This window comes from Cyprinus carpio, unplaced genomic scaffold (genome assembly GCF_018340385.1).
Source record: "Cyprinus carpio isolate SPL01 unplaced genomic scaffold, ASM1834038v1 S000006640, whole genome shotgun sequence".
NCBI lineage: Eukaryota > Metazoa > Chordata > Actinopteri > Cypriniformes > Cyprinidae > Cyprinus > Cyprinus carpio.
The window spans coordinates 173,366-317,544 of record NW_024879268.1 but is presented as its reverse complement, the minus strand read 5'-3'; the positions used below and the strand labels follow the sequence as shown (position 1 = coordinate 317,544).

The window sequence follows — 144,179 nt, the reverse complement described above, 5'->3', positions numbered from 1 at the left end:
CCCATAACAACACAAGGAGCTTCTGTCAGAGATAATTACCCCTCATCGCCCCTCCCGGATGAGCATTAATGCATTAAGCAGTCCCGCTTCATCCAGCTGCTACTGTGCGTTACACCTGCGATCAGACGTGCTGTAAATTTCCTGCTCAATATAACAGACTTCAGGTCTAGTGCCATGCCATCATCTGTAACCTAATTAGGATTAATGACACGGCCGATGATGGATCCCTGGCCTTCACAGCCTGAACCAACCCTATGCTGCAGATAAGAGTAAAGATGAGCAGCTCATAGACAGAAAACAGACTTTTATAGCCGTTTAAAGAGGCATTTTGTGGCCCATGACTTGTCATGACAGTTGTGAAACTGATAAGTCAGTGAGGTTTAGTCATGGTGGACTCTGAACAGGTGGAGCGGTGCAGGTGTGGGCTAACAAATCTGTATTGTTTTATCGAGTACGACAGGCCCAAGCAGGTGGAAGTGTGTCAGACACCAAAAAGTGAAGAGGAGCAAAGCATCCTGGGAAGATGAACAGGTGTTAAGTGACAGAAAGAGAGCTAGAGTAGGTCACAGGGCAATGATGCTGGAGGGGACAAATGTTAAATTGATGTCGCTTCCTGGTTGTGCAATAGTGTATGACTAATGTAGAAACAAGATGAGAGAGAAAATCATCTTTCACATCGTGCCTAACAACGCCCTTCGGCCATGATTTATTCACGATACAGCACGCCTCTCGTACCTTATTGCTCTTATACAAATAGTATTTTTATTTTGTAACGGTACACAAACATGACGATTCGTTACATATATTTCGTTTTTGATGTCACGGTTCGGTATGGTTTCGGTACAGCAGGAGGAAAAAGATAATATATATATTTTTTTTTTAATTAAATAATGTTTTACTGAACAAATTGCTTTTCCTTTAAATATATTCAAGTACAATTAAATAAAAATCTACATATAGAGATCTATAGAGAGCCCATTTACATTACTATAAGGTTACAATTAACAAAAGAGCCGAAATTCAATAACTATTTATTTTTAACTATAATAAATCAACACTCAAACACTAGTTTGCAAACATGTTAATTTCATAATGCAGTTTTTAAATTAACTTCTAAATTATACAATTTCTAGTTGTATTTACATAGTGCAGGGCTCCAAGACTGTGACCAAAATATTAATTTGCAAATTTTTGCTGTCGCCACTGGCGACTATATAAATTTACATGTTATGACTTAAAAATTTGCATTTTTTCTTCATTGTTTTGTAATCTTCTTATGTTATGTTGACATAATAAACTGAGACGATGCGCATCAAAGTTTTAGTGGAAAAAAAGATTTTGGAACAGTCCTCATCTCTACTGAATGACAACGCTGACAGCACACCTGCTAAAAGCACCTCCAGTTGTGCAATGTAAGAGATCAAAAATAATGGAGACGTGCGAAGTGAAAGTGCAGAAAAGTGCAGAAAAGCAGTGTCTATTTTGGGCACAACTTGAACAAACTACAACAGGTAAAGGTGTCAGCTGTGTGGACAATATTGTTAACCATTTAAATAAATTAAAGGGGTAATATGATGTGATTTCAATTTTTCCTTTCTCTTTGGAGTGTTACAAGCTCTTGGTGCTAAAGAAGATCTGTAAAGTTGCAAAGACTAAAGTCTCAAATCCAAAGAGATATTCTTAATAAAAGTTAAGAGTCAATCAGCCCTACCTTAAACGGCTCATTCTAACACGCCCCCACATGTCCACGTCACAATGTGGGAAGATTTGCATAATGCTGCCCAAATATTCACGCAAAGAAAGAAGGTGTAACTTTTATTCTCGCTGTTGACGCCGCCGCCATGTTGTGGAGATGCTGTGTGTTTCGTTGTTGAAAGCAAAACTACTTTGTTTGGCCTTCCAAAAGAGGACACAACTAGAAATCAGTGGTTAAGTTGTATTTACAGCACTGTTCCGGAACAGTTCAAGCCAAATATTCAGATGTGTCCAGTGCATTTTATGGAGGACGAGGACTGTTTCCTGGGAGAGTAGCCTACAATGATGGTGGCTGTTTCTATAAAGTGGGGCAATTCCAACTTTGCAAGGACAGTCTGGCACTTCTGACTCACAGCCTGTAAGTACGTTTTCATATTTAAAGAATTTGCCACTGATGATTCAAACCATAGACTGTAAAAATAGATGGCCGGCCCACCTTCATTCACTTCCACTGAAGAAAAGTGAAGCCACCATTGTCCCAATAGGGCGCGGCCATATTGCGCTTATTTGGGACCAAAGTCTGCGCAGTAGCGAACTCAGGACCAGAGTCTGCACAGTAGAGAGCAGAGTGGAGCCGCGTCCCACCCACACTTCATGAGTCAATCGCAAACACACGCCCTTGACCCTTTTTTAAATTAGCCTGACTGGTCCATATAAGAGGCTTGTGTTAAAATAAGGTAAATACAACTCCAATCTCATCCTGAAGATCACGAAAAAGTCAATTGGCGCCTCAGTTCGCTCAGAGAAGCTGTCAGTCTCAGCTGTCAATCATGACGTCACACTCCCGTTTTTATAGCATCACATAACTAACTAAAACCAAACTTATTTTAAAAACAAACACCCTAACTTACATCAGCGTGATAAAATCTACATCAAATGACAAAAACCATGTTTGAAAACAAAATATTTGAAGTGAAATTTAATTATTTAGTTTGTATCACGTCCCATTAGATTACATGGAAAGGGTGGGGTTTTTGACCTATACTGGGACTAGCCACCTGGGGGGCGATCGAGACGTGATGCCTTCACTTTTGAGGACTTCACTTTGAGGACACACTTGATTCAAACGCGAGTTTTGAGCAGTCTAGAGTAGCACTTGATGTTTGTCGTTTCTTCAATCACAAATGCAGAAAGGGTTTTATGTTTACGCAGCACGATACACAACGCGTAAAAAGACAGTCTAAGTCATTATAATCAGTAATTATGTCCCCACTGAATGCAACAAATGCCTCGTTTATAATGGGTTTTATTGTTTTTGTCTTGTCATGCCGGGACACGGCGTCACAGTATGGTAAGGGGCATAACATTTCCGTCACACTCTTGAGGAATTCGGCCAATCACAATGCACTGGATAGCTGGCCAATCAGCTCACACTTTACTTTGTAAAAATCTATGCGTTTCAGAAAGGTGGGGCATAGAGGAGCAACAATAATGTAAATTATGTGGAAAATAATGTGTTTTTTGAACCTTAAACTGCATAAACACATTGCATTACACAAATCATTTTATTTTAGCAACATCATATGCGCCCACTCGTGCTCTGCACTGCTGTTAGAACTGATGTGTTTAAACAGCGATCTGTCTTGCCATATCAAAGAGCGCCAAAACAGCATTTATTGTCTGAATTTCCTGAAAAAATTGAATGATTTGTTTGGTACACGTGTACCTAACCGAAAGACCCATACCGAAAATATTTGCTATGAATACGTGTACCGTTACATCCTAAAAATGTATTATTACTAGAGGAACAAAACGGATTCAGATATTACAGATTTTTTCCTGATTTAGAACTGTCATTGCTTCAGTCATTACTTTTTGTTAAACTAAATTTTGTTAAAATATAAACTTAATTCAAGCCATTGTCAAGCTATATTCAAGTCGTAAAATCTTATACAATACTCTACACAAATTTGTCTTAAAAAATATAAATATAAATATACTACGACGTTAGTCTCAAACTCCTACTTTGCTGCTTATTAATAGTTAGTAAGGTAGTTGTTAAATTTAGTTATCATGTAGGGGGATGTACTGTAGAATATGGTCATTCAGAATATGTGCTTTATACAGTAAGTACTAATAAACAGCCAATATGTTGATAATAGGCATGCTAATAAGCAACTAGTTCATTGTGAGAATTGGTCTCTATACTAAAGTGTTACCTAAATATTTTAATGGAAAACAAGACACAAATAATGATGAAGCAAATAATTTTTGCCATATTTGATTAGTCTTTTGCATCAGTAGCGTCTTAGAAGCCTTGAAAGGCCATTTACACAGGCAAGTATTGGAGCAAAGCCTATGTAATCATCAATAAACAGACCGTTTGTCATGATGTATTTAATCTGTTATGCGACAGCAAACTTTCTAAATCCGCCCACACTTTTATACACACTTACGCACACAAGCTCACATGCACTAGTGCACATGTCACATGGCTTATTTAGTAAAGGTTAAGCATGAGGGAAATGGTATATTGATGAGGGTGAAGCTATGAATACTGTAGCCCGCAGGTCTTTTCTAAACCCTTTCTTGGCCTTTCTCTGATTCCTTTGAATCACAACTGAAGGCCTTTTCCTCTAGAGCACATGACCGCCCACTTCCCACGGGATGATACGGCACATGTGTAAGCGGTGATACCCTGCAGCCTGTCAAACACACTCACTTACTCACAACAGATCGCATGCATGTGATTGCAACGTGTGTGTTGTTTAGCAGCTGCTCTGTTCTCTCATATGTTCAACAGCGACATTCCCATGTGAGGATTTCTCATTAGTCAAACTCTGATAATCTACAACACTGCTCTAATTGTGAAGGAAATCACATGCCACACAGATCTCCGTTTCGAACTAGGGCATTTCTGCATGGCGCTGATATGAAATAGGAGATTAGATCTATTTTCACGAGTCCCCTGTGACATGATTTTTGACATCGGGGCGGCCCGCTGACAGTTTGGTGGAAATCCCAAGACAAACCGCAACCTTTAAATGCATAGCCTTTAATGAAGGATGTATTCAGATTCAGAGCCTCAGAAACATTTCTGAAGACTAAACCTCAAAAACATGACTGATATGGACTGAGCTAAAGGGTTCAATGGGGACGACTGCAGTTAACAATAACAGGAACAGGATCCCTTCCCCCTAAAGACACACACACACACACACACACACAGAAGCTCATTATTGCTCTGGGATCAGGTTTGGGAAGTGCATGGGGACAAGGAGCAAAAGTGTTCTCATTATGAGCACACACGCAAAGGGTGTGAGGGTGCCTCAAGAAAAAAAAAATAGATTAAACAAACATGCATTTTTGCCATTGTCACAAAACATAATACACGAGGACTGGAAAAATGACAGTAACTTTGACGCTAAACTAATGCGAAAATGCTCCAGTAAATGCTAGTCAACTGGGTAAACTGTGAGTTATGGTTAAAAATATTTTATGACCATGAAATATAGCTTTACAATGCATAATTTTATGGCTATATATTGTTAAAATTATCGTTTCATAAGTAACGTATGAATCCATTTAGAATTTGCAGATGTTTGCAGAAGTGTCTGCGTTACTCATTGACATTTACATAGTTAAATGTCACTTTTATGCTAGTTATGTTCAGTAGGTTATGTCAGGGTGCTTAATCAAACGAATTGTTTTATATGACAATATGACAAGCATGTCCTTATTTACTTTCTTTTATGACCTTATAAACGACTTCTATGACGACTTCTTTTGTGGAACAAATGCTGATGTTTAAATTTTTTGTCCATAAAATTGAATGAAGCAGTCAGGCTCCAAAAAGTGGGAAAAAAGTCTTAACTTCAGCAAAATATTCCTTGTCTTCAAAATAAATAAATAAATAAAATGGTTTAGAGAACAGATAGATAGATCAAACACTGGTATTTGGTATTTTCATACTGGTATGCTGTAATGAGAATAAATGTAATATTAAGTCATTGAAATATGAGTCATGTGACCGATGGCATCAATTCACTCTTAAAACATTCCATTAAAACTGAATGAACTACTTTTTTTTCTTTAATGTGCCCAATTAAATACTAATATGTATTACGTTAAAGAATGTGCCATGGAAGTGAAGCAATAAATAGGTTTCATTAAAGTCAATTTACCGGGATTCAAAAAATGTGAATGTCTTGAATTACTGGGGCACCAACAAGAAGCTCATTAAAGAGTAGAAAGTGATAAATTGTGGAATTGAAAAATAATGAGGGAAGATATTGTGCAGTGATGCATGGAAGTATCCCCACAGGGGACCATAAAGGAGATCGCATGTGAAGACTGGGAGAGAAAGGAAGAGGTAGCAGCCACGCTCTCATTCCCGGCCCATCTCCTGCCCTCTGTGAGACCCTGGCATTGTCCTGCGCTGATTTAAACTATTGTGAAGGGAGCCAGTGGCCGTCCACTATGGGTTAAGCACTTCAGATACACATTGTTACAAGTTAATGTGACCAGTTAAGTGATGTATGACCCCAAACGCTCACTCTCTTTCTTCCTCTGTCTTTTGAGCTTCACTCTCTGATCTCTCGCCGAACAATATGCTGCTCAGACCTTTAAATGGGCTTTTTAAGAGCGTTCTTCAAAAGATCTGACTCCACAAATAGGATAGCTGCTGAGGAAGAGGCATTTGGGAACTCAGATAAGCCTATATAATGAGGAGAATGGAAAAGGTTCTAGAAAACATCTCCTGTGTAACACTGGACTGCAAAGGCAGATTACAGATTATGATTGAAGATAACAGATTAAGACCATTGCTCATGTTTGTTAGTATATTTCTTCTCTCAAACCAAAAAAAAAAAAAAATGATGTGGTAATTCTGTTATACCATTCTATGTTGATGTGTACAATGGCGCCGAACAATTGCTGTATTAATATATTAGGGTATTTATTACTCCAACATACTTCAAAGAAAACTGGTGTTACAAAGCAAACCAGAAATACATGCAAATCAACTCGCACAATGCAAAAGGTGCTAAAGATGGTTGCCATGGCATTGCTAGGGTATTCTGGGTGGTTCTAGGTGGTTGCTGAGGTGTTCTAGATGGTTTCTATGGAGTTGTTAGGGAATTCTGGATGGTTCAAGGACATATTTAAGGTGTTCTTAGTGCTTGCTCAGGTGTTCGGGATGGTTTCGAAGGTGTTACTAAGGTATTCTATGTTGTCCTAGGGCTTTTTAGGGTGTTCTAGATAGTTTCTAGGGTATTCTGGATTGTTCTATGACATTTTTAATGCAATGTAGGTGGTTGCTCAGGTGTTCTACATGGTTTCTAGGGTGTTACTAAGGTATTCTGGATGTTTCTATGGCTCTTTTAGGGTGTTCTAGGTGCTTGCTTGGGTGTTTTAGATCTATATGGAGTTGTTAGGGAATTCTGGATGGTTCTAGTACATTTTAAGTTATTCTGGGTGGTCAGTACATACAGTACATATATTTTTGACACTTATATAATTTACACACACACACATATATATATAATTTTGTTTTTATATAATTTAGTTTTTTTCATACACACAATCTGACCAATACACTCCTGTGGCCTGGCTCTCATCGTGACCCCCTTCATTCCGCAAGTATGTATTGAAGGGCAATGACTGGGAAACAGCATTGAAGAGTGAGTGTGTGTTCAGGGGTGTTGGCGGGAATTCTCAGAGAGTGAAGCCGGTGAGAACCACACCTCTCCACCATCCCACCTCCCATCATGCTCTGCTCCCTTTCGCTGCATGGAGACAGACAATGCTGGCAGGCGGTTTGGCCTCCTTCAGAACTCAAGGTCTTTTTGCTGTTTGGAGGCTGAAACTAAGCATATTTGTCCTTATTAGATGCCAAGTTTAGCTGACATTCTTTCCAGTTACATTCTTTCCAGTAACAATATGGTTAAGAAATATCAGAAATTAGTATCTTTCTTTGGACACTCTAGCCCATATTTTGTCAAAACCTTCATTCCACAGTTTAACTTAAATCAACAAATGTGCTATTGTACTAACCTCTCCAAAAAGTGATCATGGTAACCATAGTTTCAAGCATTCTAATTAATATTAGATCTTCTTCAAACCATGTAAGAAGCTCTCAAAATCGTTGTCATATTTTATTTATACACAGTTTTATCACGTAAACTAACTACAGCATTTTCTGCTAACTGGTTACTAAGGTACAATTATGGGAATGTGTTCGTTATATGCTAATCAGAGGGATAATTATACATTTTGCTATTGTAGTAGCAATGCAAGCCATTAACAGAGCAGAGAGATCACAAGGCAGATCTCTCTTTCCATCACAATGAAAATAACTTAGTCATTATGACTAAATCAGGATGCACGACACCACCATCTCATCCGTAATTAATGAGCCCGCAAGATCAGCGCTGTAAACAACAGAGTTTGTAGCAACTCAAGAGTGGGGAGGAATCCATTACGGGTCCAAAACACAGTGTAGTGTTCATATATATCTCTCTGGATATAAGTGCTATAGCTGAGTGCTGTCTACAGCAGCATCATCTCTGCTGGTCCAGCTCTCTAATGAGACCAGATTCAATAAAAGACACTTAGAGGTCCACGGCCGGAAGAGACAATGCAAATAGAGTTTATTCTCAGCCTGGATGTCTGGTTTTCTTGGAAAGCAGAGATGAAGCAATCAGGGCTGTGATGTTTATTTAATTTAGGGCCCCTCTTGCTCTCTTCACCCACTCCCAAACAGAATAAGAGAGAGATACATGTCTGTCTCCGAAGAAAAGCAGAGAAAAAGAGCTGATTGAGTTTGAAAAGAGAGCACTTTATCTCCTAATACACTTGTCATATATGGATGAAATATATTTACAGCACATTTATGATTTTGCAGCCTTTCTAACAACTCAGAAGCACCATGTTTCTTAAAACCAAACAAAGCGTATGATCTTTATATCTCATGATTTCACAGAACCAATTCCCCATTCAGTTATTTCAAAAGCATCTGGAATTCCACAAGGCCTGACATGCATTATCAAATTCAGTTTCTCATCTTCTTTACAAGTCTTCATTTCATTCACCCGCTCCGCTATTCAAATCACAATGCATTAGCGAGCAGCGGCTGTAAGAATGTGCTGATATCCTTTGATAGCTGTCCCCTGTCACCCCACTCCCTTCGGTTTTCTTCCCCGCTTTTGTGTCTCTGTGAACTTGGCCTCTTTGGAGGCCCACACAAAAGCCTCCTGAGGAGCGGGGGTCCCGCGCCACACACAGAACGCAACCCACAGACTCAGTGTGAGACCAAAATACACCAACCAGTCCACGCTCATTCACTTGCACAAATACAGCAAACAATAAATGAAAGACAGTTTTTTTTTCATTAGAATGTACAGATGCTTTGCATCAGTTGAACTCGATGCCCCCAGAAGGACAGTGGAGCCAGTAAACTCCCTTAAACTGTTTTATTAAAGGAAAACTAATTTAGGAATGGATTTAAATATGGCTAAAATGATTTGTAGAAATAAATTAATGTTGTATTTTCAAGATGCGTGCACTACTACAGTGGGTCTTTAGAGCTAGGTCTCTGTGGTTAATATCACAATTAAAGAGGCCGTAACATAGCAGGCATGCTCTTTCTCAAATAATATATAGTAGTACTAGTAGATAGCAACGCAACCAATTCTCTCTAAACTTTCGCTTTATACTTAGCTGGTTTGCTGGTCTTAGTTGGTCAGTCTAGCTGGTGTTAGAAAGGCTTTACACAGTTTTCAGCAGGTCAGGATGGGAGATCTAACCCTAAGTCTTAACCAAATAAATTTGAGCTGCAAAACAGTCAGAAATCATAGTCATCATAAATAACCAGCACTTTAACATGTGGCCGTTTTTAGACCGTTGTCACATTTAGACAGACAGACAAACAATGTTAGACAGAATGATAGAGAGATAGACGGACAGATGGATGGATGGATGGAGATAGAGATAGATAGATAGACCAATATTATAAGCAGCATTTGAAACAGTGGTCAGAGCACTTGTCCAAGTTTTGGATAAAATTAAAAACCAAGCAGTCATAAACAAAGGCTAAACTCTTGTGAATACTTCCTACTTTGTTTCCTTGGCTCTGACCCCATTCATCCCACCCACAATGCCCTGCTGGAATTCCTAATGGGTGGATGGGTGAACTCAAGGGGAGGGTTGGGGGGAGGTTAGAAGGGGGTCCCAGCAGCATTCCACCACAGAGATCCCAGCCAATGGATCTGGATTGGAGAGGAGGAGACAAGAGGAGGGGGAAGTTTAGATTTGGGCAGGGCTTTGCTAGCTTCTTCCCATGAACCTCATGGACATGGTACACCAAATACAGCGTGTTCACACACACTGCAAAACATAGACCCGTCAAAACCAATTACGGGTGACTGGGGCATCCAAAGAGACCATGGACATAGGATGAAATTGGGGTCACAGAAAGAGTTCAGAGAGAACGTTCCTGGAACCAATAGGTTACAGAGCACCTCCTGTAGCTTTTTGTCTTCCTCAATCCATGTTTGTCTTTAAGACGCTTTTCCATTAAGAACAAATACGTCATGAAGAATCATTGCTAGATTAAAGAAAATGGAGGAGGGTGGATTTAATAAGATCTTGAAACGAACCGTCATTTTTCAATTTATTATATGCTTCTGTGTTCCGATCATCCTGAACTGGGTTTATTTTGCAAAAATGACCAGCTAACTGTGCTATACTCTGAGACAATAGTCAATTGACCCTTTGTTAAGCTCTGCCAACCTTAGTTGCTGTTGCTAACTTTTTTTTGTGCAACAACCAAAATTCATTGTGAATAACTTTTAAATTCCATTTTAATTTCTTGAAAAGAGAATAAATTGCTTATTTAACAATTTATTCTCTTTTGTGTCAGAATTTGACGCACTTTAAAGTCATATAGCACATGCGATTAACTAATTTCATGATGTTGCAAATAATTTCCCATGAAAGAAAAGCATTTTCAACAATCACACGGAATTTGCCATAGAAATACATACATGTTTATCGCCATTTTAGGAAAAGTGGCCCCACCTCTTTCAAATGTTTCGGAGTCCCTTTGCATGAGTGAATCAGGAATTCAACTATTTTTTTTTTTGCTAGTTATTGATATTCTCTCTCCAGAGAATCTTTCTGCTCTGGTTTGGTTCTGACCAGGCGAAAAAGCTAGGATTAGTTTGCAAAACATTTTTTTTTGTTTGTTTGGTTTTGAGTGTTTTGTTCATCTTGAGCCAATGATTCTCATGATTTAAGAGACTACAATGAGCAGTTTAGGATTTATGAGTGATTTCGTACTTTTGATCACTGTAGCGCCCCCTGTCAGGCCAATCAGGGCAAGCCTGGGTGACTAAGTTTCTATATATATATATATATATATTATATATATATATATATATATATATATATATATATATATATATATATATATATCTATAAACAAATAAATAATATATATAATATATCTATATATATATATATATATATATATTATATATATATATATAAAAACACAGAGAATGCATGTATAGATGTATATACATACATCTATGTATGTCTATATACACAAAGAAATGGGGTTTGTGTATCACCTGGCCATGCAGTCTGTATTTCCCACAGTGCAATGCATGAGGGCTCATAATCTGCCTGGTTTTCTTCACAACACCAATGGTTTTGGACTGATTGTTTGAATGCATTGGCTTACTGAATCCCTGGACTGATAAGTTTTCTACATATTATATTGCGTTTTATTAACATCTACACCTACCCCAATCCTAGACCTACCCCTTACCATAATGCAAAAAAAAAGTAATTATTGTTGTACAGTTTGACAAAAATTATGCTATATTGATGTGCGCATGCCCAGTAGTTTTAGTTGTATCGCTTCTAGCCTTAACCATGGCAAGGCCTCATTAATTAAAAGGAAGACAATTCTATGGGACAATAGGGGGCCTATTACGCAAAACTCACTTTTATAAGGTGTTTGAACACAGTTGTGTGGCCGCAGTGTGTAAAAACAACCAGCCTATAATGGTAAAAATCCACCCACTCATTTTTTAAAATTATTTTTTATCTTGTCAAAGTGCTTCGTTATAATTAATTACCAGAACTGCGTTCAAAAACAGCAGGCTCCAAAAATAAGATAACATGACCGAATTTCGTTTGCGCAATCTAAAGCTTGTAATTTACTGTATACAAAAAAAATATTTTATTCGCAAATGTTTTATGCGATATTCCAATTTTGTGCATAATATTTAATTCTTAACATTGGATGGAAACATAGCTATTGTCTCTGCCTGTTTTCACTAATGCTGCCTTCACGTGCTACCAGAATGATCGTAAAAAAGGGATGTGGTAAATTGCATATGAAAGCAATGTGAAGTTTGACCACTTGAGAGTTTCTGAAGCGTGATGAGCTGATTATCTGAATCAGGTGTGTTAACAAAGAGAGACATGCAAAATATGCAGAGAGGGGGCCGCGAGGACTGTAATTGAGAACCGGTGGTGTGGAATAGTGCTTGTTGTTTGTCGTTTCTCTGATCACAAATGCATAAATAGTTTTATGTTTACGCGGCGCGATGCAACGCAATGCGTAAAAACACAGTATGAGTCATTATAATCCCTAATTATTTCCCCACTGGATGCAACAAATGGCTCGTTTGTAATGGGTTTTATTGTTTTTGTCTTGCCGCGCCGGTGTTCTGACCGGGACATGCATCACAGTATGGCAAGGGGTGTAACATTTCCGTCACAAGCTTGAGGTATTTGGCCAATCACAAAGCACTAGATAGCTGGCCAATCAGAGCACACCTCGCTTTTCAGACTGATGAGCTTTGTAAAAAAAACAATGTGTTTGAGAAAGGTGGGGCCAGAGGAGAAACAATAATGTACATTATGTGAAAAATAATGTACATTATGTTTTTTGAACCTTAAACCGCATAAACACATTTCATTACACCAAATACATAAAATAATGTTCTTTTTAGCAACATCATCTGATTTATTAATTGCAAGATGTGCTTTTGTCATTATTTTGCAGCACAGGAAACAAGGCCTTATTAGGTAAAGTGGAAATGTTATAAACAATACTAAAATGAAACAATGCAAGGATTAAAGATCCACTTCCTTCTCACCGGCGTCCTTTTCAGGACGGAACAAATAAAACAAAAAAATCTTTGTAGCTACACACTGAATGACTAAATTCAGAGCGTTTTGAGATGGAGCCAGATTCACACGACCTGCACGGTGTTGGTTTGCCAAGGAGGCACAGATTCATTCGCTCTACAACGCCATCTATCCATCAGCTGAGGAACAGCTGGGCCTGTTTCTCAGAACTTCCTCAATGGGAATAACATGCTTAAAATCACTGGCAACAAACAGCTTGTTTTTTTCCAAATTACAGAGTGTTTTGTTCATGTGATGATCACAGAATGATTATAGTACTTGTTGGTCATTGAATCATCCCCCGGTTTATGATGACTAACTACAGCGGTCATGTGGGCTAAACATCATACTGCATCACCAATAACTGCCTGAAGATCCATGGAGATAATGCTATTAAGCAGTGTTTCTTATATGGCAGGTTGCAGCCAGCAAGGAAAATAATATTAAGCGTGAATCATAAAATGCAACTAACCATATAATTGTGCTTTAGGAATACACTTATATTAAAATTGTGGTTGATACTGAGAATTTTAATAATTTTAATTGCAACAAGTGAATTTGGGCATCACAACATTACAAATTACTGTATGAAAAAATAAAATCATTTTACATTAAACAAAAATTTCATTTAACATCATTATTAAATTGTCCTGGTAAAGTACGCATTAATAAATAAATTACAATTGAATATCCAAAATTAGCTATTGTATACACAATTTTTAAAAATTTTGGGGTCAGGAAGATTTTTTTTTTTCTCAAGGTTGCATTAAATTGATCAAAAGTGACAGTAAAGTTTTTAAATGGTAAAGTTTTAAAAATTATTTTAAATAAACGCTGTTCCGTTTAACTTTCTATTTATCAAAGAATCCTCAAAAAAAAAGTGTCAGTTTCCACAAAAAATATTAAGAAGCACAAGATGTTTTCAACATTGATAATAATAAGAAATGTTTCTTGAGCAGCAAATAAGCATATTAAAATGATTTCTGAAGCATCTTGTGACACTGGAGTACCGTTACTGGAGTAATGATGCTGAAAACTGCAGTTTTGCACAGCAATAATTTACATTCTAAAATATATTTTAAAAAAAAATGTTAATAATAATAATTCAAAATATTACGTTTTTGATGTATTTTTTGCAGCCAAAATCATGAAACCTTTAAAATTCAAGAGACTTTAAGAAATTAAAATTTCAAATGATAAAGACAAGCTTGTAAGCCATATTAGTATAAAGTGTTTTTAATTTGTACAATAAACAATTCTAGTAACCATATGATTTCAAATTTAGAATCTGATTTGCATCTTGAAGCAAAACCCGTTGAAAATCACTGCTTTAAAATAACTGTAGTGATTATAAAATGCTTGAATGGTGATGGATACTATTGAATGGTGATGGATACTATTTCCAAATATAACACATTGATACAGTTATGCAAGCGGCTCTGCACTCTTAAACGTGTGTGTGGGAGGCAGGGTTAGGTAAGGTGATGGTGGTAGTTCTGATGTATTATATCCCAGAATGCTCTGTCTGTTCCAGCACAGCGCAGGGTCTGGGTGGCAGCCAGACTCCTCTGTTACCATGGGAACCATTTACTCCAGTCTAGCATCACAAGAGCATTTCAGCCCTTTACTACAGGATGAAACAATCAATACAAAAAAATACAACATGCTAGACCGAAGCAGACAGCCTTGTGCATAATAGTGAATTTCCCAAATATGGTCAATGGTCCATCATCCCAGATGCCCAAAATCTCCATAAATTCCACAAAAGAAAACACTTTCAAGTAGTTCTCGGAACAAACACACTCTACTGGATAGGAAGCAAAATTCCTGGGTAATTCCACAGAATCTGTCGTGTGTCAGCAAAGGGATATTACACTATCTAAAAACAACAGGGGCCGCAGATCATGTTGTACAGCAGAGCGAGGGAGGACAGACATAAACATTACTAGAAAAACATGAAATGTTCGGAAAAGGTTACTGACACTGAACGGAAATTCCATGCGCTCACAAGACTTAAAATGAGATGAGTAATAATTGGACTAAGGGAATTATTGTTAGAGCCAGGAACCTTGTGTAAATTTAAAGGCCAAGCTTCTTTATTAGTGGTATCATAAGATGTGTTTTAGCTGTCATACAGCGCTCCCTGCTGGCAATACCTGCTACAGTACCACAGTAAAACTAAAAAGCTAAATCACTGAAATAAAAACACATTTCTTCTTAATCAGTATTTTTGTCTTAAAATACCCCAACATCCTTAGAACAAGACACTGTATATTTACGTTAGTCTTGTTTTCAGATAAATCCAACACAGAGAACACAAGTTTATTTTCATAATTTCCTTGTTTTAGGCATAAATTTCTGTATATTTTAAGATTTTTGTGCAAATTTAATTTAAATTATTTGAAAATCAATTATTTTTATCATTAAATTGATTCATTTATCTTTAAATTTATGTTTTAATTATGTAATAAAATGCTGATATAATAACATTTTTTTTTTTTTTTTTTTTAGCGGCATACATTTTCATTAACACAATAAATAATGCAAAAGGGATAGCTCATAAATAAAAATAAACAAACAGCAATATTTACTCACCGTCATGTTCTTCCAAATACATGTGCTGTTATTTTCTTTGTGAAGAGAAGATTTTTTGAAGGATCTGCTGAGTTCCTAAAAGGACAAAGAAACAGCATAAGAACAATATAAATGTTGTTCATGTCTCATGTGCTGTATTTCAAGTCTCGCGGCAGCTTTGTGTGAAGAATAAACCAAAAATGTTACTTTTCGCTCTTAACTTACACAAGGGTGAGTAAATAATGACAGAATATTCATTTAGGGCTAAAGAATTAAAAATTAAACCAAATAACATTACGAAAACACATGAATCAAAATACCATGCCATCTCTTTCTTTGTGAACATAAAACATATATGCATATTATATTAACAAAACTATGCTAGCAACACCAAGGGTTTGATTCAAAGAGCACATACTGCTTATAGAAAAAAGTACTGTATATTGTACACCTTCTATGCACCACAAACCAATTTAAATTGTAAGTGTCTGTCAAATGAATCAATGTCAACTGTTGTGGAACAAAATCTTAGCAGGAAATGGACTGAATGGAAGAGTTTAAGCACAGCCAAATACAACAGAACATTGAGCGCAGCCCAAATGATGTTATAAACTGTTGGCAATAACAAGTGAATTCACTCATTCTGTGTCATCCCACTATGACATTTCTAACCTCGCCTCTTATTTCCCTTCTGGTGGTGTAAACACAGCTTGCTGAGGCTTTCTATTGTTTGCCAAATATGTGGAACTGAAGTCTAGGTGGAGTTAGGGGGTCTTTTCCAGTAAGAGGCCAGTAAACTTCTTCTTTTTGCACAACCGAAACTTTCACTTTCCCGACATTGTGTGAGCTTTCACTAAATGGGCTTCCTCTTTTGAAAGGTCAGCATTAGGTGATGCCTGGCCTAGAAGGAGGAGGAAGAGAGGAGGCTTGAAATAGTGCATTGTTTTCCCCCCACAATCTAAGTCAGGTATGCTGAGGTGAAGTGGCAGAAAGACACACACAAATGAACAAAGAAATATCCTGGATGATGTGGCCTAATCCTGAATGACCTGCGCTTGTAAGCTTAAAAGCTGTTAAATTTCATCCATAAACCATCACTGATCAAAACACTTATCTTCAGGTTTTTTGTGGGAGCTGTTCCTGTAAAAACAGCAAGGATGCTCAGTCCTGTTCCTGGATATTCACCTTGCTGACCTGTGTTGAAGTACACCTGCTTTTCCATTTTACGGTGGTTGGTAAACCAACATGATGTGCATTTCTGCCACCTACTGGACTGGAGTGTGAGGAACTGCTGTTTGAATAGTGTAAAAAAAAAAATAATAATATAAATATATACAATAAATCAAAGAAAGAACACAACAAGAACAACTTTAGCTTTTCTGAAGATCCATGATTTTATAATCAATTGCACCTATAACTGTTTACTGGCATATTAAAAGTGATAATACATTTTTTAATAAAACAGTTATTTCATAATTATTCAACCCCTACTCAACTTTGCTGTTTTTAAGTCACTTGTTTGTAAGGTGGGGAACAAAACTGTCCTAAAACACAATTAAGTCTCTAGAAAAAATAAATAAATAAATAAATAAAATAAAAAAAAAAAACAAGAAGAAGAAGAAATGATCAGATTTAGCTTGAGCTGTTACACATTCAGAAACTTAGGTCATGCATGTGCTGAAGTTGAGCAGCAAACATGGCAAAGTCAGAAGAGCTCTCTCAAAAGCTATAGAGATTAATTTTAATACCAGTCTAAGGCTACTTGAAGACTTCCAAGACATTAAAAGATCAGAGACGCAGCTGGCAGCCGTATTCTTTAGCTTAAAGTATGTTAAAACCTTTGAGGGTTTTGAAGAAAAAGCACTATATCAAAATTAATTTGATCAGAGCAACTGAGAAAAACCTGCAATGTACAGCCAAAGACTTGCAAGATGACCCAATGAAAGAAGGAAAGACATTTCAATGCTGAGTATAAGAAGAACACTAGACAAGTATGTCCTGTAAGGCTGAGTTGAACATGTTAAAATTCATTTGGGTAGACTTCTGAAAGAATGTTTTATTGAGTAATTTGACCAAATTGAAACTTTTTGGACCCATGGATCGGCGGGATGTCGGCTGGTTCAAACAGAAAAACACCTCCATGGTCAAACTTTGAGGTGGACCAGTCCTGTTATGGGGGGAACTTTACTATTGCAGGACCTGGAAAATCATGACTGTATGAAGGACATCATGGATTCTTTGAAGTATCAGACCATTTTGACAAGAAATGTGATGCCTTTGGTGCAAAGACTGAAACTGATGGTCTATGGATCTGCAGGACAGCCATTTTTAATTCTCATTAAGAATATTTGGTTGAATTTGAAGAAAGCAGTGGCAATGTGAAAAGCTGAGTGATTATCAGTGATCTAAATCTTTTTCAAGTGAGGAATGGGCCAAGATTGCAGCAGAAGGGTAAATATGTTAAACGTGAATTCTTGCTAAATATGCAGTTATATTACAGGCTGTTGGCATGAATTGTACTCGTGATGGAGTGGTGGAGGAGCGCTCTTGGAGAGAGTGAAAACCACGACGCTCCGACTTTTAAAAAATCCGCTCCTCGCTCCAGTCAAAATCACACCGCTCCGCTCACATACTGTACTCTGCTGACATGACGACAAAAAAAATAAAAAATATTTAGGTGATATTCTCATGTTCTACCACCAGATGACACTGTTGTTGTTTGTCCTGCATTTAAAGCTGTTGTTTATAAAACGCCAACACAAGCAGCTAGAAATGATGGATGCTTAATAATTTTAGAATTATGCTTCTCCCCAATCCATGCTGCCTATAAAAAGTGCTTGTGAAAGTGTAAAGAGATATGGCTTGTATATTATTCTCTAAATAGAAATATGTTAAACATGTAATGGGCTTGACCTTTAATGATCATTTTCACAGATCATTAACTTGTTTTATATGATAAGTGAAAGCTGATACAAACTTAAATCTATTTTCCAGTCACTCATGGGTCTTCAGAGGGTACGGTCACAAGATGCAGCATGAACATCACTGATCTCTCTCTGCCAGCACATTTCCAACTAAATATAAAACTAACTAAAGACCACCAATACCTCTAGGACTAATTATTACTACTATTATCAGGTATCAGATGTCAAGTTCTTTAGAATCCTGTACTGATTTAAAAAATAAAAAATACTAATTATTTCAGCTCAAAAAGATATTAGAATAGCAAATTCAGTCAAAGCTAAAATCAGGTCTTCTTCGGTTTGTTTTGAGAATGAATGTTGCTTAGAACATGTGTGAGACATATTTCACCACCAAATAAACAAATATATAAATAAATACACAGTACAATAAGAAAACAAAGTTTATGAGAAATGTTCATTTAAAGTAAACAGGGCTTTTCTTCTGGCGAGAAAGTGGAGCTGCAAACTCAGATCTGATAGACATGTTTGTAACTAAGAAATTAATCCATCATTAAAGCACTTTAAAACATGGTTTCTCACAAAAAGTCCATTATCCAGAATAATGCTTCCTCTAGCGAAAAAAAAAAAAAAAAAAGTCGTACTTTAGCTGGGTGCAATGGTTTGAAGTTGAATGATGGAATTGTTTCCTAAAAACAGACAGCTTTTCACTTTGCAAGATGTTAATTGATGGATTGGAGTGGTGTGGATTACTTGTGGATTATTGTGATGTTTTTATCAGCTGTTTGGACTCTCATTCTGATGGCACCCATTCACTGCAGAGGATCCATTGGTGAGCAAGTGATATAATGCTAAATTTCTCCAAATCTGTTCTGATGAAGAAAGGTGAGTACATTTTCACCAGGTTTAAAATTTGGGGTGAACTATTCCTTTAAATATCATGAAAATAATCTCACAAATAATCTCACAATGTCAAATATGACTCAGATATCTTCATGAGATCCATTACTGAACATCTGTCTGTATTATACATATCCTATAAAATATCCTATAATTAATACTATATCCTCCTGATATAATGTCAATATCAATCTGAACGACATCAATCACTTTTACAGTATTTTCAGAATATACTATAATAATACAGGTGGTAAAATAAAAGAGCAATAAGGTCATGAAATGTGGACTTTTCATGAACAACGTACTGTATGAAACACATGAACAAAACACCATCAACACCGTAACTAATGCAATAAACTTTAAATGAACAACATAAAAAAGTGCATAAATAATAAACAACAAATATAAGAAGAAATAGCTATAGATATGCAAACATGATGCATCTTAAAGAACTTAAAGGACTTAAAGGACTGATTGTACAATTAGTTTAGATGACTGTAAACGAACATGCATTGTCTTTCAATATAATCTACATTTTGAATTTATTGTTTAAAATTAACAGGTTTTGTTGTAGCATTCATTCCCAGTTAAAATTGCACACATTTTTTACAGTATGCTATATTCTTTATGTAACAGCCATGTCATACAAATGCACAGAAGGCTGCAGGAGGAATCGCAGGGCACCGAGGGTGAACATTAACACACATTGTTTGGCTCACATTACTGCCTTTGTTTGTTCTGATGACTAGCGGGAGATCGACATTCCCTGACTGTTTTAGAAGTGAGAGCTGCTGTCTGTACTATCACACCATGCCTGGGTTTGATTGAAAGCCCTCTCTCATACTCTCTGGAAGACAACACTCTGCTGCCATGTTCTTTGTTGACAAAACACTTCGTATCTTGCCTGCTAGACACTGGGATGGTGGATTTGGTGTCCGTTTGAGTGTAAGTGTGAGACCGATAGGAAGATATGGGAAGTTTCAGACATTCTTGTCACCTTTATGGCTTTGTGTAATCCTGCTGCTACCCCACTACATCATAGTCAGCGTTCTCCTGCTGGGCTTGGCAGCGAGGGGCTCGTGCCTCGCAATTCTCAACACTTAACACTGGAGAGAATCTCTCTCCTCCAGACACTTCCATATCGGGTTGTGTGGTATATAGTGTCTGCGACCATACCATAGTGTTTTTTTTTGTTGTTGTTGTTTTTCATTATAGTAAATTATTTTGTCTTACATACACTACTCTATGAAAGTTTGAGCTCTGCAAGTTTTTAATGTTTTTGAAAGCATATTATGCTCAGACAGCCTGTATTTATTTAATAAAAAATACAGTAAAAACAGCAATATTGTAAAATATAAATATAATAAATAACTGTTTTCCATTTTCATATATTTTAAAATGTAATTTCTTCCTGTGATGCAAAGCTGAATTTTCCGCATCATTACTCTAATTTTCAATGTTGCATGATCCTTCAGAAATCATCCTAATATGCTGATTTGTTGCTCACAAAACTTATATTTTCTTATTATTATCAATTTTGTTCAAGTTGTGCTGCTTAATAGTTTTTTTGGAGACGTGATACATTGTGGAGACTGTGATACATTTTCATAAATCTTTAGAACAGCATTTATTTGAAATAGATTTTTTGGTGTGTGTGTGTAACATTATAACTGCATTGAGAGCTAGAGGTGAAAACTTTTTGAATTTGAAGATCAAGGTAAATTGTACTTTCTCATTCAAGGTACATTTTGGGTTCCCAAACCTTTGAAGGGCAGCAAATATTTTATTTTATTTTATTTATTTATTTTTTGTCTTGTGGACTATATGTAAACATATTTTATGTAAAATATCTTACTCAGGACAGTACTAAATAAAAAATAAAATCTCTCTTGTTTTGTTAATATATATATGTACGGTATATATTATAATATATATATATATAGATATAGATATATATATTATGATATGATATATTATATATATAGATAATATATACAAAAATCTTACTGAACCAAACTATCAAACAGTAATATAAGCCTTAAACTATGACTATAAAACAATAAAATGTAATTGTCTTTTATCTCCAAAATACAATACACAAACTTATGCAAAAATAAATAAATAAATAAAAATAATAATTGTAATAAAATGTTAAAAAGGGTTTTGATAAGACTAAACATCTTTGCTGCACCTAAGACACTCATCATATGATTACAATGCAAGAATGATGGGAAATGTTCATAAGGTGAAGGCCACTGGGCACATATCTCAACTGCAATCGCATGTGGTGATGGTATCGAAACCACCTCGTTCATTAGTGTCATATTCATCTGTCTTCACCACGCTTTACAGTCCAACTCAAAATCCAGCCTAAGCTCTGATCAAAAGAATGTGATCCCAGTGAGAGTATTAGCCTGTAAGAATTTTAGCTATTTTAAATGTAAATTATTTACATAATTTAGAATTAAATTATAGCTAACGAAAGCTTAAATTAAATTAAATTAAATTAAATTAAATTAAAATTAAATTAAATTAAATTAAATTAAATTAAATTAAATTAAAAAAGATATGCATAACATGCTCATTCTTCTTTTTACAATCCTACACATAATTTGCCTATTATAAAGGCATTTCTCAATTTCCATTTTTTTTTTTTTTTTTTTTGGTCAGTTAGTACAGTAAGTTGTTTGTTGGTTTTAATCAAATGGGGGCATGTTAACATTATTTGTAATTATTTTTGGTACTCAACATTATAATGCCACAAAAAGCTTTTGAAGGAACTTATATTAAACCCAGAACATTCCTTTTTATGTCCAAATACAATAAAATGGAAATCTACAAATGAGAAATTTGATGATTTTTAAAGGCAGGAATTCCCTTTTCAACTTATAGTGAGTGTAATTTACAGTATAAATGTGATTGCAAATGCCAAGTGAGTCACACAAAACACAGTGGCGTACAGTCTAGAACTCGATATGTAATCTGATTATAGTGTTCATGCGAATCTATTCTGTGACAGCAGGTGGTAAGAAATCCATGATCCACTCCCGTTATTAACACACGTGGGAAACAAAATCACTCTAAATCACTCCCACACTGCAGTGTGATCGCTTTCAAATCCAGGCAGTGATTTTTTCACCCCAAATTAGCATTCCGGTGGCAATGAACTAAGATTATCTAAGCTGAAACCATTATAGTAAATTCTGTTCCTGCTTTTGTTTTTCCTCTTTGATTTGGTAAGAACATTCTAGGTCACTGAGAGAGAGTAGAGTAGCATGTTCGCATGTGATGCATATTTTGGATAATATGAGAAATATGCAGCAGCAGGGGTTTAGCTGAGCGCTCTGTCCACACTGAACTGTAATTCCATTCCCACTGGCCTCTTGGGAAGAGTCATCATGCTCCTGCGCTGCTGTCCCAGTGTCTAAGAGATCTCAGCCACCGTGACATAACTCAGTGTCAAAGTAGACGCTAATATGACTGATTAAGTGAAAACTGATGACCTTCCTGCTCATGATCTTGAATCTACAGTGAAACAGGATTAAAAGTCTGGATCTGGGACACAAGTTTCAGGAAATTTGCAGGAATACAAAACAAACAAACAAACAAACAAACAAAAAAACTAATAAATGATAAAGTAATAATGAAGATATGTTAAAATGTTTCCAAGATCATTTTCAAATGAATTGAACAAAAGTAAAAAAAAAAATAGTTTTATATCCCCCCACTTCAATCTATAGTGTAAAAAATATTTTTAATAAGTTGTAAAAGTGAATTTTACAAGAAAATACTATTTTTAGTTTTACTACATCAAAATTTGATGTTTAATGCAGTGTGTTTCATTTGTTATTTCTTTTGTAATAGTGAAATTCACTTGCAATTTCTGAGTGAAAATTGTTTCTACACACAATCATTTTAGAGTATAAAAAACATATACTTAAAATTTAAGGCAAAAAAGTGTGAGGAATTTAATTTTAATACTGATAATTATAGAAACTAATTTCTGAAATTAAATTCAATTGAAATGATTTTATAGACAGTGTGAGGAATTTAATTTTAAAAAAATACATTAATTTCTTTTTTTGTAAAAACAATTAAATTCTGAAACTCTATTCATTGACTAGCAAACTAATCAAAAGCATTTTTTTTACATGTTATGATGTGCTGTTCTTATAAAAAAAAAAAAACACTGTCTGTTTGATAAAAGCACTGCTGAATGGCTTATAAGAATATAGAATCCTGATGGTGCTGTGGGAGTATGTCACCTTTGATCACAATGATAAACTGTTCTTTAAAAAGCTAGACACAGTACATACATGCATAAATGCACATATATGACCATATTCCTCATACAAAAAAATGCATGTGTTTCAGGTGTCTGATAATTAACTACTCTATATCTAAAAAAGCCAGTTCTAAAATTATGAATCCAGTGTTTTTGTCATTAACTAAGGCCAACTCAGTTTGTGTCTGAATGTACATAAACATATTTAGGGAAATATGATATGACGTCTCAGCTTTATGTGTCTGAAATATGTGAGTGAACATGTGTTTACGTGTGCTGCCCATGCTGGTGGAGTCAACACCTCAGAAAACGTAACTCTTTCCAGAGTGGGTGTTTCATCCATATAAAGCAATCCAGGAGCTCAAAGAACAGGAGTCCTCACTTTCGCAGTGCTCTGCATCGGCTTTGGCTGAAGCACTGCTGCCTATTGCTGCGCGTCTGGGTGCCCTGATCCTTTGCACAGCTGCAGAGAGAGGTGAGAGAAGGGCAGAGAGAGAGAGCCATTATTACACAGCTAACAATGGCAGATTTGTCTATAAAATTAAATCCTGTGCATTGTATTGCATGCATTTTTTGTGCTAATCTGAATTTACAGTTTTGCATGTGGAGCAAAATAAAACATTTGTATTACTTTTGGAGCAGAAACAGTGATTTGTAAAAAAAGAAATATGAAGTAAAATTTTTTTCTCAAATTTACAATGCATTTGAAAGGCATTTGATAATATTTAATCGGAAAAAATGCATTTTTTATTTGTCCGTATAAATGGGACTTATTTTAAAGTAGATTTTAAAACTGCTTTTCTGCAAAAAAAAACAAACAACAACAACTAACCAAAAAGCCTGCACAAAACATATTGTGTGTGATTATTGTGCTATGAGTCGCGTTTTTAATGAAGTATAAATCATATCAGGTCCTGATAAGGTGTCAAAAAAAGTAGAGTCGTCAATATTAAAAAGCAAAGAAATTAAGAGCATCATACCATGGACCTCAATGTTTTTCATTTGTTTCTTCTTCAGTAAGTGCATGCAGCTATTATTTTTCATTTAAAATAAAACAAACAGTTATGGCAGTGTTACTCGACAAAAAACCTGTTTAAATAAAGGAATGTTTGAAAAGGAAGGAAAGAATCATATATGCAAAAACCACACTCAATAGATCTCCCACATGCAACCACATACATTCTGTATTCATTCTCCTGATCACGGCTGGTTATGTACACATGTTTTGTATGCACACACAGAGTTATCAAGAGAGTTCAAAAAGCATATGAGCTTTACAAGAGCTGGAATGTAATTAGTGAGTGTTCAGGGGAAAAAAGGAGAGGTGGGACGCTTAGGAGAATTTTGTTTGATTGTTTCATTGAATGATTGACGAGGACCAGCAGAACTAAAGCCCTGTCCCGAAATGTGTATGTTACGGATGCAATGGTTTCAAAAGCTAATCATCAATTTTACAGATGAATATCTTTCTGTCTATTTTGTTACCAACTGTCATTATGTGTAAAAAGTACTGTGTTTGGTACGAGAGCCCAATTGAAGCTTTTTCTTCTCTCCAAGAGATTGCACCGTTTTTTTTCCTTTTTTTTTGTTTGCTTTTTTCTTTTTTTTGTTTTTTGTTTTTTTTTTTAGAAGAAATGATATTTATTTTTAGGGCCCTGGCAAAATTGTTTTAACAGTCATGATGGTCTACAAGGGGCTACTGTGATGTCATTTCCAGTAATACGAGTTTCTGACTTTCAGAAAAGTGTATATATAATACAATTTATATTATTTTAATATTTCCCAGGACAGGCAGTTCAATGATTGAACTGGGCGTCCAGTGAGGTGGAGACGTGCAGTCTTGATGGGGCCAGGCTGGATACAGTGGCTGGTTGACATCTCAGAGCTTATGTAAGCTTCGAGATTAAAGAACACTTCAACATCATTAAAGAGATAGATCGGCCGTGTCAGGTATGGCCTTAGGTGCGTGCTGGTCACGCCACCCTCTACAGGAGGTATGTCAATGAGCCGATATGATATTAGTCTTAGGAATCTCCACTCATATTTGTTTTTTTTTAAAAAGCAAGTTCCACAAATTGTTCTGAAACAATGCATACACAGTTAATAGGTTTAGCACTTTCTACTCTTTAGTTCCATTTGGGCCAGTTAAATACCTAATTTTTTTCTAGGATTCGATACATTAAAACACCAGCATTACGTAACTAAGTCATTTGAGGATCTTGGTATCATTCACCTGAAGAGGATTTATTTTAAGATAATGAAGGGCTGACTACGGATTATAATTATTGACGGTTATAATTATTATATGGACCAAATATTAGATAGTACCAATCAAATCATTTTTACCTGTAGATTTGTTAAGGCTTTAATAGTCTACAGTCCATTTTGTTAACGCAGCTCCAGTTTGAGGTCTCCAATAGGCCAAACTGTTGCAGAAATACAGCCTCAGGATCCAAAGTTTTTTTGCGTGCTTTTTATGGTTGAATTCATTTTGTGCGTTATTCAAGAACCTTTTGACTAATCACAGGTGATGTCCATAACACGTTTTTGCCAGCATGGTCTGAAGATGATCTGAGCCAATTTTGGTGAAAATCAGACAAACCGTCCTCCGACGAGTTCGATAAAAGTAGGTTTTTCAAACAATTTAAAATAGCGAAAAAACTCCAACACCGTACAATTTTTCAAATTTTGGGACTTCATTTGACCCCTTGAGCCAAGCAATGAGAGCCAAAGATGTTTCTTCTGTGTCCTGAACGGTTCAGAAGTTATTAGTCGTAAACATGAGTGCAATTTTGGACAAGTGTTGGCGCTAAAGAGTTTGAGTTAGATACCCAAAATTTGTTATGGTGACCTGTTCTGACTGGGGGGGGTCCTCTATCAATTATTACTTAAATTTCCACAACTTTCCTGTAATGGTATTGGGGTCTATGGGCTGCCACTAGACTCAATAGCGAAAGAAAAAGAGTAACTACAGCGGAATATAATAGGTGGCCTCTTTACTTTGGGTGCTTAGCCCCCTAATAAACCTCTCGGACATATTCATTACCATAAGCGGGGGTCCTGGTGTATGCCACACGCGGAATACCAGCGTGGGATTAGCCCAATTTCCGCCAATGTTTTGGGACAGAGTCCATGCCGTCTTGTGAAATGCGTAAAATGACACATAATAAGAATATTTCTGACACAGTCGTGGTAAATTTAGAATTTACCATTATTAATCCAATTTTTCTATGGGTCATGATGTGGACAAAAGATTAGGCCTATTACAATTAGTTAATTTGTGTAGGTGTAACAAAAGCGAGGCAGGGGAAATTATTTAATTAATCAGTGAGATACAATATGATCAAAAACATGGTATTAGTTTGTATGTGGTTATTCTTTATGTAGGCTATTCTTTAAATATGTAAAATACTGTATCATCACATGAAGGTGGGAATCCATTACTGTCGTGTGTGTGTGTCAGTATTGCAGGGAACAGTTTTGATCAGTGTGCAGGGAATGAGATAATGACGTATTTAAATGAAAACACTACGTCCTCTTTTAACACTCCCACAGATTGTAATGTAGAGATATCATCCGAACAGCTGTGAAAATACTTTCCACTACAAACTAAAGACTGTATGTCACATGTTATGTGTCTCCAAGAGCACCTTTTAAGAAAGCTGAATGTCCTCTGATGCTTGTTTCTTCTCAACAAAACTCTCTTGTCATGCTGATTGTGTCTCAGGGACTCTCACTGGCTCTCAAAGTGCTGCCCAAAGGGGCTTCAGCCAAGCTGCAGGGCTTTCCTGAGAGAATACTGCATCTCCCCTTGCATCTGTCCTTGCCCCCCCTGCATCGTGGGATTGTTAATGTTTGGAAAAAATCCGCGCTTCCAGTCCCTAACGAGCACTACGGATTGTCGCCTCCAGAGCTGTGACAGGAACTTGACCTTTTCGCACATCATGCAGGCCACAGGGTGGGTCCTCTCAACATCATGAGATCTATTCCTATATATTCACATTGTTATGCTAAATAGCACAGACAAGATTCACAGATTTCTCAATATGGGTGACCCGGACCACAAACCAGTCATAAGGGCCATTACAAAAATAAAAAAAAAAATCATAAACCCGTTGGACTACTATTCATGATACATATTACGAATTAGAGAAATATTTATATTTATATGGTTTTTTATACATCCCTCCATTCAGTTCAAAGTAATTTTGGTCATTTTTTTTTTCGTTGATTGGCATACAGTTTTTGAATATTTTTTTTATTTTGCATCTTTTATTGTTTCTTTTTTTTTTTTATGTCATGCACTTTTATGTTGTTTTTTTTTTTTTTTGTTAAATTATCTTTCTCTTATCTTATCCTCCCCAAATTTCATTTTATTTTTTCTAGTAGTTATGTTTGTTCTAGATGCGGGATGTAAACTATTTCTCAGATTTTATGATACTTTTTTTGTGTAATGATATATGGCTTTCTTTATGTGTTTTATTGACATTTCCTCCAAGTTTTTGTGCAGATTATACATTAAACTATTTATTTTTGTCTATACTTAAGGTATATTTAAAATTATTTTATTCTTATATTTTTTATTTTTATACTTTTTTTTTTCAAATTCTCTGATTTATTATCTATTTGCTTTATATTTTTAATTTCTTTTTTTTTGGATCATGGATTTATGCATCTTACTTTTGTTGTGATAGTTCAAATATCAGGATCCCTGTTTATCTAGGGCAAGTTATGCTCTCATTTTTCGGCGTGAACATATTGGGTTATAGTATGTATGTTGCTGAGTTAAATTTTCCTATTGTTTGGTAGTTTTTATGCTGCCATATCGGATCCAGGTATCTCGCAGGGCTTCTATTTTTGATTTGAATACTACTTGTTTGTTTTGTGATGCTAGTAGCATGTGGCGTATTGAGGCCAGGACGTACGCTTAATTCATTTACTTTTTTTTTTTTCACATGTGCTTTTCCAGGATTTTTTTGAGGGTGTATTTTGTGAGTAAAGATCTTAGGCAGTTGTTTTTGTGTGATATTTTTTATTATTGTCATGTGGTGTAGCGTTGACATTAAGAAACGGCAGAGGTGCAGTTTTTTTTTTTTTTTTTTCTTTTTTTTTTTTATTTCCTTTTTTTTATTGTCAATTTTATTATTTTTTTTTTTTTTATTTTTTTTTTATTTTTATTTTATAATTAATCTCATTTTTTTTTTGATGAGGCGATTAGGTGGTTTTCTTGAGAGAATATTGTGCACATGATTATATTTTATTATTTTTTATTATATATATCATAATCGAGACTCCTTATGATTCCCAGATTAACTGACTGAGCCTAATGGCCCAGTTTATGGATTTTTTTTTTTTTTTTGTCTCTTTAGAGTTGTTATATTGTATTGTTTAAGGTTCTTTTTTCGTTGTTTAATATTGTTTTATGTTTTTAATAATGGTTTTTTTGCTTCCTTGTTTATTTTAACCCGCAGCTTTCTGATTCCCCCCGTTATGTTCGCCGCAGTACAATATTTTTATTATGACCTTGATTATTGTGAGCTACAGGGCTATTCATTTGTTACTTGAATTCTTTTGGTATTTATTTGTCTTTTTCTTCTACTGGGCTGTGTACAGGGGCATGGTTGGATGTGTTAAATAATAAAGCACTTTTTCACTGGTCCCCTTATTTTCATCATTATTGGCCACAACCTAACATTCAATCTTTTTTTATTTACAGGTTATGAATTTGTTTCTGACCTTCTGTAGTTTTTATTGTGAATTAGACTAAATTGTGCTTTTTTTGTTATCAAGCTGTCTTTTTCTATTCTGTTACTTTTTATGACATTTTTGCTATTTCTATTGATTGCTATATTATTTTAATTGTTTTTTTTAAATTAAAAATTTTAGAATTTAATTTTAGATTTAAATATTTTTGATTTTTTGATATATTTTCTATAATTATTTGTTTGGTTTTTAGATATATTGTTATTGACGTCTGTGTTATTAGTTCTTTTTTGTTTTTTTAAATAGTAATTCTATACTCTGTGTCTTTTTTAAACTCATTTTCTTTCGTTTTTGCTTTAAAAATAACAATTTATTTTTAGTTTGTCTCTTTGTTATATCTCTATTTATTTATTTTGTTTTCCTTAGTTTGGTTTTTTTTATTTTTATATTTTATTTTCTATATTGTTTGTTGATGTTTTATTACATTGGTATTTTTTTTTTTTTTTCTGTTTTTTTTTTTTTTTTTATTCTTTTTTTTTTTTTTTATATTTTATTATTTTTTATTAAGTTTTATTTTTTTTATTTTTTTTTTCTTTTTTTTTTTTTTTTTTTTTTTTTTTGTTTATTTTTTTTATTTTTCTTTTATTTTCTATTTTTATAGTTTTATGCATTTTACTGTTTATAATTTTTTGATTTTTGTAATTTTTTTTTTTTAATGTATTTTTGTAATATCTCATTTTTTGATTGTCTTTTTTTAGTTTTTTTTTATTTTATTTTTTCCTTGGTTTATTACTCTTCTTTTAATTTATTTTTATTTTATTTTTTTTTATCTTGTTTTTTTTTTTTTTTGGGTTTTTTTTTATATCTATCTTTATAAAGTCTATTTATATTAGAGGACGGTTTATATATGTCTCTCATAATTTTTGTAGTTAATTTTGTTTTTGATTTGTGTGATAAATTTGAACAAATATTTATATAATAATAATAAGTATTTTGGGTCGTATTTGAATGATGTATTTTGTACTAGAAAACGTGTTATTCTTTATTTATATTATTATTTTTGTTCTCCATAATTATATCTCTTAATATCCTAAATATTTCTCATAGAATATTAATTCTTATTTTTACTTGGTTAGCTACTTTTTTATGCGCTTGGTGCTGGTTTTTGTTTACATAGTCTTTATAGATAGTGTAACCACCATGTAATATTATTAGGTGTGATGTTTATATATTATTTTTTTTTTTTTTTTTTTTGTTATTTTTTTTTATTTTTATTTTTTTTTTATTGTGGACATTTTTATTTTATTTTTGGTTTATTTTTTATTTTTTTTTAAATAACCTAGAGGTTTACTTATAATTATTTTTTTAAATTATCACTTGTGGAAGTTTTTAGGGGTTGTTGTGTTTGTATGTCTCAGATTTATGACCACAGTTTTCATTTTTAGGTTTTTTAGTTTTGGATTTTTTCAAACGTGACGCATATTTTGCCTCAATTTTTTTTGTAGCATTCATTTTCTTTGTATTTTTATATTTTATTTAGTGTATATTTTCATTTTAGCTTTTTGATTTTTATGAAGATCTCCAACCCTGATAAGACTTCCCGTTGTTATGTCGAAGTTGTTTTTTTGGCCAGCTTTTTGTTTGTTATAACCGTCTCTGTCTTCTTTTTTTTAAGTTATTCTAGACAGGGGCATTTTTTTATGTTGTTTTCAGTGAGCCTTATTATCTGCTAGCATTTTACGGTGGCATGCGTACCCAATGTTCGTTAGGTCGGTTGATTTTGCGCAGTTTCGACGAATTTTATGAGGAGATTTGCATACTCTCTTTCTCACCGAAGAAAAGCCCCGCGTGGTTTTTATACTCTTTATATAATTACGATGTAATGTTTTCGTTTTTTTTTTTTTCATGGGTATTCAGGGATTTATTTTTTTAGCACTGGGCTCCCATTTTTATTTTTATTTCATTGGATTTTTTATTTGTAATTTTTGCTTGTTCTTAATAAGTCATTGGGTTTTTCCGATTCATTCTATATTGTTCTTTTTATTTTTTTTTTATTTTTTTTTGTTTGTATGTTAGCACATCCATTTTCTTTTCTTCTTCTATTTTTATGCTGATTAGTTTTTTTTTTTTTTATTATTATTTTTTTTTTTTTTTTTTTTTTTTTTTTTTTTTTTGCATTGCATTTATTTTTTTTTTTTTAAGAATTTCTATCATTCGAGTTTGTTTTAATTTGTTGTTGTTACTTAGGACATTTTTCCTATTTTTATTTAATTGCATTTCTTTTTGTTTCCTTTTGTTTAATCTATTACTAATGACAATATTATTTTAGTGAGCATCATTTGTGGCTGTTAAAATAATTTAATTTATTAACCTTAACAAATCGTGACTGAAATGGTAAAATAAATTTTCTTATCTATATTCTATATATCGATATATCTAATATGATATATATATATATATCGGGTTTTTTTAATAATTCACTTAATAGCATGTAAAATCTAGATCTATATACTATAATACATATATATATATATATATATATATATATGTGTGTGTGTGTGTAAAAGTGTTTGTGTGTGTGTGTATGTGTGTGGTGTGTGTGGTTATGTATGTTGATAGTGTGCATTAAAGGGGGATTTGTAAATCCATGACATGTGGAGGGTTGAGTTGCCTGCCATGGAGTGCATTTAAAATTCTATATGTGGTAATGCATGGCAAGGCATCTTGCACTATTTCATATCTGTGTCTGACTTTAATAAAGCTGGCAGAATGCCAGAGCCGACGCATCCATAACCGACTAAAGCACCTAATACCAAAATCGATAGAGACTATTTTTAACTTGTCTATAACTTGGCAAATGACCATGGGATGAAGCTGATAATCAAGTGGCTTGCTATATCATTAAAGAAATTTTAAATGCACTCGGCACGGCGGTCCTACGGGCGCAGGCATGTTTATTAATGCCAGGCAAGTCGCTGATTATCCTGTACAGAGTGTATGCAAATTGAAGGTTATTATTTTTATTAGTTTAATATGTAAATACAAATATGTGACTAAAAATAATAGAATTAACAAAAGTACGGTAAATGATTACGATTTTCAAAATTAAATAATAATTAATATATGTCTAGTTATTAAGGAGTATTATTAAGATGTCAGCTTAAATTCGACATAAAAAGTACATGTATACTTATGTCACGTGCAGTGTTTTATTTGAAAATAACAGCGTTTGAGTTTTGTTATCAAAAGGTTTCTATCTGATGACAAGCATAGTTAGAAATGGTGATTTATGTGAATTTTTTAGTATAATGTCCTTGGAATTTTTATGTGTTGTTAAAATCAACCGCTTGGTTTTAATATACCACAAAGTAGGTGTGGCAGACAGGACACTTCTGGAGCCTGAATCAAAATCTCTCAAAAAAAAAAAAAAAAAAAGTTCAGTGTTATAAATTATGCTTTTTAGCTCAAATTGCTTATTTTTCAGGCTGGACCATACACAGTGCATAGATTAAAACAAACAAGCCATGCCTCTTTTTGGCTCTTTTTAACTGCAAGACTACAGCTGCCATATTGAGTTGCCAAATACCACCTAGCACTGTAAATATGGATTTTTTTGATGTTGGATTATTGCTCAGAAGGTTGGAGTGACCATCTCCTGCCCTTGTCTCTGATATAAATTCAATGAAAGTGCACAACTTCACCCAACCTCAAAATGTTTTCACTCATCATCTATAATAATATTATATGATTTTCAAATCACTTCTGTTGTGAACAATTTTAAACTGAATAAGATTCAAGCTAGCACAAATGCAGACAGAGTTAATTTTAGCTAGAGCCTTATTCCACAGCTCCTCGTCAAGCTCCAGTCCCAGCTCTCTCTCCCAGGTCTCCCTTGAGTGCAAGAGAGGATCATCCTTACTATTAAAACCTGATCGGGACTAAGTCTGTGTGCTCCTAGCCAGCACATGACCGACCTTCAATGTTAATGCTAAATGATGAGGTTAAACACTTGTAAATCTTTTTGAATTTTCTAAAGTCACTGAATTTAAGATCTGTATGTTGAATCAATTTAATGTCTTAAGGACTTTTGATGCTGTTGAAGACAAGTCACTTAGTGGCCATCTTTGAAACTCCCTCTCAGCATGTAAATGCAACTCCTATGTCTTTGAATGGGAAACATCAAATTCTCGCTGTTCACTAAGCTTTATGATTACATTTCTGTATTTGAAATCTAGCAACTGTCAAATGTTGTGGCTTTTGGGTTCATAGCATTATTAACAGCTTTTTTCAGGCTAGATCAGCCAGTGCGGCATGCGGCAGTCCTCAAGAGCCACATCTCAGAAACGCTGAACTGTTTCTATAGCACACTTAGATCTTCTAATTCCAGCTGCAGTGACAGCTGACTTTATGATTAGCGTACGCGCACGCCCTTTCAGTCAGAAGGGGGTGTCTCCTGGCGATTGAGCAGCATATTGAGCTAGCATTTTTATCCCCATTCAAAACTATACAAGACATGTCTGTGTGGATTATAAGGTTGCCTACTTGTGCACTCACAACAGAATGTGTTTTGTCAGTGTAATAGTGTGTTCACATTGAAAATTCCAAAACGGAAAAAGTGCACTTTAAACACCGGATGATGCCACTTAACCGAAAAAATGAAGTGTAATGTTGGACATTTCAGCACGAAACTGTCGCAGATTTAATTACGTAACGAAGGGAGGCGGGGCTATCCTACTCCAATTATGAATGGCAAGATAACCTTATATAATTAATACACAACATGTTTGACTCAGCCATGTTTTTATAGTGTATGAGTGTATAGATGCTCGACATTTGGGCGACACAGCTATAGTCTTTGAACAGCATACAAAAGAAATTTCTGCCTATTAAAATTAAGATCATTATTTTATTAGGATTTACAATATTTTGATCACAAAACCTATTGTAAAATCTAAAGGCATGTTAAAAAAAAAAATATAAAAAAAAAACATCTAACCACACAAAAACTTAATGCGTTTCGTCTGCGTTACCAAGCTGAAACAATTTTATTGGTGGTTTTTACCCTTATTGCTTTGATCATGATTGGTAAATTCTGGCTGTCTCATCCAGGAAAGGTGGCCAATGAAAGTGTTAACCTTTTCTAATTTGAAAATATGACTGTTGCTAATTAAACACTGCCGGTCGGTCCAAAATAATGTATATTTGCCTCTACCTTCTCTATTATAGACTATATATATGTATATATTATATCTTTTTTTTTTTTTTATATTCTTGATCAGTGGTCACGAATTTAAGTCGTGACCGGTGACTAGATAGAGAATAATATAGATCAATGGTCCCTGGACACATCAGAACAAAACGGGACTGTTACACAACAGGATGGTCATATGTGTTCGGCGAGGTTCCCTCTCAAACCTATGGGCAAAAATCAGGTAAAAAAATCGCTATCTTTATTACCTTGTAAACATAGAGTCTAAAGTTCCGAGGATTTTGTGTAAATATGTTTAAAGGACATGTACCCTGTCATGAGATCAATACCTGTGTTTGTGTGTGATGGCTTTATCACAGGTGCGAACAGTTAGAGACAACTCTTTGTTGTTGGTTGATGGTAATTTGTCATCTCCATCTTTATGTGTGATGCGATTTTAAAGTCTCAAAACCAACAAGATATTCTTTATAAAATTTACAGAGAACCACACCCCCCTTAAAAGGCTCGTTCTACCACTCACCCACGTCTAAGTCACGATGTGAGTAAGGATTGCATAATGCCACCCAAATGTTTAGCAAAGCAAGAAGGCGTAACTTTTATTCCCAATGGGGGTTGTATATTGTGTGTGTTTCGCGTCGTCAGCCATGATGTGGAACATGCTTTTTTTATTTGTGAAAGGTCGAAACTACTTTGTTTAGCTTCCAAAAGAGGACTATATTCGCTTCATGTCTAGAGCTGATCCATGCTGGTCGCTGAGGAAATACAACTTTGCGCTGTGAATCTCCGGATCGGCCTTCACTGTGGATGAAGTGGAGTCCAGCCTGGGCTCATCACATGTGGTTTGCCCGCACAGCTGGCGCCGTTCTCCAGCTTGCCTCCGCTCACTCGAGCCCACCGTGTTTTCATTGTTGAAGCGAAACTACTAGGGGTGCCCTTCCAAAAGAGGTCCCGACTAGAAATCAGTGGTTAAAGTTGTAAGTTGCTGGTAGGTGTGTTGTTGTTTGTCATTCCTCCGATCATCAAATTTAGACAGGGTTTTGTTTATGCATGCATGATGGCAATGTGTAAAAACGGTATAAGTCACTTCTAAACCAGTAATTATGTCCCCACTGGATGCACCAAATCGCCTTGTTGTAAAAGCGTTTTCATGGGGTTGTTGGTCTCGTCCATGCCAGGCGATGGCATCACGTATGGTGGAGGTGCGTAACATTGTCAGTCCACACTGAGGTTCTCCAAGTGGATATATAACTGCAGACCGGAGATCTCCAAATGGGGGAGGGGAATTCAAAAACGGGGTGGGCTCCAAAACAGGGCGTGGTTACTCGCCTGGACTGACAGCCCGCTAAAGAAAGGGAGATATGGCGGTTCAGGTAAGCAGTCGGTCTACGATGTATAGCAGATAGGCTAAACGTTATTTGGCTTTAATGAAAAAAATAAAACAAAGTAGGTTTGGTGTGTTCAGGTGTGAAGGTTTAATATAAAGGTTTTTCTTATTGATGTCGGTTGCTATATTCATGGCACTTTGTACAGTTGGTGGATGTTTTGAGCACTTAAGAAACGTAAAGTATGTAGTATATGACGTTAATAGTGAGTAATAAATTAATATAAAAATTCAATGATGTGTTATATGTTTGGTGTATTTTATTTAGTTTCATGGATCAATTATTTTTTTTTCTGGAGCAGACACTTTCTCTACAGTATAAGAATGGCAATGGCTTCCACTGTCCTGTCTGTTCACTTATCAGGACAGAATATGGTGCCTGCCAAGGAGAAGCACATTCAATTGTGCATTTTAATATATTTTTGGACTAATAAAGGTAAGAGCTTCTTGTACAAGTGTAATTACCAGTGGTATCCAAGAAAATCACATATGATGACTTAGATAATAGTCAGTCCCACCTCAGGTACTAACACTTTCTTATTTTGCAATGTTGCCTGCAAATCCTTTTTTAAACCCCTGTGTAGGTTTCAGAATACTACAAAATGCCCACCAAAACTGCAGGACACTGAAGGGACATCTCCTCAAGAACAAATGGTACGATAGAGGGTTTGTTATTTGTTGGGATTCATTTTCATATTCATTTTCTTTTTCTTTCTTCTTTTTTTGGTCATTTTCAGATCAACTAGCGTCTTGGATGTGAGTAAAACCAGCCAGTGAGCTGATAGTTGAAGGAGGGATCAGTTTGCCTTACCCGAGGGACAATTTGTTGTCTCTTGGTCTGCAAAGGAACATATGGACTCGGTTGTGGGTACCACTCTTGAGGATGTCAACAACACCCTATTTTAATTTGTGGAAGTAATGCTAAAATCAATAGTTTAACACTTGTTAAACAGGTAGGAGATGCTGCCTTGGGATGTTGTGTCGTAACATGCAACAAAATCAAAGTATGATTTGTGACTACTTCCAACATGTTAAACAGTGGTGGCCAATTAATTGCACTGTATGTGAATTTAAAGCTTTGTATTGTTTTGCAGGGAAAAAACACATTTATTTCCACATTGCAATATCCCACAAATTGGCCTCCCACCTGCACACAGTTGATCCTCTAATTTCTCTCCCAGTAAGTTGTTACTCAGTACAACTCGCATCGGAGTTTGTTTTAAAAAATATTCTGCATAGAAAAAAGATTTACTTTATGATTTCAGTTTATTTTAATATTGTTTGCTGTATAGTCAGTAGTTTTCAGAGTCTTCTCTTTCATTGTCATACAAGGAAAATTGGGGGCTTTGAACCTTACGATTAGGTTGAGAACAAGTTGTCAACTGCGTAATTTTCTGAGATCTCCGAGTTCGACAAGACTTTTACACCTATACAATAATAAAAGACTGTTAATTACATTTATTAGTTTAGTAACCGTTTAAGTTTTTTTCATATGACTTACTATGTTTTTTTTATTTTTTTATTTTTTTAGCAGATGCATCTAAGAAAGAAGCTCTTTTTTTCCAACTAAGGTTCCCAGGACAATATATGCTATGTATACATTCCCTCCTCTTCAGCAAAGCAAACTATGTTGTATCACTGTTTTTAAGTATTATGTGCAATTTTAACTAGAAAGGTATATACTAACGAAACATGCAATTTTTTTTCTATTTAGACGGCATATCCCCGGCATGTGGTGATGAGGCCTCAACAGAGAGAATTGGTCTATCTGGACATCTATGTACCATAAGACTGCAGGATAATTGGGAGACATGTCCTACCAAATGTCCTAAAGTTACTTAATGAAGACGTTGCGTTTTGGCATCCACGTTCCCCTGGGACAGCCCTCGTGTCTTGTTTCATTGGTGGTCATGTTCTCTGGCCTGCAGTATACAGGGAACAATTTATGTGTTGCTTTTAGTGTATGTACTGTTCATGCTCAGTTCTAGTGTTCCAAGCATGATAAAACAAAACGGAGGACTTCATTCACCATCCTTTTTGTAATAGGAAACTTTGACAGAATCTTGTCCTTGGAAAATGGTCAGAAAAACTGGAAGTGATTTACAGGTAAAAGACTGTAACTTCAATGATTTTTTTTGTGTGTGGTGTGATTAGAACTATTCTTTATCTTGTGTTATCACACTGAATAAGTAACTATAAAATCATCTGGTAACACACACGGAGTGCCTGTGCAAGAATTATGCGAATGACTGCGTATCTTCATGATCATGGTGAGTTAACTACAGATTAAACTTGACAAAAATCAGACAGGTAAAAAAAAAAAAAAAAAAAATTATATAAAAATTACTAAGATTCCATTTTTAAGACTGTTCTGTTATATGCTGTTCAGCTATACTGCATGACAAAAATGTTATTGAAAATATATATTTATAGATGCAGTACATCGGTTATATGGCAGTGGAGGCTTTATGTTGATTTTTCCAAACTGGGGGTGGGTTTAAAAAGGTGGGGTTTTGGGCCCCCCCGTTAAAAAAAAAAAAAAAAAAAATTGTACGTTATACAGCCTTTTCTCAAAACAAGATAACCTCTAAATCCTTTCACATACCTCATGTAGGTGTAAATCTTGTAGTTTTTCATGTGATCTAACTGATGTTGAGTGTTTACTCCTGTGTTTGAATTAGTGGATATATGAATTGTTTTAAGAGAAATTAAAAATAAATTGTTTTCCTATTAGAAGCACATGCCAGAATCTTAAGAAGGTGGTGGGGTATAGTTCTGATTTGGAGAAATTTCATCTAGAAGAGTACTTTTTTTTTTTTTTGAATTAATGCTTTTAAGGCAACCATTAAATTACAAAACTAAACTCGTCTTATGTGCAATAATGTGCGGTTGCAGTCACGGGGAAAAGATTTGCACACTTGGGACTGGACGATGGGAGACAAATTCTTAAGGGAATTTAAAACACCGTTTCTTCCGCATCCCAAGAAAAAGACAATGTCCAGCAACCCCACAGTAAGCATTTTGTGGGGTTTATCTTTGTATGACATGACCTAATCTAAAAGGAGAAACAACTCGCCTAAGAAGGCTCAGACTGCTGACCACATTGCTAATAAATTGTTCATATTTCCACAGAAGGCTGGCAAATAGCCAACCCAGAGAGAATCAGCTAAAAACAGTCCATGAAATGGGCACAACACCGCAATGGTACATCTAAGGTAGGTACAGAATACAATTTTTCTCGTGATAAAATATGTCATAGGCCCTCAGCTTATTTAACTTATGTATGTGATCTTTTAATTTTAACTTAACAAAATTCTTAAACATTTTATGCAAGATTAGTTAAACTTAGAAGGTTTCAACTTAAGGAGCTATGTGGAAGGTTTGTTACTTAAACAAATCTTTAAGATAGAGTTTTCCTTTGTACATGTATGAGCACAACCATGATGTAAAAACAAAGAAGATTACACCTCGAATGTCCACCACGGTTTCCTCCTATCAGCCTGTAGGCTCAATTGTTGTGTGGAGGAGTCGGGGCCCGAATTGGGGCTAAAATTCACAAAATGTGACGTCATTGCGCAGCTTCTCGTCTACTTGGGCTTACAAACCGTTACTGCACGCCAGACATTATAGTACATCCGCCGGGCCATCGTGTTTTCAGGAGGACTCTGGGGTATGGAAAAACGAAGCGACCAGCCTTCCGGCAGCACAATTCATACAACCCACGGACACTCCTCGTAGACAGTTTAAAAAACAAAAACAACAACACGTCTTCTAGTGGGCACAAAAAGAGAGAGCGGGTATGTACACTGAGCAAACAGCCTGAGACTATGCTTGCAGTTCCTCTAACCGGCCCCGGTTGTTGTCAGTAACGGTTAGAAATTTCAGAACCTACGCACTGCTCCTTTAAGCGGCGAAACGCAATTTACTTCACAAAACTTTATGTGATATTTCCATCAACACAGTGGCGAAAGCGAAACGTCTTTTGGATACCCCGCCCCACCTTTTGGACGCTACACAGCCCACACACTTTGAGAGGTTCACGGATACCCCGTTTCTTTGGAGATCTCCGTGGGCTGCCAGGTATTACCATTCTACCACCACGGCACACCACGTGGTCCGTTAGTCCTGCTTGGAAAATGATGATCGGTATCTCCATAAAGTTGGTCCAGCAGCAGGAAGAATGACGTGCATCTAAAACGTCCTGGTATACGGCTGGCGTTTACCGTGGACCACAAGAAAACAACAGTGACCCAACCACCAGACGCACGAGACGACCATGGCACCAAACATCATCACTGGACCTGTGGCAACGTTACACTGGCCATTCAAGCAACGTGGATTGTTGTGCCTCTTCCTCTCTTCCTCCAGACATCCTGGGACCTTGATGTTCAAAGGAACTGCAAAATGTACTTTCATCCGAGAACACAAACTTTGGACCAATCAGCAGCAGGTCCAGTACTTTTGAAGCGAGACGCTTCTGACAGCTGTCTGATGTTCAAGAAGTGTCTTCAGCACACAAGGAATCCTAAGCGGAAAAGCCATGTCTTGCCAACATCTGTGTGTATTGGTTCTTGAAGCATTGACTCCAGCTGCCGTCCCACCTTTGGGGAATCTCCCCACATTTTTTGAATGGGTTTTTGTTGCAACAATCCTCTCCGGGCTCAGCGGGTATCCCTATTGGCTTGTGTCCAACTTTTTTCTACCACAATCTTTGCCTTGCCCTTCGCCTCTCTATTAATGTAGATTGAACACAGAGTCTTTGTGCACACACGCACTACGCACCCCTCCAAGCCTACTGCTGCACCACAGCTGACTGTGTCCCTTGCCCTCCTTGTGCAAGTGTCAATGGTCGTCTTTTGGACAACGGTCAAAGTCATCCGTCTGTAGATATAGAGTATATGGACTTGTGTATCCTACAGAACTAGACTGACGAAGACCATGCTTATAAGGCGCTTTGCAGGGGTTTTGAGGTTAATTAGCTGATTAGAGTGTGGCACCCGTGTCCATTAAATACTCTGAAACCTTTCCACAGTATTGGCTAATTTTCTGAGATACTGCCTTTGTATTTTCCTTAGCTGGTCAATTATCCTCAATAAACAATTAAAAGACAATAAACCTTTTAAATATTGCCCACGCAACGCACGACTGTAATGAATGAATATAATACTACAAGTTTCACTTTTATGAATGGAATTAGTGAAACAAATCCATTTTTAAATGATAGTCGAAGTATATGACTCAGCCCCGGTAATATACCTATCCCTGAACCCAGGACAAGTGTATATACTCTTTAAACTAATTTCGTTTGGCAAAAAGCAAAATTCTGTGTCTGGCTTGCTATGACAACAAATTAACAGATTAATTAATAACTGCATACATAATTGTATGGTGTGATTAACTACAAGCACGCTGGTGTTACGACGTACTTTATATAGATCGGTCATGCAGACTTTCTGCATCGGACCTCTGACTTCCAAGTGTGCTGTTTAGTCCACCCATTACAAGTATATAGTCCCTATCTCAGTTCTTGTACCTGTGGATATGTATGATCACAACAATCGATCTAGGGAACGTCATTTCGAGAGCAGACTTGAAGGACAAAAATCTTACAGCCTGCTCAAAAGAGAATGAAGCACAACATGATGCTGCTTAGATCCAGCGGTCTGAATTGTAAAAAAAAAATAATAGAACACGCACACGTGTCCCTTTTTCAAGTGATAATTGTTTGGACATTTTTAGAAACTAACACACACAAAACGTCAGTCGGCCCTACATAAAGCACATATTATGTAGTGTACTTTTTATATACAATATGCATTCAAAAAACAATGGTGGATTTAGTGGATCTTTTTGTTTTTGGTTGTGTTTTGTTTGTAACGCGTTTGTTTTTACGTTTTGTGTCCAACTGTATATGTGCCTAAATACAAATAACAATCATACAAGGCCAAGTTATGGATTCTTACTATGGCAAAGGTTGGTTCATGAATATTATTACGCTACGCTCCGTGACGTTTTCTTCAGTTAGCCGACCCCAGCTGTTTGCTGAAGGCCATGGTCGCTAGTCGACTGGCGAAGTCAACAAATTCCGCGATGACAAAAAGGCTTTATAAATAAGTTCCAGGAAGGTTATCAAGCAACGCAAATACGACCCCTTAATTAATCAATTAATAACCAAAGCTTGCCCCTAGTTAAAATTTGCATCGTGAATTTTGTCGTGATTATTGCTGTGGTGTGGAGGGCGGTAAGCTTTTGCTACAACACAGGCAAAGTTTAATGTCTTTTTTCATTCATGTAACATTAGTGCTCGCGCCACGACGCGTGGACTGATAAATAATTCTTCTCGCGAGGGGGACAGCGGTGGGATATGCGACATCAGAAAACTTTCTGTTACATGTATCAGCTGTGGCCATGATATTATTTGCGATCGTGAATGTAACCCTGTTGAAACTCCTGTCCTTCGTTTTCCCCGGGGCTGATGAGGAAAATCCCATCTAAAAATGGGAGAGAAAGTCGTAACGAGGACTCAAAACCCCCAATTCAGATACGAAATACTGGGGTCTCCGACTTTCTTTTCTCTGAGTTCATTAAAACCGTGCTCTCCGTGAACTGGTGCCGCTGGGCCTGGAGGCGTTTTGAGGGCACGCGGCTCCGGACACAGCTTTATTCACCCTGGATGGACAAAAAGACGAGCATTGCATCGTTTTCTTAAAGGTATAGTAAATGTATTCTATATGATTTTTATTATTATGTGTATAATTAAACTGACTGCATCAGTCCTAAGGTTCATTTCCAATTAAAGAAAAAAAATCTTGAACTGACCACAGTATTTTAAAAGGAGTTACATCAAAGAGATTAGTTTTATAGTCCTAGCAGTATTTAATGCAATTACATTAAAATAATTAATGAATTAATTAGTGTAATGCATACACCCAACACGGTTGTTATGCGCCCGAACCGGGCGCATCCGCCAGTCTCCGTCGGGAAATTCACGCTGGGAACCGTCTCACCACTGGTTCTGTAGTTTTTACGGAAGCTGCACCTGACCTACCCCCATTTCTCACACTACAAACTTGACGAGTGGTGCAACACAACTTTGGACAAAGGTCAAGGACTCAGTGATGTGGCAGATTCCTTGTTGCTATACCTTGCAGACCACGCATGCAACTGGTAATGACAAATAATTTCAAAGAAACACCACTGTGCTGTTGTCTGATGCCAGTAGTAACAATATGGGCTGATATAACAATTTGCGATAGAATAACACTGTAGAGGACTTTACTATAGAGCACTAAGTGATAAAATGTAGATACAAATAGCAAAAATCCTCTGTTTGTCTATAGATGCTTGGGCCCTTTGCAAACAACGTTGACATCAGCGTGCACAAAAACTTGGAGGAGAGACTGGCTGCGGCCCCGGACCCTGCGTCAAAGAGGACCCCCTCTGCCACTGTGGGAGTGGATGAGATGACCAACATCACTGCCAGCAAAATACGGTCAGCCCTGCCTGAGCGCCTCTAATGTCGTTCAGAGTGGGAAAGTTATCTATCAGGTGAGTGTTTTTGTAATGTAGACAAACTGCACACGTGCACACAGTACAGGAATGCCTCCAAAGCTCATAACGGCTCCTCGTGAGAGCAGTAGAAGTTGCTAGTGAAAAGCTTTGGAAACATAGGCACTGCTTTTGGAAAGAAGCAGTGAAAGCTCTTGGCCAGAGGTTTTACACACTCTGTTCCTCTTGTAGTAAGAGATTTCTCGTGGTTTATAAAGGGTGAAAGGTTTGGAATGAGCTGGAACAAGAACATGACTTAGGCAAAAAGGTTTTATAGTCGCAATTGGTTCTGTTCTTTGTGCTTTTGCTGCATTTTTTGAATGCCAGTGTTTTGTATAGTTCAAATATATTCATCAGCGAAGGAGTCCACAGTATGGAGGGATTTTCACACGTCGTTTTGGGGAGTTCTCCGGCAACAGGGTGTCATTGGACCCTCTGGGGATAATGGAACCCTGGAAGATAAAAACGAGTTCGAAAAGTTCTGGACTTCCTTAAACTATATTAAAGGGAAAAAATTTAAGTTTTCTATCCCATGATTGCCGACCACTTGATCAACTGTTCTTTGCACTTTTCTGAAATTCCACCTTCGTCCTTGAACTCATTTTATGGAGTCCTTGTGTTTGCTTGTGAAATCATTTTCTGAAGTCAGGGTATGCTGGGACAGATTAAACCAGCTGGGTCTCTGTACCTTGATGTTTCAAACACAGGGGATGTAAAAATGTAAGTTGGTGACAGTATCTTTAGCATATATTTTTCAATGGAATTTGTAACCAAATGGGTTTTTTGGTAAACATTGATCTATTTTTTTCTGCTTAATGGCCAAAATGCATAATTATCATACCAGCATTGTATTCAAAGACTATATAAAGTATACCATCAGCAGAGATTGTGAAGGGCATCTGTGCTTGTAAGATTTTTTTCTTAACTTGTGACTGTAAATGATGCTTCCAGGGTAAAACTGTGAAACTGTAAACTGATAGATTCAGTCATTTGTTCTAAAACAAATTTAGAAGCACGGATTTTCACTGAATTCTGTTTTCAACACTCTATTTCAAACTAAAACATATCATATCATATATCATACAGTGTATGTCAGTAGGCATGACAAACTTTACTTCACATCAAATGGCGTGTGAGTGCATGTCCTTCAGTGAAAAGCACATCTTGAACTGCTCTTTTATCATACTTTGACCAGACAAATATTCCAAAGAACTTCTTTTAAGCTGCACAGTTTGAACAAATAACAATGTAATTTTCACACAAAAATTATGTGGGGGGGGTTTTCATAACCCTTGCACAATATTTGAACATTTGTTAAGCTGTAAAGATGGAGAGGGTCAAATGAAATGATGGAAGATCATATCAAATTATTAAATGTAAAACAAGACGTGCTGGATTTGGGACTTCTACCTGTTTAACCTTTAATGTAATTCAGACTGGAGCAATTCAAATTCGGAGATATTTTTTTTTTATTTCATGATATGAAAAACAACGATCAGTTCACTGTTTTTAGCTGCAAGAAACCTTAACCTTATGACGGCGTTTGTACTTTTGGACTCGTCACATGGTGTATTTGGCAGTCAGGATCCTGTTGTTGTTTGCCTCACAGAGCTACAGAGACCTGCCCAAAGACAAAGTTTGACTCAAGACCCTGCTTTCATTCATTTTTAAAAGGGCTGCTAGAATAAATAATTCTAGAAGCCCTAGAATAAAAAAATATTCTTAAGGACTAATGGTACACTCGTTTATTAAAAACAGCTAAACATGGATGTGCAAAGCTTTTGATATTCACCACAGGCTCTTAAAATGTCTTTGTGTCAAGTTATATTGCAGTAAATGATTGATTTATATCTTTTTTTTATCGTGACCTTTGATTTCCATCGTAATTAGAATGACAGTTCACTGTTTGCCACAAGATCAGGCAGCCAAGTCACAAAATGTAATCTGTTGAAACCTTACCAAGCAAACTATACTAAAAATATAATTTTAGCAATGTTGTGATGAGTTATAATTCTCAAAAGGGGGTGGAGTCTTCAAATATTTTTGAGTCATATTGGGCCTTGGGTCAAAACGGTTGCAAAGGCACTGATCTAGTGCTTTTACTTTACTTAAAAAAAAAAAACATGGAAAAACATTTTCTGTGGGAACAGTCACTAATACCATGAGAGTTGCTTGAGAAAGAAAATCACTCTTAAGGGCGATCACTGGTTGCAGTTTAAGTTGCCAGTTGGTTGGGCAAAACCTGTAGAGCTCTTATAAATCACTTGAGCTCGCAGGTTTGTGCATGACACCCTTGCAGCCATTTGAGCCCGTGTCCACTATGATCCTGCTGGCCGTTTCGCAGAAGAGGAGAGCGAAGAGCTTTTGTCAAGGGGGTTCTTACTACACGCTCTGCCTACTAAAACATTACATGCATTGTGCCATGAGTGGAAAACAGACAGAGGCTTGAGACAATTTGGGAACAACTTTATATTACATTGAAAACTGGTTGCACTGATTCAAAGAGAATGATTTACATGGACAATCAATTGGCTGGAATCTCGGGCCCTCTGGAGAGATGCTTGCCCTAAAGAAGTCGGGGACATCAACAGCTTTACATTTTCATGTTCCAAAGTTTTAAAATCATTTCACACTGAGCTTTCCTTTTTTCTCTTAAAAATTGATTTGATGGAAACTGTGAGGTAGGCTGAAACGCTGCTTTCCCTGCTGAATTAGTATAAACTGACTGAAAAACATAAGACAAAAATCCTCAACGGAGCCAAATAATTTAGTAGTTCAATATAGAAACAAGCCCATTCAGCCCACAGTTAAAATTATGATGCACAAGCTAACAAAAAAGCAGTGCGAAACAACTAACTAACAATGTAAAACTATGTCCAAGTGTCCCTGTATAAATAGAAGAAGATACCATTCTAACTGTAGTATGACTTTGATGTCGCTCAAACGAAACCTAATACAAACAAATCCAACACACTAGAGTCTGGCTTACAAAAGCAACAGGACGACGCACTTTTTCAACCAACATCAAACCATTTCAGAGCTAAAACAAGAGCAACATGGGAGGGATTATACATATATATAAAAAAAAGAAAACATGATATGGGTTCTCTATGGACCCAATCCAGGACACGTAAATCCAGTCCACCCGCCTGAGGAGCGTCTGAGAAGGTCTCATAGGTAGTATGTTTGTCGGGGTCAGCATCTGAGAGGAATCAGCGTATCATTCAGTCTTCACCAAAGATTGAGACAGCAGTTAAATTTCAGAAAAATAAAAGAACTTGAATGAAATCAGTGCAGAAAACAAAAAAAAAAGTCCTCTTCACGACAGGACCCGTCAATGCAGTTATTCCTTAAAAGCAGCTGCTTATAATGCTTGAAAGACAAAAATGACAGTGCACAAGTAAAATACAAATGGGAGTCTTTCCCATTCAGAAAAGGACTGAATTCTCTCACCCACTTGATGCGTTTCGCTGGAGAAAAATAAAAAATCAGGTCATCGAAAGGCAATAAAAATATTCACAGAATTCAAGGCCACGTATGAGAGTTCCCAGTGTCAAAAATTCGGAGGAAGTTTCGTACGTGTAAACCATGCTTGAAGTTGGACGTGGATGTCGGTTTCGAGAGAGAGAGCGACACTGCGATTATTCCTCTTCGGCACAAAAGATGTACACACACATCCAGCGATTATGTCAGCAGTAACCATACTTTTTCTTCTTAATGAGAGATGGCCTCTGAGGGGAACAAGGGGAAACTAAAAATCCAGGAGCACTGAGTCATTATTTAGATCTTCTGATCGTAATAGAGGAGAAAAAGATTTGCTAGCCATTTAAAAAAAAGAAAAGAAGTAACAACAAAAATCATTTTGATATTGCATGAGACCACTTGTGAGGACGCAGGGCAGTCCCACCCAATTCCATTTCCTGTACATGTACTCGGTCTATGTCATCGATGGCCAACTGTGAGTTTCCAGAATATGGAGCAAAACAGACTGGCATCAGACGCTCATGGTCATTGAAAGGAGTAGTACTGCTGTAAAGGACCGAAAGAAACAAACAAGTTCGTAATGGCACATTGTTAAGCTTCATAGCTAGCTAGCAGTTTTAAAAACAGCTATAATCCCCAAACTTCTTTTGAAAATACAGATTTGAGACTATGATTTAAGGTGATACACTTTAGTAGGGGTTTTATTCTTCTGATCAAATACTTTTTTTTTAAATAAAAACCATTTAAAATTTTCATGATTTAATTATTAGCTTTCCATCCACTCACAAACCCCAGTTTGGGGAAAACCTGTCATAATATATAACATAAAAGGCATGTAAACAGTTGCTGAATCTTACATTCTCATTCTGGAAGGAGTGAAGGTAGTGCCTCCTACATCTTCATCCCTCGGGGGTCCGGGTGGATTGCTCATGCCCACTCATGGTTGTTAGGAGACTTTGATGATGAGATGTGAAAGCTTAGTTGGAAACTTCTCATATAGGATAAAGTGAATACGACTGTTGCAGGGATGAGTATTTATCTATTTTTGGCCAAACCTGGAAGTTACCATCACCTCGTTCCAAACAATTTTTCCATTAGCTTCAACATCAACACCACTAGGTTTTGCTGAAAACTCTTTCGATCTTATTTTAAAATCTTACAAGTTTGAGTTAGAATAGTTTGGTACAGAGTGCGAGTACAAAACACAACAAGCTGTAAACTCTGAATAAAAAGTCAACCTCTGTAGTTCAATTTTTTCTTTGGTTCTTTGGAGGGTGGTCGCACAAGCTCTTGGTGCATAAAGAAGATCTGTAAAGTTGCAAAGACTAAAGTCTCAAATCCACAAGAGATATTCTTTTGCAAAAGAAATTAAAGACTCTCCACGCCACTCCTAAAACGGCTCGTTCTAACGGCCCCGCAAATATCTACATCACTATGTGGAAATATTGCGTAATGCACGCCCAAATGTATACGCAAAGAAAGAAGCCATGGTTTCAGTTATCGCCCTTCGCGTGTTGAAGCATCCATAATGTATGCCGGTCCGTTATTACTGTGTTGCTGTGTATCGGCGCGAAGAGCAAGCAAGCCCTTTATTTGGCGACTCTTCTGAAAAGTAGCGTGCATGTTAGGAAGCTTCAGTCTCCGATCTACCTGTCACAGCAGCAGAATCAGCAAGCTTGTCATTTGTATGGACGCACCGTTTCCCAATGGGCATACAACCTAGGAGAGGCAGTGGCGTAATTCCTGAACTTTGCTACAACATTCTGGCGCTTCTTGAATCAGCTACTGTAAGTATGTTTTGTTATTGAAGTATTTGCTACTGACTGTTCAAATGCAGAGTTTTGCGCATCGTGTGTGTGCGGTGTGGCCACACTTTGGAGTCAGCTGTCTTAACCGTCAGTGGCTTGTGTACTGCAAACACATACGAGCATCATTGAGCATCGATCACTGGGTCTGTCACGCGACTCTTGTTACGTTTCGGGCTTGAACTGATGGTAAACTAAGGACATTTTTTAAACTAGTCCTTTACATTTATTTTGAAAGATGGAAGCTCGGGATTTATGGAAAGGGGCCGTTACATTTCCAACGAGTGCTTGGCGGTGTTCATCCAATCATTATGCACTATGAGTCAGTTGGCCAATCAAAGCAGACTGTGCTTGTCAGAAGGAGGGGACTTTGTAGGAAAATGACCACATTTGAGAGAGAGGCTGGGCAATGAGAGGCTCACCCATAATGAAACAGTATTGGACAAGTAATGCTGTTTTTTTGAACATTGAAGCATGTCAACATATTCGTTACACCACATACACAAAAATAATGATCTTTAAAAAAAGCATCATATGACCCCTTTAACCAAAACCCCATCTGACTTCAGGATGGATACCGGAAAGTGCAAAAGATGCTTACTCAGTTTCCATAAGGGATTTTAGGACCCACTCCTGGACAGCGCGAATTCTATTAAAATATTCTTGAAATACATCCAATTCTGACTCCAACAAAATATAACATTGGTGGTCTTCAAATACTATTAGAAAAAGATTATAAATCCCCTTTAGGAAGTCCATCCAGATCTCTCCTGAGAACTATAAATGCAATATAAAGATTGTAAAAAAAAAAAAGTTTCAAATAGATTTAAGTTTTATTTTAAATAAAACCATAGTGTTTTACAGTAGCTTACCTCCGTTCATATGCATTCGGGTCCATTCCTGCCATGGCCCCTAGGGGGCCCTCAGAGCCTGGGGCCTATGGGAAACTGGACAAAACCCAGCGAAAAAAAAAAATTAAAATTATTTTTCTGACATGTTCTTCTGTCATCAGACCAGTAATGATGAAAAAGGGTAACATGAACACAGCCAAGGGCACTTTCATGCTGCGCTAATGTACTACACTAGCCATTTCTGAATGGTGTGCCTCTGAGAAATGAGTCAGCAGGTCCTGTCTCTTACACTGTTGCGTACCCCACCTCCTGAGTTGATCATGGTGTACAGGTTTCACTGGAGTTGTTGGATTGTCTGAGGGTGAGAGAGGTTTCATTAATGGGATAGGAAATCTCTGCATGATCAGTTAAACAATCAATATTCTGCTTTAGGCAAAGTCTGGGAGTAATTACTGACAATCTATGGAAAATCATGCGGCAGTTCAACTAAATCCAGTTGAGAAGGATATGAAAGACTCTCAGTTCTGATTTACAGTGTTTTCTGAACATGAAAGTGTTGGCAAAACAGACCTGCTGGACTAGGGGGACAATTCCAGGTGTTCCTGGAGGCCCTCCTCCTTGTGGACCCTGGAGGAACAAATGGATTACAGCTTTAAAGTAATATCCAAAGTCTTTATGAAATTATGGGATAGTAATCAAATGTGCAGTAGATGAGTAGATTTTTTTTTGTGTTACCCCATAAGCACACCAGGAGATGGTTGAGGAATATGGCATCTAAACGAAAACAAAAGGAATTATGTTTTGGGAAGACGTAGTATTTTATGACAGAAAATAAATGTAATTACAGTTTATAAAATACTTCAAATTAGAATATATTACATGTGTTGGCATTTGGATTGGCCCGTGGGTGGTCTGCCATTTCCAGGCCCCCTACAAAACACAAAATAATGTGGACGAGTATTCAGTTTTTCCATTTAAAATCAGTCATTTACATCATTAACTAATGTTCACAAATTTGGAGTTGGTAACTATTTTTAAGAAATTGAATCTTATGGCTCACCAAGGCTGCTTTTTTATTAAAAAAAACAGAAATATTATTACAACCTAAAATATTAATCCGACAGAAAGAAAACACTTTAAAAGTGTAAATGGCTCCTCACGTGATGTCAAAGCTGAATTTGGGATTCAGCAGCCCATGACACTCAGTTTTCACAGAGATCATCCTGATCCTTCATGAAATCATTTTAAAGATGCAAATTTGGTGATCAAGATATTATCAATTCACAACAAAACAGTTGTGCTGTTTATTATTTGATACATTTTTTCAGGATTCCTTTGATGAATAAAAAGTTAAAAAAAACAGCATTTGCTGGAAAAAAAAAAAACTTCTGTAACATTATAAATGTCTTTACTCAAATTTAATTTGTCCTTGTTGATCAAAAGACATTAATTTTATTGATTCTTAATGACCCCAAACACTATTGTCACAAAAGGTCCTACATGTTCACTCCGTGGCATGCCCCCGGGCCGCCATGGAGTTGGTGTGGCGGTCTCATCCCTCCTCCGAAACTGTACTGGGGGGCCGGGGCCCATGGGACCCATTCCTCCAGGAATCAATTCAATCCTCTTCATCGGCCCTTGAGATGGGAAAAGGAGAAGTCAAAAAGAAGGTTTAGGTCATCTGCAGCTTTCAAAATTATGTTAACTTAAATATACTCATAACTCATGCTCACCTGTAGTCTGGGATCCATGTTTGGAGAGCATTGGCTGGGCGGATGGAACTCCAACCTGGGGGCTGGAAAAGTGTCGGTAACAACATTTTAACATCTATTTTTGATTATTAATTTTTTTTTTATGGACATTTTTAATTAAAGCTACAAAAGCTGACATCACGACTACCACATTGATGAACCTCACTGGTTTGCCCATTCATGATGGGGGTTCGTGGTCCCCACCAAAGCGAGGTGACATGAAAGGCTGCAAACACAAATCAACTGGTCAGAAAACTGTAACAATGACATTTTGTCTGAACCTAATGAAGTTGGCAAAGATGCCTCGGAGACACAGGGGAACCACAGCTCACAGCAGAGCAGGCATAACAGGAAGACGGCGAGAGAGAAACAATACAGAGGGCAGAATCAGTCAAATGAAAAATAGCCCGTGAATAGACAGGAGCCGCTACCTGAGCCGTGGGTTCCCATTCATGCTGTTGGGGAGGGGGGGAGGAGGTGGCGTTTCTCCTTGGAGAGTGAGGGGAGGCCTGGGAGGGGAGGGCCCTAAGAAAGTGAAGAGACCACATGAGAGGAGAGCAGGAGCGAGAGACCAAGCAAGGGGAAAGGTGGCAAGTGATGATAAAAAGGGCAATGGAGAGACAAGAAAAGAAAAAAGAGAGCGTCATTAAAGAGCTGGAAAGAGACACAACACCACAGAACGCATTGAGAATCATAAGTGACTGGTGGGACTGAACAGATAACACTCACACTGAAAGAGCAACGCCACTTGGACAATTAAAACAAATGAATCAATGAGTGAACACCAAAATAAACATTTATGAAGAATTCAACAGAAGCAACAGAATTTGAATAGAGAAAGGCAATACTGGAGCCAACACTGAGTAGTGAGATCTGCCCCATCATTCCCGTTTTTACTTAAAGGGGTCTATTATGCTCTTTCACAAGGTCTTGATTTTGTTTTGAGGGTGTACTAGAACAGGCTCTCATACTAGGTTGTTCAAAAAACACATTATTTTTTACATATTTTAAATTATTACAACACCTCACTCGCCAGTCTGGCATGAACGGCTGAAATAGTTCCTGTACCAAATGAAGTCCCGCCTTCTGAAATATGAATTGTGCTTCACATTTCCACTCAATCTAATGTTAACCTAGAGAAATGTGCACTGTCTGTTGTTTGTGTCTGTGTGGAGTGTGGGAAGCTGAATATTAGCGCTCACTTCAGCACAGATGCAGGCTCCGGTGCGCTCACATATTCTTAAAATACTCTATCATTTTGGTCATACAGATAAGAGAATCTGTAAAAGACTCCACATTTATTTGTGTGCACTCACAATAACGACAAAACTTGCTTTGTTAAAAATAATAAAAGCCTACTGGATGCGCTTTCTGCCATCTCAGCCTCTGTGAACTTGAGCACAAAAGTCGTGTATATCTTTGCCTTACAGACATTAAAAATATATAACTATAGAGAGTGAAATGTCTACTTTCAAATGAACCAATTCAAACGGAAAACAAATATTCTCAGAATTATGCAATCCGTATGAAACACACAGGCGCATCCACTTTTGCGGGACGAAACACACGACAAGGAAAGTGTCAAGTCAGTGTCGCCGACTTCATCTCTTAAACCGAAACAAAACGAAAGCACTTGTTTATCACTGAATTATTAGAATGTTAATGCAGCCTCCTTACTGTTTTTCCCTGACACATTCATAACCCATTACTTCTGTACGCGTTGCGCTGTGGCAGCTTTATGCATGTACTTGAGCACTTATTAGGCAATGTAGGCAGTTTAAGGCTCATTATAATATATACACATACATGTAATAATAACAAAAATAATAATACATTTGTATAACAGCTTTTTAAAATCAAGAGAAACATTAATTCACTGTGACCAAACGTTTGACTAATAGTCTATGCAGGGTTTGGATCTGTGACATCTTAAAAATATCTCACAAGACATGAGGTTTTAGAAAGAGGGGTGATGATCTAACCTGGAAGAATCCAGGGGGCATGGGTCCACCTGGCATGCCATCTCCTGGTGGCATGTTCCCAAGAACAGGACTGGGGGCTGCTGCGGCACTCTGTGGGCACAAATCATTAAGAAAAACAAAAGATCAGGACAGATTAGATGGGGGGGAGGGGGGACACCTGTATATCTTATGTACAGATTTTTTCCCTAGGAAAAACAGATTTATTCCACAAGTAGAAAATGTAGCTTAATGCATTCTATCACTCATAAATCTGTGCTCTAACAGCAAGCAATAAAGCCAATGGCATAGCCACAACTGACTGGTGTAAAATCAAATTTTTTAAGGTCTACAAAACCAAGAGGAAAGAACTAGGTTTCAAAGCACAACAGGGATTTGATCATGCATATAATGGCAGTGGAAAAAGCACAGTGTGGTCTGCTGCCTGTCACACTGCAGCCTGAGTTAACCGAGCAAGGCTTTTCAGAGAGCACTGTGAAATACCACAGGAAGGAGGTTAGAAAGAAAGAAGAGCAGCTGACCCTGATAGAACAACACAGATCAGAACCGGCCAATGGGAAGAGTCAGACCGAGACTGATCCACAACAATGGAGCAGCTACGCTTTTCATTCAGACTATTCAAGTTCACAGTTCAAGGGCCATCGATATAAAGGTCGATCCTAATCACATTCTTAATAGACACAATAGATATTTTCTAAACATATCATTCAAACCTTATCAGTGTTATGGTTTACTAAAAAAAAAGGGAACAAAAGTCATTGCTAATTGAAAAAGCTAAAATAAAATATAAAGTATTACATGAAATTAAATTGTAAATATGATTTCAATATGTAAATATTTCTTAAGAGGAATAGTTTTTACTAATAAAGAAAACATCATAAACGTACATCATAAAAATACTAAAACTTAAATTAAAAATAATACTGAAAATAAAACCCCACTTCAAAATATTAATAAATAGCACTGCAGTGCATGTTATTCCAAAGAAAACTAAAGTTTGTAGTAAAATTCATTGATTTGATCCATTTCCAAAATGACTTTTCTATTTTGGCTGACCTCACCAAGGCTGCCATTTCCTGTTTCGAAGGGTGAGCAATTCAACAAAAAATTCTGGAAAAGAACGCCTACTTTTCATGATCCAATCAATTCTCAATGGACAAAATCAATTTTCACCCTTCCTCCTCTTGCTGAGCATCTTATTTCACTTGGAAAAATCATATTACTTAAGTGAAATGGGTGGGAATGTCATTTCATGTCACCTTTAGGATTAGCTAAAATTTCTCATAACCAAGGAAAATCCTCCAAGTTAAGCCAGGGAAAGGTTCCTGGTTGCCCCCTACCCTGATGACAGCCCTCCTTCGGCAATCTAACATCATTATATCACCAAAATGCCCTGAAACAACAAAACAAATCCAACACAGTCCTGCTCCACACAGCTCGTCCTTCCCTCACTCTCCAAGTTCGCTTCCATGCTCCTCGTTCCATCTGTCTCTTCCCTCCTTTTCAATCTGCCTACCGACAGGCTCCATGACAGCCATCAATCACTCTCCATCCCCACCGCAGCCCGAGGGGGAGTGTTTCCCCTGACACAGCATGAAGACAACATGGCCACTGTTTTGTAAAGAGGGCGCAGCCTCCTCCCCCCACCCTCTGGAGAATAAGAGCGCACAGACCTGACGCCACGGTCCCGACCACAGCTGGGCACAAAAGGCAGGAGACTGCGGCGATCACACGATGACTTCAAAACATAATGCCCTATAACACTCCTGAAGATCCAGCCACGCTGAACATGCAGCTAATTTTCACATGGCAGATAATGTTTCATATATCCCTATATGGCAGCATCTTTTCAGATTAGGATGTCTAGACAGAGGAGCAAGGGTTTGATTTTTAGACTCGCTGCATATGACCTCTGACCTGTGGCCCCTCACTAAAGCTTGCGGCTAGACATCAGCGATGTCAGCCATATATTATTGGTAGGAAGCTAAAACTGGAGATTCTGGCCTAAGAGTTGCATCATTCCTATATAAGCTGTTGGGAAAATGCATAGAAATGAGAGATGCTACAATTTGCATTTCATGGAAAACTAGGACTTGGCTTGCCTAAAATTATTTGATTTGATTTGTTAGTAACTTCATGCCACTGTAAAGGGCTTCTGCCTACAAATCCATTTGTTACCCTGAACCACAAAATCAGTCATAAATAGCATGGGTATATTTGTAGCAAAAGCCAACAATACATTGTATGGGTCAAAATTATAATTTTTTCTTTTATGTCAAAAATAATAAGGATATTAAATAAAGGATCATGTTCCATGACGATATTTTGCAAATCTCCAACCGTAAATATATCAAAACTTAATTTTTGATTAGTAATATGCATTGCAAAGAACTTCATTTGAACAACTTAAAAATGTTCTCAATATTTTGAATTTTTTTTGCACCCTCCAGATTCCAAATATTGTCCTATCCTAACAAGCCATACATCAATGGAAAGCTTATTTATTCAGCTTTCAGATGATGTATAAATCTCCATTTTTTTTTAAAATGACGCTTATGAATGGTTTTGTGGTCCAGGGTCACAGGGTCACATTTTAAAAAGTGCCACATAACACAATTTTGAAATATTTATCAATAATAAGAGCTGTCCTGGCTTCAATCTTTGTGAAGATGCAGACCGTAATTTCCAATCAGCCGAACATCATGTACATGAAAAAGCTGATCGTCTGAGACACGTACCATCTTTGTCTAGAAACAGTGATGATTCCATGGAAAACCCTGCTGACATCACTGCTATTGTAGTGGTGATTACTACATCCTTCACACACGACACTGTACACACTTCCTTATTATAAAACACAGAGACTCTTCCAGAGTCTGCAAGATTCACAGGCACATGAAATGCAATTTTGTCCTCTAATCTGCATACATTATGGAAAACAGTCTGTGTGTTTCTGTACTCACATAGTCTCATGGAAAGCCTTGGCCTCGCTTGAATGTTCGCATGTGTCTCTCCTCTCAGGAGCTGCACAGTAGAGGTCCCAAAAGACACTGGGTAAAGAAAAAGTGGTCAAATAAGCCTGCATGTGCCCATGGTTTCTTGCAAAAATGATTGCATCATTTACTCATTTTCGTGTCATTTAAAACCTCTACAAGTTTTGCTTCAATGGAATAAACAAAAAACATTTGCAATAACAATGAACCATACAATTTAACAGCTGTGTGTGGTAAAAGATTTTCACTGAATAACATAAATTTCAGTTCCTTTTAATATTATAAAAAGACAAAATACACTCAAAATACTCAACACTCAAAATACACTCACTCACCACCACCAGGAATGCAGGAACCCAGGAGGGTCTCCCAGCGTGATATTCTTTTTCCCATCGGATCTAAAATGGACCATAAAATGATCAAATATATATATTTTTTAAATGCAGTCTATGAGTGCATAGACCTGAAATACATTTTCAATTTTAATGTTTACAAGTGCGTGTCTGTAAAAAAAAAAACAAAAGTATGGTCCTCCACTGAGATTGGGGTCCTTACTTCCTGACAGGAAAGTCTGCGCTGACTTCTGAGCACCAATGTGTAACAGATACTCATAAACATACAAAGCTAACCTGCAATAAAACAGAGAGAATACAATATTAAGTTAATAAAACAAAAATTAATAAAAAAGGCATAATATGGCTGGTGAGGATAAATTCAAGAAATCAGTACTGTGTCACACTCCTCTCTGGTTTAAACTTAAACTGTCTATAGTAAAAATTAATGTACTATCCAAAGAAAATATTCATTATATTAAGCAAAAAAAATACTGATTTAAATATTTAATTTATTAATATTTTTTATGATTCATAAACCCCCCGTTGAGCAAAATGCATCTCAAAAACATGCAAAATGCATAAAAACTAAACAAAAGACGGGACCCAATCCCCTCCAAGACTGGCGTCTGAGGCTAACGTTAAATGAAACAAGGAACACTGAAGCGCCCGTCCCGCATGCAGAAACTATTTCAAATGGCTGCATTCAAAACGTAGGTGATTTAAAAAGGCACGGTTTTATTCTGGATCACATCACAATAATCAGAGGCGAAAGCTCTGTGCCATGGGGACCCCAGAATGGCGCACGGACGGGCACTTTCGATTCAACGCTCTCACGACAAGCCTATAGCAGCAGCAGCATACGCTCCATATGCAGCCGTGCCTATACTGCCCTAACAATAGGCTACATCCAACACAATAACACACGCACGACGGCCGATGTTCAAAAGACCTTACTTTTCCCGAGCTTGACCATCCGATGGCACGACGGAGCTTTTGCCTTTAGGAAACATGTTTTTTTTGTGCACGGGAGAGTCGCCCGCGTTCCCTTTTCCTCTATTTTCGACAATTCATCTGTCACTGCTCCAGGTTCGACTGCACAAACTAAACACACTGACGCCTTCTCAACCAACCTTGACCACTGGGGCGGGGGGAACGCTGTTGTTTGAATGACAAGGGCAAGTGACCAATGGCAGGGCGCCATTTCTCTTGCGTGATGCCCTGCAGTGACGTAAGCTCGGTGACCAAATAGTTCCTTTCTCCAATTTCCTGTGATTCTTTAAAGATAGGTTGCATTAAGCGCTCCACATTAATTAGCCCTGTATTTGTTTACTATGTTGCCTTAATGGGTTGCATACTATGATAGTAAAACTGTGCGAAATCGCAATACAAACAAGAAATTAAGCTGAATCATTCACTGATATGTAGCCTATTATTATGTCTTGACAATTATTAAAATAGGCTATTAATTAAAATAATAGTAATAAAAATAATTGTAACGTAAAACGCACCATTAGACATATTTTCTTATTTATTTGCATTCATATTTACCTTTTCAGTTATTTATATGCAATGTACTTTTCATCAAATTACATCTACACTCTTTGCGATAAATTTAGATGCTTTGGAAGTAATAAAACATATGTTAAGAGAACATGTGTTATATGTTTATGCACTGGCTTCGTGTTTGTTAAAGGTTTGTTGAGCAAATTTTTAAACTAACTAAATGATTAAAACCCTACACGTAGATTATTTTTTGTTTCTTAATATTTTTCTATAATACAGAAACGTTGTTAGCTTATTCCAAACTATTTTCATAAGGTCAGAGTTGATCGTGTGTAATGGAATCAGTCTACCTTAAAAAGTTTCTGGGCGGCTCTGTAACTCAATAGGGCTTATGTGAACAGTCGAGCGCAGTGTGGACACTTTGTATGATTGGGAATATGAATGTCTGTTTATTATTTTCATACGTTTTGCAAAGTTTCATACGTCACGCAGACATTGTTTCTTTCTTCGTGCAAATGAGAGTGGTTTGACATCTATTCATGTAAGTTTGCTTACTTTTTTGTCATTACCAGCCTCCCCAAATAGTATTTTAGTTCAGACGCATTTCACACTTGGAATGCGACAGAATAGCTAACCTGCTATGCAAACTTTGGAAAACGTAATCATTTGTTTTGCATACAATCAGCAGCATGCATCGTAATGTTATTGTGAGATATCATCCTAGCCTACTATCTTTTATGTATTTTTTTTCTTTTATCAGAAAAATAGCTAGGCCTATATATTAAGATCCATAGTCTTTAATAACTTTACGTAGTCTTTTATAACTTGTCTGCAGCTCACAATGAAAATAATACATGAATATGAAAGAGTAGACTGCTGTGAGTCAACAACAGGTTACATTACTTCCAGTCCAGTTTCTGTTGGAGGTCGTTTGTCTGACACGTATGACAGGTTCTCGTGGGCTATTGCGCTGCTTTACATAGTGCATAACGGCACACTGATTATTTGATGTCATTGGTTAAATTTGTATGCTTTCAATAGTAACTTCCCTCTGGACAACTATAATGGATGAGCTGTAATATGTTCTTACATATCTCTTAATAGCTGAATTTGACTGTGCACAGGTTTATTCTAATGACAAACATAAACGAGTTAAGCTTATTAATCGCTATGGCACGTCGTTTTAACAGACAAAAAGGCTTTGTTCTGTATATAATCTATCAGGTTGCACCTATAAATTGGAATTTATTGCAATTCGCACAGCTTGGATGATCCATCCAATAATTATTCTTGGTGTTTTAAATGATCTTGTGATTTTTATTTAATTTACATAATTATTTTTATTCATACAGTAGGCCTGTAATCTCTTAGGCTCTGCAGCACAGTCATTCCAAAAGGAATTTTCTTAGATTATAAAACTGTTGCAAGTGTTGCACTTTCAAGCTGATTTTTTTTTTAACTGAACTGGTGGACTGACCTCTTTTGAACTGACTGGAGATTTCTGTGGCTTATTAAAACATGTAAAACGCTCATTGTAGCTATAATATGCATTTGAAAACACACACAAGTGTGTGTGATGAGTCCTGTGAAGATGACGACAGTTACCTGTCATGATAGTCATGCACATTTTTATACAAAACCACTTTATAAGAGGACATGGTCTAAAAGCTAATTTTTCTGACCTTCCTGATATCCTTCAAGACAGTGATATTCTAGCCTAATCCTCTTACCCATGCTAATCGGCACCAAATATGCACACAAATAAACATCTTAACATGTAAGTTGCTCCAACAGAGCCCTAGTCATGGCAAATGAGCCCAGGGATCCCATGCCGCTGGAAGAGCCCATGTTTATTCTGGGAAATGGAGAGATGTACAGGAACCAAACTGAAGTAAAGATGAGCCAGATAGTCCTCCCTTGCCATGCAAACTACTGTGGAGAACTCAGTGCTGGGCAGCTGCTCAAGTGGATGGACTCCACTGCCTGCCTGTCTGGTCTGTTTTGAATGAAACCATTATTTGATTTGATTTGATTTTTTACCCTGTCAATGATCTAGTAAAACTATTCCAGCTAAGTTAAAAACTAAAGAATACTCTTTTAGGTGATTTGATTTCACGCTGAATCATTATTCATGTAAACACCTCCACACCATATGCTTGTACTAAGTGTCATTAGACATCGCAGATGGAGGAGTCTGTGCAGTTTGGACTGAGATTTCCATCCTCGTTCTGTGAATAAACAGAGTAACAGGCTGGTGAGAAAGTTTCATAGCAGTTGGAATGATTTTTAATCATATTTAACTGAAAAAAGGCAAAAGCATTTCAGCTGAGAATGTGGCTAAACCTTTGTAGCACTGTGAGGAGCGCAGATGGTGGTTGGTGACAGCTTTACATGCTTCCCTTAATGTTGCTTAAAATAAGCTGTGCAGGCCTGTTTGTTTCTCACTTCATTCTGTAGCATGGAACATTTTTTTCTTCCTTCAGGATTACTTATGTGTTTGCTTTTCAGATGAACCTGCTTAAATGCTTGCTGTGGGTGTAAACATTTATTAATTATCAATATTTGCTCTCTTGTTTCCAGCTGAGAGACATGCTGGCTGCTCCTGCATCACAGCCTCAGTGGACGACATTCACTTTGAAACCACCATAGGGTAACAACACATACAGGAACTAGTTATTTTGAATTGAAACAAAAGGTTTTTGTTTATTATATAAAAAAAATGTATGTGTGTTCATGCAGGGTTGGACAGGTTGTAAACATTACAGCCAAAGTCAACAGAGCCTTTACATCCAGCATGGAGGTTTGTGGGAACATCTACTACTATTTAGTCGAAATTAGTTAGCACAAACAATTTTATTATGTGAAATCAAACATCTACTTGTATTATAAACATGCTGAATTTTAGTTATTGACTAATCATCGAAAAACATGCTTCTGCATTTCACTTGCTCTAACTTGGGTGTTAATCTATATGGGGATATACTAGAAAATATAATGTGATATAATAATTTAGTTCCATATGTGGGAAACTAACGCTTATATTTTTCAAAATAATGCAATATATGCATGGAAAATGTATGACTATATATTGATAAATATAAAAAAAAATATATAGCAATCAAGACAAAAACTGCACTACGTTTTAACATGTAGGCCTAATAACATTATTAAAACACTAAATTAATTAAATTCATGTGATGAACACATATTCATAATTTCATATTTGTTTCACATATTCATATTTAACTCACTCTATTTTTTTGCATAGTTATACATCTCATATGAAAATATGTGTGATGATTAAGATTTTTTTTTTTTTTTTAGCATTTTTGGTGGGTAGAAAATTATACTTATAACCTAATGGATTGAGTGCTATTTGTACTATATATAAATATATTGATCTATATACTGTATCACAATATAAATTTTCCTCAACATTGCACATACATGTTTCCATATTAAATGTGAATACACAATACATAAATTCAAATAATTTACACACTCACACACACAGTACCATATTTTATCACACGTACATCTATCTATTATGTATTACTGAATATAAAATTACATATATTATGATATAAAAGTAAATATACTGTCGCATATGTTTCAATATATGGAAAGTGGTAATTCCTTAATGTATTATTCAATATATTGTAATATATTAAACACAATATATTATTCTGTATATTTTCAATATACAATAAATAATTTAAAATATTCATTGTTAAAATATAAGGAAATATATTTTCTTTGCATAGGGGTATGCTGCAAATATTGTTGAAACTTATGATAAATTGCAATGTTCCTCATTTATAAGCTGCTTCGGATTAATGCTTCTTCTACATGAAGTACGGCTGATGAAGTGGGTCTTTGTCTCAGGTGGGGATTTCGGTGAGTTGTGAAGATCTCTTCAGTGACAGACAGTGGAAGGTCTGTCACGCTTTCGCCACTTTTGTGGCCCGACGTACCGAAGCAGGAAAGGTAAAAAAAAACACCACGTCAAACTAAATCAGAACAATTTTTCAAAAAAGTTTTCACACCCTTGAATCAGATCTGTGAAAAAGTTCTTGGATTTGGTCCAGGTCTTGTTAGAGTTGCGATTGATCAGCGCAGTGTTTGGGTTTGCACAGGTACAGCTGAAGCAGGTGATTCCACGCACGCAGGCAGAGCAGATGGAGTACAGCCTCGCAGCCGAGCGCAGGAGGATGAGACTGATTCATGCAGAGATAATTAACGATCTTCTCAGCAGCTGCTCCTCTCAGACAGGTGAGCGGAGACACTGCTCACTCACTTTCTCCAGGTGTGTTTGTTTACTTGCAAGAGACTTTGAAGAGAGGTCTCAGGAACACTTGCCACAGGAAATGAGTCATGAATCAGAAGTTGAGTTTTGATTGAAGGTGTCATTCGGTTTGTTTGGTGTCTCTTCATAAACATGCCGCCAACACTCATTTAAGCATATATATATGTGCAGTAAACCTTCACCGTTCACTTACAAAGGATCACGTGGTTTGAAGTGTGTAGAATAAATAGACTGGAAGATGCAGTAGCTCTGATAAGTGGTGCTCTATCTGTTTGTCAGTGAGTGAGTGTCTAGATTACCAGGATGCGGTGCCTGCAGAGCGGACTCGGGTAGAAAGTGTCGAGCTGGTGCTCCCGCCCCATGCTAATCACCAGGTCAGCACGTTTGGTGGACAAATCATGGCCTGGATGGAGAATGTAGCCACCATCTCTGCCAGGTGTACAGTCACTATTTTACTACAGTCAAATCTGATGATAAAAAAAAATATTTAAATGCATACGCAAGGAAATCAATGGTGTTTCAGTGTGTCATACTCGATATGCTTTATCTTCTAGTCGTTTGTGTAATGCTCACCCAACTCTGCGGAGCATAGACATGTTCCACTTTCGTGGGCCGTCCCACATTGGAGACAGACTGGTGTTGAAGGCAATTGTAAACAATGCTTTCAAGAAAAGGTACATCTATATCAAGAAAAATTTGTGGCTTCTGGGATGGCTGGGGCTATATATATACACCATTCAAAAGTTAGGAGTCTAGTTATTTATATAAAATATTTAAAAAGGTACTTTTATTCAGCAGGGACACATTAATTTGATCAATGACAGTCAAGACTTTTACATTTTAAGAAAAAAAATCTTTAAAAAAATGCTGGTCTTTTGAACTTACTATTCATAAAATAATCACAAAAAAAAAAACACTGGAGTACTGATTCTGAAAATTCTGCTTTGCATCACAGGAATAAATTATGTTTTAGAAATATATTCAAACAGAAAACAGCCTGAGCGAGCATAAGAGACCAAACCCAAACTTTTAACTGTTATATTTAAATATATAAAGTAAAAAAATATATATAATATTTATAAAATTTATATATTTTAATATTAGATTTGTTTATCATATTTGTTTTATTGGATTATAAAAGCTATGGATCAGTACCACTATGTAGACTAAGGATTTAAAAACAGTAATATAGTATACCTATATTATAACCAGTAAAAGCTATGGTTCAGTATCACTTACGTCCATGAATCATGGAAGCCTGATTTATCTTTGAGCAACCTGAACAACTGGTATTTTGTGTGTGCTATTCCAGTATGGAGGTGGGAGTGTGTGCGGAGGCCTATCAGGGTGGAGAGCCCCTGCGACACATCAACACTGCCTTCATGACCTTTGAGGTCTTGGACAATGACGAAGCCATGCACGTTGCCAAGGATACGGCCTGAGCCTGTGGTGAGCATGTAACATTCCTGGAATCCCTCACATGGTGGAAGAGCTTAACTTGTTGATGGAGTTCAAGAGGGTGAAACTAAATGAATGCTGGATGTGCAGTGCTTGCTTAATACTGAGTTATTAAAAATATATCTTATTATTTTAATAAAAAATCATTATCTTCTTATCTTGTCTTTTCAGGATGGTAAAAGACGCTTTCAGGAAGCCATAGCCAGAAAGAAAATCCGCCTTGACAGGTAGGATTCTGTAGGAATAGGTTATGCCATAATCTTATGATATCATAGGCCTATTTATAAGCTCTGGCTGCATGTCATATTCAAAGTTAACTTTACAGCTACACAAATTCCTGCATAGCAGACCAGCATGGGACACTAGATCACATGAGTATGCTCTCTTCTTACAGGAAGTACATAATATCCTGCAAACAAAGCGAGGTTCCTCTCTCGGTTCCCTGGGACCCAAGTAACCAGGTATAATAACCTGTTCTAGTAGCTATAAATCTCATGGATTTGCTCAACATGCTCTGTTGGACCATGTGACTAATCCATGTCTTGGCAGATGTACCTCAGTTACAATAATGTTTCGGCACTGAAGATGTTGGCTGCCCGGAGTAACTGGGTCTTAACTTCAGAGAAGAACAAGGTGGATAAGTTTTGTACACTTCAATTTTCCATTTTGTCTTTTTGAGATTACATGTGTGACTTGAGCAGTCTAAAATGTTGTAGATCCTTGAGGGAAATTAATGAGCTGAAACATTGTGCCCAGGTGAGTTTATACACACTGGAGGAGAACCAGATGTTGTGCTTTAAGGTGGAGACTCATGTGGCTGTGGCGGCCGAGCAGGTGTTTCTGTTACTGTCTGATCTAAGGCGAAGGAAGGCATGGGACCACCACTACAAGTATGTCAAATGGATTTTATATAATAAAAAGAAAATATTGAATTTGATAAGCGACAGACATTTAACAGCCATTTTTTATGATAATATAAACTTTGGAGTTTATAGTATTTACATTTTTTATTATTTCTATTTCAAATAAATGCTCTTCTTTTGGGATTTCTATTAATCCCTTAAAAAAAGTATCCATATTTCCACAAAAATATTAAAAAGTATATAAAAAGTAGTACACATGTTTTCACCATTGATCATTTCTTGAGCACCTAATCAGCATATTATAATGTTTTTTGTTTGTTTTGTTTTTTGTTAAGATCATGTGACACTGAAGACTGGAGTAAATTCAGCTTAGCCATCACAAGAATGTATTACATTTAAAACCAATTAAAAAGAAAACAGTTATAGTTGTAATATTTCAAAATATTGCTGTTGTACTGTATTTTTGTTTAAATAATTGCAACCTTGGTGAATATGAGACTCAGAAACATTAAATCCTATTACTTTTAACAGACCATCATCATAAAATCCATTAAAATCTATAAATGAACACTTTTTGGTCCACTTTTTACTGCAATGTAAATTTAAATAAAATGTTACTTTTACAAGTGTCTTCTTTTTTTAATTTATATCTTACAGGTTCTTTGCTACAATGGCTGGCAGATAAAATAAAATTATCAGCCACAGTTTCAAATGACTTGATTTAACATAGAACGCATTATGATATTAAACTTAACCATAATAAATATGCCTTAATACAGAGAGTGTGAAGTGATAACTGACTCACATGAAGACGACACCATCTACAGAGTTGTCACCCCCTCCGTGACTAAAGGAGGCAAAGTCCAGGACTTCATCCTCCTGGCCTCCAGGAGGCGCCCTTGTGATTCTGGGTAAATCTTAAACTTCTACAAAATCTTTATATTGTGTCTTGTGTATTTCCAAAGAACAAAATAAGTTATAACATCTTTGTCACTTTTAGAGACCCCTATTTGATTGCCTTGCGCTCTGTGACCCTGCCTGCGTACCCTCCCACTGAAGACTACAACAGAGGAGAGGTGCTGTGTGCTGGGTTCAGTATCTGGGAAGAGGAAAACTCTTTCACTAAGGTAATAAATACACAGAAAGCCTAATGGACACTTATACTGAATGAGTGAATGAGTCAAAGTTCAAGAATTAACACAGCTTTAAATGTAGCAGTCTCTTTAACTGAAATAATGTGCATGTACATTAGCCAATAACATTGTTTATAACTCATGTTTAAAAACTGCTTAGAGTGGTCCCGGTGCTGCCATGTAGGTGTTAAAGTACTGAAGGTTAAGTGCATTTGGTTTACTTGCTTATGTATGCATTTCTCTCAGATTTCTTACTACAACCAGGCCACTCCTGGCGTGCTGCCCTATATCTCCACTGACATCGCTGGGCTTTCCTCCAGTTTCTACTGCACCTTTGCCTCATGTAGTGCTTTTCTGGAGGAGAATAAAGACAACCTGGCTTCCCTGCCCACCTCCACCCTGTGAGAAAGCGGAATTCGACAAATCTATGCTCTTCAGAATTAGATTTTGCTTCTAAAAAAATGGTTATGGTCCAGATATATATGGATGACAGACATTCACATTTGAGTTTAGTATAAAAGATCATGAACTTTAGGTACATAAAACTCTTATTTTCTATACACTCTCAGAAAATAAAGGCACAGAACTGTCACTGGAATGGGACCCTATGATACAAAAGCTAAAAGGTACATCACTATACCATATTTACCTCTAAATGGTACATTTTAGTACATTAGGATACCGCCCCTGTGGCAGTTTTGTACCTTTTTGAATTTAGAAAAAGGCATTAGCATTGTTATCAGGGGAGTCTTTTTTGTTGTTTAAACTCTGTATATATAATATATAAATATATACAGAATTATTTTGTAATGTAACCTTGATGAATATTAAAGGGATACTCCACCCCAAAATGAAAATGTTGTTATTAATCACTTACCCCCATGTTGTTCCAAACCCGTAAAAGCTTCGTTGTCTTCAGAATACAATTTAAGATATTTTGGATGAAAACCGGGAGGCTTGTGACTGTCCCATAGACTGCTAAGAAAAATACACTGTCAAGGTCCAGAAAAAGTATGAAAGACATCGTCAGAATAGTCCCCCTGCCATCAGTGGTTCAACCGTAACATTATGAAGCGACGAGAATACTTTTTGTACGAGAAGAAAACAAAAATAACGACTTTATTCAATAATTTCCTTTGTCAACAGTCTCCTCTGTGTCTCTCCATATCACCGCATGCTGCGTATGCAAAATACACGTAGAAACAGCACATCCTTGTGGCATGGCTGATACAGAAGAGCATATGCAGCCTACGGTGATATGGAGAGACACAGGAGAACGAAGCTTTTACGGGTTTGGAACGACATGGGGGTAAGTGATTAATGACAAAATTATTTTGGGGTGGAGTATCCCTTTAATATTATTTAAAAATGATAATAATTCTCGTTTTTTTTTTTTTAGATATTTCACCTTTTAAGCTAGAATTTAGGATCATGTGCAATATTGTAAAACTCTCTACAGATGCCACTTCCAGAAGACTAAGCCAGTATATCGCGGTGTTGTCATTCTCAATGACTCAAAGTACTCAAAATAAAACTAATGAACTTCAAATGGGTGGCAAAGTCGATATGTGGTACTTCCTGGGACAATCACGTTTGCATAGATTTTCAGTCTAGTTAGTGGTGGATGTTAGACTACCTTTTTATGTAAGGCCAGAACAATGCCTTGATTTTCACACTGCTGATTCATTGGACAAGACCTTTTTAAATAAATACTGTTACATGTAGCAATTAAGTGTAGCTCATCTTTATTCAATGTCAAGCTAAACTTGCCTTGGCATTTAAAGATCATTTATAGGTCCTCCTGTTATACTACAACTGTTGAGAAATATAGCAAAACATATTGTTATTTGAGTCAGTTCTCCTGCTAAAACATGCCATTCAGTTAATCTTTCTTAAGTGCTTATGTAAAGAGTGTAATATTGACCCAGATAATGTGGAATTACTTGTTATGTAAAGTTGGTGGCTACTAGTTTCTTAATACTTGTGCCTGAAGGATGGGGGTGGTTGTGTATTAGGGGAGTTTTTTTGGATTCCAGTTATGCAATATGTTGGATTTTGAAAAGAGGAGCAGATGTCTATAATATAATCTTTGCAGACATCTTCTGGTAAGTACTGTAATATATTATTAGATATACTATAGCGCAGTATATCTCTGCTTTTGAAAATACTGTCCACAAAGGGTTCTAACTAACCAATATGTAAATTTCATGTTAAACCGAAAGTTTGATAAAAAACATTCATGCATTTATTGCTGGTTACCACGTTTCCATGTGTGGTATCTAAGCATGGCCCTCGCTAGAGAGTTGTGCTGTTGGCTGAAACTGCAAACCATCTCTTGCTCCTGGATCCTCATCCTCTTCTCTTCCAAAAACTGGGCATGTTTCTGACGTGCATGATGGATGTCCTGCTCCAGTTTGGCTCTCTGTAGAGTAAGAGTTTTCTCCATATCCACCCTTTCCCGCTCCTGCCGCAGACGTACTTCTGTCCTGTAAGCTTCTCTAAAGATGTCTCTGTGACCCTTGGCTACTTCACGGTCAATCTGGCGCTCAGTTACCTTCTCTGCAAGGTGTTTCTGCATTTTGGCTTTATCAAATGCTTGATGGACTCTTTCAATGACTTTGAAGGGGGTGAGGCTGATTTTGTCATGGCATAAACCAATCAGACGCTTCCCTGAAATAATGGCAGAAGAGTGCGGTGGTGGATCCGGTCTCTGAGTGTGAAAATGGCTGATGGCCTCACGTACGTCCTGTCCTGCAGCTTTACGGGACCACAACATATCACTCAGTGGCTCACTCTGGTGGACCAAAGCTTTTAGTCCCAAAACACGAAAGGTTCCTTCTTCAGTTTCTTCATTACAGAGATCAACAGTCACACTGATATCTAAGCAGAACAGAAGCATTCAGTGAATCAAATCAGTCTCTCAGAGAGCTAACTAAAGTCAAAACTTCTGTTGTACCTTGGTCAAGTGTGTTTAGATGGGCCTTAGATTTCAGACTTGGACTGCACTGAGGGGTGTTGCATGGTGCTTTTATGTCTTGTTGACGGTCATTTGATTTAATACTGCAGCGTCCTGTATAACCTGTGTCAAAGTGACAAACGTTAAGTGAAGAGTCTACATTTAAATACACCCTAAAAAATTAAATGCAAAAATTTCAATGCACCTGTTACCAAAATTATTAAATGCATTGTTGCAAGTAAAAAAAAACTAGTTTATTTCATTAAACCTTCAAAGTTGCCAACATTATTCTAATGAGTTTTGTTGACATTATAATGTTTTTAATATAACCTTAATATTGTATGTAAACTCAAATTTCTGTGTTAACTGATTTTCTTAAAAAATGTAGTTGTAGAAACTTAATTTAATTGTCTTGTTAATTTTTGGCCAGTAGAGTTCTAGTTCCCAGCATGCTTTGCAGAGGACTAGATAAGAAAAATGAGTGTTAAAATTAGGCAGTATTTTATGTTTTTTTTAAGGGAAAGACCTGTTAATGGTTAATGCTATTATATTTGACATTTAAAAGCACTTTCGTTATGTTTTATCGGTTTTTGTCATTACATTTCATGCTGAAGAGTAGACTGCATGAATGTAAGCAGCAATGACTGTTCCTCACAAGCACTTTTTGGTTGAACATAATTTCATTACAAATTGTTATGACGTAAAAAGATTCATCCAAAACGTTACATTATTTATTTATTTTTTTGAGCCAACACATTATTTTTTTAGAGTGTACAGTGTTTATATTTTAAACTGTCACATTACCTCTGCATAGCCAGTTTGCATCAGCTTATCAAGGTTCACATGAAGTCTTTGGATCTCTTTATTTCTCTCTTCAGTACATGAGCATTTCAAATAACCTAAATGCTATTTTTTTTCTTCATATTTTAGAATTTTATATTATATTATATATATATATATATATATATATATATATATATATATATATATAAGATGTATATATTGTTACAAAACATTTCTATTTAAATTAAATTAATGTTTCTTTAACACATTCTATTCATCAAAGAATCCTGAAAAAAAAGCATCACTGTTTTCAACAATAATAAGAAATGTTTCTTGAACGTCAAATCAACGTATTAGAATGATTTCTGAAGGATCATGAGACACTGAAGACCGAATTAACAACTGCTGAAAATTCAGCTTTGCCATAATACATCTTAAAATATATTAACAAAAACTAACATCATAAATATAAACACAAATAATATATCACAATAATAAAAAATTTATTGTCTTTTTGATCAAATAAATGATAATATATAACATGTAAAAAAATTATGAACCCAAACCTCTGAATTGTAACATATATCAGTCAAATATAGTACATACTTGTTCCGGGTGGTCATCTGTGTCTTCCTCCATGGTTTTCTGAGACTGGGATTGTACCTGGTCATTTTCTGTGCTCAAAGGCATGGAAATGAATGGTTTCTCAGACGTTATCTGTTTCCTTGTACTGCAAAGCCTGTCAATGAAGAAATCTTCTTAAAACCAAACATCCCAAATAATATCTTTATCAATAAGTAACTGTTTTGTACTTTATAGTGTACAAAATAAGCATAAAACGTTGCATAGCAAATATCAAAATATAAGAAAAGCAGGATATTTACCCAAGGCTTTTTCTAATTAAATGACCTCGAATCCAGCGCTGTATAATAAGTGTAGGGCAATAAACAGCCTGAATCCTGTTTATCTCTGAAATTATTTTATATGCCGCTTTCATCTCTGTCTCAAATGAATCCTGAGGAAAAAGAAAACATCAAAATATGTCTAGTTTTTTGCACTTAGACATAGCAGTAAACACAACAAACAAAGAAGACCAAGATAAATAATGAGCACTAACCGACTTTAAAGATGGGTACAAACTGACACAAAAGTGTTGATTCATGGCTTTGAATCGAATAGGAAGAGACCAGTTTTGAATGATTTCCTCATCAGAGATAACAAAGTTGTCCAAGGCCTTCAGTGACCATATACTGTTGACCAGACAGTGTCTGTAGCTCTTCTTTAAACTGAGCGGGGTGTCATAGAGAGTCAAAGCAGTCAGGTTTAAACAGCCAGACAAGCCTTTAATATTGTTCCAAGTTGACATGTTGTTGTCGTGTAGATATAGAAGTTGCAATTCTTTCAGATGACTCCAACACGAAGCATCAGGGAGCTGAACAATCTGAGCAGAAAGACGACTGTTAGTGATTTTCTTCTCCTTAAAGCGAATCAAATATTCAGGGCAGCAAATGAAATGAATACCTGATTTCCTTTCAGATCCAACTTCACCAAGCGAGTGCATTCCATCAGAGCGTCGATCCTCGTCAGAAAGTTGTCAGCCAAGAAGCAAATTCGCAGTGCTCTGCAAGATCCAATCTGATCCAGACTCTTTAAAAGCAAACTGCTCAATCTGACCATCAGAATGTCCTTCAGCTCTTTCTCACTCTCTGATGTCCAGTAGCCATGATCCAGTATCAGACACTGAGAGCAGTTTACCAAATAGGCCCAGTATCCCTCCAGAGAAACCATTTTCACATCTTTGTGAAAATCATCTCTTCCATTTTTTGAAGAAAACATTTTTTATATATATATATATATCACAAAAACATCCTGAGGTAGGACTACTGTCAACAGTACATGATTTATAGTATAGTTCCTAATATATATTTGGACATATTTCACAAAAATTAAACAAAAAAATCTAATTCTCAGTCTGCTGTTTTGTTTGTTCTTACCATGGTTTTGTGCCTTCTTTTGTTGGCCGAGTGATTCCAAGATAAAAGTTGCTATGACAACATTGGCTGGAAATACAAGAAGCTCCTCCAAACATTTTCTTATAAACCACACTCACACCACTTTACAAATAAAACGAATACTGCTTTGTGTCTGGAGGGTTGAAAATTATAATAATTAATTCAGTTTTAATGTATATTACTCGATGAAGAGTAATATGTATGTAACGTTACGTCAGAGTTTGTTTGTCACGTGACTGGAACCCGGAAGTACTTTGTGAACACAAGTTAACGGGACGGTATCTAACGGTTTTAAGGAATTTTTTTGCAAACGCCAAATAACTGATCATTGTCGCACATGTTTCCGTACATCTGTTATCGATGTCCTGTTGTTGGTTCTATTTGTGGTTGTATTTGTAAAAGTGTCAGATGCTAGCGTCGTGATTTAGACTTGCTGATTCTCATGATGGCAGAGCCGCGTTTAACATCCATCTGCAAAAAATCCACCAGGGACAAACTTGAAAAATTCAAACAGATAAGAGGTAAAGCTTCCGTTACGTCTTTAAACCTTTTCTGCTTTTACAGCTGCTTGACTTGTTGAGTGCTGAGATTGCTGCTGAGCGATCACGAGCCATGGTATTTACTACATAGTTCAGTCACTTACTACATGTCCAAATAAAACATTTTCTATACTTTTTGTTGCTGAGAATATTCACTTGCTTGACATTTGCTGCTCGTTAGGGTTCTATAACTATAAAAGGAGTAAAAGTTGTTTATTCCCATCCACAGGTAAAGAAGTTCAGTCTGATGATTCTGGGATCTCGTGGTCATCACTGCAGTGGATGAAGACCAAGAGGTCTGCTTATGAAATTCAGATCACTGACAAACTGGAGAGGAAAGAACTGCCTCTCGGCATCAGATATCATGTGTTTGCAGATCCTCCAGGATGCAAGATTGGTGAGATATATAAAAATATATATTTGAAAATTGTATTTAATGTACATTTTTAAAGAGATGTTTCTTCATCTGAATATACAGGTAATGGTGGATCAACTTTACATTCACTGCAGTGTCTACATGATAAATATGGCAAGTCACCTGTCAGGATTTAAAGTCATCCTTATCCATGCCAGGTATTGTATTAATCTATATAATATTCATCAAACCTCATTCATGCATTTTGTTTATTGTTAATGAGCTGTAATGTACTATTCAAAAGTTTGGGGTCAGAAAGTTCATGTACATGTTTTTGAAAGAAATCTCTTATGTCTTACCAAGGCTGGCATTTATTTATTCAAAAAAGTAAAAAATAACATAAAAGAAATAAAATACAACTGTGACACATTATTACATTTCAAAATACGTATTTATGTTATATATATATATTATATATAAATCTAGATATATATATTTTATATATATATTATATATAATATTATATACATATTATACCCCATACACACACACACCACACACACACACACACAATACACCTAACACACATAATATATATATATTAGATTTTTTTAGATTTTTAATGTAAATTAAATTTTACATTTGTTAAAATAAAATTTAGGTCCTAAGCCATTGAGTTGATTTATAACGAGTAAAATTCACTTTAAAATCAAATCCTGAATGTAACTGGAAGCCAGTGTAAAGACCTGCGGACTGGTGTGATATGCTCAGATTTTCTGGTTCTAGTCAGAATTCTGGCAGCAGTGTCTGGATGAGCTGCCGTGCTGTCTAATGGTCTTCTTGTGAAGGCCGGTGAGGAGACCATTACAATAGTCCTGACGCTGCTGTTGTATAAGGCATGAACAAAAATTTTTTGGAACAGCAATTATTTGAAATAGAAATCTTCGGATTATTAATTTGTATACGTTTTGTTCAAATCTACTTATTTTATCTATGCATTTTTGTTTACATATTGCAGGAGGAGGATTCAGTCAACGTTTGCCCAGTGCCAGTGCCCTGGGTAAATACTCCTTTCCTGTGCCCCTGGGAAACCCTTTATATCAAATGCTGGAGCTCAAACTTGCAATGTATGTGGATTTTCCCCGCACACATGAAAGCCGGGGATGCTGGTTACCTGTGCTGATGATAAGAGCTCTACAGTGTTTCTGACCAACCAGAGAATGTGTGTTTGATAAGTCCGGTTTTACTGCCTTAGCACATCCCTCCCCTCTCTCTATTGGTACCACTCATGGAGTTTTTTGTTCTCGAACCTGCAGAGACCGCCCAGAATTTGTGATATGGAATAGCAGAACTTGCTCCTAAATTTCGCACCACAACCAAGCGTCGGGGAAAAGTATGTTCAATGCAACGCCGTATGCAAGAGGGAAGAGAGAGGAGTTTCGTTTACACTGACAGCACTTCTATTTTTTGATTTGCACGGGCCTGCCATTACCCTGCTGACCTTGTTCCGTGAAATCAGCCCTCTGACATGGACTGCGAAATCGATGCTTATGGAGACTTCTTTCTTCAAGCCCTGGGGCTAAGAGCTCACTGTGGATTACACGGAAAACACTGCCAACGTCACAAAGCAAGGAAAACGGTCTCGTTGAGATTCGCAGAAAAGATTTTCCCATCATCTCAAAGGCACGGCAACTCATCCGTCATCCTGTTGAACAACGCTCAAGTTTTTATCATGTTCGCACCCACAGAGGAGTAACTTGTTTTCCACTTCAAACTGCTGACCCCTGTCCTCCAGAGCAGAACTCGGCCTGCTCTCTGCTGCCTTCAGTGTGTGTGACTTGGAGCCATCGGAGAAACACTAGAGGTTGCGTGTCGGCCAGCATCCTGCAGTCCCAGTGTGAAGCAGTCCCCATGACAGTGCTTGTGTGGAATACTCCAGACCTGGAATGCTAGAGTTAAAGTCGGAAGTAGATCTATCATCAGCGGCTGCTGGATAGGCACCGATCTGACAGTGCCAAGTGACACCGTTCAGACACTCTTTGTCTGTAAACCTTGGATGGAAAAACAGGTTTTTGTGACTGGTGGTTTTTGGTGTGAAAGATGATCTGAAGAAAAGTGTACTCCAGTCCTGCTCATATGAAAGCACTGAGTTTGTTTAAAGTTAAGCTGGAGGACTGTGTTGGTCTCTGGGGTTTTTGTTCCTGAGAATGGTCCGGTTCTCAGGAGACACATCGATGTGTAGTTTGTGGAACGCCCTGCATTTTCCCAGTGTGCTCCAGATCTAAAGGATTCCTTTGTGATGTCACTGGGGATGCTGAAGGGAAGCACTGGATAGTGGAACCAATTTCACACTACCAAAAAAGCCACAACTTACCCTCATTACCAAGAAACTCTGTCAGCAACAAGAACCTGGAGGAAATGCTGAAATTTTAGGAAAGAACTTTATGAATACATTCTTAGGGTTAATTTAAGTAATATTCGGTCCTGAGCGTGTGTGTGTGTAAATGCATCAATTATTATCTTTGCGTGTGCTTCTCAGTCCTACGAATTTGCCACCTTGTAAAATACATACAATTTTTCACACAAATTTGTATGAGTGAGTTTGGTACAAATTAGCCCACCTTGTCAAAATTGAGATCAGGTTTAGCCATGTGGATGAAAATCTTTAAATTGGCCCATAACAAAACACTATAGAAATACCAAAGACAGTGCAACATTCAGTATGTGGCAGTAAAGTCCCATCCTTGTCTGAATAAAAGAGCCAATCGGCAATTAGTAAAGTCTGTTGTGTTGCTGCAGCTGCCATTAAAGAGCTCGTCGGTTGCCAAAAGAAACAGTGTCCTGAGACACACATGCACACTGGCTGGGCCAGTCTGGATTATAAGTCATTGCCTAATGGTTAGAGAATTTGACTCCTAACCCTAAGGTTGTGGGTTCGAGTCCTCGGACCGGCAATACCACGACGTGAGGTGCCTTTGAGATCAGGCACTGAACCCCAACTGCTCTCCGGGCGCCGCCCGCAGTAAATTGCTGCCCACTGCTCCGGGTGTGGTGTTCACGGTGTGTGGTGTGCACTTTGAGATGGGTTTAACTGCAGAGCACGATTCATGACCTAAGGGGCACCATAACTTGGCTGTTATGTTCACGTCACTTTCACACTTGTTTTTTTTCACAAGCTTTTTAATTGTTGCTGATTTGAAATATGTTATTTAATGTCAGTGTTGCCCAGCAGTGTTTTTTAAGATTTCAGGATTCCATCATTTGAGTTAGATAGGACTTGCATGTCCAAAATATCTGCCCTTTAGGGCTGTGCAAATATGGCTGCTGAGTAAACATTATGTATGCTAATTAGTATTTGTATTCCAATAGTGTATTTCGTGACACTAATTCACTAAATGGTTGTACCAAACCTAGTCAGTGTTTTTTTTTTTTTTTTTTTTTTGATTTAATTTTTTTGTCATTTTTTTTGCCTTTCATTAGATAAGACAGGAAGTGAGGTGGGAGAGAGAGAGAGGTGGGACTAGATTAGGAAAAGTGCACAAGTCGGTAGTCCAACTCGTGATGGCCAAGACTAAAAAGCGTAACAACACTATAATTTGGTGGCGCTGCCCACGAGCTATTTTTGCGTCGACATCAAGTGTTTTTTCAGTTCAATGTTTATATTTTGTGTTTTGTTTTTTCCAGGCATGTTTTTATTTATTAAATTTTTGTTGGATCAATTAAATTTGTGTGTGCAGAGTTATTCCTTCTACATATGTTTTCAATATTTTATCTTACTTGGAGCATCTTCACAAGTACACCAATCAAGGCATGATGTAAGTCCCAATTCATGTTGCGTAACCTCATAGACAATTATCATTAATTTTACCCTTACCCTTTTAACTGTCGTGTTTCAGGAAACAGTTCTTATATTTTTGTGGAAATTGTGATATGTTTTTTCAGTAAGTTTATTTTATTTTATGTTTTTTTTTTTCATTTTACTATCAATGGAATGCATCCTTGCTTAAAAGAATAAATTAAAAAAAAATCTTACTGATTTTGATTGGTAGTACAATTCCTTTATAGAACACAGAGTCATCTGTTTTAGTCACATCCAAGTTCAGAGAGCGAAAGAGAGAAATATAATGAGTCCTGATGGCACTGGTTGTGCTGAAGAGAGAAATCGACCGTGGCTTCACCTGTAACAGGTACAGAATCCTTAGGGGGAAGAGGTCATCTGTTCCATTGTTGTCACACGTTTCCACAACCGAGGCTGATGTATTTTTAGCAGGGTCTGTGATCACCTTATCCGGACTCTTCTCTATTGTGCCAAAGCATTTTGGTTACCACTGCATGAGACTTTGGCCCTCCAACCTAACTGTGTACACAAGTTTAAACCAACCAATCTCTATGAGGAATTATAAAATCAAGACCCACTCAAACCTGTACAGGTAAACATTAAGTTTCTTCAGTTTGGCTGTGTTGATTGTCGTTCGGTTTATTCATTCAGCTGATGTTAATATCAATATTTTCAGTCTTTTAATCCTTGTGTGACATTTACGGTCTTTCACTGACAGTGAGTAATGATTGTTTCTGTAATGTTAAAATTGGATTATCATGTCCATGTTGTGGTCCTTGATTCCAACGTTTTGGCTTTAGATGGTGGAAAAAGAAAGTGAGTGAGACATATGCTGTTGTAATTAAGAGACTGGAGGAAGACTTGAAAATGAAGGAGGAGGAGGTTCAAGGAACTCAAGGAGCATGTTTTTCAGGTGAGACTACGTTTTGTTAGCCTCTTTTTTTGTAGTGTACTATTATTAGTGTTTACCAATGTGGCTTAATGTGTGGACTTCTATTTAATAAAACACAACTGAGCAAAGAAGAAACGTGAAGATCTGTTTTATATGTTTTTTGATACAGCTAAGATTGAGCAGTTAATAAAAATCTGAATTATCGCACAGAGGTGGACTGTCCCTGCTGCAATCTCTGCTGCATCGTGTTGAGGTAGAGCTAACAACATGGGCAAACGTTATCTGCTATAATGCAATGATGTTAATTTGGAACATAATGACTCACCCTACTTTTCCATCAAGGTTTTGCTGATATTGCTCTCTCTAACACAGGGTCTTATGTCCAATGTCTAAGATGCAGTGTTGCTTCACCCCTCTGCACATTTGCAGCTTTACTTGGGCCAACATTGCAGTTTTATTTTTTTTATTTTTTATTTTTTACTTTAAAAAAAAACCGTTGCCTTCCGGGCTTGAGGACATCTATTAAGAGTATTTATAAATTTTCTTCATCTTTCCGATGAAGAACAATCTCATCTACATTCTTAGATCTAGAACGCTGGGTAAGGTACATTTTCCGGCATGTGTACATTTTTGGGGTGAACTATTTTTCCTGTTAAAGCCTATCTCTCCTATACAGTTAATATGCTCAAGTACAACGAGGACCTGTTTCCCTTCATTTCTTTCTGCTCTCCCGATTTTGAACACCAAGAGGTTGTCCGTTTACTTCTTGCATGACACCTTTTGACCTCAGCTGCCCTCTGTCAACATCTATGGTGACACACATCTCTACCTGTGAGTTTCACACTGAGAAATGATCGTCACACATAACACAAGGTGGCAGGTAAACTCGTCACCACATATCTTAAAGTGGAATTAAATAAATCTGTAACACATGGAGAGCAGTTTAAAGTGATTGTGAGTTGATTCTCATATTCCCCATCAGAGCCCTGCTCACAAATGGAAGCTTGAAAGTGGTGCAGGAAATTATTCAGTTGTCCAGGCACAGAGAGTCGGTCTAAGGAGAAACATATCGTCAGTGGAACCTGCTTTTCACAGGGTAAGAGGATCAATCTATCTCACATTTAATACACACTCACACACACACAGAGACCTGCATATATAGATAGATATATCTATATAATATATATATATATATATATATACTATATATATATTAATATGAAGTATCAGGAGAATGTCTCAAATTGACAGAAAATAGTAATGCTGTTCTTGATCTCTAACAGTTTCTAATTATACATGACAGGTAAAAGCCTTGAATTTTTGATATGTGTGACTGACAAATATACATTTTTACTAATTTTACTATAAGTTACTATATATATGTGGTGCCTGTTCATTTTAAGGCCATGAATGCCCTTGTTTACTTCTGCTTGAAACACTACAAACCACCCTCAGGATGGTTCACCCACCTGCAATGAATAGCTCAAACCGGACCATGCGTGGGTATAAGACACTCTTCCACTTGTAGCCCGACAGATGTGTACTGTAATTAGCTGGTTGGACCAAATCTGTTGCTGCTGTGAATTATTTTGTTGTTTGTTCTCTGTTTGGCAGATTGGATCTTATGTTTTCGAACTTCCTTCTCCCCTGGGAAAGATCAAAGTATTAACTAAAGGTAAAGCACACACACTTAGCTGACTCCATGAAATCACTGTTGCTATGATTACCTCTTTGTATGTGCTGAAATACTGCTAACCACAGTGTCACCAAAACCTGTTGAGAGTCAGTGAGTCCGAAACTCCAAACATCCCTCACACTGCGTAATTGCTACAGTTTATAAGCCTGTTACGTTTGTATCTGTCACAGACCTTTCAAATACCGTGAACGCAATCTTTCATGACTCATGGGCATATGTACAACAACATAAACTGATTAGACTTTTCAATATATGATTGATGTGAAGTTATCAACAAAACAACTACTGTTTAACTCTCTTTCCTCTTTAGAGAAGGCGATGTGCTTCTCCTGAGAGCAAGTCTTCCATCAAATTTCCAACCTTCATCAACTTTCTGAACTTTAGTTTTAAGGAGATTAGTGGATCAGATATGTCAAATTCAATGCTAACTCTTAGTCATTTTTTCCCGCCGTAAAACCTAATCCACTCAAAAAACCCTGCAACCTATAGGCTCCTTTTGGAAAGGTCTACAAAAGAAGGTGTCCGCCGCAATAAGATCGTTTCAGTTAAACTGTAAGAGCTTTTTACTATATTTTCCTTATTGTCCGCGTCATATTATACAAAGGATCTGCCCTAAACCTTTTCCACAGGTACCGCCGGCCAAATACATACTGGCTCAACAGTCAGATACACGTATGGTCTGTTGGGAGGTGTCCATTCTGTGTTGTACTCACCCACCCCTGTGTGACCCATATTGTGGGAGCCTTTTTGGACGACCCCCAGTCAGTTTGCCATTGTAACCCAATATGTGGCCGTATTCTCACTGTTTCTCATTGTAACACGATCAGGTGATTTTAAATATACTATATTGTTATGGTTTTACATACTGTTCAAGAGAAGGTAAGCATTTTTTCATTTATGATAATATTACAAAAGATTCCTATTTTCAAATAAATGCTGCTGATTCATCAGTCTTAAAAAATGTATGTTTTTTCCTCAAAAATATTAAGCAGCACGTTGTTCAACATCGATAATATAAGAAATGTTTCTTGGCACCGAAACTAGCATATTATAATGAATTTCTGAAGGATCATTGGACTTGGAGATGAGTAACAGATTTGCATTGCGTTACCGACCCCAAACTTTTAAGTATAATGTATATTGTATAATTTATAACAAACATTATGTATATATAATGAAGCTCTAGGGTGTTGCTTGAGAGTGTTTGATTGTGAGAGTGTTGGGGGTGGGGGTGGGGTGGGGGGTTGAATTGGCAATGTTTTATGCAAAGTGGGTTGTTAGTGGTTGCATTCCCATTTCCACAAGTAAACAGCACACTTTTACTAATTGGTGGCACTCAACGTTAAGGTCCCATGATAGGCCCAGTTCCAAAAAAGTTTGGACTAGACTGAAAGTCCTGACTAGAACGTAACTATAAGAGAAAGAAATCGGAAGCATATCTAGGATTCTGTTTTTAGGACGCTTGCATCCATTCGCCACTAAGCTTCTGATTTCGACTTAGTGCTCCATATTCAGTTTAATGTGCTCATCATCTCATTGATCTTTTTGAGTTGGCAATGATTGGTTTGTGTATTGATCATCGGTGATGAGGAGGTGTTCACTTTATGTCCTTTACAATCCCGAATCATCATCTGCAGTCCAAGCTCATCATTGCCATTGATGTAGCCAAGGCATGGATTAAGCTGCACAAATCAGACCCACCCATCAATTCCCTAAGATACCTCAACAGGTTAGTCACCATCATCATCCATCCCTCAGCATCATCATCCTCATCATCATTCACATGCTTCATATCGATAAGCAGGGTTGTTTTTCTCTGTCCATTTGTTGTAAACCGTCCTATTACATGGTAGGCATCAGGATGAAATGTGGCCTTCTGAGCTCTTTGGTTTTCACACTTCCTTTTTCATCCCATGATATCTTTTTTCAGTCATTATTTCTAACTTTATGAAGAATGGACATGCTGTGGTGGCTGTTTTTTGGATGCTTTTAGCATTGCACTTTGAACTAAGTCTTACCTCAGTCTGCTTTATTATAGTCTTTAGAGCAAAACACAGTTAGTTCAAGTTAAAAATCTTGAATCCAACCTCACATTACTCGTTGGGACCAAAGAACCGGAAAGCTGTAGGATTTTAAAAAACACAATGAGGAAGAAATTGTGACGATTTTCCTCAGTCACCTAATCAGAAATCTTAACCATCTGAATTTCTTATGTGCAAATGGTCAGGTTGTCCGGCTTCAAGATGTTTCTTTGGATAATTAAAAAAATGTTTGTCCTGATGTTCAATCCAATAGCTTCGGTGCTGTGATCATAACGTCAAAAGTAGGACAAACAAAAATACTAAGACATGAATTCATGTTTCAGATACTGATAATATAATTTCAAATGAAAAAAAAAATGCATTAAATTAGAAAAAGGCACTTTTGATCTCCACAATTTATGTAATGAAAATACTTCTTTTTTGTTCTGCAGAGTCTCGCTTCCTGTTGTCTGTGGATGAGGATAACATGACTAAACAACCTGGGGTACATGCATTCTGTGTTCTTGATTAATTCTGTCTATTAATTATCACCTTAAAAAGGTAATGCATTAATAATCTCTTTCAGCACATGCAAGCTGATTTAGTACTGCCTACATTGCGGTTTTGGCTCTCTTGTACGTCATGTTAAGTACGTCAGTGTGTCTTTGGGGGGTATGTGTGCCTGTCCTTTGGGGTTAGGGGGCATTTTGTAAGTCACACATTGTTTTGTGTTCGTCATTTTGCTCTTATTATGCTCTGCAGAACCTGTGTTGGATGGCCCCAGAGGTGTTTACCCAGTGTACACGCTACACGGTGAAAGCGGACATGTTCAGCTATGCTCTCTGCCTGTGGGAGCTGCTCACAGGGGAGATTCCCATTCACACATCTCAAACCCGGCACAAGCACTGTGATACCGAATACTGCCCCTTAATGCCCTTTAGACTGGGTTATATGGTTTCATTTTCTCTGTATTTGGAACTTTTTATGGGTTTTTCATCTTTATTTTCAAGCTGATTAGCAAAATATTAATTATAAAATACTAAACATGAAAATTTACCCTCAGGCCATCCAAGATATAAATGGGGTTGTTTTGTGATTCAAATAGATTTGGAGAAATATTGCATTACTTGCTCACCAGTGGATCCTCTGCAGTGAATGGGTGCCGTCAGAAACAAACAGTCCAAAATAATCCACATGAATCCAGTCCAATTAACTTCTTGTGAATCTAAAAGCTGTGTTCATAATAAACAAATTTAGCATTAAGATGTTTTTTTAACTTGAAACCCATTTCTTTCACTGGGGGAAGTGTTACTTTAGAATATGGAGTTGTATTTTGGCCAGAAGCGACTGTTTTAAATTTTAAATTGCTTTAATAAGGGATTTGTTTATTACACACATGCAGCTTTTCACTTCATAAGATGTTAATTGATGGACTTGAGTGATGTGGATTATTATGATATTTTTATCAGCTGTTTGGACTCTCATTCTGACGGCACCCATTCACTGCAGAGGATCTACTGGTATGCTAGTGATGTAATGCTAAAATTCTCCAAACCTGTTCTGATGAACAAACAACAAGTACATTTTCATTTTCTGGGTGAACTATTCCTTTAAAAGTATAAAGTATTGAAACAGATGAAAATATATATTTCAATTAAATGCTGCTGCTGAGAGGCTGGAATGTCTGTCCAGAGGTGAGTGACCCACATCCAGCCCAAAACATGCTCAGAAAAGAAGTAGGTTTATCAAGAGATACTCACACTTACTTTAAATGAATGTAAACTATTTTTTTTTTTTCAAAATCAATATGAAATTAGAGTAGCTGCTTTTCCACAGTTTAAATACTAACATTATAGTTGTTTGGTTTCTAGGTAAAGAGATGAGATAAACCACTCTTAGATTACCCAGAATCTCTGTAGCTCAGGGCAAGTTGTATTTCTATTTCTCTTGTTGAGCATCCAGTTGCTAGCCTACCGTGTCTATCTACAACAAACCTGTGCCAGGTGTTATGTCTTATATACAGCGTCTTTGCAATGGTCTCAGTGCTGGTCCCTCAGGTGTGGGGCTGAAACTGTGTCAAGCGTGCTTGTTAGGAATGTGCCCTGGTACCAAGTGCAGCTTGACACTATTCTCTAGAGCACGGAGTTTTTGCTGAGCAACACTTTAAAAGAGCCAGGATGCTAACAGCTTGTACGGTGCTTTCATTTAGTGTCGCTTACAGAGATGAACAAGATTCAGTTTTAAATAACTGCTTTATATTTTAATACATGACTTTTCTATTTAAATAATATTCCTGTAATTTTCAGCAGTCCTTACTTCAGTCTTCAGTGTCACAATTAACCCTTAGAAATCATTCTGATATGTAGATTTGCTGCTCAAGAAACATTTCTTACTATTATAAAAAGTTGAAAACATTTGTGCTGCCTAATATATTTATGGAAACCTTTAAGTACATAAACAACGTAGGATTCTTTATACAAAGCAATTCATTGCAGAATTCCCTTTTAATACATGCTTGCTTAATAGGTTTTTTTTTTTTTTTAAACCCAATAATTTCATCGGTGGTGCATATATGGTCTTTGTAATTCATGTGTGGTTTTTTGTGTCTCTTTTCTCTGATGAAGTACTGTGTCTGGTCTTTTGAAGTCCTTCACTCTGAATGATGCTTAGGCAGTGATCAGCGAGTCCTCTTCAGAGCAGCAGCTGATTGGATAGCCAGAAGTTATTTCCTGTACTTCAACCATGCCTCTCTGATGAAAATCCCATATTTTTTACTCTCTCTGACAGTTTTCAGAAGTGGTAGCCAAACTAGGGGAATGCCTGTGTAATTTGGAGGTAGCATACGTGCACATATCTACTTTACATTGTTATTCTGTTTGTCCAGTACTTATTCATATTTCTATGTGTGTTCAGCTAATGTCTCCAGCCTCCAGTAACAGCAGTGGTTCTCTTTCGCCCTCATCCTCCACTGACTGCCTGGTAGCACGTGGTAGTCCTGGACGAAGTCACGTAGGTGCCCTTCGCTTGCGTTTTGAGTAAGAGTAAAGAGTAAGAGCAAGAGTACACAATTCTATCACAAACTTACATACTATCCAAGAATGAGACTATGATTTCGCAAACTGAGTTGTATTTGCTAGGAAAAGCCTCCCACCAAATTATCGCCGAATTACATTAGCGAGAAAACAAATATGAATTTAAATAGAGGCCGTTGCGTCATACCCATACATTAATGGAGGAGTCAGGTCACCTTGCTCTTTTGTTTGGTCACTCATTGCCATGCAGTCCAACCACAACACTTCTGTACAGTCCGAAGTGCTGTTGCTTGGAAACCAAGGCATGAAAACAAAAGAAAGCAACTGCAATGAAACTTGCACGACATTCACACTGAGAACCTTTGCTGGTGGTCACCTCTCAATTCTTTATGGGTGGTGATGAATACATGTGTGTTTTGGAGGAACCAGGCAACTGTCAACAAAACCGCCAACTGAGAAATTCCTAGAAGGCACTCCTACTTTGGAGCCTATTTTAGTCATAATCTTTGCAATGTGATGTTTTATGTAACCAGATCTAGCGATGTACGCAGTTTGGTGGTGTGAGCAATAAATCAGGCTAAAGTGACACTGTGAATAACTAAATCGAAAACAAATTCAATAGAGGATCATCTGAGCAGGACAAACCCTGCAAGGCCTCATTGAGCTGATATGACAACAACAAAGCAACAGAAGTGTATCCTATTTAGCATCATTAAAATTTCATATCGCAGAAGAATCGTGCTTGTTCTGTGGTCTATAGTGTAAACCAACACTAATCGCATTGTTGATTCAATCCTTTCTTTTATTTTGACAGCTCTGGTCGAAGGTCTTCACAGGGCTTGTCCCTGGATAAGCTGAGGAGTAACATGCAGTTCCCACCCACTGACCGAAACGGTTCGTGTCCAACTGGAAATGACTATCAATGACTATCGTGTGATTCATCTGTTTATGTAACAGCTTAATGGGGGGCAACATTGTTTTTCATTTTAATTCACATATTTTTAATTCACAGTATGGCAACAATCATGTTTTTGAAGTTAACATGACATTTTCACAAAGATGAGAGCATTGTGCGTGTCAGCATATGGTGCAACAAGTGGGTGGTTGTATTAGAGTGCGTGTCAGTCACTGTGTTCTGTGCTGTTCCCGCAGGACATGTGTCAGATCCCATGAGCACCATGCTTTTCCATTCATGCAGCAGCAATGGAAGTTTTGAGGACAGCAACTAGAAGCAGCAACTCTCTGAAGAACATCACACGCAAACATGACATGTCTGATTACCATAATTATGAGTTTTCGACTTTTAAAAACCACTATTTACATTGCTGTCAAAGTCATAATGTTCAAAGAGCTCCTACTTCTTTCAACCAAAATGGCACGACAAACATGAATCAAAACCTCACAATGAGTCATTTGGCAAATAAGAGTGTTATTAAAGAAACTAATAATTCAGAGGTCAGAGAGCGTGAACAGCTCAAGAGTAGGATATCAGAATTGTCAACTTGTAATTATTATGTTGAACGCACCATATTTAGTCTAAGGGACACATAACACTCAATCATTGACACTTCAGTCATTGTGTGTACTTCTGTATAAGAATGAAGATTTCAACATACTTATTATACAGTTATATACATTTTCATTATACATACTATTATCTCAAAGTTTTGATTTCAAAGTCAAAACTTTTATTTTTATTGTTTTTATTGGTTTTTAATTGTGTTTGGTGTTTCAGTGTCGATTAAGTATCTGGTAGAGCAGGACAAATAAGTGTATTTTCAGTATTTTATTCTAATTTCAAAAGCAAACAGCTTTTTTGAGCATAAGCCAGAGAGAAACAGGAACTTGACAAGATCATGACTGACATCACCTAACAACACAGGCACTGTTAGAGCAATTTGGCCTTGCTTGTGGGATCGAAACATCTCAAGTATATGACAAGAAACAAAGACGGTATCATAGCAATGTATGTGAACTAATCCAGTGTAAAATCATAAGAACATCATTAAACTAGTGCCAAAAATCAGCAAGGTGTTCATGTCATTCTTCTAATACTATACTAATCAGGAACACAGAGGAAAGTGCAAGCATTGATGTTTTAGTTCAATTCTCTTAGTTAAGTTCTGAAGTATGTCGGTATACTGCTAGTGCAGCCTGACCAACTGGAGGGCTCCGCATCATGAATAATTAAATTATTTGTGCTGTGCGAGTCCTACGGTGTCTATTTTCAGTGGGCTGTTGATAGCTTCACTACCAAGCACACAGGACTCACTATGGGTCTCTGATAAGGAAAAGTAAGTGCCACTATTTTAAACCCATTAATATGGGTCTAATCCTGCTCCTGGAAGGCCAATGTCTTGCAGAGTTCAGTTCAATCTGCCCCAACACAACTGTCTGGAAACTCTAGTAATCCTGAAGACCCTGATTAACTTGTTCTGATATGTTTAATTGGGGCTGAACCTAAACTCGGTGGAACAGGAGAAGGATTGGAGACCCCTGGGTTAGCTTAAGGATTTACTATTGCTCTAATAACTGTTCTCAGTGTGAGCAGTCGTTAATCTTGGATATCCTGCGGGCCCAAAAAACCTTGCGTCGTCCAATGAGAAAGTGCTTAATGTGTCTCTGCTGCTGAGAGTCTGTTTTAAATGACCATCGATTACTTTCGTTCTACTGTTTCCATCCGACTGTCTGGAATGGAAGTCTACACTTGCAGTGTCATCTTGGCTTCCGTTTTCCGATTTATTGATGATTGTGAGGTCTGTAATTACTGTGATTGTTGGACTCTGAGGCTCGATACACTCGGTTGAGATACATGTTCAGGTTGCAATTGTTTCTAAACTCTCCAGGGTCTCTTTTTTACTTGCTTCCTCTGTTTGGGATAAATGCATGGTTTCATCAGTCATGTTTTGTTGATTACTGCTTTCATATTCTTTTCCATTCAGGTCGACATTTGTTGGTACATTCTGATGATCAGTTTCAGATGGTGCTCGCTCTTGAATGTCTTCAGATGTTGCTGTTGTCCCTAGGTTTATGGTATCATCTGATATTGATGTTTCCTGTCCAGCAATGTCTTTTTGATTGGTCTGTTCATAATTACTCTGTCTTGACCTAGTAGTGACCAAAGAACCTTTAGTATCTCCAGCCTCCTGGACTCTTTCATCTTTGGTTGAGGTATGTATGCTGTCTTTGGAGTGATTACTGTGAGCATCTGCTTCTATGGCCTCAGCTTTGGTCTCTGTTTTCAAGCTTTCAACTACAGACTCTGTGTTCTCACTGAGATTTTTCCTTGCAGGAGTTGCAGTTTCATCTCTACTATTGAGTGTTTCATCAAGGCCCTCAATATCAGTACTTGTTGGTGTGTCTGTAGCTTTTAATACTTCACCATTTAGCCTCTCCTCAGTTTCTTCAGAGATGAGACTCTCTTCATCAAGCGGCTCGATAAATGTCTGAAAATACCTTGATTCTTGGTGTATGCTAATCCAGTTACTTACTAAATCCACCCCAACTGATTTAGTTAAAGCTGATGAATGAATGGCCAGATCTTCTGAATCGATGCTCAGAACTGGATCTTTGTCTTTCTCCACAGGCTGTGATTTCAGTGAATGGGTAACAGATGAACCACCATCAGTATTTTACAGAATTCACTTTTTACTCTCCAAAGGTTCCACTGGATCTCCATCCATTACTTTAGGAGCATCTCTACTTCTCAGTTCATTGTCAGTACTTTTCAGTTCTGACTCATTTGGTTCTTGTGCTTTGGCATCTGCCGAGACAATGTCATTTTCTGTATCCTTATTGGTTGTCTCCTGGGTTATCTGAGAGGTTACGTTTTCTATGAACGTTGTTGCAGATGTCTCTGATTCTTTATCAGCCTCTTCTTTGTCTGCTTTTTGATTGTCACCGGCCTGGTCCTCATGTTCATTACCCAATTGAGACTCCCTTTCCGAGGGAACAAGTTCAGCATCTGACTTATTTGCAATCTCTTGCTCGTCGTCATCGTGTTTTTCTTCTTCTTTCACATCTTTATCAGTTTCTGGCTTTTTATTATCATCTATAACTTCTTGAGCTCTATCACCAGTTGTCTCACCCTCTGATTTACCTTGCATTTCCTCTTGGAGATATTCTTCTACCTTCTCAGCCTCCTCAAGACTGACGTCTTGTCTCTCTCCATTTTCAGCATCTGTGTTACTATCTAGCAGGTCATTATTCACCCCAGCAGGTTCATCCACTTCTCCCTTGGTACTGGTACTGACCTCTGTGTCATCATCGGGTGCCCCCCTTGAACCTATTTCATTTTGTTCTTCCTGTGAAATAGATTCCTCATTTTGGTCCTCAAAGTTGACCTCTAGTTTTTGGGCTGTATTTTCATCAGAAACCGCCTCTTCTTTTCCATCCTCTTCTAATTTATTCTCACTAATTTTGTTCATATCTGTCACCTCTTTCTTTGGCTCTTCTACCAACTTTTCACTTGTTTCTAGCACATTCTCTACACAATTTCCATCTGCTCCCTCTGCCATCTCATCTATCTTCTTGTCCTCCATCTCTGCTTCTTCTCCCTCTTTCTGAGCCCCATCTTCCATTGTTTTGTCTTTCACTTTTTCGGTTTCTCCTCCATTATCATCCTCACTCTTTGGTTTCTCTTGCCTTTCTTCCTCTGCCTCAACACTAAGTTCGTTTCTAACCTTTTCATCATTCAGGGCATCCTCCTCTTTTTCATTACCCTGTGTCCTCACATCCTGAACATCCTCTGACTCATTTTGTGTATTCCTAGCCTCACTAGACAGTTCTTTAGCTTCACCTCCTTTAGCTTCATCATTTACACCATTTTCATCTTTTTCTGTTTCTGTACTGTCCTCATTTTCTTTCTTTTCTGCATTTAAATTATTGCCACCCCCAAACTCATTTTCTTTCTCACCATCCTGGGTCTCTTCATCCCCAGGTTTCTCTGTCTCCTCTTTTCCCAGACTTTCCCTTCTATCCTGAACCTCTAGCTTTTCTGCAGCTTCTTCCGTTGCCTTATTTTCACTAGATTTTTCTCCATCTTCCACCTTACCATCATCAACCTTGTCATCTGTCTCCTGTACCATTTCCCCGGTTGACCTATCAACCCCAGCCTCATCTGTTAGGTCTTCTCTTTCATCTCTGTCTGTCTGTCCATCGCTCCTCCTCTCTATGTTCTGATCTACGTCATCAGCATCTCGCTGCCACTCAGTGTCACCTGCACCTGTTTCTGTACCATTCTCTGTCTGAGATGCCGAACCCTCTCCCTCCATCTCTGAAACCTCAGTGTCTGTATTTCCAGTGTCCAGCATTTCAGCAAGTGTTTCTGGTTCTTGTACTAATGATACTTTGTCTTTTTTAGACTCCGTATTAACCTCTGCATTTGTATTATCCCCATCCATAACTTTCTTTCCTCTGCCCCCTCAGTTTCAGTTTTTTTACTTCCCTCTCTTTTATCTTGTTGTTCAGCCGTCGTTTGTACTCGTCACTTTGTTCTTTCGCCCTGTCTAAACTTTTTTGCTGCTCCCTCCTGAGTCTCATCTATTTCTTGTACTTCTTCTTCTGTGTGGAAATTAGGTTCCTGTTCATATGTCTCTTCGGTAGGCTGACACTTCTCAATATCATCATGCGCCCTTTCCTCACACACAGCTTCATGTGTGTTGGCTTCACTTTCATCCAGAATGTCATCACGTGTATTTGATGGTTGTGGCGAAGTGATTTCAGCCATTTCGGTTCCTGTAAAAGTGAGCATTTATAATTAAACCATTTCAGATTTATACATATTTACAAACACAAAACTGTCAATATTTTGTTTGTGTACTACAGAATACAAATTATCTTTACTAGTGCTATTTTGGAAATAAATAACTGTGTTAATTAAAAGACGATTTTTTTTTTTTTTTTTACCTTGGCCATCCTGTTGGGTCTTTACTGAGGCCCCTTCATCTTCCTCTGTGCTTGTATCACTGAACGGCTCTGAACTACATTGAGATTCCTTCAAAATGGTCTCAGCCAACTTCTCCTGCATTGACTTGGCTGTTTATAGTCACGGGGAATGAGACAGACATATGAAATCCATAACAAAATGTTAATGTTACCTTGTGAATTAACTACATTAATAACATTTAGTCAATCATGTTAAACATATTTAGAAATGAAACATAGAAGCAATGAAACAAAAATAATAGTGTAAATGAAAAGTTTATTACCACAAACACAGCAAACACTTTGATTGAGAACACAGCATGCAGTGAACAATCACTTAAAAGCTTTCACGAAGGACGGGTGCCCAAAAAGGATCCATAACCCTCTCTGATGAGAATACACATGGATTTTACACAACACTTGAAGTGTACCAATTAAGCAAAATCATGTGTGACAGAAAACAAATCAAAAATGGTTGATGCACATTTGATACACACACACTGAAATCAAAAACTTAACACAAAATCACAAATAGAAAACACTGCTCTGTATTCCCATCATTTAAACAAATCCACAAGAGCTAACAGGTAATGCATAATATATAGATTGTTTATAGATTGCTTTGCAGTGCACTTGTCATATTATAAAATATAAGTAGCTCAAAAATAAGTCCAAACATTCTTGATGAATTGTGAAAGTCAAGAAAGATCAGTTTATACAGAGCAGTATGCTTATGGAAACACACATAACATGCTATCAAAAACACATTTGATGACACAAACCAATCAATACAATGCTGTTTGCAAGACCACATAGAGTTTAACAAACTGGGCTCTCAGTGGTCTTGACAATTACACAGAGAATTATGTTACATATGTACTGCTTTTAACACAATCAGAACTCGAGTAATTAGTGAGGTCATGTACATGTCATTATCCTCTCCTCAGGTGAAAGGAAGTAAAGTTTTTCATAAAAGATGCTCATAGGTTAAAGCTGAAATGTGTAATTTTTATGCCTGTAGTGACAATAAACAAAAATGTTAAAACAGATGTCTCTGCATATTAAGTTGGGATAGGAGAAAGTATTTCAACATCCAACAAATGACACTTCAGCTTTAATTAAAAATGCAGTGTGAAGTAACTAAACACTTTGTTTATCTCGCAGCAATCCCAGCTAGTTTATTTGTAAATAGCATAAAACAGACCCTCCAGTTCTGATGTTGTAAAAGCTATCATGAATAAACACAAAAGATCATGACAGACACACAGCACTGTTTTCATGCAGACACTCACCTCTCTCTCCGCTCATTTTCTTGTGGCTTATCTTCAGGTTTGGCATCCTCCCCAGATTGCTCACCTTCAGTTCCGTCTTTCTTGTCTGTGTCTTCTGACATTTCCAGGTCGCTCTTCTCCATGCCATCCCCTGGACTATCCTGTGTCCCAGAGTCTTCCGCAGCAGCTTGAGGCAATGTAACATCGCTGGACTGTGTGCCCTCTGTCTCCTCTAGCTTGGCCTCAGCTGTTGTGATAACTTCCTCTGCATGTATGCTCTCCTCTGGAACATCAGCAGTGATGACTTCTTTGGTGTCCTCCACAATTTCTCTTTCACTATTGTCATTGTCACTGCTGGACAACTGGGACGTTCGACCCGATGAGACAGATGATGACCTTTTAACCTCTGAAGGAAGAAGACAAATAATCGGTGAGTAGTAGGTGTTTAAGAACACAGATGGTTAATTTTACATGTTTGAACAATTGTTTGCTGAATAGTGTGACCATAAAGTAATACATACTAGACATACTGGCAACATCACTGTCAGAGTTGCTTTTCTCTTCATTTATGTCATTTTCATCCCTGGTCTCAGTTTCTTTTTCTCCTTCATTAGCAGTATGTGATGGATTTTCCTCTACTTCATCACCATCTTCAACTGGCCCTTCATCATCTGCCTCAAAGTCCTCCTCATACTCTATATGAGAGCACAAGATAAATGTTAATTTATAGATGCATTAAAATAACTTTTGTGTATTTAACAAATACATTTTATCAGTATATGTGTTCTATGGGATTCAAACCCATGGCCTTGGTTTGCTAGAGTCATGCTCTACTGCTCTTCTACTACTAACTCAATAGATGAGACCATGCTTAGTACAATAGACCTGCAGAGGCATCAATTAAAAGATAGTGTTTTTAAAATCAGCAAACTCATAGAGTTGTACCGTCTTTGGTCTTTTTCTGTCGTGTTGTTTCTCCATTAGATTCTGTCTCCATTTCCTGAGGCTTGTCAGGCTCTGCATTGGAATGTGTTTCTATATCTTCATTTACTTCTGTGGCCTCCTTAGCATAAGAGGATTTAGAGGTTGGCAGCTCCTCTTTCACTCTTTTTTGAGGAGGGGTGGGTTTTTTGTCCAAGCCCCATAGCAATAATACACCTGAAGAATGACAACGTAAAAAACCACAATGCATCTTGATTAGTGTTTTTTTCAATAACCAAAGATAATAATGATAAGTAGGTAGTTTGGTGCTCGGTAAGATTTTGTTAAAGTTATCCTCAACAAGGCTATATTTGGTCAAAAACACAGTAATATTTGTGAAATATTATTACAATTTAAAATAACTGTTTTATTTTTTTTTATATATTTTAAAATACATTTTATTCCTGTGATAAAGCTGAATTTTCAGCAGCAATTATTCCAGTGTCTCATGATCCTTCAGAAATCATTCTGATATGCTTTTTGTGCTTCTTAATATTTTTGGGAATACACTTTTTTACAACTTATTATTGTTATAAATGTATTTACTTTCACCTTTGATCAATATAATGCATCTTTGCTGAATAAAAGTGCAGAATTATTAAAAAAAAGACTTACTGACCCCAAATTTTGAAAGGTAGTATGTACATATATAATTGAAATTGATATATATTGAAATAAATTTTCATTACTTGTAGCATGGAGAGGCTCCTTCCACACCGCAAAATCCAAAGTGTCCATGTCTGCCCCCGAGCCGAGCACCTTTCCTGTGTTTGAACTCACAGCAGGAGCTGAGCCGATCCACTTGCAGGCCATTCAGGAAGAACGTAAGACTGAAGGGAAATCCCTGGTGGCATCTTGACACAAACTGGAACACTTCTACAAGTAAGTGTACGCAAAGAAAGTTCATTTTCATTTGCCTTTGATGATTGTGTCTTATAACCAAAGATGAGAATCACATAATATATGCATAATATATTCTAATATATGCGACACTACCAGGTAAGAACCACTTATTATCAAAAAGCCCCCAGATCAATAGTGTAACACAATTCATGGTGTCCTTAAAATATGAATTACAAAGCCCAGATGTACAGAGACCTACACTGACCTTCTTCTCTCAGCTTCCCTTTGTAGACACACAGGTTCTCTCCTCCACAGTGCTGCTGGAAGACCTTCACTTCATCCCTGAGGTCCATCAGATCATGAGACAGGTGAACACTCTTTCCAAAGTACACCATGCTTACTAATACTTTACTCTGGGCTGATGTCCTCTGGAGAGAAGACGGCTGTAGATGGAGGAATAGCATAAGCGTATAATAGAATATTTGTAAGTGAAGGTTTATTTTAATGTAAATAACTTCAATATATACTGACCTCTGTAGCAACTGTTGGTGCAGTAGTGGGTCTTAACTTTCGACCCCTGAGTGTGCCGTTCATTCTCGGCTCTCTTTCTTTTTTCTTTGTGAGGGGGCGGCACAGGGGTCACATAACTGTTAATGACAGAAGACGGTAGGGCGAGACAGTGCTAGAGAAGCCTGTTGTGGTCAACTGTTTCACAGCATCTCTGTCCAGCTATAAAACAACCCAGAGAGACAGAAATTTTAGTCATTATAGAGTTATTACTGTTCACTAAAACGTAACTACACTTAAAATCATAAAAAAATGTTTGTTACTTGAAATAAACATTAACTAAAATATAAGAATATATAAATAAATAAACATATATATATATACTGATTCAAAATATTAATAAAAAATATAATAGTATCTTAATGATAGTAAAAATAACAATGCTCTAAGGTTGCTAGTTTATAGCTCTGGAGACCAGTTCTTATAAAACTTTATTTTTCTTTAAAATCCGTATAAGAAATAAAACAAACTAATTGAGAACCAACTGTTGACTTACAGTCAAATTAATTAAAAAGACTTTTGATTAATAAAAAATGCAATTATAAAAATCATTTGTATCATATCTTTGATAATTTGGTTTTATAAGAATTTTATGAGCAATATTTATAATTTTATTTATAATAGTAATATAAAAATCTTTTGATTCTTCAATACTTCAGCAGGGCAGTATGTCAATGAGTAATATTAGATGTTTGAGTGTGATTTGAGCTTTGTAAGTGACCCGTGATAAGGGGCTTTGTAAGTGAACATGTATTAGCATCTCAAGAGGGTCTCACCGTATAACTGAGGGGCTGATCTGTGTCATTGGAGGAGTCCCGGTCCCGGGGTCTCTGTCGAGGGGACGTTCTTTTCAGAGAGCCCGTGGCACTTTTACTGTTTAGGGGCTTAAGTCGAACAGGCCTCTGCATCTTCCCTGGAGCTGTGTTTGGCCTGGAGGAACTCGGCTACAGGAGTATGAGAATAACTACCTTACCAAATTTGAGATATAATACCTGAATATACCTGTTTGTGACATGTCCTACTAATGTAACACTTGTGCATTATAGAAAAGGAGTTATATATATACACTAACCTTTTTATTATGCAGTAAATACAAACCTCCAGTAAATAAAGGTATTGTTGAAATAGATAAATTAACACTAAAATTCTAATTGCATTAATTACAAAACTTTAATTTAAGTAACCAGTAAAAACTAATTTTAAGTAGAATTTAAAGCTATTTTACCCATTATACACTCAAATAGGCCACTCACAGATTCTGTTTGACTCGGAATGCTCTCCCTGCGGCCCAGAATGCTGTGCGTGTGAGATCTTTGGCCTTGTGGGTGGCCGAGGTGACAGCTTTAGCACTGGTTCATCCTCATATCTCTTGGTGCGCTCAGCCTAACATAAAATGCAAAAAGCTGTATCAAAAAATGAACTTTATTATCATGTCACCAAGGCCACTTTGAGTCTGAAAGGAGTTCTGTAAAAAGAGATACAAAACCTTCATTTTGTGGATTCGTTCCCTCCGTGCAAATTCCTCAAGTTTTCTCTTGATCTCAGTTTGATGAAGGCGCTGAAATAAACAGCGGAAAAGTGAATTACTCTTATAGAAAATATATGGAAAAACATTTTTTTTTTTTTTTTGCTTTACCCGTACAGGATTTCATACATTTTATGATTTTATGAGACGTCTAGATAAAAATGACTATTTGTGCTCCATTTAAACGAACTGTATTTGTGTAAAGGTTTCATAAATACTGTCTTTACACTGTACAAATCTGATTATGTGAGCAGAATAGCTGACATCAGTACTCTTACTTTTTGACACTACACAATGGCCAAGGATAATAGTGTCTGATAAAGCACCTGTGGACTGTATAATGCTCTCACCTCCATGTCTAGCACCTTGTGAAAGATGGCCTGAGCTAGACACTCCCTCACATGTCTCTGATGCCCTCGCTGGATCAGCTTGTGCTTGTACTCCTTATCAGGAACAATCCGGCCGCTCCGAGAGATCTGAAGCACATGCACCTGCATTTCATGACTGATGCATCTGATCTTGTATAAAATAAAGTGCTTTTCCTTTCATCTTTTGACAGGTTACCTAAAGTGATCATTATGTGAATACTTATTCCATTCTATAACTCAAGCTCAACGTATGTTAGTTTGTAAATATTTAAACTTTTTCGAACGATCTAAACTCTTGGTTAATTTCAATGAATAATCATAACATAATTTTCTAGATTGACTATGTTAAATGTGCACATACCAGCCCAACTTTCTGAAGATGTCTTCGTATTCTTGCATTGTTGAAGTACCCAGCCAGATGTTTGTCAGATAAGCTATTGTAAGCTGAAATAAGACTACATGGAGAAAAACATTAACAACACTGTATTCCTGAACTTTGATACTGTTAAGATGTTACACTATTTGAATTTAATCTAAACAGTTTTTTGTCAATCCCAGTGGAAACCGGCCTGCTGTCAGGCACATTGTAACATTTATACAGGCATGATGGACTTGTAATGTAAAGACAGGCCTGACCAGACTGATGGAATGATTCAGTGATCCTCAAGGCTACCAGTGCCAAGGATTTCAGCTTGAGGTGAACACTACATCTGTGTCAAGTGTAGTCTTGGAAATGCTTGACTGTTTGTCTGCCTGGCTTTTTTTTCCGATACAGATTTGATTTCCCTCAGCGTTTGTAAAGAAGACAGCACAACCTGTACAGCAATCCACAGGCCAAGTAGATACCATTACCAGTGTCTGGTTTCTATTGGAACTGAGTGTGTGGATGGATAGCACACTTAACCCATGGCCCCCCTATGAATTCATGTCTCTGTCTAAAATTGTTCAGAAATAAAACATAATTCCTCTGAAAGACAGTCTAAACATATGGATTCATTCATATTACACTTAGGCTAAATGTAATTCATTTTTGTCTTAATTATCAATTAAGACATAATTAATATGACCGCTAGAGATTGGAGGCATGTTAAACAAATAAACAACATGCCCTTGGTATACAATAAACAAGTCAGTGGTTGATCTCTTTCTGTTGTTTCATCTCCACAGTAACAATAGCTTTTTGGTCATAGTTTCATGTCATAAAAATAAAAGCTGAAAACTCATAATTATTATGCATACTGATTATGTCTAAGACAGGACAGTATAGTTAGAGAACATTTTTACACCTACATTATAGTCAGCACTGCAACTTGGTCTAGCTTAGTTACTCACCCTGGGTTTAGATGACTCATTTTGCCGGTGCGCAGTGATCTTTGATATGAATCAAGCGATAATAAGAGAGCTTTCTTTTATCCAGAGGACAATAAAACTATGCGTGCATCTGTCTGCCCAGCTCTGAATACTCAACACCTTTCCTGGCGCGGAACTGATGACAGCCAGCGTTGCCATGGTGAATCACGTGACGATGTCCATAAGACTCGGCATTCTTGTGTTTTATTTAAATGCTATATTGTACTAATATTAATAAATCTTATAGTCTATTTTTTACATATCATTGATGTAAATAAAAATACAGGGCTTATTAGATTGAAATATTAAAGTTGAATAGTGGGGGGGAAATCATCATGTCATGTATTGTCTAACATATCACTTATTCCAAATGTTATGGTTTTGAAGATTTTTCTAGATCCAAACAGAAGTTGGTTTATTTCGTGGCTATTATTGTAGGTCAGGTTACAATAAGCCTTAAAGCTGTACATTCACGCCATCTAGTGTTTTCACTGGGGATTTTCAGTGAGTAAAAAAGCATTAAGCTTTTTTTCCGGTGTTCTTTTTATTCCTATGTTCGTTCTATTTCCATGTTCTTTTGCTATGCTGGTTTTACTCTATGTACAGAGAGTCATAAAAAGCATTTCCCTACACGTCGTAGCCTACTGAGTAGGGTTGTATGTGAGATACATAAAACTTTATGTAGAAGTGATTTTTTTTTTAAAGCTGCAGTCCGTAACTTTTTTTTTTTTTTTTGGTTAAAATTTGGTTAATAAATTTAAATTTATTTTATTTGAGCAAGTAAATTACCAGCCAGTGTTCAAAACTATCGTCTTAGAGCTGCAGACCTGTAGAGTTTTGCTTCAACCCTAATCAAACACATCTGAACAAGCTAATCAAGGTCTGAAGGGTTACTAGAAAGCTCTAAGCAGGTGAGTTTTAATTAGGGTTGGAGCTGAACTCTGCAGGGCTGCGGCTCTCCAGGACCGGAGTTCGCCACCCCTGGCTTATAATAATGTTTTGTAATTTGAGTGGTAAGTGTAGGTTTTCCCAGGAAATTGAGCATGCTGTAAACATGAAGTTGTCCCGGCTACTAGGCTGTCTCATGTGAGGATCCTGCAGGTGGAGGATCTTTTCCCACAGCAGCTAGAATAATTAAATCTATCATTTTGATGGAGGATTGTAAACCAGAGAGGACTATGTGCTTATGAAACACATGTGCATGACATTAAATTATATTGCAGTTTTAGATGTGATTACAGATAACGTTAGCCTGGGATTACACAAGATTTGTGTTTGAAGAGAGCATATTTTGCTTTTTGGGTTAAAAAGAATTTCCTAATATGAAATTCGAATTGTATGAAAATTAGAGATTAGACTGTACAGAAATTGAAATATACATGCTAATACATAGGCAATTCTGATGTTGTTAACATTAATAATTGGAGAATAAAGTATAACAATAATAACAATTTGCACAGTTTGATGTGATATGAGCTAACCGATCGTTAGATTTAATCACCACTGGTAGCGCGTTTTACTGTAATGCTTTTTTCCTCAGTTGGTCAGAACAAAGTGGCAGACTTGTTACTTGTTCAGATGACAATATACGGTGAAAATTCTTATTTGGGTCATATATTCCAAGACGCAGGCTAAAATCTGTGATTGCGAATCCACACTAAATATCCACACCAGTGCAGTGACTGACTGCCACACATAGTCCTCAAAAATTAGATTCATCCGTGCTGGAGCACAACCCACACAAGCAAGATAATTCCGCAAACAGTTGCAGGTTTTCAAACAGAGATGGCGACAAAGAGGCAAAACTTACGGACTGCAGCTTTAGGGGCCGTTCACGTATCACGGCTTTTGCGCACTTAAGTTTGTAATTTCATATGTAGACGCGAGGCAGGAACACTCATTTTGGAAGCGACGATTGCCAAGCGCACGCGGTTCAACGCGCTCATTTTTTCCAGGCGCAACCGGCCTCATCGAGAGAAAAACATTTCAACTTTTCAGAATGCCCCAAGCGCACCGCGGGTCAGTTGACAGAGAACCAACCAATCAGCTTCATCCTTTCCCGTGACAACATTGAAAGCTCAGCCAAGATGAAGGAACAGCTGATCAAAAGTGTACAGGGATAGCCAGTTTTAGCATCTGGAGAGCAAGCGCACAAACGTTTTTTTTTTTTTTTTTACATTTTGGTGCAACATTTTACAAAAATCAAGATTAAATATATTTGGTCAAAATCCCATGTTAAAAAAGATGAAGTGCTATGCAGGCTATTTAAGAGAATATTGTCTGATTAGTTGGCAAATGCTGACATAAAATGCAAAGTGTTTGCTCTCTCTCTCTTTACCGTTCCCACATCTCAGACCTCACATACATAAAATATTACCCTTTTTAGACATAAATATAGAAAATACTATGCAAACCTAACTGAAACAACCCAGGGGCCAGTTGCATAAATTTAGCCATCATGCTATGACCGTGTCTTTAGAACTAGTCTGACCAACTACCAGTTGCCAAGGGCTAATCAGTCTTACTCTTCCGATACAAATAAGACCAATCTACCTTTTCATAACTGAATTAAAAAAGTTATGACCAGACATGAAGAAAAAAAAAAAAGATGACTGACTTTTTAAGACTAAACAGTTCATGCAAACCGGCCCCCCAGTACGGTACTCTTGTAAGACCTCCTCCCTCCGCTCCCTCAATAAATACAATATATCACTGGATCTAAGCAAATCTCATTGGTGACATATTTTGATCAAAAAAGTGAGTTGTCACTGAAAGGTGAAGAGTTTGCATCTATGAATTTCTCAATCTGGTCGCGCGTGTGATTAAAATTGTAGGATAACACGTAAATTACTCTTACTTATTTAATTTCACCTAATTTTCCAACATTTTTTCTGTTATTACAACTGCAACATGGTTTATATGCTTAAAATTACGCGTTCTTATTGAAAAAAAATTATTTTCATCTTATATGGTCTTTGCGTCACATCTTGTGTTAAAATCTGACCTTGAGGCCTTTTCGTTGCGTTCCATTGCCTTGCGTTTGTCAACAAACGCTCCTTCTCAAAAGCCTTGCTATAGCCCTTTTCTGTAGGCTGCTAAACGATTATTAATATCAGCAAAGCAATAATTTTCACTCCATTCTAATGTGTAGCCTGTATATTGCATTGCCCTTACTCTCAAAACATCAATGATCCTTCATAAGCAGGTACTGCGTGAAATGCATACAGGAATGCTTTGTGTGTGTTTGTGGGTGACACGTGTGTGTGTGTGAGAGAGAGAGAGGAGAGAGAAGAGAGAGAGATGGCGTCAGTGGGATTTTTCGTGGTGTTTTGGGTGTACTGCTGGTGGCAGCAAGTGCAATCAGTGTTAGATTGGACATTTGGTGCTGTGATTGTGGAGAAGGCAATCACTCCTGATAGGGCATTTTTACAAGGCTTTCTGATTGGCCTGACAGAGATCCCTGCAGTCCTGAAGTGATCACGACACCCTTAACTCAAATCATGCGGGCTAAAGAAGCCCTCATCAGAGTGGCAATCGATGAAAATTTCCACTGGCACATTGTTCAAAAAAAATAAAAATAAAAAATAATAATATAATATAATATATGTGTATAATATATATTTTTGTGTTGTTTTTTTGGAAACTGATAATTTTTTTGTCTGGATTCTTTTATGAACAAGTTAAAAATCTTTCCTAACAATATGAGTCATTACTATCACTTTTTATCCATTTTACACATCCTTGCTGAATAAAAAGTATTCATTACATTCAAAAAAAGAAAGAAAAAAATTTACTGACTCCACACTCTTGAAAGGTAGTGTATATTGTAACACAAGATTTCCATTTTGAATAAATGCTGTTTTTTTTTTTTTTTTTTTTTATTTTATATTCATATAAAAGAATCCTGAAAAAATGTATCACAGGTTCCAAAAAACCTGAAGCAGCCCAACTGTTTCCAACACTGATAATAAATCAGCATATTAGAATGATTTCTAAAGGATCATGTGACATGTTAAAGTATATTAAAATAGAAATTGTTATTTAATATTTCACAAAATAACAAGTTTTTTTTTCTGTATTTTTCAAATAAGTACAGATAAGTACAGCCTTGATGAGCTCAAGAAACTTAGGTAAAAAAGATTAAAAATCTTAATGATCCCAAACTTTTGAAAGGTTGTGTGTGTGTGTATATTTATAGAGAGAGAGAGAGAGAGAGCCTATGTCATACACCCTAAAGCTAATGGAATTCTCATGTAAACAGAATAACAATAGATGCCATTTATGTGTTTTTATTACTATAATTGTTAGTCTATAATCTACAGTATAAATAAGCCTATTAGGATCAGCCATTAGGCACAATTGCTTGAAATTGGGTTAATTAAAAATAATAAAAAGCGACCCCATAAACTTAGGGCCTACTTATAACTATAGGCTACGTATTAACCAATAGTCCTATGAAATTAAATCAATATTGATAGACTAATAAAATTTTAATATAATGATAATAGATTATTGTTATTGTTTATCTTAAAACATTAAAATAATGTGTAAGAACATTCAAACAAATGTTCAAAGCGTCCGACTGTGCGGCACATGTCTGTCAGCTGGTCCATACAGATTTTAAAACCACACAATTAAAATCAAAACGCGCTCATTAACACGGAAATGGCTTAAGGCCAACTCCTATTGTTTAATTCTGAAATACCAACAATGAACAAATAAATAACTAGAAAGCTGCTTTCTGGTCATAATGATAAATTGATTTTTTTTTTTGTCCCGAAGTGATGTAGCCTATTCCGTCCACAGTTCAGGCGAAATATTCCACGATTTCCCCTAAATTATACCAGAAGAAGAAAAAAGGACCCGCCTTGAAATGGCGGCAATTAAATGTCAAGAGTTTTAACGAGACCTCTTCACCTTTGGGTTGCTCTGGTTGCGCGTTTTTGCCAAACGCGGGGTTTTAAATTGGTGTTATTAAATAAATCAATTCTCTTCTTCCACTGATTCTTCAGAGGTTTTGATTGGCATGCGTAATTGATACGTTTGGGGTGATGGCATTATGTGAACCGTTTCCGAATCCCTAATGCGGATTTCAAGTACATAATACACTGCAAGAGTCGGACGTTTTAACAATGACTGGAGTCCTGGAAGTCGTAAATGTAGTTTTGGTAATTGTTGCAGTTGTCATGGTGAAGAGGAGAGCGGATGATGTTTACGGGATGAAGCGCGCACATTTAAAGGCTGCATGTTTCGAGATTTGGGAACACGAAGCTCATTCACTACAGTCAGGTCTATGGATCGCAGTGAGGATTTTATCAGCAAGTGCAGAGAAGTTACAAGCGACATTTGTATGGTAAATCTACATATTTATATACTACGGATCTACGATGTTGAATCTACGGTCGACTTTTTACTAATATTCTAGGTTGGCTTAATTCTTCGGGTTTTATTTAAATAGCCTACTTTTTAAATTTTAAATAGTTTTACAGTTTTTGTGATACACATGTGATATGAATAAAGCGTTAATTAATGACAATAGCCTACCTGAGTTTCCGTCGGTGTACCGATAGCCTACAGATCCTAATAGTGCACGAGCGACGGTTGCTGTGGTTACCGCCTCACGCGAACGCGATATTTTTTCATAAAACGTAGCAAAGATACGATTTTTTTTGTTACTAATTTTTTTTATATTAAAAATTTACATTTAATATGTACATAAAATGTTACTTGTGGGATTAAATGTAGAATTTAACATTTAATATCATTTATAAGACGCATTTCCCCTAACCCAATGCGTTTCTCCTGTGCTTTACAGAAGTGCGCTATAGTTTTACAGTTGTGAGGAGCCAATAACATTTTCTGTATGTTTTGAAATGTCAGATCAAATAGAATTTCTGTTTCTACAGAGTTCACCAGAACTCTCTGAATGGCCGGTTTTCTCCATCTGCTCTTCCTCAAACAATGGCATCTGATGCTTTCCAAGGCAAAGCAGTTTGCACAAGGTGTAGAGAGGACATCCTAGACCGGTATCTGCTTAAGGTGAGAAGGATCCTTTAACGTTAGTTAATATTTATTCATTTCATTGACAATTTGAAATGCTGTATGATCAGTTCCATCAGCTGATTCTCAGTTTGTAATAAAATGTCTTGTTGAGTGCAGGTCAATGACTTGTGCTGGCATGTGCAATGCCTTTCATGCAGTGTGTGCCAAACCACTCTGAGTGGACACACAACCTGCTACGTTAGAGAGCGAGAGGTCTTCTGCAAACTAGATTACTTCAGGTACTTCTGAAAGGTGTATATTATGCATATACAGACAAGATGGTTTCAGTATGTATTTAACTAAATCCATTATGGCTTGATAGGATCTAACAAACTGCTCATGCTGCGGTGAAGCGGTTCACTCCACAGACTGGGTGCGCAGGGCGAAGGGAAATGTTTACCACCTGGCATGTTTCTTGTGCTTCTCTTGTAAGAGGCAGCTGTCCACAGGCGAGGAGTTTGCTTTGGTCGGACAAAAATTGTTGTGTCGAGTTCATTACGACAGCATGCTGGACGAACTCAAAGGTGCTGCTGAAAAAAGGTAAGAGTCCTGCATGAGCACAGGGGGTGCGCTTTAACTCTATAAAGCCTGCTGTATCATAATTGATGATCACATTTCTAAGGCCTCTAAATTATCAACATGATCTTGCATAAACTTTGCTGAAAAAAGAAAAAAAATACACACAAGTAGAAGCTTTTCGGTGTAACCCTGATTGAATACAAATATAATGATACAAATATAATTTACTTTAATCTTTTACTCACCCTGATTGAATACAAATAAAATTATACAAACAAAATTAACAAAAAAATTAAACTAACTTAAAAAAAAAATGTTGAAATGTGATTCATTATAAAAAAAAAAAAAAAATAAAAAAAAAATTTGATTTTATTTGTTTATTTGATTATCCATATGTAATGCATTAGAAAAATCATGTTTTGAGGAATGGTTATTTCTCAATTATTGCATTGCATTATGTTTTGCCCCAATAATTAAAACTAGAGATTTGATCATAAACTGATTAAATATAATCTTGCTAAGACACCTTATTGTGAGATACTGACTGATATTTATAAGCATTTCATGTAAGAAGTCTACCAAGGATGTCACTAATTTAAAGGTTTTAGAATTTCATGTTCATTTTTGGCCATATACTGTTAGCTTCATTAAACTGCATATTTATGAAAACAATTACTGTTCTTTCCTCCTTTATTATGAGCTCCTTTATTACGAGGTCTGCAGTTTCAATAAACTGTTTCATTAAAAAAAAAGGAAGAATAAAGCAGTTGTTTGGTTTTAATGTCTTCTGGTTTGTAGCATGCTTAGTTTTGTCTTATAAATAATTACACCTTTTCCTTACCATTTATTATTCCAGGAAAAAACGTCTCTCCTGAAGGTGTGTTGCATACAGGCTGTGAAATAAACCAAAAACCATCTAAAAGAGCACGTACCCGTTTCACTTCAGACCAGCTGCAGGTAAACAAAAGCATCGCTCTCGTGGTTCAATATACGCCACACACACTGAATCTGGGGTTCAGAGTCTTATTCAAATGAGTTCAGTATAAGCAATAATGGATCCCCTGCTTTGTTGTTGCTACTTGTAATCAAAAACCATGCTAGAGAGTTCCCTCTGGCTTAATGTCTCTGGCCCCCTGTTGAACACTATTTGGATGTTTGTGGCTTGCAGGTTATGCAGGCCCAGTTTGCTCAGGACAATAACCCGATGCACAGACACTTCAGAGGCTTGCTGAACAGACGGGCCTTAGCCGACGCGTCATTCAGGTTACATTTCTTTAGCAATTTCGAAAGTGCCTAAATTAAGCCGTCTAAAAATGTATGGTTGTGGCAACAGAAGAAAGCTCATATGCTGTCTAAGTAATTTCTTTGAATTTATTTCTGGTCAGGTTTGGTTTCAAAACTGTCGCGCCCGTCATAAGAAACACATTTCTCCTCCTCGTTCAGCAGTACCCACAGGAGATATGCCTTCACTCCAGTCCGTGTCCACCCTGTATGAGCAGCACTATTCACACACATCCCTGCTTACAGCACTGCACAGCACCTGCATTGATGGTGAGGTTTGAGGAAATCTAGTACACTCAGATAAATTCTTTAAATAGGACATAAGTACATTTATTATCGGTTTTTGATTAATATTACTAAAACTGCTGATGGAAAAGGTATCCAGTGTTAGGATGACATAAATTTGTCTCTTCGTGTTTGTGCTTTTGTTAATGGCTATGTTTCTCGTTTGTTTTTAGTGCACACACCATCATCTCTATTCTATCAGCCGTTACTGTCCCAAAAATCAACACATTTACCAATCAGCAGCAGCTAAACGGTTTACAATTCAGTTGTTAATGTTGTGCCAGTTGTTGTAACTACATTTATGTCACTGATACCTTTGTATTTAATGTATTAATTTATGTTTTCATTAGTGCTGTCAAAATATTAATCGCATCCGAAGTAAACGTTTTTGTTCACATTATAACGTGTACTGTGTATATTTATTAGGTATATATAAATACAACAAAACACATGCATGTATATAAGAAAAAATGTTGTTTTATATAATATATATTAATATATCTAGTATAAATTAAATGAATATAAATATATACATGTAAATATTTTCAAAATATATACTGTGTGTGTGTGTGCTTTTTTTATATACATAGTAAATATACACACATATATATTATGTAACAAAAACATTTATATTTTGGACCCAATTAATTGTTTGACGCACTAGTTTTTATTTATTATTGTGTGTTTTGTTCATATCCCATGTGGTGTTAACTAAAAATAAATAACTCGTCACGTCTATATGAAATAACTTTATTTCCGAAATTATCCTTGCACTTGGGATTACATCATACAGTGTTATTAATGCTTTGCAAAATATGTTTTTATGCAATATATGTTTACAAAAATAGTAAAAATGTGTACCACACTGTAATTATGTAGATAATTAAATAGTTACAATATCAATGACATGATTAGACAAATGTTAAACTCAAAATACAATTTAGATGAATAATGAAAGCTGAATAACAATCCAGAACATGCACTCACTGTCACTGTTCACATTCAAGTGTTTTTAAACAACATAAAACTGGTAAAGAATACACTCTTAATACTTAACACTCTTAAGACCACAGCAAAACAATTTTTTTTTTTTTAAAATAAATGAATTACTTCAAATTGATGGCATCAAAATATGAGCAGAAATTAGTTTCACATAAATAACTACCACTACTCTGTACACAGATTAATATCAAGGTGTTATTAATATAAATTCAAGTCCTTCCTGGGCTAAAATGAAGTGTGAACGGACACAATGAAAATCACACTGAAGGAGTGTAACCTCCTAATGCTAAGAGCAGTCAGCCTGATGAAAAAAGCAGTTGATGGATGAATAAGAGCAGTAATGAAAGAATAAATAGAGTTCTGCACAGCAGAAAAAGGGCTCATATCAACATGTGGTTGAGGTTAAAGAGCTGTTTACTGCTTGTTGGAATAAGGCACTTCAGCTGAAACTGTAAAGTACAAACAGCAACTTACAAAAAGTTGAGAAAAATTCATTTAGTGAAGAGCAAATAAATGTTACCGGTTGTTTTCTCAATATGAGAGAAGAGGCAGTTTCACCCCAAATGGGTGCTAACGAAAAATGCAATGGTCACATAAAAGACAAGAATTGGTTAAAAAAATGACTATGTGTCTAAAATCTACAAAAATCCACACAAAGTGAGACATTTCCACACATTCATAAACAGGAAATCATCTCAATTCATTTGTAGTGCTTACTGTCACTTATATTTACTTGCATAATAAACAGAAAGATTGCAGATCATACAAAAGATTCTTGTATTATATATTTTGGGGTTTCTAATGAGATTAATAATACAAAACTATCTACATGCATGACTGAATATTGCTTAAATCAGTCCATTTACTATAAAAACCAGAATCTGTGTTTTACATGTCAGTGCCTTTTGTTTGGTTGCTCCTTCTTTTTTCTACGTTTCTTTTTCTCCTCTGGTCTCTTGTTCTTCTTGTTGAGGATGGCACGCAGGCTGCTGGCCATGTAATACGGCCGGGTCGCCGAGGCCATCGTTCTTCTCCAAAATCAAGCACTGAGAACAGGAGCACAAGCAATGTTAATGCCAACCAACCGCTCATGTGATTTTGGAAACAGTGATACATTTTTTAAGGATTCCTAGATGAACACAAAGTTTGAAATAGAAATCTTTTTTTGTAACATTATTGGATAAACTTTTCTTGAACTTTTGAGCAATTCAATGTATGCATGCTATACAAAAATAAATTGCAATAAAATTTTTTTTTATTCTTACCACAAACTTTTGATTGGTAGTGAATCACTGTTTATGCAAAAACATTAAGCAACAAAAACTGTTTTTAACACTGATAATAAGAAATGTTTCTTGAGCACCAAATCCGAAGGAGCATGTGAAAAATCAGCTTTGCCACCACATGAATAAATTACATTTTAAAATATATTAAAGTAGTTCTTTTAAATTAGTCTTTTACTGTAAATAAATGCAACTTTGGTTAGCAGACGAAAAAAAATCTTAACTATTCCAAAGTTTTGAACAGCACATATATATTGAAGCTGAGAATGTAATGAATAATAATGCTAATAAAATTTGTTAGCATTCTGAAAAATGAAAGAATCAAACCATTCATGATATTTAGTTCAGCTTCATTCTAATTAAAAATTTAATTAAAAATTTATTTATTTTTTATTTTTTTTTACAAAACTTTCCCCCATTAAAAGACAACTTGTATACTGAACTACACAGAGTAGACGCAGCATCAAACCGGTCTACAAAATTACAAAAAAAAAATGGCTTTTATGTTCCTTTTATAAATTGAACTTGAAAAACTTTCAGATTGATTGCAAAAAACAAAGGAGATTAGCACTCTTCCTTTTAAACCGGGCACAGTTACTAAACACTGCCATCAGAACACCTGAAAATTCATAGATTCTATCAAAACATGATTATAAGAGAATAAATACACTGTATCTATTAAGATTCCCCCAATACAATAGCATTTTCCAATAGATTATGACAAAGTTAATATTAAAATCATGTGGACTAAGAATTCGGGCAATCCATCCACATGCACATCAATGTACTGTATGAAATACTAAACAAAAAATGACATGAAAACAAAGGACTGTATAGAAAGAGAAAGAGGATATAAAGAGAGTAAATATATAGAATAAACTTGCTTTCATCATTGATTACCAGAGTATTATCAGACCTTTGCTCCAGAAGACAAACATAGTAAGGCAATGATGGACAGAATTATCAGCAAAAGAAAAAGAAGGAAAAAAGTATGGGAAAAGTACAGCAGGAGTCAGTCAGTATCAGCAGACAGTTGCAGAGAGAAGATCGCTTCTATAAATGCTATCTGATTCCATATCCCAGAAGGCTTTGCTGTGCTGTGGGAGAGATGCAGTGTGCTACAGTACTAGCACTGTTCTTCACGTCCCACTGAGGTGACGGTTTCAGGACACAGCATACTTTTTGCCTCCTTGATCAGTTTTGTTAAGTATCCTGTGCAGGCCTGGAGGCATGTAATACGGTTTGGAAGGACTGCCATCGTTCCTTTCAAGATCTTCACCTGAAGGATGTCCCGTCAAATCAGACGACGGAAGAACGGAAGAGTTAAGGAGGAAAGACAGAGGGTTTCAAGGAAAAGGGAAAAAGGAAAATAAGAAAGCAGAGTTAGTCAGCAGTCATGCAGAGAGAAGTGAACAAAGACTAATACACAAAGATTACATCAGTATTATAATTAGAGAACATAAGTCATGCACAGAGAAGAAGAGGAAAGGTAAAAGGAAGACCGGTGGGTGGGTATGCACAGTATTTATCAAGGACTAAACCAGCTTTTTAGTTGAAAGCATCATAAAGTTCAGCATTTTATTACCAAAGGACCATAAGTGAATTCTGCAAATTTAAAAAGGTGTGTACTTACAGAATGCAGAGGAACAATTGTATCTACACACATGGCATAGACGTTAAAGAACCCGTGTGCAATCATATATGATCCAAATATCACAGTCTGTGAATGGGGAAAAAAGATTAAAACAGAAATTAAATTAGAAGAAATTCGTGGTCCAAACATACTTCTTTATAAATGCATTTCAATAATGTTTTATAAAAATAAATGTTATCTTATTTTCCTATATATATATATATATATATATATATATATATAAGATATATAATATATATAATATATATATAATATAACTTACTTAATATTTAAAAACACAAAAGACAGCAGACAAATTAATTTATTTTAAATGCATATATATATATATAGATATATATAGATAATATATATATATATATATATCATATATATATTATATATAAATATAGTATATATATATATACACACACGCACACATCATATAGATGTAAGATATATATGTATATACACACACACATATATATATCTTACATCTTATATATACTATTACATATATGTAAGAATTATAGATTTTTTAACTTGTTTTTTAAATAAATTAACAGATATATAAATATGTGTTTCTATATGTGTGTGTGTGTTTGTGCGTGCAAGAATTCTATTTTTAAATAGTTTTTTAAATTAACAGATGTATAAAACGCATTATAAACACATACACACAGAATAAAAAAAACATTAATCTATAATATATTGATATATATATATCACTTAATACTGCATAAGAATTTTGTTTAATAAATTAACAAATTTATAAAATGCAAATAAATAAAAAAATATATATATAAAAATTCTAGAACATGAAGTTGTATTGCTTGCACTCACCAGCAGAGGGACCCAATAATAATTTAATGATGGCACCTCTTCCTGGATTACTGGTATTTGGCGCGGGTGAAGAAAAAGAATGCAAGGACACCTTCAAAGACATATTCATAACACACCCTCACAAAACAAAAAATGGTTACAATTGCAAACAACGTGCCATCATCAATCATTTTTGTGTGTTTATAATTTATGTGTATGAAGGCAAGAATTTCTATGCCATGTCTGTGTTGTGTGGTTAAAGCCCCCTGACTCTATGTAGTCTTAATGTTGGCCTGTCTGTATGCACAGATGAAACTGTTGACTTTACCCCACACTCCCTGGAGATCAGCAGTTTTGCCCACGAACAGCAGTAAGTCAATCACCTTTTCCGAAGCAGCAACTCTAGAGAAAAGCACCCAGAATAATAAATAGAAGCTATATATAGTCTATTTAGTTCTTGGAGCTCTTATGTAAACTTTTTTTTTTTTTAAATTGCAATTTAATTAGAAACAATATTTGTCCAAGTAACGAGTTGTACCAGACAAAGATGTTTTTCTCCGATTCATGACCTGTGCTAAAATTATGCTTCACAAGTTGAACACAAAGAAAAACATCGACAACAAAACATATTTCTTTAATGACATGGAGGCAACATTTAGAGGTATTTTGACAGTGAGAGGATAAACTAATAAAACAATAACAACCCCAAAACATCCTGGAAAATGTCAAATAACTGAAATAAATTCTCAAACAGGTGTGTGTGTGTGTGTGTGAGACAGAGTCCTTGCAACTTCACACCTTGACAATGACATTATAAATGTAGCAGCTGTGCAGAGTTTTTAACCTCATAACGTTCCTCATTAACAGGAAGAAAGCGTCTCGCGCCGAGGCACAGAAATTCTTCCATATATTGAAATCTGAGGACATGAATGCAAATAAGAGAATCAAACAATAGGAATGTTCATGCAATTCCTTCTTTCCTGTCAGTCTGTTTCCATTGAACTACACAGGGTTCGACATTGGCTTTCATATTTAAACAACTGAAACTATTTAGTTATCACATTGAAAATACAGTATATGCTGTTATATGGTACTTTATATAATATACAGCATAAAAGTTATGAAATGCCTGTGGCTTGAAAAAGTGGGTGAGATACCTCACCATAATGTAAGCATAGTCTGTTCATGAAACTTGATGAAGTGCTCTAGCACGCACCAGAAACAGCATTTTAGGCAGCACAGCAGGAAGCGTGTAAATGGTAACTTGGAAGTGGCGCAGCACCTGCACAAAAACAGAAGAAAGAGAAGCACCATTATTCACAATTTTATTCTATCACTATAGATATATATTGTTGAAACTACGAGGTCGGGGTTGCTCTGATATGCATGGGGGTTTTTGTGGGAACTGTAACAAATGAAGACAGAATGCTGTGGAGACCATCACTAATGACGAAAAAAAATTGAGTCAAACTTTTAAAATCTCAAATGTGATTCATGCGTGTTCAGTTTGTGGTCGAGGTACTCCAGAATAATCCGGATGAACATGTACAATGGGACAGAATTCGTCAAAGCTCCAAAACGCAAGAGAGCCTGGTGTGATTGTGCTGGAATAACATTGGTAATGTGATTACAGGGGTGAACAATTTCATTGTCAGTCCAGCAGCTCTCCACCTCAGAAACAATCAATCATCTACAAGCACTCATCAGAAGACCACAGATGGCAACATAACCTTAGCGAGCCCTGCCAAATGATGAAGCCAAGGGGCAAGGTGGATGTCTTCTGGCTTCCATGTCCTCAAGCCCAGTAATACGACGCGAACGCCCCGGCGAGGGTGCACTGACCCAGAGCGATTGGTGAATTTCACCAGCCAGAGGAAAGACCAGCAAATTGCAAGAAGCTGAAGAAACAAAGATGTAACGTGGTACCAACTCTCGCCCAAACCATAACAAGCAAATGTGCACTGGGGAGCCTGGACACAGTTTTGTCCCGTTGGATTGACTGAAGGTCTGAAACCATCAAGAGAATGGGAAGGAATCACAAGTGTGACACAAGGACGAAATCTGAATCAAATAAATGGCGTTTACTAGTAAAACTGAGTTTGAGGTACTAAGTTGATGTCGTGTTTGGGAGGCCTGTTGGTAATCTCAGATGAACACAGACTAGGCATGGATGTGATATAGTGGGTCGTTACCGGTCTGGGTCACGGACGGGGTGTGGTTGGTGAGAGTAGGAGACTGTGCAGTCGTAGTAGCGTGTGACATATACTTTAATAAGACGAAGGGGGGGGGGCACATCAACACAGATAGTCACAGGAAACTACATCAAGAATTATATAGTGTTAGGGGGGGGATGGGGAACAATGCAATACCTGTACTGTAATATTGTCTGTCGCAACCAATGGAACGGCAAAAATAAAGACTTCTCCTGTAAAACATGTGGTCTTGTTATGGAAGCTGGTTTCTTTCTTGCCACAGAATTTTTTTTCATAAGTTTACATCTCACAGTTCATTTTTCCATTTTGTTTTTGTGTCTGCCACAATAATAAAAATTGTTGACATTTTATATCCTCCACAATTCTGACATTTTTTGTCTAGTAAATAGATATTTAAATGATATATTTATTTTATCACAATTCTTAGCACTGCAAGAAAAAAATGTGAATTTTGTGCGATAACAATCACTATTACCTTTAGATTGTTTGTTTTTTATCCCATGTGGCAGAAACAGTCTTGTCCCACCACCATGCGCAAAATCAAACAAAACCTATTAACTTAAACGAAAAATTAAACTGTTTCAATGTTTTAACATTGTTTATATTTGCCATTTACAAAAATAAACTATTAAACCAGTTTTTTATAAATATATATTTATAATTTACAAAAACCTAAATTAGTATATATATGGGTATATATAAATATTTTACACTTAAAATTAAAAGTACTAAAAGTTTCATTCAGCATTCAAGTTATTTAAAATTTGGGATACACAGCTTAACAGCCAGTAATGCAATACAAAGAGCCGAAGGCAGGAAGGTGATATGGGATAGAACAGTGTGTGACATATGCAGCCATCGCCCTGTATGAAAGAGAGATAACGTATAAAATAAACACTTTGACGCTTTTTTTCAGGCGTTTTTCCATTCTTTTCAAGCACCACCATTAAATAGAAGAAAAATAGAGAAAGACAGGCAGAAAGAAACTTACTTGCTGCCCTCCTTTAGAAGAGCAATGGCAATACGAACTCTGCTCCGCAGGAATATCAGCACTATGATGATGACAGCTTCAATGACAGCCAAGGAGATCACTGTGGTAAAATATCAAGCTGTCAGTCACTTCCATCAACTTGACAGTGCGGCTGCATTTCTTGGTCGAGATGAATTATCTGATTTAAACTCCACTACAAACACACATATATTGGAATAACTGAAGAAATCTCACTGAATATGAGCCAGGTCTGACTCAGCTGCAAGTAAACCCGGAAGTCAGTCTGGAATCCGATGTCTGAGATGGTGATGTCAGAGTCCGGCTTCCCCTTGAGTGTACTGTACTCCCAGTAACAATGCCATATTCCTGTACGTGACAGTCAGGACACAGCAGTTGAACCCACAGTGCATAGACATTCACAAACTATCATACTGTCTGACACATCATTTAGTGTTAAGGGTCAGTTACAAGATCAGGGTTTAATTTTTAATGTGAACATGTATTGCCTGAGAATTCAGGAGAACCAGATAAGTCTGATTCATGAATGATTCATTTAGTTTTTTGAACTGGATCATTTGATTCACTGATTAGATCGGACTGAAAAGAAGACAAAAAGGACTTTTGACAACATTCATTCAAGAGTATATTATATAATTGTAATTTTTGGGTAAACTATCCCTATAATTTTGAAGAGTCTAGAATATAAGAGTTTAGTTTTGCAGTTTTATTCTGTAGTGTTCTGTAGTCATCACCAACCATAGCCCACAGCCACTGATGACCCCAAAGATCACCATCCAGAAGAGAACGCCAGCGGTGAACCTCAGCAGCAGAATGAAGATCAGACTGACCAGCATACTTATCACCAGACCACTGAAAACAACCCATGAACCACATATCAGCCACACCGTATCAATCTGTTGCATTTCTTAAAGGTGAAAAACTGAGGTATACATACATTAGGATCCAAAACCCGACGCTGGCGTACTCCTCAAAGAATCTGACGCCCACCTCCTTTGCATCCAACAGGCTGGTGAGCCATCACTGTAAACAAGCACAGACCAACAGGTCAAAAGAGTCAACCTGCTACGGACTGTCAGAGTCAGTTTATGGGAGGTTAATCTCATAAACATGCCATATACAGTCCTTTCTTTCATTAACTAAGAAGCAATGGCACACTACAGCAGGTTATTTTAGATCTAACAGTAGTCAGTTCGCTGTTTCACACAGGTTGTTACTGTTGTAAGAAAAACATCAGATTTATTCTATTGGCCTCCATTTCATGAAAAAGCCATTTTTTCATGCACAGTGGAGGTGAAGGGTTAAAGAACTTAGTCAAGTATGAATCTGACCAACTGAAATGAATGCTTTGAGAGACAGAAGACAATCAGTGCAATATGTTGTACTGTTTTAAAAGATCCACTGGACACCGAATTTTTCTTAATGGTTAAAAAATGTTTAGTTTACTGACTGTTTTCTAAAAACTGAAAGTTATTGGAACCAAACAGCATCCCTGAAGTTCTACTCAGCCACACTCAAATCAGTCTACTAGTTTGGTCGATGCGACCCTATGGTGAGAGAAGTGCATTTTTACATCACTATCCATGATTGAACCCCAGCACAGTTTTTTGGGGCCATTAACAGGTTGACATGCGCTCAAGGTCACATAACACTTTAATTCCCGGTCTTACCAATATGGCATTTGATTTTACATTATTTGCTCAACTGCTCCCAAAACAAGTTGCTCAAACGATTTTTTCCAAACCCCACCTTTGCATCAACGCTAATCTGCGGTGATTGGTCCTGACTTGTCAATTTTCATGTCCATGTTCATCTAAGCTTGCCTGGAATCCCGCGCCGCCTGTACAGCTCACTCGCGTTTTGTGCATCGTACTTCAGGTGCCTGGCTGGTTTCACAGCCGTTACCGGGCAAACAGACATTTTTTTCTTTGACAACATGGGTGGGCAAAATGCCTGATGTTTCACTTGATGGCACCATGAAATGGCTTGGAATTCATTTTAAAATGACTTGTTTCAATATTTATATCGACTCTTTCTTTTGAGAGACAATAACTTTTATACACAGTGCACTTTAGAATTAAAACTTGGCAGGAATGTTTTTCATTCACCTTCGAGCTGTTATTACACACTACATGTGCAGGTCATTTTAAAAATCCATATAAAGGGCCACTTTGAGAAATCAAAATTTTATTACTTGGATGATGGTATACTTTTCTTACATATAGTAATTTTGTCGATATTCATTGATTTTGTACAGACGTGAGGCTCGGTTTTGAAAAGGATAGCAGCAATGTTATAAGAAGCTATTTTGAAACAATAATTTGTCGAGCTAACAAGCTACCCCATTTAAAGTTGGTAATAAACCTACACTGAAGCTACTTTTTAATAAAGGCAGTTATCTATACTTAGCTATACTTTTTGTATACAGGTGGCTGGTCCCTATCTAATTCGAATATCATCCAAAAAGTTATTTTTTCTTTCACCTGATTCCATTTCCGGAAACGTGAAAACTTGTATCTTATATTCGTATCATTACACACAGACTGGATATATTTTCATATGTTCTTCTCTTTTAATTTTCTGATGATTATAACGGCCAACTAAGTAATGGGGAAATGCCCAACATTCATGTATCTCAGAAAATTGGTAATACACTTGGTGAAAATGTGTCAATAACTAGAAGACACCCGTTGGTGCCACACCCTTTCCCCTAACTCCAAGCTATTAACTTCAAAACAAGGCCTGCAAAGCCTTTACATGGTCTCTCCTAGTGGCTAGTTCTGATTGGCTAGCACAATCACGTTGGAAGACTGGTGACTGTGACTACATTGTCCACAACGACCTGACCCATATGTTGCACACTTGCACAAGTGAGAGGCAAGCACACAAAGGTCCATTTTGCAAAAGAGGCTGGCTGTTCACAGAGCTCTGTGTTCAAGCACTTAATAGAGAGGCGAAGGGAAGGAAAAGATGTGGTAAGAAAAAAAAGTGTACAAGCAATAGAGGAACCCGCACCCTGTAGAGGATTGTGAAACACAAAACCACCCATCCTCAAATGTGGGGGAGATTCACTTAAAGAACGTGGACTTGCAGCTGGAGTCAGTGCTTCACGAACCCTACACACAGACGTCATGCAAGACATGGGTTTCAGCTGGTTCATTCCTTGTGTCAAGCCCACTCTTGAACAACAGACAGCGGTCAGAAAGCGTCTCGCTTCAAAAAGGACTGGACTGCTTGCGTGAGTGGTCCAAGTTATGTTCTCTGATGAAAGTAAATTTTGCATTTCCTTTGGAAATCGATGGGCCCCAGAGTCTGGAAGGAACGAAGAGAGAGGCACACAATCCACGTTGCCTTGAGGTCCAGTGTAAAGTTCCACAGGTCAGTGATGGTTTGGTGGTGCCATGTCATCTGCTGGTGTTGTCCACTGTGTTTTCTGAGGTCCAAGGTCAACGCAGCTGTATTTATACCAGGAAGTTTTAGACCACTTCATGCTTCCTGCTGCTGACCAACTTTATGGAGATGCAGATTTCATTTTCCAACAGAACTTGGCACCTGCACACAGAGTGCCAAAGCTACCAGTACCTGGTTTAAGGACCATGGTATCCCTGTTCTTTAATTGGCCAGCAAACTTGCCTGACCTTAACCCCATAGAAAATCTATGGGGTATTGGAAGAGGAAGATGCGATATGCCAGTCCCAAGAATGCAGAAGAGCTGAAGGACCACTCATCAGAGAGCAACCTGGGCTCTCATAACACCTGAGGCAGTGCCACAGACTGATTGACTCCATGGCAACGCCACATTGCTGCAGTAATTCAGGCAAAAGGAGCCCCAACTAAGTATTGAGTGCTCTGTACATGCTCATACTTTTTCATGTTCATACCTTTCAGTTGGCCAAGACTTCTAAAAATCCTTTCTTTGTATTGGTCTTAGTAGTAATATTCTAATTTTCTGAGATACTGAAATTTTTGGGATTTTCATTTAGTTGTCAGTTATAATCATCAAAATTAAAAAAAATAAGGCATTTAAAATATCTCAGTCTGTGTGTAATGAAATGAATATAATATACAAGTTTCACTTTTTGAATGGAATTAGTGAAATAAATCAACTTTTTGATGATATTCTAATTCTAAAGCACCTGTAATTATTGTAAAAGGGGAAAAGTAGAATAGATGTACATTGCTACAAAAAAAATCAGTGGAGACACCTTCGCAGGAACTCAAAGAATCATGAATGATTCATATGGGAGCATGAGTCTGCAAAAAAAAAGAAAAAAACAACAAAAAAAACATTGTCATGTTTTATCACTACTTGCTCGAAAAAATGTAGATAGCTGCTGCTGGAAAAAAGCTGCACTATACTGAAATCCAGCTCAATCATTTCATCAAACTGAAAAAATGTTCTCCAAGTAATGCTGATGAAAAATGCGAGTGTGTGCTTCCCTATCGCAGAGAAGCGCATTAGGTGAATAGAGAAAGAGCTCCAGTGTCCCATTTTTAACATCTGCATTTTAAATCTCTCAGTCCCCGCGATCCCGTCTCCCTGTTTTCCCTTGCTGAAAACATGATCAATGTAGTTCATGATACAAAACGACCTTGCGATGACATTAAATCACATCTACCTCACTACCGTTTGCCATTATATTCTTAAAAAGCTCTTTCAGCAGAGAAGACATCTGAAAGGCAGAGGGATTTTTGTCAGTGACCTATTTTTGACAAGGGGAAAAAATATACAGAGATGTGTTTTTCTGTTCTACAGATTCTTTGAGAGGCTGCAGAGGTGCAGAAAAATGTGGTTGAGGAAGGTTAGTTCGTAGATAAGCCGAAGGACAAGGTCGAGTTTCAAAGCTGACAAGAAATGGAGACCTTTCTGTTCCTTGCTGCATAGCTGTAAGACTTTGGCTAACAAAAAAAAAGAAGAAGCATTTGAGCATGTTACAAAAGACACATGAAAGCAAAAAAAAAACTGTGGCTTCTGCAATCAGGTTGAAGAGTTGCAAAAAAGCATCTGCAGATTAGAGTATAAAAGTGCCTGTTTTTGTGAGTGCAAACTCAATCCAAAAGTACAATTGTTAGGTCCTGTTCACACAGGATACATCCTTGAATTTAAAAAACACAACAACATAGATGGAAAAAAGATAGCTAAAAACTACTTTATACAAACTAATATTACCAAGATGTGATGGCAAAGATGCGTAAGAACACATCCTGTGCGAACATTGTCTTGCAAACTAGTTACAAGAAACCTGCCTGCCAAAATAAGAAAACACCCTGTGTAACCTTTTACCCCAGGTGTTTTAAATCAGTGCTATTATGGCAGCAGCACCAACTCATGCGAACATGCAACAGCTTGACTTATTTGCTTAAAAGGCCAGATTCTCTCTGACCTTTTGTAAGGCAATAAATGTCATACCCAGCTATAAAACTGTCCTCTCTTGCCTGGATGGAAAGGACAGTATATTTAGGAAGGTAATGTTGGAAATAAACGGTATTATTTGTTCTGGCTTACCTGCTGTATTTGTACAAAGCACACATTTTTATTACAAGATGCAGATATTTCCATTCAAAAGTCTAGGGTCAGTTTTTTTTTTTTTAAAGAAATTAATGCTTTTCTTCAGCAAGGATATATGAAATTGATTTTTAAAAAAAATGGTAAACCATGCATAATATTAAAAGAAAGGTTGTTTCAAAGAAATGATGCTCCTTTGAATCTATTCATTAACGAATCATTTCAAAGGCATTAAGAAGTTTACCAACCCCTAACTTTTTGAACGGTAGCATACACCCCACTTAAACTCTGACTCATACAACTAAAATGGAAACTGAGAGCTCCTTCAGAAGAGCATTCATTAATTAATAATCATTTATATCTAATTAGAAAGAGCTGAGCGATTTTATGCAGGCCAGAAGATATTTTTAGACTCGTATATATGGGATAATGTATAGTCAGCCAGTTATTACCTCAAAATAAGCACTGACAAGGAAATCGATACTCTGAAGAGGTTTATTTTGCATGGGTTAATACCAACTGACTGTACATTACCCCACCTAAAACACAGCTACTTAACCAAATAAATATAATAATTATACATGAAACATTGATTTGAGATGAAATTATTTTATTATGGAAGAAGACAGACACTGCGGAGTGATACAAGTGAAACTAGCACAGGTTTTAAATTATATGCAATATAATTACGCAAGTAAATTATATAGTTTAGTGGCATTATTACTACAGTATTTGAATAATTTTGTTTTGCCTAACTAATCCTCCTATTCGTGTTACTCTCAATGAGAGCAATTTTGAAGCCATACAGACAGTGCAACATCAGTCTTCATTTTTTTTTTCCTGTAGTCTTATATGGGTGCTATGCACTAAGCACTACTAATAAGTGAACTTACTTTGCTGCATCTCTCAGATCGACGACACTTCTGACTTTACCGTGTCCATCCTTGAAGTTTGTTTTGTTGGCAACAGTTAATGTCCCGTTTCTGGTGATGAAATCGGGAAAGCACCTCTGAAGAACTGATGGAAGAGCAAAGAATAACGAAAAAATAAGTATTTATAAGTATTTAAAAGTATTTATAAGCTGTTGAGGACATGTTTTGCTCGTTTATCTTCAAGGCCTAAAGAGGTGATAAGCAGCAGCTATCCAAGGGTTTCGTATCATTCTGTGCCTCCTCTGCTGATATGGAGAGGATGCAGTGACCTTCTCAGCTTTGGCAGAGACATTTTCTCTCTTTCTATCTCTCTTATATTATTCACAATGTTTACATTAAAGCAGATATGATGGCTTCAAAGAGATCAAGTGGCCTGAACTGAAACTCATGATCTCCTGATATTCAAGTTTTCAATTGAAATTCATGCAATCTTTCATTGATATCTTTTTGAATTACAAATAAACAAATTCTAACATGAATTAAATTTAACTCACTTATACCCATAACTGTTTCTTTGTCTATACACTCGCTCATTCCTTAAACTTCTGAGATTCTATTGGAATTGTGGGAATTTTTATACGGGTGCATATGCATTTTAACTAAAATTTGGCACCAAGACATGCAATTATAAAGAAAAATACCAGCACAGAAAGCATTGATTTGATTTTAAATTTCTCACAAAATTATTCTCTAAAAAACTTACATGGTCTGCTTGGCACAATCATTGAGGGACAATCTTCATCCCGAAGCACCTGAGAAACCGGCTGTCAAATGAGAAAGAAAAAAAGAAGATACTTAAAAAAAATATATATATATTCATGCTGCTCTCGACAGTATTTCTCCAGCATGTCAGGCCTGGCTCAAACACAGTTACCATGTGTGCTTCTAAATGTGCATGTGTGAGAATGTGTGAAAATCCTGTGAATCAGAAGAATCAGACCATTGATGGTTTGCGTTGGCACATTTACGCATTGACACGCAAAGAAATGTGGGGTGCCTGCTGTAGTGTACATGTGACTGACATATAGGCCTGCTAAGATGAACCATCGTCATCAAAAATGCTCATGTATCTGACCATAACAGGCAAAATATTCCTCTAGACGTAATAAAAGGGTTCCCGCACTCTTATAACTAATGAATTTCTATGAATTTTCAAGTATTTTGTGATTACTGGATAAGGATTATTCTATTAACTATTAATATATTATTTCATATTTAACATTTATGAGTCAGCTCAACAAATTGAAAATAACCATCTTCAAGAAAGATTTGCTTACAAATAAGACATTCACTTAAAAAATTTCAATTACTTTTCAAACTTCAGTGTGCAAGTGATGATCACTGAATTGAAACAAAGTTTTGGTTCTTGCAAATACTCTCTAGTTTCCACATTGTACCTTATCAGGATTGTTGAAGCCTGGCTTGCAGAATTGCTTGTAGTAATCCCAGTAGCTCTTATTGCGTCTATAGTTGTATTGCATGTCGATGTATGTGGCAAATCTGTCTGGGCACTTGGATACCACAGCTGGGGTGTGAAATAAGAGAGAAAGTGTAGCATCAGTTACAAAACAAGCCAGTGCTAAACACAGAACATTCCAGCTATAGAGAGAATGACAGATGGTTTGCAAATAGTGTCTGTATTACCTGAGTTGTAGGGCACTGGAGGTTAATGAGGACTGTAGGATTGGCACATTGTAAAATATTGAAGTAAAATAATATGGCTTTATTTCTGTGGGGGAGAAACAGAAGGTGTTTCAATCCATCTTTAAACCTAAAAAATCTAATAGATAAATAAATATCTTAATATATTAAGTATGAGATTATTTTTAAATATTTTATGCAATTTATTAATTGAAGTATAACAGCATTAACACCTCAATTTGTCTCTGGCTCATACTCACGCATTAGGAGTACCCTGCTGTCCACAGAACTGCCCATAGCTATCTGTTGGGTAGACCACTTTCCGGGGATCCCCATGCATCCAAGCTTAAAAAACACAACACAAGTCATGTCATCTGAATCATGTTTCTCAAATAAGTTTACCACAGATGCAATTCAAGCATCATGCATTTCAAAGAACTGCTGTAATAATAATAAAAAAAACTTTTGCACCAGCAACCTCAGTATTTACGGCAACACTGAAACTACACCCACTGTTCCTGCTGAGAAGGAACAGGCAAAAGCAAAGAGAACAAACATGTACAGATGCATGAAAAACAAACTAAAAATAATCAACAAACTAAAAATAAAGTGAAACCTCTTTATTTAATCCGAGCACAAGAGGCTCTTTATGTAATTGAATACGAGTGATTTGAGTCCACAGAGAATCGAACACACTACAGCTCTGTAGAGAAGGATTCTGCCTGATGATGATCTCATTTTCTCCACTCAAGTCTGCATTGAAAAGTGAATTTGAGCTTCAGGGGTCACAGAATGTCACCCAGAGCCTAAAACGGTCACATGAGTTGTCAGTGCACTTCAAAGGGCAACAGAAAAGCCAGTCGTATTAATTTAGCCTAGTCAGGATTAAACCGATAAGGCCAGAGCAGATGAGAGAAAAAAAAAAAAAAAAAAAAAAAGCACTGTGGAAGAACCGGGCGAGGGAGTCTTCCACTACACAGACCCAATATCCACAGTTTGTACAGTTTATATAATTACAATTTAATATAAAATTAAATTGGAACATTTTTTAACTATGTTAATTTACTCCTGTGATGGGAAATCCGAATTTTAAGCAGCCATTTCTCCAATCTGTCATTAAATATCATATTATCTTTCAGAAATCATTCTAGCATTCTAAAAAACTAAAATTTGTGTTTAAAATTAGATCCTAGAACTTTTGGGTGCCACTATATATATATATATAGCAATCACAGGCAGCACGTTCCAAGGTCAGACAGATCCAACAGTCAGCAAGGCTGTGAGTCTCACAGACTCCACATTTAAACCACAAAATGATGTAACCGATCAAATGTCACAGTGAATGAATGGGTTCGTGTGAGTCCTCTTGCTTTTTTGAGAATGGACTAAACTGTTCTTATAAAAACAGCCACATACGGTGAGGGGAGTGTAACTACTGAACATAAGACACTGCAATTAGGCTGCTGTTTACGACGACGCTCCCCCGCCGCTTCTATTTGGCTGCTTAATAGTGCTGGATTCATGAGCCGCATTACGCAACCCTCTCTGCTGAAATGCACGTTAATGAGTGTAATCACACCAACTGTTCCCAGAACGATTGTAACCGAGGATGACGATGACAAAGATCACACAGCAAAGCACGTCTGTGCAGCCCCTGCAGTGGGAATGTGAGAAAAGAGAATGTAAGGGAGAGGATGTGAGCACTAAATGAATAAATCACACTATCTCTACATTCATAATGGCATTTCAGTAAGTACATGAATAAGTTAACGAATTACATATTCCTAATTAATCAAATGTGTCAAATAAAACTTTGTGAACTCTAAATCTAAAACAAACCTAACATATTCACTAACACAGTGTGTGTTAAAAACACACATACATCTATACATAGAGCACATATACTGTATTTGTATCATTTTTCCCTGCTGACTGTAACCCCATTAGAACAGACTTGTGACCCATTTTTGGGTGCCAACCTACTAGTTGAAACCAAACTAAATAGCAGCTTTTGCAGACAGAGAAAATAGGCAGAGGTCAGAGCAGGGCAACAGAAAAGATTAACAGATGTGCTGCATCCTCATTCGCATATGCAAGAGTAAAGAGTATGCAAGTAGCACAGGGTGGTTACTATTAACTAAATACTAAAAACTATTAAAAAACTGACTTCATTAAATTAAATTAAATTATTAAAACAGTGCCGTTCAAAAGTTTGGGATCAGTTAGATGTTTTTTAAACTTTGTTTAAACTTTTTATTACACCAAAGAATCAAAGAAAAAGTATCACTTTTTGTTCGGTTCAAACACTGATAATAAATCAGCATATTAGAATGGATCATGTGACACTGAAGACTGGAGTAGTGGCTGATGACAGCACTGCGTCACAAAAAATACATTTATAATATATTTGAAAGTATATTAAAAATAGGAAATCAGTATTACAAATTGCAATAATATTAGTTTTTTTCTGTATTTCTGAAACATCTTACTGATCCCAAACGTTTGAAAGGCAGCGTAAATATTAGATCAATGAAAATGAAAAATGTTGCATGACAACTACCTGAAATAAAAGTTTAAGTACTAAAAAAATTAAAACTGAAATTTAAAAAAAACTTAATAAAAGAACAAATTATTAAAACTTAAAATAAATTACTGAAAACATAATCCCTAATTTCCAAACATTTATAAATACCTATAATTGTAAAAAAAAAAAAACATACTAAGCTAGAAATGCCCAGACGATATACTAGACGATATACGATCTATCTTAAAAAAGAACCTTTATGCAAGGACAAACATCCTAAAGTAGTTTTTAAAAGAACTCGAAAGTTAGAAACTAAATAAACTAAAAACTAAAATAATGAGTTAGCTAGATGGTAACAGACACAGCAGGAGGTCTGTAGCATTGAGATGCAACTTTATATTGTGGTAACGTGTCCTAATAATACTAAAACATTCATAAGTATACTTTGTAGTGCAGAGTGTATGTATGGCTAATTGGGATGTAGCCATACGGTTCAGCAGGACAGTAAACTTCAGTCTTGTGTTGTTCTGACTGCACTAATCCAAATCTGACTAACTCTCAGCATACAGCAGCTTTGAGTGGACAGCTAATGTGGAGGACAGTCGAAATGAGGGACGTGTTTTGATGTGTAACACTACAAACACAAGAGCTACAAACCCACAGTGTCATCTGTAACAGCGTTCCATGAGCTATATTTAAATTCTGCTCAACACAGACGGGGAGTTGGGTGGTTGCATCGGGCCACTTTCACACAAAGGTGCGGATTTGACGTGTTATTGGGAGTCAATGAACATGTAATGCAATACAGCTTGGGTGAATATTTTTGGGAGATTTTTAATGGACGGTGTGGAAAAGTAGCCAAAAAAAATATATATATATATATGAAAATAAACTTATTCACAGGATAGTTATCCAAAATGAACATTCTGTCATTATATACTCACCCTCATATCGTTCCCAACCCTAAAGGAGGTTATTAATTTGGTTTTTGAAAATACAAACTAGACTCTTCACCAGAAAAACTAGCCACTATGATAAACAACTGGGTCAGCTGTGACGTGGATTGTACCGCTGCCGCACTTTCATCACAGCAAACATAGCACAGCGAAAGTACCGCATGCTGTGCTAACCGACAGAGCTTAAGTGTTTTTTACATTAGCCAAACCCTAATAAGCAGTACCTGGGCCTTATAAATACCTGGTAAAAGCAAAGGAAAGCCACGTTAGAAACACACTGGGTTGCACACTGTGATGGCCACTCTCTATTGAGAGCAACAAAAATACATTAAAAACCCATGGCTTGTTGTCCAAATATAGCAGAATTACCTCACAATCTGCTGAATCCTATTGAGTTTGAATGTTAATGAGGAAAAGCAACTCTAGACATGTGAGCAACAGTCATTGATTTCTCTGCTCCTGTGGGGTGAAAACCGTGCTGTCCGCTATCACTGCCGAGCTAACCATTGATCCACCAGCAGCTCTGGATCAGAGCGAGAAACAGGCAACGGCGGCGTGACAGGTCCATGAATGAAGTCAATATTTTATCAATAACAGACACATGCAAATCAGGACAAATCAAAAGACAATGCTATGATGGTGCATGTCTGTTTGTTTCTGGATTTAGCTGTAGTTTTGGGGGCATTATATATACACATTATTTGAAGGGGTCTAAAAAGAAGAAAGGAATAAAAAAAAATGAAAAAAAAAATAAAAATTATCTGAAGTAAATATGAAAATATAATTCTTTTTTCTATTCCTACTTTTAGACCCCTCCAAAAATATAAAAATATTTTTTCATATATATTTATTTTTATAAAAAAGTATAAATGTATATAAATATAAATTTTGCTTAAATTATTTTTTGTTGGACATTAAATGTGACATTAGAATTTTAAACCTACACCTAAGTGTATTTTATATGATCAGCCGTAACTGTAAATCAAAGGTATGCTAAACTAATACAGCCATAATTACTAGCTCAAATGAGTAAATGCATTTCCCTCTTACGGTTTGAAATGTAGTCCGTTTATTTATTTTAATAGTTAAATTAGTGATTTTAACTTTTCATTTAGTGTTTTTACTGCTTTAAAGAGCAATTTTAGATTGTAATGTTTTAATTTTGTACTAATAACCATAAAAAGGTATAGCAGTCATAAAACCAGAGAAAGACTGCATGGCACGAAACTGCTGATCAACTGAGCTATGGGAAACTTGCTTTATATAACTAAATCAAGTGACAATAAATCAGACTGGCGTATTTGGTAAAACTTGTTTTATTGAAACAACCCTTCAGATGTTAAGTTGTAAGCTTAGTCAATAGTACTTAGAACTAAATTTAAAACAATAGGAAGTTAGAATTTGCTTCATTTATAACAACAGGAAGTTCCCTTTTAGATACATATGCATTTTGTTTCATGTATAAAAATGTTAGTTAGTAGCTGTTCTTTATTTCGCTCATTGGAAATCAAATGTATAAATTATGTCATGTAAAATTATCTATATATATATATAATATATTATATATATATTCTATATTTATATATATATATATATATATATATTGACTAGACATCTGATATACAAATCATTTTAAAATAGAATACCAATAATAATAATAATAATAATAATAAATAATAATAATAATAATAATAATAATAATAATAATATATATATACGTGTATATCATGGATACATGTGGGCTTCAAAAAACCTATAAATTTTTATTATCAAATAATTTATCACAAGGAAGTAAGATTTACTCTACCTGTTATGAACAGGTCCTCTGAATGTGGGGTCAAATTTGTGTGGATCCCCGTTAATGCAAGAACAAAGTGTCAAAATACATTTTAAATAGTGAAAAATACAACTCCAAAAGAATTGAATTATACCTTTGCCACAAATGAAATTTAATCTATTCTTGTTAGGAGCCATGTTAGAAGATATTATCATTAGCGGCTGAACAAAGAGCAAACAAAACTAACTGATTTCAGAAAAAGCCCACAATGAAACAATGCAAAACAATGTCACCACCATGTTAAGTAAACAAAGAACTCGATCAAGTTAGGTCTGAACAGCCTCATAACAAAGAGCCATAAGAAAGCACAGGCAAACAAAAGAAAGTACCTGCCACAGTTCTAAACACATTGGATAATTTTGACCATTCAAGCTCACAGAGTGACATTTCCCCCTCATCAATAGTATTTACAGTAAGTGCCTACCCATTCTGCTTTGTAGTATCTCCTTTTGGTCCGACTCATGTTCACTGCTCTCTGAACGAAGGACACTGTGTGTTTATATAATGTTGCTGTGCGTGTGTCACTTCCTATGAGGCGCTATCTTCTCGCCTTTCTCCGATCGGTTAATCATTACACACAAAGGCGTGTTGAGAGAGGAGGTGGAAGAGAAATCAGGCTGGTGGGCGTTTGTGTTGCTTCCATCTGCCTCTCTCTGTCACTATCCACTCTCCACTCCTTCCTTATCCTCTTTCTCTCTCTCTCTCTCCCTCTCTCGCCTGCTCACAAAGGAAACAGAACTGGTGTCTCGCGGCTCAGATTGGTAGCATCCACTGACACACCAAACACAATGAGACAACAGCACGGCAGCCACCTGCTCAAAGCTTGCACGCGCACACACACAGACTCAGAAAGTGATGTTTGTATTTCGCCAAACATACCATCACTTCTCATCCTCAGTGGAATTAACATCCTGAGTGTTACTAACACAAATTAATAGATTAAATCCTTAAATTTAAATGGACAGACTCACTGTCGGAGCAAATTGTGACAGAACAGAACCCAATACGTAGGTCTGCTAGGATCTGTGCCAGTGTTATCTGAACAAGCTGAGCGGACAGACGTCAGCTGTCACATATGATGATGCCTGCCTAGGTGGCCCAAGTTGGGAGATCAGGCAGTATGCCATTCTGGAAGAAAAAAAGCCATCTTAGCTGGTTTAAACGGGTTTTCAGATGATCTTAGATCCCCAAAACCCATATAAAACCTGCCAACAGACAACCCTGACCAGGCTGGGAGAAGCAGCTTAGACCAACAAACAATCTTAGGCAGGATTAAGCAGTTTTTGATGTTACAGTGCAGCTTTTTATGATGATATCATGTGTCATATGTATAAGGCCAGTTGATTTAAAATGCTATTAAGTCCCAAAACCCCTATAAAGCCAGCTAACCAAGATATGAGAACCTGGCAAACCATCTTAGACTGGTTAAAGCCATTTTTGGAGACAATGCAGCTTTATGATGCAATCATGATGTCATGTTTATGATGGCATCAGTAGGCCGATATGAAGAGAGTGAATGGCATATTCTCTAAAGTAGGCCTGAAAAACTAACAATCATAATTGCAATTTTGTTTAATCTGTGTCAATTATTTATTCAATTAATTGGATAAAAAAAAAAAACAGAAAATGTGCAAATGAATGGTTGATACAAACACAACCAAACTTATGCCTGTCTGCTATACATTGTTTGAAAAATATTATAAATGTTAAACACTACAAAATAGCCTACATATAGCTTTTCACACCATTTTTGTGCAAAAAACGCTTTCAAAAACAGCCAAATTGACTAATTCTGTATTCCAAATTTTCTATAGTTCATTTTCCTTATAGACATAAATGGGTAACTATAAGATCTGTTCTCCATACAAGTGAGTGGGGCTTCATGCTCACTGTATACCTTATCTCTAAATTAACATTTCAGAGAAACGCTACTGATGGTTCAGAGGGAACTCAGATGCCAAAATAACAGCTCTGTTACCACATCTTTGAGAAACCAAGAAGATCCTTCACATTCATAAAAAAATAAATAAATAAATAAAAATTGCAAAATCATTCTGGATCTCTTGACCTTGGCAAAAGAGAAGAAAGGAGAACTACACACAAAGATTTTGGATGAGCGCCAATAAGCAGTAGTCAGCCCTGCTCCTCCGTCTCTATTATCATGAGGGCTGAACTACAACCTGAACTGTAAACATTATGAATTTAAATGAATGTCCACTCCTTCAAACTACTCTGGAAAGAAAAATAGTGGTTGTAAAAACAAAGTTTCCTCAGAAAACTGCTAGTAAAAAGGACTTGTAAAAATGTACTCCAATAATTTATCTAATTACACGGGTTAAAGAATAAATAAATACAACAGAAAACATGCAGGTAGGTTGGCCGAGGCTATCTAAGAGAAATAAAAAACCACCCCTTTAAATGTAAAAATAAAACACAGAATTGTCTTTGCCATGAATGAAATACCTTCTATACTGATTTATAACCTCTTCTCCATGTTTACCACCCTCACTATTGACTACAGTTACACTTACAGTCAAAGAGATGATGAGCCTCAGAAGAAGGTGTTAGACAAAAGAAAACGGTTATAGACAGACGAAAGAGAAAAAAGAGACAAGAAGGATAAAGAGACATAAATAATACCTGGCAGACATGAGATTAAGAAGAGAGAGAGAGGAAAAGAAGAACTGATAAGACACCGTGGCAGGCGACAGTGGACAAACAGGTCAGGACATCTGGAAAATACCCCCTGAGGTATTATGGGAATAACAATGTTAGCACTTGTCCGTTCCATTTGAATATAGGTTTCAGAAGGGTACTCATTAACACATCCTTTTGTGGCCACTACATGCTTTTAATATGCCCCTCAACTACAAGACACAAAGCTCTTCAAGGGATAATGCTCTCAAAAACTAAAAGTTTGTTTAAAATTGACATCACCCTAAGGCCATCCATGATGAAGAAGAAACTAGGAAACTAGCTGGGATGGCTGACGGGTTAGTTACATTTTCAGAAAATTTTTCATTTATGGGTGAACTATATTACAGTAATTTTAGAAAAAAAATCTCTCTCTGTATTCATCCTCAGAAGTTTAGAAGTGTTTTGAATTTAAATTTAAGAAGAAGAGAAAAAATGAAAGCTTTATATGAAAAGACAGCTCAAAAGTAACAAGCTAAAAACTAACAAGCAAGGACTTAAGAACAGATTTACTGGTCTTTCCTAACCACTGAATACATAAAAAACAACCAAATCCTTCAAGCAGTTACAATGTTTTCATCAAAAGAACCATATTTTCTCCCCCCTAAGACTCGATTTGACTGCAACGAAAAGAGTGGCAATAAAGAGTTGCCTCGCTAACAGGCCGTCTCCAGAGAGCACCTATTACATCACAGCGGCCCCAGACAGGCAGATCAACGGCTTATCCCCACTTCTCCGTTCATTTATAATCTGTCCGAATTTAAACAGGACTGAGTGGTTCGTCAGTTTGCATGGCTTAATTGCATCAGCTGAACCGTAGCTAAGGAACCAGCTGGTGTCAATCCTTTCCAGGTAAACTAAATTACCACCAAGCGAGACAGGCACAGATTCCTCAAATGACACAATATTTCAATGGTGACACCTTTAATCACAAAAACATCCTTCCTGCTCATTTAGCATTTTTGGTTTAATTAAGACTGACACATATGTATATGGTACAATTTCAGCTTAAACAGTGTAATTTCATCTAATAACAATACTAATATATCTAGATAAATATATAAATATTAAATATATTTATATATATTATATATATATATTAACTATATACTATATTATATATCTATCTTATATATATATACATATATATATATATAATATAGATATATATATATACACCCACACCTACAAAAGGAATTAATCGTTTTCCTCAGCAAGGAGGCATTCAATTGATCAAAAATAAGTAATCAAACTAGCAGATGTTAGAAAAAGAAGTTTTCAAATAAATGCTTGTTTCTTTCTAAGTCATAATAAGATGTATCACAGTTTCCACAAAAAAAAAATTCAACATTCATTATAAGAAATTTTTCTTGAGCAACCAAATTATAATAAAATATTAGAATGATTTCTGAAAAAATCATGTGACATTGAAGACAAAAATATGAAAAATATGCTATTACACTTACTCCCCTTTGTAGTTCCCTCATGCTATTCTGAATTATGGTCCACAGCAAGTCCTATCGAGTTCCTAAATCCTCTGAGGATCCTGCTTTATGAAGTCACATTTCCCAAAACATCAAACTCTGACGAGATTTCACTCTGTTGTCCCCCCACTTCCCTTATTTACTGCTGATAATGAATGCATTAGAATGATTTGGCACAGAAGGCCGACTGTCATTCTGTAGAAGGCTCAAGCAAAATATGCCATAGTTTCTGGCTTCAGATATAGCGGGGTACAGTAATTCCTTCCTTGAACTGCCTCTGGAGTTCATCTCCCCCGCTATACCTCTTCTTCTCATCCTCTGGGTCCACTAAGCTTTTTCCATGCACACACAAGTTCACACACTGAGAGCAGTGTCTTGCAGGCATTGCTGTATAACACAAGCTCTTTTCACGGTTTTCTCCATAAGGAACAGCCGGGAAGGCAACGCAGGTGCAGACAGCATGGGTTGGTCGAATGGAAACTCTGTGTGGTTACTTTTTCCTCATCCTACCAGAACATTGAGTTCCCAACCAATGGCATTAAGTCACCAAACAAGTCCATGACAACGCTGCATCTCAATCTGACCTTCTAGTGAAATGTGGAGGAAATCTTTTTCTTTTCAATTTTACATTATTTAAAGCTATTCAATCAATACACAAAAACAGATAAATAAAATATCCAAATAGACACAATCTTGTTTGTAAAAAGAGGAAAACAGAACTTTTTTTTTTTAGAGCAAATGTCATTGAAATATGGTAAAAATGATGCCCACTGTATAAAGTTCAGCATTTGGCCTGTGTGTCCTTTTACATTAAACCAGTAAAAATGTAACTAAATATGACACATGCAGTACATTGTTTATTATGACTATATTAGGGCCCTATGATTTCCGCGATGCAAAAAACGAGAACAGAATCACAGAATCCACTCATAAAAATTGAATTACTATATAACGCAGACATGTCACAAACATTTGCCAAATTTGGTTGCCCAAATGGATGAATAAATCAAAAGTTGGTCAGTACCACTTAGCCTAAATCAAAATGTGATATGGACTAAAGTGAATATTAAGCTGCAAAAAGACTATTCAGTATGAAGCCTGCATGTTCTGCATGTTTCTGTGAGAATGAATCTAACATCTAACTTGTAAATAAAATTAAAAATAAAATTATACATTTTTACTATGTATTTCACATAACTTCATATATTTATAGGTTCTATAGCCTATAATATAATTAGTTTAGAATATGTACTGTATGCATAAAGAAAATAATAAATACACATAAAAAGGAACTAATTACAGTTATTATTCTAATTCTTTTTATATGATCTTTAAAACACCATCAAACAGATAAAAATCATATTCTCATACCTGCAGATATAAGAAAGATGACTGAGTGACAGACAGCGAGACCGTAAACCGTCAGGGACAGATGGACAGGCGAAGTGAAGAGAGTGACAGACAGAGCAGATTGGTGAGGCAGGAAACTCTCACTCCCTTTAGACTCATGTTTTTGCGAGTCAAGCCAAAACACCTGTTATAACTTGTATATGCTTATTAAATAAGAGGCTTGGAGCTTAAACTCTTTACTTTCATGTGGCTGCTTCATTACTGCATCTAATCAAAGATGCTTTTTCTTAATTTATCACCACACTGGTCATTCAAATGACACGTTACTTAAAGACACAAATAGAGACAGCACTTTAGCGGTTTCTATCGTGCTTATTTATTGTGTGATTACTGGCACTTAATATAGATAAATTTCACTTTACGTTACTTAGTGGCATTTCTGCCACCATTATTTAACACTACAACTACTGAAGAGAAGGTGAAAGTCACACGGCCCATTTGTTCACATGGCAAAATGCAAAAGTATATCAAAATCTTTCACACATTAAGTCACTGTTCTGTTGCTCAGGCCCTCTCTGAACATAAAAACCCTGCCAGTGCCTGCTGAAATGAGTGAAACTGCTTGCATATCACTCAAGGACACCAGCTTTAGCTTTGAGCACCAGGCGGACAGCATAGACATTGACAGTGTGAGTGTGAATATGAGTCCTGGATACTGCAATGTGATTTGGCATCTTTACAACCAAAGGCATCATGCAGCTCTTTTTTAAGGTGGCAACCAATTGCAGTCCTGGCTCAGTTTATTCCCTAGGCAAAATAAAGCAAAAATTAAATCAATTAACAAAGCTATTTCAAAAATATACACGTTGATAAATATTAATAAAAAAATAAATTAACTTTTGTCAAGCCAGGTCACATTTACACAATCCTGATTGTTTCAAAGCAGTGTCACATTTATAAACAGGAAAATATCATGTAACATTCATCAATTATAAAACGACTTCATTTCGGCTGTAAAGCAGACAACAGTGTCATATTTAAACTCAATTTAGATCATTGTTGTTTCAATTCAGTTCAGTTAACTGTGTCAGTGTTGCAAAATCATCAATTATGAAGAGAGTTCACATTATGCAACAGCATTATATTATTTGTGTGTGTGTGTGTGTGTGTGTGTGTGTGTGTCAAATGAGCAGCCCTGGTTCATTTTGTTCCCTGAGATTTAAAACATGACCAAAAAAAAAACAGAAAAAAACAGAAACCTTTGGAACATGATGGCTCAATAATGTGGAAGATGTACTGGTGTTTACATCAAATCCTGACATAAATTATTTTCCATTAGCTCTTACCCCTCATGTTGTTCTAATCCTGAATGACTTTCTATCCTCTATAGTAAAAAAAAAAAAGCACAATTTCTGAAGTCTGTGGTCATTCTTTCCATGCAATTAACAATGAAATGGGGATGGAAGCTTGGTGATTTCACAAAAGCACTATAAAAAGTATCAAAGAAGTGGTCTGTCTACTTGCACTGTATTTCAAGTGTTTTGAAGCCATACAATAGAGAGAAACAGACTGAAATGAAATAGTCAAATCATAAAGCAAAAGACCGCTGCTGTAAGTGCGACTTCAATTAGACTGACATGAATGATTTCTGCAACAGCATTTTAGACAAAAGTTTTTACCTACAAATCAAAGACGCACACAGTTTTTTTGGAGAAACTGCATTCAAATTCATTTTGATTCAAAACCAGACAAGATGCTTTGGCGTAAGTCTTTCATATACAGGACCAGTTATGCTGTCCATAAACTGAACCTATACAACTTCCTAGGTCTTTTACAAAGGCGCTGGAAAAAAAGAGATGAGAGATGACACCCATTATGAGCCATTCAATCCCTTAGATGTGGCATTTGAGTAGAATCGTCATTGTTACTGTACCAGGCGCACAGTAGAGAGCTCATTCTGAACACTATGGCGGACTATGGCAGGTGCCACTGAGAGCTGCTTGTACCACAGGCAGTGGACATGAAAAGAGAATCTTCTGTGTCAAACTCTTAAGAGATTATAAAGAGAGACTATTGGTCCCACATGAATGCACTGACTGTCCTCTTCTATTAGCTACATAATTCCAGGCATCTTTAATGTACCTCTTGGCAGCAAGCTCTGAAGCAGGAGTAGTAATTTGCTCTCTGCCCTTAAGGGAAGATCGTCCTGTTGAGGAACTGTTAATAAGATCCTTCCACGTCGGGAGGGGATGCTTGTTAAAATTTACATCCGCATCGGGGGCTGGGAACCTAATGCAATTCACCTACTCTACGTCTTGCCTTAGCCCTGAGAGCTTGAAAGACAAAAATGCTCAATCTTTTTAACCCTCAGAATTTTCTTTTGATGGCAAAAATATGCTGGCTATAAATGGTTTATCACAAGAAATAGAAAATAAGAACAAGAAATCATCAAAAATGGCGTTAGATATTCTTCATGTATAGAAGCACTATAAGGAGCATCTGAAGACCTGTACTATTGAGCTATGGCAGATAAGAATTATGACTTAAATTTTAAGTGCATTTCTCGCACAAAAGCTATTGCAATGACTTCAGACGACTTGGACAATAATGAACAAATCATCAGGTCATAGTGAACAATTCATATTATAAGATGACTTGTTCTTTTATCACTTCTAAAGGTGCTCCATTTAACCATTTTTAACCACCAGGTTTTAATTTAATCACATGAAATGTAAGGTTAAATCTATTAGTTTTTCCCTTTATATATAAGAAACGGAAAACTACTGTTTTAAAACAAACTTACCATTAACAGTTTGTACAGTAGTATTTCAACATTTTCTATTTTTACAATGAACTTTCAGGGTTTTTCATCTTCTTTTGTACATATATGGTTACCGTATGCTTTCATTACTTGTATAAGCCAAAAAAAAAAGCACTACTCTAAGAGTTTAAATATCTATATTTAGTCAAGAAGAAGAAAACAAACTACCTGGTTGGGACATTAACATTGAGGGGTTAAATTTTAAACAGTAATGTAAATTAGTTTCTGTAAATTTTGACAGAATTTTCATTTTGGGGTGAACTACTCCGCTTTAAGAGAGAAGGAAGATAATATTTGGGACAGTGTTGTGTAGACAGATCTAATCTTTTAATTTTATTCTAGAGAGAGTCTGTAATCTCTCACCTTTCATATTCTTCACTTCTCCGCAGCGGCGTTCTGGATTGCATTTTGAGGATCAGACAGAACAGCAGACCCAAACACGGGTCAGAACAAGCTCCGCCCCATTCAAACGCTCCACTCTCCCCCTAGAACATTTTGAAACCTCACACAGTTCCACTTCAAATGAACTGCAAATGACAGACCGCTTCCTTTGTAAGTCATCTCAGTACAGTACTGCCCACTGCCATGATACCAACTGGAACAAGAACAACAGCAACAAAAAACATACCAAAATCTGTTTTCAAATTTTGAAAGGAACCAGACGCCAGATTGATGCTCTGAAAAACCAAACACAAGCTATACCTCCCCCCCCTGAAACAACCATATGCTTCCACATCATTACCTCCGACAGCCCTTTTTCCTTGATTTGGGTATCCCTCCACAGACTATTTCCCAATTCCAGCTGACAATAGTTGTGATTGACAGGTGGCTCGTGGAGAACTTAACCAATTCACATGAGGCAAAGGCCAAAGAGCTTGACCCCTGCCCAAGCGAGACAGAGAAACAGCTGCTCCCTGCACTATTTACGTGACAAAGAAAAAACTCCGTTCTTTGACACTCCAACAGCAACTGCCATGGTGAGCCCATCTAGGCTGTAAAAATAGAGATTCCAGATGCAGTATATCACATGATAATAATTACAACTTTATTTAAATGGTTATGCTGAATGGCTGTGGGTGCGTAGGCGTATACCAGATGCATCCCTTTTGTTGGCATGATTATTGTGTTATTATTAGACAGACTGCCTCTGAAAAACATATTTTAGTGTAGTTGTGTTAAATGGCTAGAGGGGTCTGTGAGTGCTCTGCGTCCAGCTATAGGGGACTGTGAACGATTGGTTTCCAGAACATGAAAAGTCTCTGATTACTCTGGAGGAATGTGAAGAAGACTACAGACTGATTGCATTCCTAATGTTTTAATAAGGTTCTCAACCTTCTCTTCAGCGATGGACTAAATTTTTAAATTTGGTTTACACGTAACTGGCTTTTTTTTTCTAATGATTTTTTTTTTTTTTCTTGATTTGTATAGAGTAACAGAGGTTCTGTTCGACTGTATACTTGACACCTATTGGCCTGCATGCATTAAGTTTGTTTAGTAACTGTTGCCACTTTGGTTGATTTGGTCATCGTTCCTCTCAAACACATTCTTGGATTTAGTTTAAACTAATGCATTGTAGGTGGTCTGCACTTCAAATTTCACCCAAACAAGTGACTGAGAAGGTTGATTGATATGACCAAGTAGAGAAAGAACTCACTTCATGCAAATGGAGCAGCAACATACGGACTGCAGCAACTACCAAAATGGAGTGCAGACAGTGCAAAAGCCTTGAAACCAACAGCGACTCTGCAACCATCAGCATTTTAAATCGCTGTCACATTATACAGACATACTGATAGACCAAAAACAAATTTGAGATGAGATGCTGTGCAATTTTCCCCATCCATCGGGCAGTCCACATGACTTTTTTTTGATGTGTATTGTGGAATTTTTTTCGGTATTGCACTTTGTCTTATCAGATAAAATTGTTATCCTACTCAACTGTGTGCATAGTTTTTTTTATGCGCATTTTTTTTAGAATTTATGCGCAGCTTGGCAGTTCCATCCATCCACTATTCCTATTCAAATGCGCACAAAAATAGGTGGATGGAAACATAGTACTGTGAAACAGGTGTCCATGTGATGGCAACATGGGTGGCAGTCATGAGGAGCGACCCACACTCCATGAAGAATAAATGGTTGTGTATGAATTGCTGTTAACAAGGAAGATAATTATAACAATAAACTATAACATTTTAGTAATTGTTCTAAGTCTATAAGAATAGGGAGGAAATCTACATCAATTAATATTGTTGGAATTACTTTAAGAACAACTTTTTCCAACTTATAATATTGACAGCCAATCATCAGAATCCATCTGACTTTCCAAGAATTCAAGCATTTAAAGCAGAGCATTTTAACAGCAAAGTTAGTCGTGTGATGGGCAAAAACAAACACTAGCGGGTCATGAGGAGGAGACCCATTACATGTAGATTAAAAACACTGTTTACACCAAAGACTCGAACTACATCGAGTTTTAATAATTGTTCTTGTTCATATAATTGGAAACACGTTCAGACCGATTTTTATTCCAGCAGATGAACTAACAATTAAAAACATTACCCTACCTTCGACCTCGAGCATTTAAACGCGGTAGTTATTGACATTTTCACCGCGTAATAAGTTATCGTGCTTGGTGTTTTAATAGGATTTTAAAATGTCCGTTTCTTCTAGCGAGATAGAATCATTTTTTATCATATTTATCACGAGGTGCCGTTCATTTTTTGTATGTATACAATCCATAATTAGCAAAAAAAATTAAAAAGAAAATAAATAGTAAAAATATCGAGTGTGTCTTTAAAAACTATGTATAAAACTACAGTAAACAGCAAACATTAGTCTAAGGTCTGCCTGCCCACGTGCCGTTTAATGAGAACTTAACCCAGGACAAAGACACAAAACCTCTCAATATCGAAACAGCTTGCGCAATCAACTCCATACATGCTTTCTATTATTTCAAATGTTTTGCTCTTTTTGGACGCTTCCCAAGATTAACTTCTGTGACCCCCGTAACAATTAATCCTTGTCGATTTAACAAAGACACGGAATCCGAATCTGCGCCTTCCGTGCACTTAATCCAGTTTCGGGGGGGGGGGGGGGGGGGCAAAAACAAAGTAACTCAGGATGAAAAAATGTCAGTGGATCTATCGTTCTGCACAAAGTTCACTGAAATATTTACTGCGTCGTGAGAACCCAGCCCAAACACTTACAGTACTGAATCGGGTTGACAACCAGCAGCGCTGGGTCAGTTCCCTTTGTCAACGTCTTACTGCAAATAACTTGATTTGACGCGATTCCACAGGCAGCTTACCATAGTATGAAGGGGGGATTGCACTTTTCCTTGCCATTGCACCTCCGACGAGCGTTCCTCGTCTTTCTTTTGTTTATGTGATTGCATATGAAGCTGTGGACCGTGGAATAGCGTCTCTCTCGCTCGTTCACATAGTAAAAACACGAATCTGTGATTTGCTGGGCCACGCCTAGCACCGAGTCACTGTGTTACAGCGCCATCAAGCACTGAGACACTACTGCGCACAAAGAGGCAGTCATTCTATGCAGTAACGTTTCAATTTGTCCAATCGCAGACTACCAGCAGCTGCCAAAAGCCAATCCAAACGCAGGAGCGGGACTTATCGTTCACTTGTGGGCAAATAAAAGAAATCTCACAGGCAGGCACAGGAAAAACACCCCACTTCAGCGAACACAAGAGATCGAAGGAAATCAATTAAAACAAGTTTCCAGTGTGTTTGCCATTCCTTGTGCTACACAATCCCAGTCTGTGGGTATTTATGCACGGTTTATGTCCCTCGTGGAAACAATGATTGGTTTCGGGACCCTGTAACTAAATATAAATCGTGAAACGGTAGCTCGTATATAGGGAATGTTATGTTGATGTTAGTGGGAAAAGGAAAGTTTCAAATTAAAATTATATTTCAGTTTCTTTCTCAGTTGGCTATATAAGTTTTTTCTGTTTCTCACCATCACGAATGGGTAGTTTTTTTTGACGGCATAAAAGTACTACAACCGTATTGTCTACATGACATTTGTATTATACTTTTCCTTAATTCAAACAAATTGCATGTTTTTGACCAGAGAGATGATATGGTGTGAATGGTTACGAAGTACTAAAACTATCTTTCTGACTCTCTCACGAATATACGTTCCATGTTATCACCACCATAGTTTTTTGTCTCACTCCTTAAAGACTACTATACATGTTATTTCTGCTCAGAAATAAATAGGGACACTCGTTGATTTCACATCACATCTTGCAAAATAAAATAAATGAACTAAAAACTGACAAGCTGTGGAAAATGATGTAAGTTAATTCACTAATTCACTGTGGCAATGTGATTTAAATTAATCCTTCTCTGATGTTGTAAATTTTGTTTTGTTGATGGGTAAATATCGTATCCCGATACTTGTAAATGGAAAAAAATGTAACCCTCCTTCAATATAATTTTTATGTGAGTTTGCTAAAATGTGTTTCAGAGTTTTAAACTGCTTCAAAAAATTATATCGAAACTCTGAAAAGTTATGCGCTTCTTTGTGTCAAAATTATATATATTTTAATATTTTTTTTCTTCTTATAAATGTTTTCAATCGACTACAACTTTGGTTTCATCCCGGCTCCTTGTTGTTGTGTTTTTTTTGCTTTTCCTTTTCGTTTAGTGTAAACTCTGTGTCTGGTCTCAAATGGAATGTTTCTTATGTATTGTTGTTTCCCTGTCTTGTTATGTAATAAGCAAATAAAAAAAAAATGAATTCACCTGTGGCTGCCCACTGTTGTTGCATTTCAACACCACCTGATGGCAGTCAATGTGTTGTGTTAGATACGGGATAAATTGATAAACGTAGCCTATCGTGGCTTTGGTCAATGTCTAAAGATCTGACACCAAATGTTAAATAGGACGACTTACTAAATACAGTATGTGAACAGTTTTTATTTTGATGTAAAACAAGTTATGTTTTTGTTGCATATACAATAGTGCATTTTTAAACAAATTGTTGGAACTTAAACAATAAACTCTGTGCTTTGATGGACTGTAGCTCTATCTACCTACGCTGTTATGATTTTTGTTTTTTTTTACATTTACTTGATTAGTGTGTGTTTGGAAAAATGCAGATCATATTGAGACTCCAGATTTTTTCGCCTCATCTAGTAATGCAGAGTTCAAAAGTAAAAACAGCATACATGCAAATGCAATGCATTCTTTCAGAAACTTCAGACCAGGCATCAAAAACCTATTAAGACTCAAGTAACTGGTCTAATAAGCATAATGATTCATCTCACGAATTGCTTACAAAATTAGGGGGCACTTGGCCAGCTGCAACTTCTTGGTCCTGACATGATTCACTAATCAGGAACTATAATGGATATTCTCTCTCTCTCATTCTCTCTCTCTCTCTCTCTCTCTCTCTCTCATTTGTCTGTCTCTGTATATGTATGTAATGTAATTGAAATCTTTAGTACAAAACTTTCTTTTATTTTGAAAACGTTGTCGGTGTGTTCAATAATGCGTTCCATCTGATGATGAAGGGCATTTTAAATAATGGTGGCTTTGCATCTCAGATTGTTGTTCTTAGCACGAGCTGCAGTAAAAGTGCAAATAAAAACAAAAGCTTATGCTTCTGCATTGGCATTGCGGTCCAAACTTGTGTTTTGAAATTACTCAAACAGAAAGGAATAAGATCTAACCACTGTTTCCATTGTGGCTAATCAGTTAGGATTTACATGTTGTGCTGTGGGCTCATCATGAGTGATAATTTTATGAGTCAGAAGTTTCAAGAGGACTTAGTGCAGTCCTACTACAGGCAAAACAGTTTCAAGGTAGATGCATGTACTTTTACAAAAGCCAATTATGGCATACAGTATTATGTATATAGAAAATTTTATGTTCAGTCTTTTAAAGGTTAATGCTTCAAAATACAAGGAATAATATAAATAGCAAAAACCCAAAAAGCAAACACTGCAGCAAACTCTAAGAATTACACAACACGTTTGGTATTGTGTTTGAGCTAGATTTAATGGACTGAAGGTGTTTGTGATATCAGTGCGACTATGCAGGTACAGCTTGTTCGAACAGAGCCAACTAAAACAAGAGATAGTACAACATATAAGATGCAGCTCTTGTGAATGGAATGACCTTCCAAATGAACCCAAATATGCAAAAACCCATCTAAATAAGCATTGGGTAATTTTGGCCCATGATTGTATTAATATCAGATTAGCAAAATATCTTCTATAATGTTTAAAACATTAACAGTGGTGTGAATGATTCAATGGTGTTCAAAGAGTTTTTTAAAAAAAAAAGCTTTTTTATTTTACATTTCGTCTTATCTCTTAAAAATCTTAAAAGCCTTTTAACAAAGCACTTTTTGTGGTATAGTTCCTTGTAACACTTGTTTTGTATCGTTCTTAGCAGCTTTACCATTGCCATTTCCATTAAGCGGACTGTCACAGGTTTTTTTTTGAGGATATTTAGTTTTGCTATGACTGAATATGGACAACTTTTCTAGTTAAAAAAAAAAAAACAGTTGTTTGATAATGTTTTTAAATTGTAGACTAGGCTATTAAACAAGACTACTGGGTCAGTAATGTCTTGTTTCTGAAAGTGTCTTATGCTTGCCAAGGCTGAATATTATTTGATCAAAATACAGTAGCCTAATATTAATAAAAGGTTTTTATTTGATATATACATCTTTTTTCTAACATTCTAAATGTCTTTAAAATCACTTTACATCAACTTAATAAAAATAATCCGTTCTTTTCTGAAAAGAAAAAAATGAAAAAAAAAACTATCATATTCATACCCAACCATATGAATGTACCATAGTAGCAGCAAAAAATAGTATACAAATAACAGCCTCGCACTTTTTTTGTGGATTTCCATTGGTTTTTACTTTTTTGGGTGACTATATAATAAAGCTCAGTTACATTTAAAATCATTATATATTCCAGGCTGGTTTGTAACCTAAAACAATCATCCTTTTGAACAACAGTGAGCGACTAAAGACGAAAGTGTACCTGTGGGCAAATGAGTCAGATAAAAATGACTGCCTCTAATTTCATAATCCGTATAAAGTAATTTAGTAATGGGCCATCTGGAATATTCACATATCTCTTTCATTCAGATTGATCTGAGAGCCTGATTAAAATTTGAAGTGATGTTTTTTCCCCCCAGAACCTATTTGCTGTCCAGCAGTAATGCAATGGTTTTGAAAATAAACTGAGATTAGCCATGTTAAAGCTTGGCTTCAAAACTTTGAATTAATTCCTCAGGTAGGACACCGACACCTGCTCCATTTTCTGTGTATTCTGATGTGCCTTTAGATAAATAATCTTAGGATTTCTCCATTTGTGAGACACTTGGTGAGTGCCTTTCTTAAGGCACATGCTATGAATATATTAGCATTCACAAAGTGTGTCCCCTGCTTCTCTGTGTGATCACCACTGTCTTGTGAGGAAGCAGCTCATCTGTTTCAGGGTGCCACGTAAAAGGCCAGAACACTTGTTGGGTTTTGTGGGCTACAATCTGCTTCAGGATCTTAAAAATAGCTTCTGCACAGATATTCACACGGAGGCATTCCTGAACATTTTCTGGGTGTTGTAGTGCAGTAGAGTCGAATGAAAGGTTGCCGATTGGAATTGCATGAAATAAATGCATGAATGGAATGCATGGAAAAAAAAATGTCCCCCACAAACTAAGTCAGAATTTACTGGTATTACTATACTTGTGGGGATGTACGGTTATGGGGAACTCTCCATAGCCATAATGTTTTTTTATACTGTACAAACTGTATTTTTCTATTTCCCTATATATACCAATCCTATCACCTAAACCCTAAGAAAACTTTGTGCATTTTTTAGATTTTTCAAAAAAACACCATTTAGTGTGTTTTTCACCTACCGCCTTCACACTGTAAAATAAACCTCTGTCATACCCCATGTCATTTTACAAATATTTGTCTCCATAAAACCACCCAAACCAGTGCACTATGATCGATCAAAAAGTTTGAATAGACTACTTAAGATTTATGGATCATTTATATTAATCATTTCTGATGTGTTATTTATTAACAGTAAACATTAATGGTCAACTTTTCTTGTTGTTCCTTTGCCTTCAGTGTCTCCAGCTATTTAGGATTTCAGATTGTTAAATAAACTCCTGCAGACATCTAGTGCTGCATTTACATAAATGTAGGGAGAAGAGAAAGATTATATGCTGAGAGACTATATAAACACTATATAAACAGAGAGGCAGAAGATTTAATTGCTGCTTCTTCAAGGCCTTAGTAATAGTACCACTGTGATCCTTCTGAAAGCTAGTTTGATCTGTCCGTCCGACAATACCTCAGAGACTGGAAGAGCAGCGTGGAAGAGCAGCGTTTGTGACCTCATCAGAGAGGAAAGACTATTTAATTCAAATAAGCTTTAATTTTATGCCAAACACATCGCCAACTATCTTCCTGTCACCACTGTCCCCTCAATACACACAGATCAGAATAAATCTCAGCCTCAAGGAGTGATTTAATCAAATATACTGATGAGGCAGACAGGAGGGCAAGCAAAATCTAATTCTCATTTGTCTCCAATGACAACAAAACACTGAATCAATCCCCAGATGCCTCCGCCCTTTTCTAATTTTCACCCATGCTCAATGAAGGAAATTAGCAGATTTCATCCTGAGTGCTTCAGATCATTGGCTTCTTTTGATTCATTTGTTTTCACAGACAAACAACCACATACAAGTAAAATGATTCTTATCAATTAAATAATGCTGAAAAATAGATTAGATTCATGCATTTATTTACATATTGGTTTAAATATATAGTCCAGATATCAATCATCATGTGCACATATGTGTAATTAGTAATTCTTTGAAATATATATATATATATATTACAAAACTAATGCACAGCAAGACATCCATCATGAATCAATGTCTTATTCTCACACAATCAAAGGGTTGAGAGCAGTTTTAAATCTAAAAAGTGAAGGAAAAATGCTGAAAAAGCAATGGGCAATATATGAAATATAGTGCTGTGTGAAAGGAAAAATACAAATTTCCATTTCCTCGCAGTTCCAGACGAAATTACAGCTTCCAGCAAATCTCTGCTCCCGAGAGAAGCTCTGCCACATTGCGTGCCATTTTTAGAAGAGAAGATGGTATCTTTTACATCCAGGCCGTATGCTGGCAGTTTGGGATATAGGCTGTGCTTTTTATGCTGAAGTCAGTTCACATTACCAGACTTTCATTTTAAGACACCTGCGTCACCCCTCATAAACCATGAAAATAATGGTGTCAGTGACCTCTATGGCATCAAATGAAGATCCATTTAGATGCATATGGAATATCATAGTGGCAATGCATGTGATGGGCTGTGAACCGATTTTTAGATTATAAAAAAAAAAAAATTATTCTGTTTTGGCATTTGGCATGGTAGGCTTTTTTAAAATCATAAGCATTGTTTAATATGTTCAGTCACTGTGCCCCATAATAATAATAACAAAAA

At 36.6% G+C, this 144,179-nt stretch overlaps 3 protein-coding genes, 1 long non-coding RNA gene and 4 pseudogenes across 8 annotated transcripts in view; 4 read left to right on the top strand and 4 right to left on the bottom strand.

Annotated features, from left to right (window-relative positions):
- Positions 1-16,653, bottom strand: part of LOC122144316 — an 18,635-nt gene extending 1,982 nt beyond the window's left edge. Inside the window, exons 1-3 of one of the 3 annotated variants that reach the window (XR_006159652.1) lie at positions 16,476-16,653; positions 16,147-16,375; positions 15,496-15,570 (exon numbers count right to left, since the gene is read on the bottom strand). This is a non-coding gene — a long non-coding RNA (uncharacterized LOC122144316). Of the gene's footprint in view, positions 1-7,678; positions 9,963-15,495; positions 15,571-16,146 lie in introns of those variants that run through there. The other 2 variants (XR_006159651.1, XR_006159650.1) reach the window with 2 other exon arrangements.
- Positions 16,654-58,500: 41,847 nt separating this feature from the next.
- On the top strand, positions 58,501-66,754 carry LOC109083741 (acyl-coenzyme A thioesterase 11-like). Its single transcript, XM_042755109.1, is given in 17 exon segments — positions 58,501-58,662; positions 59,916-60,115; positions 60,702-60,771; positions 60,861-60,921; positions 62,007-62,108; positions 62,258-62,393; positions 62,707-62,863; positions 62,982-63,101; positions 63,740-63,838; positions 63,840-63,876; positions 64,057-64,112; positions 64,280-64,346; positions 64,435-64,518; positions 64,642-64,775; positions 65,528-65,659; positions 65,749-65,875; positions 66,128-66,754. Coding segments are annotated over 16 exon segments (1,731 nt in total). The 5' UTR covers positions 58,501-58,662; positions 59,916-59,925; the 3' UTR covers positions 66,287-66,754.
- Positions 66,755-67,202: 448 nt separating this feature from the next.
- On the bottom strand, positions 67,203-71,604 carry LOC109083738 (leucine-rich repeat and IQ domain-containing protein 3). The gene is made up of 7 exons (XM_042755112.1): positions 71,142-71,604; positions 70,738-71,061; positions 70,505-70,635; positions 70,226-70,359; positions 69,637-69,718; positions 68,838-69,010; positions 67,203-68,761 (listed from the first exon to the last, which is right to left on the bottom strand). Exons 1-7 carry the CDS (start codon positions 71,454-71,456, stop codon positions 68,127-68,129), a joined length of 1,794 nt encoding a protein of 597 aa, XP_042611046.1. The 5' UTR covers positions 71,457-71,604; the 3' UTR covers positions 67,203-68,126.
- A 473-nt stretch (positions 71,605-72,077) lies between these two features.
- LOC109083739 lies at positions 72,078-74,861 on the top strand (annotated as a pseudogene).
- A 7,650-nt stretch (positions 74,862-82,511) lies between these two features.
- LOC109094080 (serine/threonine-protein kinase TNNI3K-like) lies at positions 82,512-85,631 on the top strand. 3 transcript variants are annotated; one of them, XR_002018490.2, is made up of 4 exons: positions 82,512-83,808; positions 83,887-83,982; positions 84,820-84,899; positions 85,158-85,631. XR_002018490.2 is itself a non-coding variant. In XM_042755108.1 (4 exons), exons 2-4 carry the CDS (start codon positions 83,890-83,892, stop codon positions 85,232-85,234), a joined length of 276 nt encoding a protein of 91 aa, XP_042611042.1. In that variant the 5' UTR covers positions 82,512-83,808; positions 83,887-83,889; the 3' UTR covers positions 85,235-85,631. The 3 variants fall into 3 exon arrangements, 1 of the variants encoding a protein (XP_042611042.1); XR_006159648.1 differs by having other exon boundaries at positions 83,887-84,021; XM_042755108.1 differs by having other exon boundaries at positions 83,887-84,008.
- Positions 85,632-85,872: 241 nt separating this feature from the next.
- Positions 85,873-97,047, bottom strand: LOC109094082 (annotated as a pseudogene).
- Positions 97,048-102,769: 5,722 nt separating this feature from the next.
- LOC122144315 lies at positions 102,770-104,871 on the top strand (annotated as a pseudogene).
- Positions 104,872-108,287: 3,416 nt separating this feature from the next.
- Positions 108,288-130,880, bottom strand: LOC109104706 (annotated as a pseudogene).
- Between the last annotated feature and the right edge of the window lie 13,299 nt (positions 130,881-144,179).

Bases quoted from the DNA above. Each gene is read 5' to 3' on its own strand.
- LOC109083738 (XM_042755112.1), bottom strand. From the start codon at position 71,456: ATGTTTTCTTCAAAAAATGGAAGAGATGATTTTCACAAAGATGTGAAA. The intron at 71,062-71,141 runs GTATTCATTTCA...CTTTCTGCTCAG, and splicing joins TGGATCTGAAAGGAAATCAG to ATTGTTCAGCTCCCTGATGC. The intron at 68,762-68,837 runs GTACAACAGAAG...TGTTCTGCTTAG, and splicing joins TCTAAACACACTTGACCAAG to ATATCAGTGTGACTGTTGAT.
- LOC109094080 (XM_042755108.1), top strand. From the start codon at position 83,890: ATGTCTCCAGCCTCCAGTAACAGCAGTGGTTCTCTTTCGCCCTCATCC. The intron at 84,009-84,819 runs GTAAGAGTAAAG...TTATTTTGACAG, and splicing joins GCCCTTCGCTTGCGTTTTGA to CTCTGGTCGAAGGTCTTCAC. The intron at 84,900-85,157 runs GTTCGTGTCCAA...CTGTTCCCGCAG, and splicing joins CCCACCCACTGACCGAAACG to GACATGTGTCAGATCCCATG.